Here is a 110,270-nt window from a genome sequence, read left to right on the forward strand (position 1 = left end):
TTTTTGGGTGCTAGGTATGGTTCAAATCCATGGCCCATAACCTAATATAGCTGCCATATAAACCGATCTGCCAATTCTACTTCTTAAGCCTCTAGAGGGCGCAATTCTTATCCGATTTGACTTATATTTTGTACAACGGCTTCTCCCATGACCTTACGTGTCAAATATGGTCTGGATGGGTCTATAGCCTGATACAGTTCCCATATAAACCGATCTTCCGATTTTACTTCCTGAGCCCTTAAAGGAAGCAATTCTCGTCCGAATTGGGTGAAATTCGATTCCTTTATGATCCGAATCGGATCATAACTTGATATAGCTCAAATAACTAACCAATTCTTATCCGTGATCCTTTGTTTGCCTAAAAAGAAATGCCGGCAATTGCGTTCCATGGTGAAGAGAATATAAGATTCGGCCTGGACGAACTAAGCACGCTTGTGTGGCATCTTCAGCTATGTGACACGCAGTGGAATAATATTTAGATCTGTCAGAATGCCGCTCTTCAAACTGCGACGGACTGCTACCCCAGTTCTCACGTGGACCAACTTCATCAGGAGACAAAGATGCTACGCTACATGCTCTCCAAGCAATACCTTATGGGCTGTTATCGCAGAGACCATCCAAATCATCATCTTGTGGATAGGCATCCAACGCCCAGAAGCCTTAAGGTGGAGAGTACCTCTAGATCAAGCGACATATCAAGAGAGTGTGGACAGCATTCATGCAGACGCGGTAGCAGATGCAATGAATAACTACCAGGTGAATGTTGTCCTTGGAGAATGAATGCCACCCATTGAACCTGAAGAAATTGACCACCCCTGGCAAGTCAGAGTAGTTCTAGCTCAATTACGATGCTGCAGATGCAGCCGCCTCAACTCCTACAGAACAAAGATTGATGCCAACGTGCAGGGTGTGTGTACCGTTTGTGAAATGAGACCACACTACACACATCATCTGTTTAAACGCCCAGCCAGACCCACTCGACTCAGACCCAGATCCCTCTGGACACACTCCACCTTAGTCACAGAGTACCTGGATCTAGATATTCAACAGAACAAAGCAGATGAAACACGGGATAACTATGAGCATCACAGCGGCCGAAACTTTGGGCTCTGTGTGGTGTTCTTCATTATCACAAGAAGCTTAGCTTGCAGCTACCGGCCACGTCCACAGTTTGCAGATAGTGGAATACTCCATACAGAGTAGCTGCAACTGCAGTCGCGGGCAATCAGCCGTATCGAGTGGAGAGTCTCAGTGAGAGGCCGGGTGGCAACGGCTCTTGCTTAAAAATTGAGTGCCTATGATGCTGGATACAAGGCGAGTTATTGGCGCCTTCCCGCGGCGATCGGTCTTAAAGACCGGAACGTGCTTGCTCGCCTATAAGAGCTTGACGAGGATCGCCACCTCCACATGCAAATGTGGCTACAACAACAACATAGCCACAAAACCAACGACCACGTCAGATGGGTTTAAACTGGCTTTATGAAGATTCAGCAACAAAAGCGGTGAAGAGCAACTTTAGAGAAGTCAGCTACGACAAATCAGAATATTTCCGGCTCAACTGCCATCCCGTAGAAGTAGTCACCTCTATTCTTAATGAGTTGGGATTGATTGCAACATATTAGATGTGTGTCCCGCTTGTAGCCAGTAAACACACATCTGTCTGTCTTTCCAGCGAATCCTATTCCAACTTAAAGCCTAAACACTCTGGAAGCACCACACACAAGATGCAGTATTCCTAGAGCTACTAGTAGATTTTTAAATAAAGTGAGCCTTTCTCGGCATACCAAAATAGTACTAGCTTAACTACGTGCCAGTAGATGCACCTGCATCGTTTCCTATTGATCTGGAATTGATGACAACATATTAGATGTGGGTTCTTAACCAAAAATAACAATGTTTGTTTTTCTACATAACTACCTATGTATTTGCTTATTTGTATATAACATTATAGTAAAATTTTGCTAAGACCATACACATTGTAAGCTTGGATCATCTATCCAAAGGTACTGAAATCTGGTTAGCTTCGCAGATGCCTACAGTTGTCTGTTGCACCTCAGTTTGCCCTCTTTCCTCTTGCATACTCTTATCTGAATCATCCTCTTCGGGCTCTTCAGCTACACCTGAATCATGTTTCGATTCCTCAAATAGTTTTGCCTTGGCTCTTCGCGATTTGATAAGAATTCCATGACCGGGACAATCCATATCCTGACTATAGCATTTTTCACGACAACAAATGCGACAAAGTTGAAATTCACACTTGGAGCCCATGGGATTGGTGCAATCGGTGCAGTTCTCCAAACTGCGTTCATGTCGGCCCTCTGGTTTGTTGGGACGACGCATGCGACGTCGCAGTTTTTTCATGCGTTTGCGGGATATTTCATGGCCATCATTATCAAAATATTGCCGCTTCTCTCGATTGGGATCCTCAGCCAGACGCACTTTCTCAGCCAATATTTGTTTATGGGTTTCAGGAGCTACTCTTATATATGGCTGGCACAACCATAATGGCAGAGCTAGATTATAGGCAAGTTCTTCCTGTACCACACTAGGATCCAATTCTTCCGCCTCATAAACTTGTATGCCTTCGTGATATGGCTCATATTTCGATTGTATTTTCTTTACAACTTCTCGGAACTTTTGCAAGTTATTGGCCACGGCCAATTCTTCTCGCAAATCGCTGTTGGGTTTTACATTCATTAAGTGGTGGAATATTTTGAAACAATGCCCCCTTATATAGGATATGGGGCAAGGATATTTCTCAACAAAGTTCAGATATTCACTGGCCATCTCCCAGCTCTTGGGTGACTGGCCAGTAAACAAGGCTGGATTGTGTAAATTGCCTTCCGCCGTCATAACTCCATCGACTCCGGTCTCTTCAATGCAACGGTAGATATCCTCAATGCCCAGTACATTGCCATTGGCAAACATGGGAATTTTAATGTTTTCTCTGACCTCTCGTATATATGACCAGTCGGCTATACCGGTCAGTGGCCCTTTTTGCTCTCGCGTTCTGCCATGTACGGTTAGCAGCTGACAACCTGCCCTCTCCAACATTTGTGCATAGCGTATAGTTTTCTGTCGATCTTCAAAAATTCTAATTTTACATGTTACCGGTATCTTAAGGTTGATGTGCAAAGTTTGTACAATTTTCTCCAGCAGCTCCCATTCTTCCTGCAGGAAGGCACCATAGTGGCCACGTTTGGCAATTGCTTGGGGGCACCCCAAATTAATGTCAATGGCATCACAATGATCTTGGGCCAACATAGCAGCACTCAATAGTACCTGGGGATCATTGCCGCAGAACTGTATGATAAATGGCCTGTCTTCAGGACATGTTTGCAGTGCATCTTTGCGATACTTCACATCATTCGCAAATAAATTGCTGTGAAACATTGGTGAATAGCACAGATCGGCCTTATATTTCCTGCACATCATACGCCAGGCCAGTTCACTCTGATCCACCATTGGTGCCACAACGAATTTGGGTGATTTCAATATTTTATGGTAAAACTCATAGCCGCCTAACTTCTCATGTTTGGTTTCAGCCTCAGCCATATTTAGGAACTTCTCTAGGTTTCCAGACAAATGAAAATTTCGTAAGACTAAACTTTATAAACAAAAACACCAACCAACACGTTTCCAATCTCAATCGGCCTGCTGTTAAATGTCAATAGAAATCGATATTTTGAAAGAGCTATCGATAAATTGCAAAAAAAGTTATCGTTAAAAGGAAAAGAGATGAAAGTGTTCAGAGCTGCCTATATATCTTTTTTTTACATTGTGGGTACATCAAACATCGTATAAAACTTAATTGTTCAGACATGGATTAGCGAACCGCCATTTGCACTTGAACCCCGTTTACACGGCTCATTAAGTCTGGATTCAAGGCTCTCGTCAACTGATTTTATAAAGGGAAAACAGATGATCGAACCATTAAAGCCGAATTTAAAGAGCAGTGTAAATAGGGTTTTGGCAATAACAAATAATGTTCCTTTTTTTGTAGCTACATTTTCAGCTCATTCCGGTTCGAAGGACCTGTCGCCTCGGGAACAAGTGGCCATTGGTTATTTATAGGCGCCAATAACTCGCCTAGTCATATCGAACATCATAGGCACTCTGTATTTGTGTAAGAGTCGGTGCCAACCAAGATATTTTCATTTACAAGTAAGAGCAGATGCCCAACAACAATATATTGACAATATCTGTCAAAATCAGTGATTAGTGCAACTCTGATTTTATGTATGTTACCAAGGTGGATTTAAACAAGTGGTCTCACGCGAACAGCTGTTATCAGCCGGCCAGGTTTGACGGTATTAAGATGTCAGATTTTTGTTTGTATTCTCTTTGTTGTTATCTTCTTTCTATCATATTGTCTGCTCAAAACGTAGAACAGCTTGATGACAAGATGCCGGATTGCACCATATGATATGTTATACAAATGAGACCACCTTTAATTGTTTCGCCATGCTTGTACACAAAATATTTTATGTGTATTGGGAAAACGTCGATCAGCTTGATGGCGGATTGCTCCATATAATTTGTGTTTGTTGTACAAATGAGACTACCTTTAATAGTTTCGCCATGGTATGTTACTAGTTCGAGCCATTTGTTACGTGTGCCTATTGCAGCTTGGGGATATTTTCCGGGCACCGGCTAGCTTCGTCGACATCTCTGGGGAGGTCCCAACCCTATATCCTCGCCCTAGGCCCGTAGACAATAAAAAAAAACGATATACATTCAAACACAAAAAAAAACGTTACTTACACCTGAACTTTCACATTCCATTTGTTTTGGGAGATCGTCCTATGACCTCCGGCCGCCCGCCCTACCTTGGTCCACATTCCATCATATTCATGTGACCCCACGAACCCGCCCACATCACCTAACTTACCACTTTACATTCCCCTCAACAATTAACTTTAACGCATCATACTTTCAGTTTTAAACATTCAAGATATAAACATATTTATTAATATAAAACTAACACTAACACCAGTATACGTTATTCTCCTAAAATCTATTTGGTATCTTTACTTAGTTTGTTTTGTCAAGGAATCAAAGTTTAATAAAAATGATAATAAGTAAAACGAATGGTCTTGTCGACCTGAAACGTAACGATTTTAGAACCCTCAAATTCTTAATAAATTATTTCTGACTAATTAGTCAAACTAAAGCCTTTTAATCAAAATTCCCCCTAACCTGGCCTAAAGGAGCTCGCTTAGGTAAGTTCTAAGGGTAAGTATTAATCTGTTTCACACAAAAGGGAAACTAATGATTATGTATATTTAAAACCAAAAAAAAATCTTTGGGGGCCCTATCACAAAATTCTTTCAGTGTAAAAAAAAGGTATGTTAAAACAAAAATCAAAATTAAAAAAAAAGGGTAAAAATATGTAAATCAATAAATTAAATAAATAAATCAAAGAAACTTAAATTTGAACCTAAAAATAACATGAATATAAATATATAACTTAAATTCTAATGATATTGGTCATAATGATCGTTGTGGCTCTTTTTGTTGTGTGGCTTGTTCGTTTTGTTAAGTGCCAAAATTATGCCGCAGCAGTCTCGTCAATGTATGTAGCATGCGAGACAATCTTGATGGTATGATGCGGCCAAAAATTAAAAATATCGTCTTATAGTTGGACGTCGACGCTTGTGTTGGTGTGCGAATATAGTGGTGGGCATAAAAAGCCAGAATCCAAACACACACACAAAAAAAAAAAATGATATCTATGCGTTCATCAAGAGAAACACATAACTGGAGCCAAACATAAATATATGTGGATGGCCACAAAATACAGATGGTTAAAACAACAAAAGGCTTAGACTTTTGGGAATTTCAATTTTGTTGTGGTGCTGAGCTTTTGCTCTCACGGACAACGCTGTATTGGTGATTCAACCACTTTATTTAAAAATCCAAAAGTGGTGACGCCAGTGGCTGACAGATGGAGTTCCTCCACTGAATTGTGTCGGTAATGGCGGACACCAGGAAAGACGGACTCCTTTATTCCACTTTCCTTAATAAATTGTTGACCGTACTATATATGCACTAAGAGGAATGATCCTACCTTGTGAATTTCACTAACGGTCACAGTAATATGGATCCTTTTCCCTTATTATGGACGCACAGGGGTATGTAGCACAATCCAATCCAGCACCTCTAAAAACAAAATTTCATTTCACTGATTTATCCCAAAATCACCCACTTTTAGACAAAATTTACCTTTTCTATTTAGGCGATTTTGCCAATAAAACACAAAGATGGATATTCTTCTGACATACAACGCTATTTTCCGGTCTTATAACCTTAATCACAAAAAAAAAAGGATGTTAACCTTTATTCTATGTCCTATTAACACCTTCACTTTTTTTCTTGTAACACTTACTTCGACACTCTATGATACGTGCCTGCTCAGCACCACTTTTTCACAAACTAATGGCGTTTTTCCCCCTTCTGTGCCCTTTTATAGGCCGGAGTTGATACAATGGCGATTTTTCCCGAGCCGACATATTGGACGCTGTCCGACATTTCTACTAAATATTCTCAATATTATTATTATATTTGGCCTTTTCTAATAATTCGCCTCGATTTCAAATAATTCTCTCTTATAACCGCCGAATTTATGAATGAATCAACCTACTACACGTCATTATCAACCGTACTCTACGGATCCTACTAACTACCAACAATTTACTACGAGTAGTAATGAGTGGCAACATTGGCCGATAATGCCGTGCCGCTGTCAAATTGCCAAATGTCAACGTGGACTCTCTCATTAAAACGCAGCCGTCAGGGAGTATAAACCATTGCTTCTATTCTATTAATCTATTCCTACTAATATCTCCCTTTCTCCTTTCCAGGCACACTTTCTACGCATGGAATTGAGTGGACACTACCTGCTGGCCATATTTGTGAATTCGAAACTTCCTCGGACAAGATTTTTCATTTCACACGTTTGACGGTGGTAATGTTCACTCAATGGCATGCGTAGAACATACATACATCACAATAAGCGCATGGCGGGGAGGTAATCATAATACGGCAGACAAGAACCAATACCTCTCGCCATAAGCGCATAAAAAAAATCAAGCAAACATGCCCTAACAAAGGCACTAAATAAAAGCATGTCAAAGTGGATCCAAGTGTCCCAGTCGTTCCATTGCGATTGTGAGGATAAAACATCCCACGGGTATGGATATTTTACCCTCAGAATTGCCCCGAACGGCAAGACCACTTGGCTCCATGGACATATATATATCAGCCTCACCACATCCATACAGCGACAATAAATTTGGACACGGCGGACCTCCAACGCTATACTTTGTGGTCCAGCTGCTCGGGTGTCCAAGTAGTTCCCCCAGACCCCTCCAGCGACCAAAAAAAAAATAGGGGCTGGGAATAAAGCGTGGTTTTGAGGCCGCCACGAAGGCGTAAAGGCCCACCCTTAAGGCCCTTCCACGCAAAATTTTTTTCTTGCATGTGGCAGGTGGAAATGTCCTGGGTGCGGCCACGCAACAAAACTCCAGGCCTGACGATGGCAAGAAGTCAGGAATGGTGTGCGTGTGGCAAGCTCAAACGCGGGTTTGTGGCAAAAAGGACCCAACGTGGGGAACTCCCACACCCTGAGATCCAGCCGGGCAATACCGCAGTCCACCATTAGGGAAGTACACTGTGCATCTTTAATAGAAACCGATACTTTGTGTCTGTTTCCTCTTTCCAGGTGTGGCCTTTCTTCCAGACGTCCAAAACCACGATCGTCGACGTATCCAGGTATGTAAGATCAAAATGCATTTACTCACACGGCAAATACATAAAAAAAATACACCGCGGGAAAAAAGAAGACAAATCCATGAAGGTCTAATAGTTAGAAGTTAACTTTTTATGAATAATTAAGCTCGAGGTCAAGTCAAGATAGCAATCAATGTGGACTGGTCAAGAAGGTATAATCACATGAAAGATGCATAATGAAAAGAAAATGGTTGTATAATTAAAAAAAAGGTGTATAATTAAAAGAAAGTGGCTGTATAATCACAAAAGAGGTGTATAATAGACATAAAGTGGCTGTATAATCACAAAAAAAAAGGGGTGTATAATCACAAAAAACAACTGTATAATCACAAAAAAATTGTAAAATTACGAACGGCGGTGTATAATTACAATAACATAAAAGGGTGAATAAAAAAAATAATCACGACACAACACAGATATCACAGATATATACATATATTGCACTATAGATTTAGATGTCTCTTATACTAGGACAAGCACAACCGTATAACTTATCCTAATATTGCACTGAGAGAAAAATCATATTCTAATTCTATATTGCACTACATTTTAATATCTTTTACGTGATAAATGCCTATTGGCCTGCCCTGAATCGTCTCCAACTCATACATATTCTCGCCAACAGGTCTTACAATCCGACATTTCAAAAATTTCTTGCAAAATTTTGCATTTATATTCTTTGAAAAGTCTGATTGCACGATATTCCGCCTATATACCTCCTGGCCGGGTATAAACTTAACGCAACGAGCCCTTCTGTCATATCTTTCGGCGCTCCGTTGGTATGCCTTGTGCAAGTTATCGCCGATCCGGGATCTGATCACCTCCAACCTGTCTGGTCTTGTCAAATCCTCCACCTCATGATCAGACATCGACATCAATTTACGGGCCAGCTTGTAATCCGCCCCATTTGAAAACATGTGGTATCCAAATAGTGCGAAGAAAGGCGTTACACCGGTGGCCGAATGCACTGATGTCCTCAACGCGCATTCAATTTCAGAGAGGTAGGCGTCCCAGTCTCTGTGATCTTCAGCCAGATAGGTCCTGATCGCCGTAATTACCGATTGATTAACCCTCTCTGAAGCGTTGGATTGTGGCGAATATACCGCAGTTCTCAAATGGGTGATCTTATAAGCACTCGTCATCTCCTGAAAGGCTTTCGAAATGAATTGTACGCCATTATCGCTGTGGATCACTTCAGGCACCCCAAATTTGTGAAAAACTTCTTCAATCAGAAATTTTATCACGTTTGTGGCTGTGGCCCCCTTCATGGCCTTAAGAAGGGTAAATTTGGAGAAGTGATCCACAACAATAAAGATGTAGGCATTACCTCTCTTGGAGCGGGGGTATTTTCCCAAAAAGTCAATGTATAATTTCTGGAAAGGTCTTTCAGTTACTACCTCCTGACCTATCCCGGGCATCATATTCCGATTAGATGATTTGGCCTCTTGGCAGCTTTGGCAATTCTTCACATATTGTCGAACTTGTAACGTCATCCGAGGCCAATAGAAAAATCGTTTAACCCGTTCCAGGGTCTTGGCCACTCCACCATGAGCGCAAGTGAGAGATTTATGTGCTTTTTCGATGATTTCATGAGTGAGGCTAGTTGGCAACCAAAGTTTCCATATGAATTCCTCCTCCAGTTCCTGATCAAATAGGGTCCTTTTGAATACCATGCCTTTATCAACCTTGAGGTCGGGTAACCTATCCTGGTTAGCTGTTATGTTCCGGATCAAGTCCAAGTATTCTTCACTCTCAAACTCATTCGTCTCGAAATCCAATAAATCGTCTCTTGTGATCTCCTCAATGTCCATGGAGGTGGGGGCTCTAGACAACATGTCGGCGACAACATTGTCAGATCCTTTGCGGTGCTCAATATCAAAATCAAATGCTTGCAATTGTAAAGACCAACGAGCCAATCTTCCTGTTAAATCTTTCAATGACATTAACCATTTGAGAGAGGCGTGGTCTGTGATGACAGTAAAAGGCATCATCTCCACGTATGGCCGGAACTTCTTAATCGCCATAACCGCAGCCAAACATTCTTTCTCTGTCACACTATAATTGCGCTGACAGGTATTCATCTTCTGTGAATAAAAGGCAATGGGGTGTTCCTCTCCCCGGTCATTCAACTGGAACAGCACCGCTCCTATCCCATACTCACTGGCATCACACTGTATGAAGAACCGCTTCGAGAAATCAGCGTGGCGTAGTACAGGCGCCGAGGTTAAGGCTCGCTTAAGACCCTCAAATGATTGTATAGCCTCATTTGTCATCCCAAACTTCTTCGCCTTCTTCAATGTATCCGTGAGTGGGGCCGAAATTGAGGCAAAGTCTTTAATAAAGCGCCTGTACCACCCAGCGGTTCCCAGGAAGCTTCTAACTTCCCGTGGGTTTCGGGGTACCTTTATCTCTCGAATGGCCTTAATTTTATCCGGATCAGTCTTTAATTTACCGTCGCCGATGATGAACCCCACGTACTTCAATTCGCGAAAGCAAAACTGCGACTTTTTCAAGCCGATCGTAAGGTTGGCATCCCTCAGGCATTTCGCAACTTCCTCTAACAATCGGATGTGTTCATCAAAGTCGCTGGAAATCACCAACAAATCATCCAAGTAGATGAACACATTCTCCTTCAGGTGCTGAGGTACTACACGGTCCATCAACCTGCATAAGCGTTGTGCCGCATTACAGAGACCGAATGGCATCACCCTAAATTGATACAGGGGACGCCCTGGCACTGTAAATGCGGTGTAAGCCTTGCTTTCGGCATCGAGTTCGATCTGCCAAAAGGCAAATTTCAAGTCCACACTGCTTATGTAGTAAGTTTCATCGATTCTGCTCAAGATGCCGTCTATATTTTGGAGCGGGTACGCGTCCTTCACCGTCAATTTGTTCAATTTTCGGGCATCTAGGCAGAATCGGTTCTTCCCTGGCTTCCTAACGACCGTAGTTCTGTTGCTCCAAGGACTTTCACTCTCTTCTATCACCCCTAGCCTGAGCATGTTATCAATCTCCTCGTATACTATGGCCTGTACTGCTGGTGAGATCGGATAGTGACGGTCCTTTACGGGAACCGCGCCATCAACTAAGGTGATCGTATGTCTTTCTAAATGAGTTTTGCCTAAACCTTTATCTTCAAAAGTATCAAAGCTTTGAATCGCTTTCTGCAATTTCTCTAGCTGTATTGGAGTCAATTCATGCGGGTTCAATTTATATTTCTCATCTTCATCTACCATATCTTTAACTATCTTCTCAATATTGCATTCATTAACATCAATGATATCAGGAGCCAATCCAAACAATCTCCAAAAATCTATTCCAAGGTACAATTGTTGCTCTAGATCAGGGCATAAATAAAAATCCATCCCTTTAATCTGATCTTTGTACTGTATTCCTAGCTGAACCTTGCCTAAAATTGTATGGACCTGGCCTCCAGCGGTTTTCGCTTGGGAAAATATTGGTCTAAACGACATTTCCAATTTGTCCATCAATTCCCTACAACCTTTTCCTAGAATACTCACTGAGGCTCCAGTATCTAGCAATCCTCTTACATTAATATCTTGCAATTTGACTTCGGCATATACTCTAGGATCTGATTGGTCACTCGCTCTACAAATGGCTTCCAGCAAAATTTTCATCTCCTTTCTCTTTTTCTTAAACTTTTGCCGTACCTTGGGTATAATTTTGATTGTCTCATCTTTATTATCGCTTTCTCCAAATATTCTTTCTCTTACTCTATCATAATTTTCTTGCCTTATCTCTATAGGTACATAATGTCTAGTATCAGGACGGACAATCTTCTTATTCGACGTTAACACTCTCTTAGTAATATCTATTTTATATGAAGGGTTAGATTTCTCCCCAATCACTTTCTGAAGGGGTTCTCTAACGGACGTGGTCCCCCTGAATTTTCCACGCCCTTGTTCCTGTTTCCCTGCTGGCAAACATTACACCTTGGTGTTGTCGTACCAGGGTTACCACACTTATAACAGAACAAGGTCCTAACCGCCTCTTCACAATCTCGAAAAGAGTGTCCTTGTTGGCGACAGTTCCAACATGTCATAGGTGCCCTGGAATTCCTTTCATAATGGACGGCAGCCACCTCCTGCACCCTGGGCTCGTCATAATCATCCTCAGACCCCGTCTCAGTTATATCCATGTAAATATCATTGACATGTCTAGTGGGACGCATAGAAGGTTGTACATTCCTGTTATCGCGTCTGGGGAAATTCTTCTCCGCCTCATTGCATTCCATTCTGAGCTGTTCGACAGATGAGACCTGTATTGGGTAAACGATCCTGCCAATACTTTCCCTCACATTCTTCTTCATGATCTTTATCATGTCGAACTCAGATATGGGCTGCACTAATTTGGCCCTGATTTGCCCCATGACATGGAAAAAAGTATCGATTGATTCATTCATGTCTTGTTTACGTTGGGCTAAATCGGTCAAAATCTCAAAATTAGAACGAGAGGATTGGTATTGGCTAAGTAAGCTATGCTTCAAATCGTCCCAATTATGAAACCTGTGTGTCTTTTGAAACAGCCAATACCATGACTCAGCACGACCAGTCATCAAAAGGGGAAAATCTCGAATAACTTCGGCCCATGGAATTCTGTACTGCCATTGAAAGTACTCTAGCCTATAGACAAATTCCTCAACTGCTAAGCCATTAGTGGTTCCATCAAACATCAATCCTAATTTATTGATTCGAATGACATTATTTTCCCTTCTCTGAATTTCAGGTGCCTCAGGTACGGTATTTTGTTCCGTGGGTTTATCCCCTGCTCTCTCGGTATTAAGTGGACGTCCTGGTGCCATAGCCGGGGTGCTCACAGGTGTATTCTCGCCTCTACCCTGATTCAAAGCTATCTGGGACAACTGAGTGACCGCTTTGGACAAATCGCCAATAGCTTTCCTTATGTCACTCATCTCTGACTGAACCGACTGAAATCGATTCTCAACAGCCCGTTGATAACCTCCTGCCTCACCCTGTATCTGACTTCGACTCTGGGACGTTGTCGGCTGTTGTGCCATCGCAGCTTGTACCTGAGATCCGGCCTCTGAATTGGTTCCTGACGGTGGCGCATTTATCGTCTGAGACATGTCCGTAATTTGGCCAGCTCTGTCAACATTACCAGGCGCTACACTCATCTCGGTTCTCTGTTTCGATCTCTTTTCCTGTACTTGTAATGACCTATTTAAATCAAATGTCTCAGGCCTATTCCTCTTTCTATTTTCAGCCTGTGTTCGGGTCTCAATGCCCATAACTTGCCGCTAGACAACAATGGAAAACACCAATATCCTTCCTGAGACACTGGCCAACAATGACAACTTCACACGCAAAATAAAAAAAAATCTGGCATTCAAGAACGCACAACACAATATTTAACGCAAAACTCTTAACAATTCGATATACATGAGAGGATTGTAAAGCGGGATGTGATGTGTGGGGTATTTTTTCGGCTCTACTCAATGGAATGTGAAAGAAGACATTAGCTATACAAAAACGGAAAACATAAAAATTACGGTTTGGGTAGTGCTTTGATACGCCATCTTTATGGCCCTATCCACGCCTGATTCTTCTCCTTGGAATACAGCTGACCTCTAGATAAAATCTAAAGCGGTTATTCCTTTGGTCCAAAACAGGGTCACTTCAAACTTCAGGCTGAAACTATTCTAATCATTTCTAGTTCCGATTAACGTGTGCAAATACGGCTTCCTATAACAGTCCGTATGTCACTTCGCGCCTCATCTTTTGTCTTGGTAGTCTCTATTCTAACCCTAAAGTAATAGAGTTACAGAATCTCGTACAACGGTTCTATATATATTCATAAGAATGGCTACGAAACCCTGAAACTCGCCTACTTTTAGTTTTGAATATAAACGTTGGGCTATTGCACTCATTTAGTGTTCTATTGCACAGTGTTTAGGTGATCTACACTCCTACATTCCGATAGCGATCTTTTAAACCGCCATACATTTGTTTGGGCGCCATTTTGTTACGTGTGCCTATTGCAGCTTGGGGATATTTTCCGGGCACCGGCTAGCTTCGTCGACATCTCTGGGGAGGTCCCAACCCTATATCCTCGCCCTAGGCCCGTAGACAATAAAAAAAAACGATATACATTCAAACACAAAAAAAAACGTTACTTACACCTGAACTTTCACATTCCATTTGTTTTGGGAGATCGTCCTATGACCTCCGGCCGCCCGCCCTACCTTGGTCCACATTCCATCATATTCATGTGACCCCACGAACCCGCCCACATCACCTAACTTACCACTTTACATTCCCCTCAACAATTAACTTTAACGCATCATACTTTCAGTTTTAAACATTCAAGATATAAACATATTTATTAATATAAAACTAACACTAACACCAGTATACGTTATTCTCCTAAAATCTATTTGGTATCTTTACTTAGTTTGTTTTGTCAAGGAATCAAAGTTTAATAAAAATGATAATAAGTAAAACGAATGGTCTTGTCGACCTGAAACGTAACGATTTTAGAACCCTCAAATTCTTAATAAATTATTTCTGACTAATTAGTCAAACTAAAGCCTTTTAATCAAAATTCCCCCTAACCTGGCCTAAAGGAGCTCGCTTAGGTAAGTTCTAAGGGTAAGTATTAATCTGTTTCACACAAAAGGGAAACTAATGATTATGTATATTTAAAACCAAAAAAAAATCTTTGGGGGCCCTATCACAAAATTCTTTCAGTGTAAAAAAAAGGTATGTTAAAACAAAAATCAAAATTAAAAAAAAAGGGTAAAAATATGTAAATCAATAAATTAAATAAATAAATCAAAGAAACTTAAATTTGAACCTAAAAATAACATGAATATAAATATATAACTTAAATTCTAATGATATTGGTCATAATGATCGTTGTGGCTCTTTTTGTTGTGTGGCTTGTTCGTTTTGTTAAGTGCCAAAATTATGCCGCAGCAGTCTCGTCAATGTATGTAGCATGCGAGACAATCTTGATGGTATGATGCGGCCAAAAATTAAAAATATCGTCTTATAGTTGGACGTCGACGCTTGTGTTGGTGTGCGAATATAGTGGTGGGCATAAAAAGCCAGAATCCAAACACACACACAAAAAAAAAAATGATATCTATGCGTTCATCAAGAGAAACACATAACTGGAGCCAAACATAAATATATGTGGATGGCCACAAAATACAGATGGTTAAAACAACAAAAGGCTTAGACTTTTGGGAATTTCAATTTTGTTGTGGTGCTGAGCTTTTGCTCTCACGGACAACGCTGTATTGGTGATTCAACCACTTTATTTAAAAATCCAAAAGTGGTGACGCCAGTGGCTGACAGATGGAGTTCCTCCACTGAATTGTGTCGGTAATGGCGGACACCAGGAAAGACGGACTCCTTTATTCCACTTTCCTTAATAAATTGTTGACCGTACTATATATGCACTAAGAGGAATGATCCTACCTTGTGAATTTCACTAACGGTCACAGTAATATGGATCCTTTTCCCTTATTATGGACGCACAGGGGTATGTAGCACAATCCAATCCAGCACCTCTAAAAACAAAATTTCATTTCACTGATTTATCCCAAAATCACCCACTTTTAGACAAAATTTACCTTTTCTATTTAGGCGATTTTGCCAATAAAACACAAAGATGGATATTCTTCTGACATACAACGCTATTTTCCGGTCTTATAACCTTAATCACAAAAAAAAAGGATGTTAACCTTTATTCTATGTCCTATTAACACCTTCACTTTTTTTCTTGTAACACTTACTTCGACACTCTATGATACGTGCCTGCTCAGCACCACTTTTTCACAAACTAATGGCGTTTTTCCCCCTTCTGTGCCCTTTTATAGGCCGGAGTTGATACAATGGCGATTTTTCCCGAGCCGACATATTGGACGCTGTCCGACATTTCTACTAAATATTCTCAATATTATTATTATATTTGGCCTTTTCTAATAATTCGCCTCGATTTCAAATAATTCTCTCTTATAACCGCCGAATTTATGAATGAATCAACCTACTACACGTCATTATCAACCGTACTCTACGGATCCTACTAACTACCAACAATTTACTACGAGTAGTAATGAGTGGCAACATTGGCCGATAATGCCGTGCCGCTGTCAAATTGCCAAATGTCAACGTGGACTCTCTCATTAAAACGCAGCCGTCAGGGAGTATAAACCATTGCTTCTATTCTATTAATCTATTCCTACTAATATCTCCCTTTCTCCTTTCCAGGCACACTTTCTACGCATGGAATTGAGTGGACACTACCTGCTGGCCATATTTGTGAATTCGAAACTTCCTCGGACAAGATTTTTCATTTCACACGTTTGACGGTGGTAATGTTCACTCAATGGCATGCGTAGAACATACATACATCACAATAAGCGCATGGCGGGGAGGTAATCATAATACGGCAGACAAGAACCAATACCTCTCGCCATAAGCGCATAAAAAAAATCAAGCAAACATGCCCTAACAAAGGCACTAAATAAAAGCATGTCAAAGTGGATCCAAGTGTCCCAGTCGTTCCATTGCGATTGTGAGGATAAAACATCCCACGGGTATGGATATTTTACCCTCAGAATTGCCCCGAACGGCAAGACCACTTGGCTCCATGGACATATATATATCAGCCTCACCACATCCATACAGCGACAATAAATTTGGACACGGCGGACCTCCAACGCTATACTTTGTGGTCCAGCTGCTCGGGTGTCCAAGTAGTTCCCCCAGACCCCTCCAGCGACCAAAAAAAAAATAGGGGCTGGGAATAAAGCGTGGTTTTGAGGCCGCCACGAAGGCGTAAAGGCCCACCCTTAAGGCCCTTCCACGCAAAATTTTTTTCTTGCATGTGGCAGGTGGAAATGTCCTGGGTGCGGCCACGCAACACATTTTCGTTGTTAGTGTGTGTCATGGTCCCTAATTACATATATGTGTGTGTTACGGTCCTTAATAAAATGCACACACACAACCAAATGGCAAATAAATCACTTCGCAAAAAAATGTTACTCCGCTGTTTGGATTTGTATTTCATTATCCATAACCTCTGTCAAAGAGTTATCGGTCGACTCTTTGACATTTAGATTTACTGCAAAATTAAAACAAAAATAAATAAATTGTACTCTGTTGTTCGCATGACCTTACCTTATAAAGGCTCTATTACACGGCATGTAGTTGTCTTATGACATGTCAAATTTAGCACTTGTTGAGTTGTACATGTCGTGTGATACAAACAAAAACAACTATTCACAATAGCACATGTAATTTTTTTAGAGCGTGCTCTAGTCCTTCTGACAAAAACAAAGAAATCAGCTGTTTTTGTTGTCAGTCGAATGAAAGTAACCGCAAATCAAATTGTTTTCACAAATTTATAATTTAACCTGCTTACCCACAACTTAAACAATTTTTACGCAAAAAACATCAGCTTTTACTAAAATTCTTAGGTTATGTTATACGAAAATAACATATAGGAGTGATAGCAAAAATGATGAATCGTTTGTAAATTGACAATTTTAACAAACATTTTCAATTACATGTGCATACAAAAAGTGGCATGTCATAAGACATCTACATGCCGTGTAATAGCGCCTTAAGTGCTTCCTTTCGGTATTTTCAGTGGTTTTTTTAGCAACTTTGTCATTTCTGTGTAGCCAGTTGACATCACTTATTAGCATATGTTCAGACTTGTTTTAACAGCATAGAAACCCAAGTAGAAGAACAAGAAGTCTTGTTTTGGGTGCTACCACTGGGGGAACATATTCTGTATTTCTAATAAAGAACAATGGAATTTTTACATGAAGGCGTTGCATTGGGGGTGGATTTACTTATTTTAGGACTGTGTGCCAAGGAGTACGTAAGCTATAAGAAAAATGTCCAGCTTTTAAAGGTGAGTGAAAAAAAGAGTGGTTAAATAACCCCCTCACTAACCCATATATACCATATACTATAGGCAGCCCCTCAGCTGGCCATCGACAGTGATTTAAAGAGTTATGTTGGCCAACAAAAGGACAGAAAGATTCCGTATGCAGTGATAAGGGGTACGGTTACTCCTATTGGTGTACCCATGCGCAGTGTAATGTCACCATCGGTGACAGGTGTCTTGCAGGTCATAAAGCTAAAGTAAGATGAAATCACATACCCAAATTGTTTGGCAAATAATCACGTGCTACCATTTCTTTATAGTGAGCATCGAGTGGCTCGTGGTTTTGCTGGTTTCTGGTCTGAACAACGAAAACTTATTCATGTCTCCTCAAACGAAATGCCTTTTGAGTTGCGCAACAACGATGCTGGCGTCGAAATTGTTGATGCCCTTTCAGCTGAAGTTCTAGACATGGATGTGGTCTATGACAACTATGAGCCTTCGTCATTGTCTTTCTTTGATCATATTTTTGGATTCTTCTCGGGAGTGCGGCAAAAAGGTCTTCAAACCACTGAGGAAGTACTACGAGACGGTAGTTTTATAACAGCCATAGGTGAACTGGAAATGGATGGAAAAACATTACGCCTGCAGCCTTCCCCCATGGGTCCTTTATTCTTGACCACAGCTACAAAATCCACATTGATAAAGAAATTTGAAGAAGCTAAAAATTCCATGCTGTTCAAAATTTTTGTATGTGGCACTATTGGAGCAGTTTTAATTGGAGTAATAGGCCGCAAATTATATTTGAAGAAAAAGCAGGAGCGAGATGAGAGGCGCATTCGTGAAACTCTGGAAAAGGAACGCAGAGAGCGAAGGGCCAAATCGAGACCTATGAATTTAACACAAGATCAGTTGTGTGTCGTTTGCAATATAAATCCGAAAGAGGTAATTTTAGATATAGTTTTAGCATGACAATGTTTTCGAATACTTTTATGACCATCGTGGAGCATAGGGTTATTGCGCAACTATGGGGTATGTGAGGTTGGAATATCGTGATCTAGAGCGAGATGTGTAACGCAACAAAAGAGAACACCTAGATCAAGCAGCGAATCCGGCTGGTCAATACAGCTTTCAAGAGGATATGGTATTTCATCAGTTCTCATGTAGACCATCACCATCAGAAGACAAATATCCTATCCGTTGGAAACCACAAATACCTGCTGTCTTAGCAGTATCTACCGGGCTGCTATAGCAGCTACCATCCCAATCACCATGTTGTGGATTGTCATTTACCGCCCAAAGGAATCAAGCTGAACCTACATGAACTAGAGCGCAAAGCCCTAAAAGAATCTAGATAACATTCATGTAGACACTGTAGCAAAAGCGATTAACAGCTGAACGCAGTCCTTGAAGATCGAACGCGACCCATTGCACCTAAAGAAGTTAGTCTTCCTCGGCAAACCAGAGTAGTTCTGGCTCAAATACGTTCCATCAGATGTAGTCGCTTTTACTCCTACAAAGCTAGAATGGATGCCAGCGTGTGGGTTGTAAGTCCTGATAGTAACCTGGGACCACAAGACACATTCCACCTGTTGAACTTACCACCCAATCCTGCTACACTTAGGACCAAATTTCTCTGGACCCACGCCAACTTAGTCACAGAACTCCAAGATGTGGATATTTAACTGAATCCAGCAGACAAATAAATGAAGCACGACACACTGCTTTAACAACAACAAATGAGTAAATACCGAGCTTGGTATAGCTGTGAATAACACACGGGCTGGGAATTTTAGGTCCGATCTGTGTGATGCTAAGCTAAGCACCATACAGATATCTCGCTGTCACGAGAACCTTAGCTGTGTGCTACCAGGCGCGTCCACAGGTTGCGAATAGTGGAATGTTCCATGCGGAGTAGCTGCAACGGCATTCGCGGACAATCAGCGGTATCGAGCGGAAAGTCTCATTGAGAGTCCGAGCGGCACCAGCTCTTGCACAAATACTGAGTGCCTATGATGCTCGATATGATAAGGCGAGTTATTGGCGCCTTTAGGTAACCAATGGGCAACCCGTTCCCACGGAGATCGGTCATTTGAACCGGAACGCTTGATGAGGATTACCACGTCCACATGAAAATGTGGCTGCAGCAACAACAACATAAGAAAAGGAAGAGCAGTTTCTGCAACAGCTCGCCAAGTGTCAAACAGTCGAAGCGCTTCAGGTGACAAACAATGGAACCAATGGATGAAAAATTGAGACAGACAACCTGAAAGTCACTGGTCAACTTGGCTGCTGCCTATACTGCGTCAAAGGCCTTGGACAATCAAACTCAATCTTACATATTTGAAGATGACTTAATTATTGAACCCGATGTTAGGTAGCTAGAGATCACGTCAATTTCCAGTAGTCAAGTTCAAAATGCATTGATGGCCTATGTCTACGCGCTGTTCAGCCTGACGAGTCTACGCACCGTGCGGGTCATTTTTTACCGTACCGTAAGTCGATTATTTCAGTACTGTGCGGGTGATCTTAAATAGTGATGTAGCCGTAGGCAACGTAGACCGATTCTCCCAGTGCCGTGCGAGTCTGACAGACCTGTAAGCAACGTAACTCGATTCTTCTAGTGCCGCTGGAGTTTTCTAAAGTGGTGACGTAAACGCAAGCAAGGTAAACCGATTCTTTCACAATCCCATGGCAACCGGTTGTACGCACCGGATTGACCCGATGGAACTCCTCACCGGCAAGGACTGCCGCCTCAGTGTACGTGTTAGTCTTTTTTCGCCATGGGAGAGGCACATCCCGGAGTGCCTCTCCGCACGGTTCTGGTCTGTGCTGCGATTGAAAAGAATCCCGGACCATGGTTCTGTTCGGGTTGCCAGAACCGCCTCCATCATTGGTCGGTGTCTGTGAGGTGTACCCGATGCATGGAGTGGGTACATTTCCGATCTTGCTCTGGCCTCACTTCACTACGGGAGTATAGTTATACTGGATATGTTGCAAGGTGCTGTGCGAACATAGCCAGCAGTGGGTCACAAGCGTCGTCGTCGTCGGACTATGAAGGCTCCACGTTTTGGACGATATATGAGGATGTCCCCACTGGGTTTACGAGGAGTTGCGGCAGCTCGCCAGACATTTCCATTGCATCCCCTGATCTCCTGAGTGACATATCGTGGCAAGCCGTCATCTCTTGGGGTCAGACCGCCTCCCTATAATTCTCACCATCGACCGACAACCGGACTTCATAACCGCTGAGCGCCGGACGTTTATCTATCAGAAGAAGGCCGATTGGGCTGGCTTCAGAGAGTGTATCAATCGCCGTTTCAGTGAACTGCCACCCCCCTCGAATGTGTTAGTTGCCGAGAGGAAATTCCGAGACATCATAGACGAAGCAGCCGCTCGCTTTATACCAGCCGGTCGAATACTCCAAGTGAGGCCCAATTTTCCGGCGCAGGCAGTGGTATTCGCAGACGAGCGTGATGGGATTCGTTGTATGGACCCCACTAACCCCAGAATCAGTGAGCTGAATCTGGAAATAAACAGGGTGGCAACACGGTTTAGGCAAGCTGTCGTCTACTGCTAAGTCACTTTCGAACCCCGGTAGACGGGATGACAGGACCTCAGTCACTTTTGGCGAAGTAACCGTGACTGATCCGAAGAGATGCGCCAGGTTGTTCAACCGTCAATTTATTGTGCATTCCGAGAGTAACAGGGCAAGGAGGAGCCATTCGCCGTATTCGTGGTCTCCGAGCCGATGGACAGCCTTCACAATTTATCGTGGGCGAAGTTACGAATGTCATCCGTGGCGCCAAATCATCCAAGGCGTTGGGCCCCGACGGAATCTCTACATTGATGTTGAAGAATCGGGATTTACCTGGAGTTGAGTACCTTACTACTGTCCTCAACCTGTCTTTGAACACTCCTTTAGTTCCCGATATCTGGAAAATGGGCAACGTACAGACCGATCTCCCTTCTCTCACCAGTAGCAAAGACGCTTGAGACATTACTTCTCCCGAGGCTCGTAGGAGAATTTCCATTCGACGAGCATCAACATGGATTTCGTAGACTGCATAGCACAACAACTGCTTTGCATGCCACCACATTTGCCGTGGCTCCAATCAACCCAGGCCATGTGATAGGACGGTCCTTGTGGCACTGGACCTATCGAAGGCATTCGACACGGTCAGCCATGCCAAATTATTTGAGGACATCGCCAACACGTCCCTCCAGACAGGCCTGACCCGTTGGGTCGCGAATTATCTGTGTGGCCGCCAGTCATTTGTGGAATTTAGGGATAAGAAGTCAAAACACCGTAGAGTGAAACAGGGAGTTCCCCAAGGTGGGGTGATATCTCCGGCTCTGTTTAACCTCTACCTATCCTCCATCCCACCTCCTCCAGACGGCATAGAGATCGTATCATATGCGGACGATTGTACGATCATGGCATCAGGCCCCCCATCCATTGATGACATCTGCGATAGGTTGAACGTCTACCTTAACGAGCTTGCCTCATATTTCGCTGCAAGAAATCTGAAGATATTCGCCACCAAATCTTCAGCCACATTGTTCACTACAAATACGCGTGAGGTGAATTCTGAGCTGACTGTGATGGTCGATGGAGAAATGATTCCGACCATCAAGTGTCCCAAAATACTTGGCGTCACATTTGACAGCTCCTACACTTTCTCCCCACATGCCTCAGCAATCTGCAATAAAGTCAAAAGTAGAAACAAGGTCCTCAAGTCACTCGCTGGCAGCACTTGGGGTGCAGACAAAGAAACCTTGTTGACCACGTACAAAGCAATTGGCCGGTCTGCGGTAAGTTATGTAGCGCCAGTGTGGTCTCGTCAGCTTTGTGACACGCAGTGGAATAATATTCAGATCTGTCAGAATGCCGCCCTCCGAACTGCGACGGGTTGTCTGCTCAGTTCTCATGTGGACTACCTCCATCAGGATACAAAGATCCTACCAGTGCGAAGACATAACTACATGCTGTCTAAGCAATACCTTTTGCGCTGTTATCGCAGAGACCATCCAAATCATCATCTTGTGGATAGATATCCACCGCCCAGAAGCCTTAAGGTAGATATCTACATGATCTAGAGAGTGAACTTCAGCGCTATAAGAGAGAACCTCTAGATCAAGCGGCATATCAAGCAGATCTAGACAACATTTATGCAGACACGGTAGCAGATGCGGTAAATGGTTACCGTGTGAATGTAGTCCTTGGAGAATGACCACCTCCCATTGCAACTGAAGAAATTGTCCTCCCCCGGCAAACCAGAGAATTACTTTCCGGCAAATACATCCGCCTCAACTCCTAGAGAGCAAGGATTGATGCCGACGTGCAAGATGTATGTCCCGATTGAAACCAGGGATCGCACGATACACGTCACCTGTTTAACTGCCCAGCCAGACTCACTCGACTCAGACCCGGAACGCTGTGGACGCACCCCATATTAGTCGCAAAGTTCCTGGGCCTTGACACTCAACAGAATCAAGCAGACGAAAGATAGAATACAACAAACTGCTACAACAACAACAACAACCGATTCTTTCAGTGTCTTGCTGGACTTCTTACATGATGACTTAACGGTAAGCAACGTAACTCAATTTTTCTAGTGCCGTGCGAGTCTTCTTATGAGGTAGCGTACACATAGGCAACGTAACTCGATTCTTTCAGCCTCATGAGAGTCTTCTGAGTCTTCAAGGTTCTCACTTTACATTTTTCTAGGGCCGTGCGAGTCTTCTTATGAGGTGACGTAAGCGTAGGCCACGTAACTCGATTTTCCAGTCTCATGACAGTCTCTTGGGGTTGTGGCGAATTCGTTCTCAAGGTTTTCACTTTACATTTCCGTTCGAAACTTGTATTCTAACGTAACGCTTCACGATCCCCCCGACCTACCTTGTATGCCAGACATGACCCCTTCCCGTCTCCCCTACCGAACTGACTTGTTGCACCTCGAATGAACGCCTAGGTTTAGATGTAGTGCACATCCCGCCTGCCTTCTGTTTGTCTGTATTTTTTAGTTTAATACAATATAACGTCTCCTATTTTTATACCCACCACCGTAGAAAATATCAATTTCCGACCCTACAAAGTATATATATTTCGGATCGTCGTAAAATTCCAAGACGATTTAACGATGTCCGTGTGTCTGTCCGTCTATCAGTCTGTCCGTCCGTCTGTTGTAATCACTCTAGAGCCTTCAAAAATTGAGATATTGCGCCGAAATTTGGCACAGATACGTCTTTTTGATGTACGGTGGTTAAGTTTTTGAACGGGCCAAATCGGACCATATTTGGATATAGCTGCTATATAGACCGATCTCCCGATAAAGGGTCTGAAGCCCATAAAAGCTTTATTTATTATCTGATTTTGCCGAAATTTGAAACAGAGGGTTATCTTAAGCCTCCTGATATGTGACCTAAATATGGGTCAAGTCGAACAATATTTAGGTATAGCTGCCATATAGACCGATCTCCAGATAAAGGGTCAAAAGCCCATAAAAGCTTTATTTTTTAAACGATTTCGCTGAAATTTGAAACATTGAGTAGTTTTACGCCTCCTAACATAGGACCCAAATATGGTTCAGATCGAACTATATTTAGATATGGCTGCAATATAGACCGATCTCCAGAAAAAGGGTCTAAAGCCCATAAAAGCTTTATTTTTTAACCGATTTCGCTGAAATTTTAAACATTGAGTAATTTTACGCCTGCTAACATAGGACCCAAATATGGTTCAGATCGAACTATATTTAGATATAGCTGTCATATATACCGATCGGCCGATAAAGGGTCTGAAGCCCATAAAAGCTTTATTTATTACCTGATTTTGGTAAAATTTGATATCTGACCTAAATATGGGTCAACTCGGACTATATTTAGGTATAGCTGTCATATAGACCGATCTCCAGATAAAGGGTCTAAAGCCCATAAAAGCTTTATTTTTTAACCGATTTCGCTGAAATTTTAAACATTGAGTAGTTTTACGCCTGCTAACATAGGACTCAAGTATAGTTCAGATCGGACTATATTTAGATATGGCTGTCATATAGACCTATCTCCAGATAACGGGTCTAAAGCCCATAAAAGCTTTATTTTTTAACCGATTTCGCTGAAATTTTAAACACAGGGTTATCTAAGGCCTCCAAATATCTGACCTAAATATGGATTAAATCGGACTATATTTAGGTATAGCTGCCATATAGACCGATTTCCAAATAAAAGGGTCTAAAGCCCATAAAAGCTTTTTTTTAAACGATTTCGCTGAAATTTGAAACATTGATTAGTTTTACGCCTCCTAATATAGGATCCAAATATGGTTCAGATCGGATTATATTTAGATATAGCTGCCATATAGACCGATCTGCCGATAAAGGGCCTGAAGCCCATAAAAGTTATATTTATTACCCGATTTCGCTGAAATTTAAAACAGTGGGTAGTTTTAGTTCTCCCGACATCCGTCCCAAATATTGTTCAGATCGAACTATAGTTAGATATAGCTGCCATATAGACCGATCTCCCGATAAAGGGTCTGAAGCCTATAAAAGCTTTATTTATTATCTGATTTTGCCGAAATTTGAAACAGAGGGTTATCTTAAGCCTCTGAATATCTGACCTAAATATGGGTCAAGTCGAACAATATTTAGGTATAGCTGCCATATAGACCGATCTCCAGATAAAAGGTCTAAAGCCCTTAAAAGCTTTATTTTTTAAACGATTTCGCTGAAATTTGAAACATTGAGTAGTTTTACGCCTCCTAACATAGGACCCAAATATGGTTCAGATCGAACTATATTCAGGTATAGCTGTCATATAGACCTATCTCCAGATAAAGGGTCTAAAGCCCGTAAAAGCTTTATTTTTTAACCGATTACGCTGAAATTTTAAACATGGAGTAGTTTTACGCCTGCTAACATAGGACTCAAGTATAGTTCAGATCGGACAATATTTAGATATGGCTGTCATATAGACCGATCTCCCGATTAAGGGTCTGAAGCCCGCCCATAAAAGCTTTGTTTTTTAACCGATTTCGCTGAAATCTTAGACACAGGGTTACCTAAGGCCTCCGAATATCTGACCTAAACATGGATCAAATCGGACTATATTTAGGTATAGCTGCCATATAGACCGATTTCCAAAAAAAAGGATCTACAGCCCATAAAAGCTTTATTTTTTAACTGATTTTGCTGAAATTTGAAACATTGAGTAGTTTTACGCCTCCTAATATAGTACACAAATATGGTACAGATCGGAATATATTTAGATATAGCAGCCATATAGACCGATCTGCCGATAAAGGGCCTGAAGCCCATAAAAGCTCTACTTATTACCCGATTTTGCTGAAATTTAAAACAGTGGGTAGTTTTAGTTCTTCCGACATCCGTCCCAAATATGGTTCAGATCGAACTACAGTTAGATATAGCTGCCATATAGACCGATCTCCCCATTAAAGGTCTGAAGTCCATATTTATTACCCGATTTCGCTGAAATTTTAAATACAGGGTTATCTTAAGCCTCTGAATATCTGACCTAAACATGGATCATTTCGTTGAAATTTGAACCGTAAGTAGTTTTAGGCCACCCGCCATCCGACCCAAATATGGTTAAGATTGGACTGTTGTTGTTGTTGTAGCTTTATTTATTACCCGATTTTTTTGTATTTTGAAATACAAAATTGAATAGTGAAATTCAACCTAGCTTAAATCGATTTATCCTAGATCTGTTGAGTAAAACCTTGAAAAAGTCTACTTAAAATTTAAAATATGTGCTTTATTTCTTTCAGGTCATAATTCTACCCTGTGGTCATGTCTGCATATGTGAAGATTGTTCGGAAAAAATCAAAATGACATGCCCCGTGTGTCGAGGAAAAATAAATACACGCGCTGCCGCATTCATATCATAAATGTTACGAATTTTTTTAATTAACTGTTTAAACAATGCCCAATAATAGAATATATCTCATATTTATAATTTATTTATACATAGACGTCAAATTGTACATAGAAAAATGAAATGTAAAAACAAACTGTAGTAAAAGCATAACATGTTTATTGATGATTCAGAACAAAGTTTACATCATTATATCCTTGTATTTACGCTGGTCATTGAGCATCTCTAGAAAAACTTGATATTTACGTTCGTGATAGTCTTTCGTGGAAAAGTGAGGTTTCAACATTTTACCATTGCCACCCATGGCCGAGGAGGCCACCTCCAAATTTTCATAGACCTTAGCTGCGCAGGCGCCCAACATGGCGGCGCCGACTAAAACCATTTCCTGTTCATCGGGTATAAGAGCAGGCAGCTGGCATATATCGGCATGATTTTGCACATACAAGGCATTTTTCGATAAACCTCCACAAAAGAGTAGCGTTTGCACAGGAACACGCTGATGCTTCACCAAATTCTCTATAATATGACGAGTGCCATACTAGGGAAGAAACGAAGATTTATATCTAGTTAATGACAGTGTTATTTGCCAAGCCTACCGCTAAAGATTGCACAAAGGCCAAATATAGTATGGCCAATGCTTCCTCATCCACATTCATGTTGACACCTGAAATCTTAGTACAAAATTTTAAAATTGTTTTATGAAACTCTTATATTTTTTTTTTAGTTTTTACTAACCATTCCCTTGAGGCTGGGATCTGCTATGGGTGATCGATTACCGTGGAAATCAGGCCACACATGTATATCTTTTGTCAAATAACAAGCATCATCTAAACCCTTTTCTTTAGCAATTTCTTTAACTCTTCGATTAAGATAAGAATATATGTGTCTAAAACAGATTTATAAGGAGAAACTATTAATTAAAATAGTGGGTATTCCATGCATCGTAGGTCAATATGTTTGTTGAGATGCAAATGCATATTTGCTCATGAACATTCCATTAAGAGTTAAGTAAGTAAGGGGTCTGTCCGACTCAAGTTAAAGCTCATGGGGAAGGGGCCTCCTTTTTATAGGTGCCACACAAATTTCACCACCATTACACAGAGAGAGTTTTCCTTCATAAATGTAATGATCGAACTTTCGTTCATAAATATTATGAAAAGTTTTATTGCATTAATGAAAAAATCATAAATGCTATGAAAAATTCTTAATGTATAAAAATGTATGAACATGATCGTTTATGAAAAATGTTCTTATATTTAAGAAACTTTGTTTCATATATATATAGAAAACTTTCGTTCATAAATATTATGAAAAGTTTTATTGTATTAATGAAAAAATCATAAAAGCTATGAAAATTCTTAATGTATAAAAATGTATGAATATGATCGTTTATGAAAAAAAAAGTTCTTATATTTAAGAAACTTTGTTTCATACATGTAAAGAAAATTTTCATAATATTAATAATTTTTATCATAAATATAAAAATTTCCTTATCGGGTACCGATACGATATGAAAGCAATTTGCTGACGAAGAGAATTTAGTTATTTTAAAGGATGGCTCTACCCGTGGATGGATGGATACTACCCGTGCTGTTATATGGTTCTGAAGCATGGGTACTTGGAGTATTTGAGAGAAAGATTCTTCGTAAAATATATGGACCAGTTTGCGTTAATGGAGAATATAGGCGTCGTATGAACCATAAGCTGTATGACGACGATAGCATAGTTACACGCATCAAAATACAACGGCTGCGTTGGCTAGGTCACGATGTCAGAATGGATGAAGAAGCTTCAGCAAAGAAGTCTTTTGAAGCCAAACACGGTGGTACACGCAAACCGGGAAGACCAAAAGCCCGATGGAAAGTTGAAGTTGTGGGAGACACCTCGAAACTTGGTGTCAGAGATTATAGAATGAACGCAGAAGATCGAGGCGCTTGAAACGCTATTCTACGTTCGGCTAGTGGAACAAATATTCTGTCATAGCCAAGTAAAGCAAAGTAAACGATGGCTCTCCTACACTGTTCAATACTAGACACACTTTGACGGCAATAGATGTTTCGATGGTCTCCAGTGATATCGCTTCAGATATATCATGAAAACCCCCTAGAGACCCTTGAAGTAGGAGATCAATTTCCAATTTTAATGAAAAATAGTAAATACAAATGCAAATTTTGTCCGATAGCCGAGTCCGAACGGCGAGCCGCAGTGCGACACCTCACAAATGTCGCCAGCATTAGGAGGGAAAAACCACCGCTGAAAATTTTTTCTGATGGTCTCGCCAGGATTCGAACCCAGGCGTTCAGCGCCATAGGCGGACATGCTAACCTGTTCTATGTAGTAACTGCAATCAAGAGCAGAGTACTTCTCACATCCTTGTAGAATGTCCTTCCTCCAAACACAACGAGCCGATGTCAACCCTCATGGACTCCTCTAATCCAAACAGTCTGCCAAAAATCTTAAGATGAATTTTTCAAGTCAAGTCCAAGTAAACAACATAATGTATACTTGAAACAGGTTCAGCATTTTGTTATTATTTCTCGTTTGTTTGTTTGTTTTCCATTTCTGCTCACATGTTTTCTTGGGTGCAAAATAAAGAATGAACCAGTAGAAGCGTGCTAAGTTCGGTCGGGCCGAATCTTGGGAATCCACCATTATGGATTCTGTTAAAAATTTATACAAAATAAATCAGGTTGGAGGGTATAATTTTATTCTACATACTAAACTTCTGTAAAACTAGCAAAAATTAAAGCTTCTAGGAACCGAACAAGGATGATCGAGTGACAGGTTTATATGGGAGCTATATCAAGTTATAGACTGATTTCGACCGCACTTGGCATAGTTGTTGGAAGTCGTCAGTGTACACCGCATGCAAAATTTCAGCCAAATCGGACAAAAATTGCGGTTTATATGGGAGCTATATCAGGTTTTCGACCGATTTTGACTGTACTCGACAAAGTTGTTAGCAGTCATAAAGGAACACTGCATACAAAATTTCAGCCAAATTGGACAAAAATAGCGGCATCAAGAAGTCAAATCCGGAGATCGGTTTATAAGGGCGCTTTATCAGGTTATAGACCGATTTGGACCATACTTGACCCAGTTGTTGGAAGTTATAAAGGAACACCGCATGCAATATTTCAGCCAAATCAGACAAAAATTGCGGGTTCCAGCGGCTTAAGAAGTCAAATCGGTAGATCGGTTTATATGGGAGCTATATCAGGTTATAGACCGGTTTCGACCGTATTCAGCACAGTTGTTGGAAGTCATAACAGAGTACTACATGCAAAATTTCAACCAAATGGGATGAAATTTGTGGCTTCCAGGAGCTCAAGAAGTCAAATCGGGACATCGGTTAATATGAGAGCTATATCAGGTTATAGACCGATTTGGACCGTACTGGACACAGTTGTTGGCAGTTAGAAAGGAACACCACATGTACAATCTCTGCCAAATCAGACAAAAATTGCGGCTTCCAGCGGCTCAAGAAGTCAAATCGGGAGATCGGTTTATATGGGAGCTATATTAGGTTATCAACCGTTTTGAACCGTACTTGGCACAGTTATTGGAAGTCAAAAGTAAACACCACATGCAAAATTTCAGCCAAATCGGAAAAAAATACGGCTTCCCGGGGCTCAAGAAGTCAAATTGGGAGATCGGTTTATATGGGAGCCATATCAGGTTATACACCGCTTTGGACCGTACTTGGCACAGTTGTTGGAAGTTATAACAGAACTCTTCATGCAAAATTTCAGCCAAATCGGACAAAGACTGTGGCTTAAGAATTCAAATCAGGAGATGGGTTTATATTTGAGCTATATATAAATCTGAACCGATATGACCCATTTGCAATCCCCAGCGACCTACATCGATATTTAGTATCTGTGCAAAATTTCAAGCGGCTAGCTTTACGCGTTCGACCTCTATCGTGATTTCGACAGACGGACGGACATGGCTAGATCGATTCAGAACGACGAGACGAAACACTCTAATTGCTGATTGCTGCGTAATGTTGCCATATCTTCTAAGTTACCTTAAAAGTGTACGAGCCAACTAAATTTGTTAACAGGAGGTTTATCCCCATGATAAATTAATGTTCAGGTTAGCTAATACGAACTTTTTTTTCTACGAGAAATCCGCCCTTACTCTCGTTGGCTATTTATTTCAATTCAACAACTGATTTTATTAAAATACTGTTCGATGTTGCAAACCTCCAGTAGAAATTTTCTAGCTCTCAATTACCAAACACTACAAATTTTGCTCGCTTCGCAAAGTCAGTTTTGAGTACGCTAACCACTAATAGAAGGTTAGGTCACTAGCGAAAACATAAAGTGGATAGGACCCATGAACTTTATTAAGGATATCAAATCTGCCGATTGAAAATGCCATCAAGTAGGAGAAAATGTAAACCATGGCGAAACAATTAAAGGTGGTCCCATTTGTACAACAACCACAAATCATATGGTGCAATCCGCCATCTTGCTATCAAGCTGATCGTCGTTTTGCCAACACACGCAAACAAATTTGTGTGTATGTATTCTTGTGCATGAGAGAACAAAGAGAACGCAAACAAAAATCTGACATCTTAATACCGTCAAACCCGGCCGGCTGTTAACAGCTGTTCGCGTGAGACCACCTTTTTAAATCCGCCTTGAATGTAAACAAAGAATGAATGAAAAAAAATGGAACAAGTTGACATCTTCAATGTCAAATACTGCCACAAATTAAAAAAAATTGTATGCCGGCTGATCGTTTGGCTTAACATTATTCAGTGAATCCTGTTAAGGAACAAAGCAAATGGAAACTAAACTCAATGATTAGGGGAACTGCTGTTTTATGCCGAACGGCGTGTCACTGAATAGTGACGCCCATTGTTGAGAAGTTTTACTAATACTACATACTACTAAATTTCTCACGAAGTTTCCATTGAGGAACAAGGGATACTTCTCCCATATCAATGAGTGAAGTCCGATTAATGGTTAAGCTCAATGATAAGACGCCTTCTTTTTATGCCGAGTCCAAACGGCGTACCGCATAGCGACACCACTTGGTAGAGAAATTTTAACAGGATATCTCACAAATGTAGCCAGCATTGGTATTCTATTCTGAATTCGGAATAGTCGCTGACATTTTTAATTGTTCCTCAAGCGAAATTTGACAGCAGTTAAATGTTTTTGTTTCCATACCATTGTGGTTTTCTCTATTTTATAAATTTTTCTCAAATAAATAAAGAAATACGAACCATTGAAACCAATGAAACAAACAAAAAAGATGCCGGCAATAGTTTAAGTGTTGCCACTTTCTTTTTCAATTTTCCTCACTATAAACAGAGTACTACTTTTCCGCCTACTTTTAGCCAACGTTTCGCCGACGTTTTTTTATATGTAGTTTGACAGGATTCCGCTGGAAAAGTTGAACAGAATACTCAGCTTAAGGCGATAATCACCGCTGAAAATTTTTATGATGTTCACTCCGGGATTTGAACCCAGGCGTTTGGCGTCATAGGCGAACACGGTCGCCTCCGAGAAGTTGGCAAATGTTACCAAAATATGGTGAGGAGATAACCACCGATGGCAAATATTATAAGATGTTCTCGCCGACGAAACATACCACGTCCACAATTTTAGGCAAATCGGCTAATAATTGCCCCCTTTAGGGTCTCAAGAAATCAGTTTATATGGGAGCTATATCAGGATAACCTTGTCTGGCTATGGGTCAGATATCTCTCCAGTGTCATAGTAGGCGAGGTTCTCATTACCCCGCCAACGCCAAGACATCATGTACTCTGAACCTGTTATAATGACTTAACTAACTTCTGGAGCGTAAGTTAGTATTGGTTTAATCACGTTCCTGCTGAGCCAGTGGATTATCATCGGATTGAAGGTCCATTTCCAACCTACGACCCGACCTGCCAAGTACTTGAAAGTGATTTTGGATCCACTCAACAGTTAAAACAAGCATCGGTCCAACATGGACCGAATTTGAGGAGAAAGTTGATTGACATAAGAGACCAATAAAACTTTAGCCGATTCGGACCAAAATTAAGGCCTCTGAGGTTAAGGTAAATTATTTTTAAGTAGGGTATAAGCCAAGACGGATTAAATAAGGTGGTCTCACGTGAACAGCTGTTAACAGCTGGCCAGGTTTGACGGTATTAACATGCCAGATTTTTGTTTGCATTCTCTTTGTTCGTTGTATCTTCTTTCTCGCATATTCTCTGCTCATTTACGCACACGCATACACACACGCACACAAATTTATTTGTGTGTGTTGGCAAAACGTCGATCAGCTTGATGACAAGCTGGGGGATTACACCATATGATTTGTGGTTGTTAATTGTTTCGTCATGGGTATAAGCGTAAAGTCTTCGAGCTAAGAGTTCCCCCAAGCCAAGAACTTTCTTCTATACGAATTTGGTTGGGCCATGTTGTTCCATGTGGCCATGGTGGAAAATTTTCCCTCAGGAGCATTTTTTTTCTTAGTAGCCATATTAAACCTGCTCGACTTGGTCAGTAGATCTTTTGGAAATCTGGATTTGCATCATCCCAAGATTTTAAATTTGGAACGGTCACTTTTCTCATATAGTTATAGTTCACAATCTCACATGAAGGGGTCACATGTTGGCAGTTTATGATTACATCTAACCTCCATTTAAATTCTCTATTTATTAGTCTGAAAATACAATGAACAGACTTTACTTACTCTGTATCGCCTAATTTCATTTTTATGTGCATATATTGGGGATGACATTTAATGACATAATCCAGCAACAGACCTGCTGCACTTTGTCCACCCTCGTTGAGATAATAACCTGGAATGATGGCGCTGCGATATGGACCCCATACGCCCTGGGCCCAACATGGCTCGCGTGTCAAGCTCATGTGACATGTTGAAGTGCCACATATCATAGCTATTTTTCCCTCCAACTCACATTTGTATTCCATGGATATGCAACCGAACATACCCAAAGCTCCGGCATGAGCATCGATTAGAGAGGTGCCTACAATAGTGCCTGGCAATAAACTCATTTCGGAGGCAGCCTTTTCCGTTAAACCGCTACCCACTGGTGTGCCGGGCTCTTGTATGCAGCTTCCAATTATTTCGGCATTATTTTCGAGCAATTCTTCTAGACCGATTTCTCGAAAAAATTCTCGATTCCATTGCATTTTCTCAGCATCATAGTTCCATTTGCATACAACAGAGCACAATGAGCGTGAATCACAGCCAGTACTGCGCCACGTCAAGAAATCGGGCAAATCGAAAGCTCTCCAAATTTTCGTCCATGTTGACATAAAACAATTATTCTTGAGCCATAGCAATTTGGGTAATTCCATTTCTAATGAGACCTGACCGCCCACATATTTCAATAGATCATGTTTTGTGGCATTTATATGGGCGGTCTCCTCGTGAGCTCTATGATCCATCCATAAAATAATATTTTGTTCCGCTTCACGATTTTTACTCACCGAGAGAGATTCTCCGTTTTCTCCCAAAATCACCAGGGAGCATGTAGCATCAAATGATATTGCTACAATTTCTTCTTTTGGCACATCACTGGTAACATCCTGCAAAAAGAGTAAGAGAGAAAATTTTTCAAAATTTGAATATGGGATTTAAGTTTGTTGCCATAAAATTCCACAAAATAATTGGGTTGTATAAAAATAACCGTCTCATAAGAGATTGACGGCGCCAGTACTAGGTTGAAATGTCGTGTTAGTATCTCATCCTTGTATTATGAAACTGCAATAAGGAATTCCCCATGATTTGAGAAGCTACACCTGAAATGACTGGACTCTCTATAACGCACTGGCGGATGTCCTGGGGTACTTCCCACCGATATAACGGCCTTACACAAATTGCGAAACCAGACTTGAATACCAAAAGTTTCCAACAAAGAAACCATGATTCGACCAGGAGTGTCGTAGTGCTACTGGGGCTAATAATGCCGATATCCGATGGTAGCGGTGACAAGGATACCTGCAATTCAACCCCTAGTGATTGCATTTAGAATAACTTCAAAATTGCAGTAACCCCGTTGTAGAAAAATAAGGCAGCAGGATCCGATGGGTTGCCGGCTACTATATTTTTAGAAGCGGATGCGAGAAACTGTCAAGAGGCATGCCATACCTTCATAGATAAATCTTAGAGATATGTATCGATAACTCCCATAAGTTCATAAGCAGAAAAACTTATTGTCACTCGTTCCATTCTTCAAAAATAGGATAGAACTTCGTTAAGATAAAACCTCTCTCCATACCAATCAAGGTTTCCGACAATGATACAGTTTATCATGTTACCATTTAAGAATCCTGGGGACTGATACTCTAGTTTTTGTTCGAAGATTAATTCCGTTCCGTACACAATGGATCATGGCTTACTAGAGCTGGCAAACATCGATAATTGCAACGTTCGATATTTTCTATATTTTTAATAATAAATATCGATACTATCGTTAATTTCCCATCACCTATATTTCAAACGAAAATGAGAAGTAAAAATCACGAGATGGATTTATATCGAAGCAATATTAATCCACAGACCAAATAAAACCAAGGTTAATAAAGTCAGTTGGAAGTCATGAGAGAAATTAAATCGGATGAAAAGTGCGCCCTCTATAGGCGCAATGTAACTTAAAGGATACATTCAATGTCGGATTGCTTATTATACCCACCACCGAAGGATGGGGGTATATTCATTTTGTCATTCCGTTTGCAACACATCGAAATATCCATTTCTGACCCTATAAAGTATATATATTCTTGATCAGCGTAAAAATCTAAGACTATCTAGACATGTCCGTCCGTCTGTACGTCTATCTGTTGAAATCACGCTACAGTCTTCAAAAATAGAGATATTGAGCTGATCCGATTTTGCTGAAATTTGAAACAGTAAGTTGTGTTAGGCTCTTCGACATGCTCCGTCAATGGCTCAGATCGATCCAGATTTGGATATAGCTGCCATATAGACCCATCCTCCGATTTAGGGTCTTAGGCCCATAAAAGCCACATTTATTACCCGATTTTGATGAAATTTGGGACAGTGAGTTGTCTTAGTCCCTTCGACATTCTCCATCAATTTGGCTCAGATCGGTCCAGATTTGGATATAGCTGCCATATAGACCGAACCTCCAATTTAGGGTCTTAGGCCCATAAAACACGAATTTATTGTCCGATGTTGCCGAAATTTGGGACAAAGAGTTACGTTAAGCCCCTCCACATATATCTGCAATTTGGTCTAGATCGATCATGATTTGCATATAGCTGCCATATAGACCGATCTCTCGATTTAAAGTCTTGGCCCCATAAAAGGTGCATTTTTAATCTGATTGCACTGAAATTTGACACACTGACTTATGTTATGCTTTTCGACATCCATGTCGTTTATAGTTCAGATCGGTTTATTTTTAGATATAACTACTAAAAAGATGAATATTTCGTTATACACAATTTAACAATGACTTGTACTTATTAGTATTTGGTCCAAATCGGAACATATTTCGATATAGCTGCTATGGGGCATAAAGTATACATTTTTCACCGGATTTTGACGAAAGGTGGTTTACATATATACCGGTGCTGGTGGGTATCCAAAGTTCGGCCCGGTCGAACTTAATGCCATTTTACTTGTTTTCGTTTAATTTCGCAAAAAATTTAACTTTTGCGTAAGTATCCATCGGAAAATATCAAACGATATTCAGTCAAAAATTAAATATCGATAGTAACAATAGTGCCATCAATATTTTGCCAGCTCTATGGCTTACGATCGTAATTTGTCAAACAGTTATCGATTTCGGGGAAGAAAAATCAATACGCCGAGCATATTTTGTAATCTCAAAGGTAAACAAAGCAAATGGTGGTTATTAAACAAATCTGCAAATGCAAATTTTGCAGATTTTGCCCATCAACATTCCACTAAAGAACAGGGGCAAAAAAAGTTATTGCTACTAAAAAATAAATAAAACACATTCTAAACAATATGCAATTGTTTTTTAACGATATTTTACTGTTGTTGCACTGTAAATTGCTGTTTTACGTGAAAGAGGAAAAAAATATGTGGATTAAGTCGCCTCTAGCACAGCCACAGTGCTTGTTTGATGTTTATTTTTTTCGGGCAAGAAGAAAAACAGCCAAAGTACAATTGGATAAAGTCGGAATCATGACATAATTACCAGGTAGTGTACCGTAAACAGCTGAGTACAATGTGCACTAACTGTCATCGAGTTTTGGTTGTGTGTCTATAATACACACACACAACCAAAACTCGATGACAGTTAGTGCACTTCGCGAGAAAAAATTGTACTCACCTGTTTACAGTACACTACCTAGTAATTAAGAACCATAACACACACTAACAACGAAAAATTCCGTGAACTATTAATATGCTCAAAATCAGAGTTGCACTAATCACTGATTTTGACAGATAGTGCACTCAATATTTTGTTGTTGGGCAACTGCCACTACCTGTAAATGAATATATCTTGGTCAGAACCTTTTGAAAGTGGTTAAATGATACAACTTCTAGTTTGATCATGTTTGTAGATAATTTGCTTTGCCGAATGTGGCATAAGCACAAAGTTAATTTTTGTCCAATTTAAGGGACCAAAAATGTGAATATATTATAATTATTGTTTTATTTGACGAAATAAATACTTCGTCTTATGAAATAAATACTACGATAGGTAAATTGCTGCGGGCAAAAACTCGCACATTTCGCCATAATCCAAAAAATGGGAAACTCGATAGTAATAAGTCTCTGATAGAGAAGATCATGTGAAACGCAGATGTTAGCTCAAACCAAGTTATTGAAGTCCCGCCAAAATTGAATAGAAACCCCAAGCAAACGCTGAAAGACGAGCCCAAATCCGATACTTTTGAACTCATTTATTCTTTAAGCCGGGTTAAATTTTCTTTTACCCGTGGTAAGAGTTACGATCCGTAAAGAAAACGTTTGGATATAATGCAAGTGTAATGAGCTATTTTCAATAGGGATGTAAAATTGAGGGAGTTCCTGCTGAAAATTATTTTACATGTCTCCACCGGAGGTTCCTCGACAAAGTCTTATCAGGGAAAATTTCTGGGATTCCTGCTCGGGAATACTTTCGTGTTAGGTTAGGTTAGGTTGAAAAGAGGGTGCAGATATTAATCCGCCCATGCCATTATGGACATACACCTAAGCCAGTAATCGGTTTGTTGTGCGCTCTAAAAACTATAAAGTAACCTCTAAAAAGAAAATCTGTTAGAAGTGAAAGCCGGGCAATGACAAAGGAAATGCTCCAACTCATCATCTTCCCCACATGCCCTACACATGCTATCACTTGCCGCACCGATTTTACATAATGGAGCTTGTAGTCCTATGTGTCCCATTATGATACCAATAGCTATAATGACCTCCTTCTTGCTTCCTTTCAGTAAAAACCTCGTCCTCTTACGATCTGGATCCCCCCCATAGGATTTTTGCCGTCCCATCGACCGTTTCGCTGTTCCACAAAGTTGCATGCGCATTCGTCGCCCACTCCCTGAACTCAGACTGCGTCGAACCGAAAGGCTTTGGGTTAACCCAATTTTTTGACGGCAGTCCTCTGGCCTTCACCGCCAAATCGTCTACCCTTTCATTTCCCCTTACTCCGTTATGGCCCAGCACCCAAACGATGCGGATTTTGCTATCCTCAGAGAAGGCGTTAATCTCCTTCTTACACTACAAGACTGTTCGTGACCTTACCGTCCTGGTTGTTACTGCCCTTATGGCAATTTATTGTTGGTAAAGATGTTCACACTCGACGTCCTCGCGTTAGCACCACACCACTTCACGCATTCCGTGATCGCCCGGATCCCCGCCTGCAGGACCGTATTATGGTCAGGCAGTCTAAAACAGATCTCAGTCCCTGGGTTCTCAATGTAAACCCCCAGGTCCACTTTGTCCTCTAGCTTTGATCCATCCGTGTAACATGATCTTCCAGATGGCAATACTAGGGTTCCGTCAATCCAAGACTGTGCTGATGGCAGCAGTGCCTCGCACTCGATTTCGAGGTTCAACTCAGGTATCCGATCGGAAACCTCTTCCCTTCCTTCCAGGTTTCTTATCGTCGCCTCGATTATACCGCGATGGTATAAGCTGCTCCCATCCTCAATCCATTCTCGCATCGCCTTATGTATCATAGCCGCAGTGGCTGCCTCACACTTAATCTGTATGTCTATGGGTCGGATATCTAGAATAGTCGCCAGTGCCCTAGTGGACGTGGTCCTTATCGCTCTGCCTATGCCAAGACAACGTTCTTATGTTGCACTTTTTCTTCAGTCCACCAAACTACTGAGGCGTATGTAAGAACTGGTCTAATCACGCTCCTGTAGAGCCAGTGGACTATCCTCGGATTCAGGCTCCATTTCGAGTCAACATAGTGTCCAACATCTGTGAGCATTCTTTGTACACTCCTGAACGTGACACTTCCAATTCAGTTTTCTGTCCAAGATCACACCTAAGTATTTAACCTTGTTCATAACTTGATATAGCTGCCATATAAACCGATCTGGGGTCTTGACTTTTTCAGCTTTCAGATGGCGCAATTCTCATCCTATTTGGCTGCAATTTTGCATGAGGTGTTTTGTTATGACTTCCAACATCTGTGCCAAGTATGGCCTAAATCGGTACATAACCTGGTATAGCTGTCATATAAACCGATCTGGGATCTTGATTTCTTGAACCTCTAGAGGGCGCAATTCTCATCCGGTTTAGCACAAATTTTGTACAACGGCTTCTCTCATGACCTTCAACATACGTGTCTAATATGGTCTGATTCGATTCATACAACAGATTGATACAGCTCCCATATAAACCGATCTCCCGATTTTGCTTTTTAACCCTCTACAAGGCGCAATTCTTATCCGAATGGACTGAAATATTACACAATGACTTCTACAATGTTCAGCATCCATTTCATTTATGGTCAGAATCGGACTATAACTTGATATAGCTCCCATAACATAACAGTTCTTATCCATTATTCTTTGTTTTAAAGAGATATCGCGCAAAGAACTCGACAAATGCGATCCATTGTGGAGGGTTTATAGGATTCGGCCCGGCTGAACTTAGCACGGCCGAATCCTTTTTATTTCTCACAGAGGCCTTGTGGTATATGACCGTAACGATGTAGTGTTCCAAAAACGGCAACACCTGGACACACAGAATCCAGAATTTGGCTCCCTTGGGTCAAATTCAGGATTGGAACACACATTATACATTTCGGATTTTTATATGGAAGTCCAAACACGGAAAGGGAGGCTTCCATTAATTGTTTCGACGCTCTTTCCCATTCTTTTTGGAGGATTTTCCGGACAGTGAAATCGTTGCCGCTGGAGATTTTAATGTCCATTACTCCTCTTGGCTTTCCCATTCAGGTCACACAACTCCGGAGAGCCAATACGTCGAGCTCTATGCCGTGCAGAATGAATTGACGCAACTAGTGAATAAACCGACACACATTGCGTGTGTCGAAGGTCAACAAAATAATACTCTTGATCTTTTCTTAACTTTGCATCCTGAAAAGTACGAAGTTAATGGATCTCTTAGAAATTCCGATCATTGCATTATTTCAGCATATTTTTCGTATTCTACCCTTCGTGCCGCTTTATCTACAGCCCCAAAGCAGACAATTTTTATGTACGAAAAAGCTCGTTGGTCGGAGCTCAATGATTTCTTTCGCAATTTCAACTGGAAGCTTGGTTTTCTTGATTGTGACATAGATGCGGTAGCTGAAATAATAGAGAATGTGATCTTAATTGGAATGGAGTTTTTTATTCCAACCAAAATAATTTCGGTTAAATCGAAGCACAAAAACTGGTTTAACCAGGAGTGCAGGCGTGGAATGCCATCAGATTAAAAGAGGAGGCATACAGAAATTGACGTTTAAATAAAAATGCCAGGAATGAATTGCTGCATAAACATACAAGAACTTCGTGTGCCACAATACTTAGACGCAAAAAGTTTCTGCATGAACAGCATCTTCGTGCCAAAGTTCTTGCTTCTCCAAGGGGAAGTAAAAGCTTTTGGTCGTTTGTGAAAAGAGTGAAGGGCAACTCATCGGCTTTCCCGAGTCTCATTAAAGACGACCAGATATTCACTGGTTGACCAAACCTGGTTGATAAGGCTAACCTGCTGGCTGACATGTTTGCGGGAAATTCTTCCCTGCCGGAAAGCGATCAACCACTCCCCGTTATTGAAGACGTATCTAGTTCCACGCCCTGATGGCATATCGTTACTTGTTTTATGCAAGTGTCCTTCGGCGCTCGCTCGCTCGTCCTTTACGCAATCTTTTCAAGCTTGCATACCGTGCGGATGTTTTCCTGGCGCGTTGGAAGATTGCGAACGTGCAGCCTATCCCCAAGAAGGGTGAGGCAACCGATCCTGCGAATTACCGATCAATAGCGTTATGTTCTGCGCTTTCCAAGGTTATGGAGAGCAAGGCCAATTACTATCTTGGGAGATACTTACTGTCCAATGGTCTTCTTAGCGACCGACAATACGGGTTCCGTAGAAATCGCTCCACGGGTGACCTGATGGCAATCCTGTCCAACAGTATAGTCGCTCTATTCGCCAGTTCAGTGAGAGTAAGGTCGTCGCTCTGGATATCTCCAAGACATTTGATAGGGTCTGGCACGGTGCAATCGGTCGCTTTTGGTGTCGGTAATAACTTTGCTCGATTTATATCGAGTTTTCTCAGAGTTTTCTCAGAGGGAGTACCACGAGGATCTGCCCTTTCTCCCTGTCTTTTTCTTATTTTCATTGACGATCTACTGGGTCTGACTTCGAATCCGATCTAATTGTTCGCGAATGACAGCAACCTCTGTCATTCATTTTCATTCGACCATAGGCCTAGACTTCGAGAGATTGAAGACAGTAGGCGGATTATGAAGGTGACACTCTGCCAGGATTTGCTGGTCATTCCTGAGTTGGGTCGAATAAACAGAGTAGATTTTAATCCACGCAAAACGCAGTGCTGTTTGTTGTCCCACAAACGATTCACTGACACTTTGCAAAATACAAGTTTTGCCCATGAACATTCCACTAAGGAACAGGAGCAAACTTCTCACATATCAATGAGTGCAGTCCGATTCAAGTTAAAGCTCAATGATAAGGGGCCTCCTTTTTATAGCTGAGTCCGAATGGCGTGCCGCGGTGCGACACCTCTTTGGAGAGAAGTTTTACATGGCCTAGTACCTCACAAATGTAGCCAACATTAGGAGGGGAAAACTACCGCTGAAAATTTTTTCTGATGGTCTCGCCAGGATTCGAACCCAGGCGTTCAGCGTCATAGACGGACATGCCAACCTCTGCGCTGCGGTGTCCTCCTCCCTGACATTTTGAAATTGTCAATATCTATCGACGGTGTAGATATCAAGGAGTGAGAGGCTCTTGATGTTCTGGGCATGAAGATTCAATGTGATGTCCGTTGGTCAAAACATGTATTCGAAGTGTCGAAAGAAGCATTCAAGTGCTTGGGTTTTCTTAAGCGGTTTAAGAAATATTTCACTCCCGCTGATCTTCTTAAAATCTACACTACTTACATCAGGCCGAAGATGGAATATAACTCGCATATATGGGCCGGAGCTCCAAAATCATCCTTGGAGCTGCTTGACCGTGTCCAGAGGCGGGCGTTGGTGTTGATTGAAGATGGCAGGGTATCCAACTCTAACTCTGTTTTTTCGATTCTTCCACGATGTGTGTTCTTCGGAAATCAGTCTTCTGATTCCTGACTTGAGGTTGTTTGTCAGAAATACATGATTTTCTAGAAGCGCGTGCCAGTTTGTAATCGATTGGCCAGCTGATCGGGCCATGCACTACCGAGCGAATTCTTTTTTGGTTGATTGAATACAAAAAATACCTTTCTTTTATGCACCATATTGCTATGGTCGGTAAATTCGCCCGATTTGGGGGCCTTTTAGTTCCATATTACTATGGTCGGTCTATCGGAATCAGTCTTCTGATTCCTGACTTGACATTTTTTGTCCTATATACAAGATTTTCTAGAAGCGCGCACCGGTTTGTAATCAATTGGCCAGCTCATCGGACCATGCACTACCGAGATAATTCTTTTTTCGCAAGTATGGTTCGTATGTGGAATCGATGTTTTGTTGCGGATGTTTTTTCTGCTACTTACGACATCCAGAAATTCAAAACAAGTGTCAATAAACACTACTCCCTCTTTCCAACCCGCCTATCCTTAACTACCCTCTCCAACGCAATGCACTGCATCTTTCCACTGCTACAAAAACGGGCAAATAACTTTCAGAAATATCTTTGTTATCATTTGTGATTTATGATCCTTGTCATGTTGCATTTATTTTTGCTCTTTCTTTTTTTTAACGGTGCTATTTACTTTGGCAGAGCTGTTTTGCTGCCAATCAAAGCAGCCAAAGAGAGACAGACACCTGTAGCTTAAGCTTGTGCTCTCTTATTTAAAGAGACAAAAGCACATTCATTCTTTATACGATTTATATACATATGTGATGTGTATGTATGCGCATATTTTATCCATATTTGATCAGAGAGGAATGTGCGAGTAAACTTTTTCGCATTTTCTCTTTATGCACTTACCTTAACACAATAGCAAACAGCTTGCCAAATATCGTCGGATGATTGCTCGAAGTATTCATGTTCTGGATTCCAAATGCGTATATTTCGTGTAGCCTGCTTGAGAACTTTGCCGTCGGATGTTATCAGTGCAGCTCTTGCCGAAGATGTCCCCACATCGACACCAACGAAATAGATTTTCGGCATTTTTCTTTTTTAGGATCTCTGAACGAAACACAAAGATAGCTTGAAAAACGTTGTAGTCGCCTTCTGTTGAACGTGTGTTACCTTATCAGCTTCGTTTACAATTGGAATTTGAAAATAATGCAAATGGCAGCTGAGACAAATGGGCAAACACAATACTGACAGCAGGCACAGTAAATGTGTGTGCAGGAGATTCGCATTCGAGGAGAGTACCTGCCGCAACAAAACTATTAGAACTGCACTCCCGCCAGTTATCTTATCAACCTCATTGACGTTGTCGTAATAAATGTTAAACAACGCCGATTTGAGTACTAATTTCCTTGCTTAATTGCCCCGACCCGACTGTCACGAATTTGTTGTTTAATTGGTAAAATGTACCGTGAATGTCATAAATACAGATAAGTGGTGTGGTTTGTTGGTTTTTATTTGAGCTTTATTTTGTTTTTCTATACCTAATTTCTTCCCACTTTGTTGTTGTTGTTTTGCTTTGCAAAGCTCTAAATAATTCAAGTAAATCAAGATTGTTTACAATATATGAGAGTGCGTCTCAGTTGTCAGGCGTAGGTACACACAAGCACTTACTGTATCTCCGAATTTAGTCTGAAAGCATGTACACAACATGAAATGATCTCAAACTCTTTTTAGTTTAGCCGATCAGCTCGGTCCACCAATTAAGCAGAGTGGCTGCTCTCAAAAGTGTAAATAATAAGCTCTTTGTAGGAGGGTTGGTCAATAATTTGGAAAACCATACTAAGGGTACGTTCAGATTAATCAAATATAAGTTTTTATCCCCACTACCAAAGGATGGTGGTATATTGATTTTGTCATTCCGTTTGCAACACATCGAAGTATCCATTGCCGGCCCTATAAAGTATATATATTCTTGACAAGAGTAAAACCCTAAGACGATCTAGCCATGTCCGTCCGTCTGTCTGTTAAAATCACGCTACAGTCCTTAAAAATAGGGATATTGAGCGGAAATTTTGCACAGATTATTCTTTTGTTCACAAGCAGGTTAAGTTCGAAGATGGGTTATATCGGACTATATCTTGATATAGCTCCCATATAGACTGAATTGTGTTAGGTCCTTCGCCATCTTTCTTCAATTTGGCCCAGATCGGCCCAGATTTGGATATAGCTGCCATATAGACCGATCCGCCGATTTAGGGTCTTAGGCCCATAAAAGCCACATTTATTATCCGATTTTGTTGAAATTTGAGACAGTGAGTTGTGTTAGGTCACTCGACATTTTTTTTTTATTTGGCCCAGAACGATCCAGATTTGGATATAGCTGCCATTTAGACCGATCTCTCGATTTAAGGTTTATGTTTTAAAACAAATTTATGTCTAATACCACTTTGACATTTGAATTTACTACATTTGCCACTCAAGGCAGTTTCGTTGGGGGTAGATTTTTGTTGTTGCGCTAATGACACTACCTCTTAATTGTACCATGGAGACAACCTTAAAATAATCCAGCCATTGCTGTTGCGCACGTGGCTTTACCTTCTTAAGGCTGGCACCAAGGCGGATTTAAAAAGGTGGTCTCACGCAAACAGCCGTTAACAGCTGGCCAGGTTTGACGGTATTGAGATGACGCCCATGGCGAAACAATTAAAAGTGGTCTCACATGTACAACAACCACAAATCATATGGTGAAATCCGCCATCTTGCCATACATAACATAATTACCAGGTAGTGTACCGTAAACAGCTGAGTAAAATTTTTTCTCTCGAAATGCACTATCTGTCAACGAGTTTTGGTTGTATGTGCGTGTGTATTATAGTTAAGAACCATACAAACAAACAACGGAAAGTGGCGCGAACTAGTTGGCATACTCAAAATCAAAGTTGCACTAAACACTGATTTTGACAGATAGTGCACTCAATATTTTGTTGTTGCAACTGCCACTACCTGTAAATGAATATATCTTGTTGCCATCAAGCTGATCGTCGTTTTGCCAATACACGCAAAAAATTTGTGTGCGTGTGTGCGTACATGACCAGAAAATATGCGAGAAAGAAGATAACAGAGAATGTAAAAAAATCTGACATCTTAATACTGTCAAACCTGGCCGGCTGCTAACAGCTGCTCGCGTGAGACCACCTTATTAAATCCACCTTGTATGACGCCATGGGCTGGTACCATGGCGAAACAATTAAAGATGGTCTCATTTGTACAACAACCACAAATCATAAGGTGCAATCCGCCATCTTGCTATCAAGTGAACGGCGTTTTGCCAACACACATAAAGAAATTAGTGTGCGTGTGTGTGTACGTGTGCATACATGAGCAGAGAATATGCGAGAAAGAAGATAACAACAAAGAGAATGCAAACAAAAATCTATCATCTTAATACCGTCAAACCTGGCCAGCTGTTCACGCAAGACCACCTTTTTAAATCCGCCTTGGTTTCAATGGTTCGTTTTTTCTTTTTGTTATTTTATTTATTTGTAGATAAAAAACGTCTTTTGGTATTAAAATATAAACAAAACATAACTGTCAAATTCCGCTCGCGGAACAATCAAAAATTTCCGCGACTATACCAAACCTTAATTCTACCAGAACATAACCGATTACCTTTTTTTACGCTAACCGTAACAGTTGTATGCCACTAACCAACACTGAAATGTTTCATATGATTACGATATTAGTTTTTGCTTATTTTGATAAAGCCGGGTGTTTTTATTTAGAAATGCGTATGATTTAAGTCTATTATCCAAGCAGAAGCTTTGTTTGAAAGAGAGTTTTGGACATGGATGCTTCAGCCTTAAATTTAAATGAACTTTTCAACAATCTGGATGTGGTGGAGCATATCACCGGTTTTTTGGACTGCAAGGACCAATTGACATTGGCCAGAGTGTGCTCTCAATTCCATGTAATCATAGTCGATTATGTTTGGAAATGTAAATACCGTCAGTTGGAAATATGCTTTGACACCGACGACACTTATGCCATTAATAACTCTCCTCGTAGTTGGGAGGAAATTTGCGTGGACCAGAATTGCATAGACTATGAACATAAAGAAAATCGCTTCTTTTTGGATCAATCAGATGTAAAGGAGTTCCTTCAGTTGAATAGAAATACTATTGAAAATTTCTCACTTATTTGCTTCAACCTCAAATATGCTGAATTGGATTTGGACATAGCATTGCCAAATATGACAACATTGCTATTGCATGGCATTCCTTTGAGTGATAACAATTTAAAATATATTGCCAGAAACTGTCCCCATTTGGAAGTCTTGATTTTATGGTCATGTTCCAATTCTGAAAAGCAAAAGATGATCATAGGGCAGGACATCGAAACAAGAACTCTGACCCAATTAACCAAACTAAAGTCGTTTGTTTTAAAACAGCCTGGTTCAAGCAGACCAAGTGATGAACATGTCTACAAATACGAACATCTACAGGATATATTGGAAACTTTGAAAATTAAACACATCCATCTGGAGGAAAAGATTGTCTATCCATTAATACTTACCTTGTATCGTAACGAAATCAGACGAAGTGGTGGTATAATACGGCATGAGCGTCAGAAAGCTACCGCCGTTGCACCAGATACTAGAACAAATCCCTGCGAAGAGTTGGTCATTGGTTCATTCCAGGACACCGTTAACTTTGTACAATTTAGTGACGATTTCCTGCAGAGCTATGCTAATCTTACCAATCTGACCATTGAAGGAGATATTGGTGCAATGCACGATGCCTTTTGCATACACAGACAATTTTTCAAAACTGCTATGGCACGCTGCAAGGGACTAACGAAGCTTAAGATTACCTATGCCAAGATAAGCAACTTTATTCCCATAGATACGCTAACACAACTCAACCTTTACGAATGCAAAGCATTGTCATGGACGAATTTAACACAAATTCTAAGTGAAATGAATTTAATTTCATTTGCCACCTACAGGACCTACTATCGTGGCAAGATAGAACCAATAAGAGTCTCGAAATCTTTGCGACACTTTGAATTTGATTTTCCCAAAAGATTTCTTACGGGTGTTTTTGAACAACAATTTGAACACTTGACTTCTTTTACTTGGAAGAATTACCACGATGACAGCACACATGATATTGCCTCGTTTTTCTCGGAGTTAAAGGACCTGGAATTACTGGTACTAGAGACAATTGATGATGGCGTATTCGCATTGAATGCTCTTCGCAAGATAAAAATAATTTTTAACATAAATATGTCTACCATACTGAAACTCTTGAGGCATAATACCCTGGAAATGTTAATCTTTAGTGTTATACAAGATGATATAGAGGATGTGGAACAATTTAAGGCCACTAAGACCAATTTACTTCACCTCAATATTTATACCACAGCATTTACAGCGAAAATTGATTTTTGGCTTGAATTACTGGCATTAAATCCCAAATTGACCATAGTGAGTAGAGGATTGAGATTGGACTCTGAGGAAAATATTTTTGTAAAATTAGTACAAAGTTCCAAATTTCCAAGGAAATCCTTCAATGTTGGCGGTTTCACAATTGGTAAGATTCAATGTGTTTTGATAATGTTCTTTTGTCATAAGAAAGTATAAAGAGATCTTTCTATGGAAATATAAAATGAAAGAAGAAAAAGGGTGGGGGGAATTATATAGCCTCCCCCATGGATGAAAGTTCATTGAATGACCTTCAAGTAAGGTCTTAAGATCATCGGTTTGTATAGGAGCTATATCAAGTTATGAGCAATCCTATGGCAGCCGGTTGTACGCACCGGATTGACCCAATGAATCCCTCATCGGGTCAATCCGGTGCCGCCTCTGTGTACGTGTTCGTCTTTTTTTTCGTCATGGGAGAGGCACATCCCGGAGAACCTTCTGTTCGGTTTGCCAAAACCGCCTCCATCATCGGTCGGTGTTGGTGAGGTGTAACCGATGCATGGAGTGGGTACATTTCCGATCTTGCTCTGGACTCACTTTACTAAGGGAGTATAGTCATACTGGGTATGTTGCAAGGTGCTGTGCGAACATAGCCAGCAGTGGGTCACAAGCGTCGTCGTCGTCGCTTTCTGCGCCCTCGTCGTCGGATTATGTGACCCCCCGACCTCTCCCGTACGGCATTATACGCAACAGCAGCATCCCAGCCCCAATATTGTCAGGCCAGTCCCGGTGCATTTTTGCAACTAAACTGCAACGGTCTCCGTGGCAAGATCGATGAGATTGTGGATTTCATGAGTCGGAAAGATATATTGGTCGCAGCGATCCAGGAGACAAAGCTGTCCAACACCTGCAGCTTACACAGTTGTCACGGTAAGGATCGCGCAAGGAATGTAGGTGGTGGATTGCCCTTCGTGATACACCATTCCGTGCAATATAGACCCATCTCGCCTGCGCCTGGCGCTCCCCTGTTCCGGTACTTCCGAGATAGAGAAATACAAGCTGTACACACCGCCGGTTGGTAGCTGTGTCCCGATTAATGGCCAAGCGTGCAACCCCGACATAAGTGGGCTACTATCTGGCCATAATCGTCTGGTTCTAGGAGACTTTAACGTACATCACACTTCATGGCATTCTCCCCTAGGTAACGACCAGCGTGACATAGCTTTGGCAGAGCACATTGAAGGCTCCACGTTTTGCACGGTAAGTAAGGATGCCCCCACTAGGATTACAAGGAGATGCAGCAGCTCGCCAGACATTTCCATTGCATCCTTTGACCTCCTGAGTGAGGTATCCTGGCAAGCCGCCATCTCTTTGGGGTCAGACCTCCTCCCCGTAATTCTCACCATCGACCGACCATCCGACTTCATAACCTCTGAGTGCCGGACGTTTATTAATCAGAAGAAGGCCGATTGGGCTGGCTTCGGAGAGTATACCAATCGCCGCTTCAATAAACTGCCACCCCCCTCGGATGTGCTAGTGGCCGAGAGGAAACTCCGAGACATCATTAACGCAGCCGCCGCTCGCTTTATACCAGCCGCTCGAATACCCCAAATGCGGCCCAATTTCCCGGCACAGGCAGTGGCACTCGCAGACGAGCGTGATGGGATTTGTGGTATGGACCCCACTAACCCCAGAATCAGTGAGCTGAATCTGGAAATAAACAGGGTGGTCAATGAACATAGGCGGAATTTGTGGCTAGAATACTTGGAGCAATGTAACTTAGGCACCGGTTTAGGCATGCTGTGGTCTACTGTTAAGTCACTTTCGAACCCCGGTAGACGGGATGACAAGCCCTCAGTCACTTTTAGCGAAGTAACCGTGACTGATCCGAAGAGATGCGCCAAGTTGTTCAACCGTCAATTTATTATGCATCCCGAGAGTGACAGGGGAAGCAGGAGAGCCATTCGCCGTATCCGTCGTCTCCGAGCCGATGGACAGCCATCACAATTTGCCGCGGGCGAAGTTACGAATATCATCCGTGGCACCACACATTGATGTTAAAGAATCTGGATTTACCTGGAGTTGAGTACCTTAGTACTGTCCTCAACCTGTCTCTGAACACTCCTTTAGTTCCCGATGACTGGAAAATGGGCAGAGTGATTCCGACCATCAAGTGTCCCAAAACACTTAGCGTCACATTTGACAGCTCTTACACATTCTCCTCCATACAGTAATTTGCGATTAAGTTAAAAGTAGAAACAAGGTCCTCAAGTCACTTGCCGGCAGCACTTGAGGTGCAGACAAAGAAACCTTGTTGACCAAACTTGAGTACAATTTTTTCTCGCGAAATTCACTATATGTCAACGAGTTTTGGTTGTGTGTGTGTGTATATTATAGTTAAGAACCATAACACACACACAAACAACGAAAAATGTCTCGAACTATTTACACACACAAAATCAGAGTTGCACTAATCGCTTATTTTGACAGATAGTGCACTCAATATTTTGTTGTTGGGCAACCGTCACTACCTGTAAATGAATATATCTTGGACCATACCCCTAGATGTATTATAAGGTCATCTGGATTACAGACGACGTGATCAAATCTTTACTCGACCCGCAGAAGCGGTGCTAAAATATACATACATTTGTGAAGTTTCTTTCGATACCTTGCGCCTTACCTCCGAGCTCCTTGACATACTTCTGCAATATGGCACAGATCGGTCCAGTTTTGGATATAGCTGCTATATAGACCGATCTCTCGGTTTTAGGTTTTGGGGCCATAAGAGACGCATTTTTCGTCCGATGTCGTTGAAATTTGAGACAGTCGGTTGTGTTAGGCTCTTTGACATCCTTCTTCAATTTGGCTCAGATCGGACCAAATTTGGATATAGCTGCCATATAGACCGATCCTCCGATTTAGGGTCATAGGCCCGTAAAAACCACATTTATTATCCGATTTTCTGAAATTTGGGACACTGAGTTGCGTTAGGCCCTTCAACATTTTTCTTCAATTTGGCCCTGATCGGTTCAGATTTGGTATAGCTGCATTTAGACCGAACTCTCGATTTAAGGTCTTGCGCCCATAAAAGGCGCATTTATTGTCCGATGTCTCCGAAATTTGGGACAGTTAGTTAAGTTAAGCTCCTTGACATACTTCTGCAATATGGCACAGATCGGTCCAGTTTTTGATATAGCTGCTATATAGACCGATCTCTCGGTTTTAGGTTTTGGGGACAGTTAGTTAAGTTAAGCTCCTTGACATACTTCTGCAATGTGGCACAGATAAGTCAAGTTTTGGATATAGCTGCTATATAGACCGATCTCTTGGTTTTAGGTTTTGGGACCATAAAAGGCTCATTTTTCGTCCGATGTCGTTGAAATTTGAGACAGTGGGTTGTGTTAGGCTCTTTGACATTCTTCTTCAATTTGGCCCAGATCAGTCCAAATTTGAGTATAGCTGTCATATAGACCGATTTCTCGCCGAAATTTGGGACAGTGCGTTGTGTTAGGCTCTTCGACTTTTTTCTGCACATTGGCCCAAATTGGTCCAGATTTGGATGTAGCTGCCATATAGACCGATATCTCTATTTAAAGTCTTGGCCCAATAAAAGGCGCATTCATAATCCGATTTCACTCAAATTTTACACAGTGACTTATGTTAGGCTTTTCGACATCAGTGTCGTATATGGTTCTGATCATTTTATTTTTAGATATAGCTGCCAAAAAGACCAATATTTTGTTATACACAATTGAACAATGACTTGTACTTATTAGTATTTGGTACAAATCGGAACATATTTCGATACAACTGCTATGGGACATAAGGTAAGCAATTTTCACCGGATTTTGATGAAAGGTGGTTTACATATATACCCAGAGGTGGTGGGTATCCAAAGTTCGGCCCGGCCAAACTTAACGCCTTTTTTACTTGTTTTGCCCAAACATTATTAAAATTAAAATAAAACAGTGGTGTTGTACAAAGAAGATTACAACAACAAAATGGAAAAACTGTAAGAGGACAAGAACACGTAAAAGACTGTAAGGGAGGATCCTACAATGAAATTAGAAAGGACGAACAATAACATCTTACAAGAACTGTATAAGAATAGTAACGTAACAAAATGCGAAAGATCGAAGTTAGTTTGCAATTCACCCTTGACTCCACAACTTTACGGTTTGCCGAAAATACATAAGGATAAAGTGCCTCTTAGACCTATTTCTTCTTCAACGAAAGTGCCGTGCTACAATTTATCGAAATTCATCGATAATATTTTAAAAACACTAACATCTTCATTATACAACGTCAGAAATTCGATGGAGGTTAAGGAAGGAATAAGGGACGTGATATTAGAAAATGGCGATATACTTGTATCATTTGACGTGGTATCATTATTTACAAATATACCAACACATTTGGCTATAAAAAACATCACACACACTTTTGGACGAAGTGTTGGGGGAACTAAGAAGCCGAAATATAGAAATCAAATTTTTAACGAAATACGTGGACGAACTCTTGGGAGTAATTAAGAAACAAGACGAGCAGGAAATACTAAGGCTATCTAAAACATATCACACGAAAATTCAATTTACATTTGAAAGAGAAGTAGATGGCGAAATACCATTCTTGGATATGAAGATTATAAGACAGGAGAACAAAATAGTTGCAGACTGGTACACGAAGGCAACGGCATCTGGACGAATGATGAACTACAACTCAACACAACCTAAAAGGATGAAGACAAATATGGGAACTGACTTTATAAAAAAACGTTGTAGACCTTAGTGACGAGCAATATATTACACACCTTTCCACCTTCACTTATAAAGACTCTTATTCAGAATGTTATTCACCCCAAACAATACAAATATGAAAAATCATCGAAAAATACTTATTTTCACAGTGTAAATATGGCAATTAACTTTATCAAAAAAGTTGTAGACCTTAGTGATGAGCAATATATTACACGCAATATAGCAAAAATAGAAACCATATTAAAATTAAACAATTTTCCACCTTCACTTATAAAGACTCTTATTCAGAATGTTATTCACCCCATACAATACAAATATGAAAAATAATCGGAAAATACTTATTTTCACAGTGTACCATATATTCCCAAATTAACAGAGAACAATGCTTGGGCACCAAACAGAGAAATCGAAAAAAAAACAACAATCGCATACAAATCAAACCACACTACAAAAGCTGTTCACAACAACAACTACCAAAGCAGACCAACTCCAACTAGACAATGTAGTTTACGAATTGACGTGCAATGGCAAAGAAGGGGAACAATGCAATATGTGTTGTGTGGGCACAACTCGGCGAAAACTGAAAATACGAATGGCAGAACACGAAGCAGACATCAAGAAAGGCAGAGAAAGCACAGCTTTATCACAACATATTAAAGAGACGGGACACAACATTGACTTCAAAGCTGTCAGAATTCTTGACAGAGAGAGAAATGAAAATAAGAGGTATACTCTTGAAAGTTTACGTATACAATAGAGGACAGAGAAGTCGATGAACTCGAAAGAGGACAAAGATAATACAAAGCTACAGTATTCCGTTGCAATAGTTTAGAGTGTAAACATAGTTCTGTGATATTAGTTTTAAAATTTTCGCTGCAATATTTTACATTTTATTTATGTTTTTATTTATTATAAAACGTTCCGTGATATGCAGTTTTTTTATAAATTAAGAGAATAATGCAAATGTAACTATATGTAAGTAAAAACCATAAAAGTAACAAAACAGAACAAAATATTTAAAATGCGTCTCTTGTTAATAGCCGACGAAACGTCGAGAAAAGGATGAAATAAACTTGTTTTATTTGCATTTTGAAACATATTGACCCTAACAACCCGCAAAAATCAAGTAAGAGATTAAAATTGTGTCATAATTAATTTTTGCTTGTTCTCTTTTTAGGTTACGCCGATTTGAAAAACAACTTTGAAGCAACCATGGAGAAAATTAAGAAAATCGAGAAAGTTGTTTCGACTTGGTCCTTCGGCAAAAATGTTGTTTTCTAATTTTACGAATGGAATGTCGTTTGGACGTAAGAACCACCCTTAGTTAAAGAAATGAAAATATCGCAGTAATTTTTATATTATAAAAGTGTGCTGGACATGAAATCTTAATTTAAAAAGTTATTTAAAAAAAACCAAATAAAAATACTTTATGTAACGTCCATTGGAAAATGCATGATTTATTTAGAGAAACTGTACTAATACGAGGCGGATTATCATCGTCGAAATATACCACGTATTATGCAGATAAGGGATACGCTCGTCATCGTCCACGAACTGTATGCAGCTGAGTTATACGCACGTCATTGGTAAAATGTACCATGTACAGTGACTGGCGACACCACTGGGGAATTACCAACTGTTTGGGTCTTCCTAAGCCTGAGGACTGGAGTGTGGATTATGTTGGCGCATGTTGTGCATACCAATCCACATTAGCGCCAAGATCATTTCCAAACATCGTCATCATAAGTTGAATGCATAGAAACCAGAAGAAACCCGACAACGAGACCAGCCGACTATCGTGAAAAACAGCGATGTCAATACATCTCACTAAGAATTCACACCGATCAAATCTGTTGGGGAGGTTCAGATGGCCAGACTACATAGCCTCCAGGTTCAAGCCTAGGTTATTCGCCGTGTCATAATGCGTGAAGAATGGCGCAAAAAAGATTCCCTTCCTCATAAATATAGCCACAAGGAGCGTTTGAAAAATACTGGCCTGCACCCGGCACGGGATGTGAGCAACACAAAGGCTGGCGCATTAAGGTCCGATCTGTGTGGTGTTCATTGCTGTCACGAGAAGCTTAGCCATGTGTCTGCGTCCACAGGTTGCGGATAGTGGAATGCTCCATACGGAGTAGCTGCTACGGCAGTCGCGGACAATCAGCGGAGAGTCTCAGTGAGAGGTCGGGCGATACCGACTCTTGCACAAATACTGAGTGCCTATAATGCTCGTTATGACAAGGCGAGTTATTGGCGGCTTTAAATAAGCAATGGCCGCCCTGTTCCTGTCGCGATCGGTTCTTTGGACGGGAACGAGCTTGCTCAGCTACAGGAGCTTGACGGGGATCGCCACCTCCTCATGAATATGTGGCAACAACAAAAAAACCTACATCAATATTAAGCATCTTTGCAAAATTTTAAGTTTAAGTTTATTTTTACCCTTCGACCGCTATCGTGATTTTGACGGACGGACGGACATGGCTAGATCGACTCAGAACGAATATTTCCTGGTGTGACATACGGAATGACAAGATTACTATACCCCCGTCCTATCTTGGTGGGTATACAAATCATGTTATTGTTGTTGATGTTGTTGTAGCAGTTTGTTCTGTTCTATCTTTCGCCTGCTTGATTCTGTTTAATGTCAAGACCCAGGAACTCTGCGACTAAGATGGGGTGCATCCACAGGGATCTGGGTCTGAGTCGAGTGGGTCTGGCTGGGCAATTAAACAGGTGACGTATGTCATGTAGTCATAATTGGGACATACATCTTGCACATCGGCATCAATCCTTGATCTGTTCGAGTTGAGGCGGCTACATTTGCCGAAACGTAATTAAGCCAGAACTACTCTGGTTTGCCGGGGGAGGTCAATTTATTCAGGTGCAATGGGAGGCGGTCGTTCTCCAAGGCCTACATTCACCCGGTAGCCATTTACCGCATCTGCTACCGTGTCTGCATGAATGTTGTCTAGACCTGCTTGATATGCCGCTTGATCTAGAGGTTCTCTCTTGTAGCTCTGAACTTCACGCTCTAGATCATGTAGATCTACCTTAAGGCTTCTGGGCGGTGGATATCTATCCACAAGATGATGATTTGGATGGTCTCTGCGATAACAGCCCAAAAGGTTTTGCTTAGACAGCATGTAGTTATGTCTTTGGACTGGTAGGATCTTTGTCTCCTGATGGAGGTGGTCCACATGAGAACTGAGGAGACAGCCCGTCGCAGTTCGGAGGGCGGCATTCTAACAGATCTGAATATTATTCCACTGCGTGTCACAAAGTTGACGAAGCCACACTGGCCACACTTACCATAGACCGTTGGCGATGTCCTCAAATAATTTAACATGGCTGACCATGTCGAATGCCTTCGATAGGTCCAGCGCCACGAGGACCGTCCTATCACATGGCCTGGGCTGATTGAAGCCACGGCATATGTGTGCGGTGATGGCATGCAAAGCAGTTGTTGTGCTATGCAGTCTTCGAAATCCATGTTGATGCTCAGCGAATGGAAATTCTCCTACGAGACTCGGGAAGAGTAAGCGCCTTTGCTACTGGTGAGAGAAGGGAGATCGGTTTGTACGGCTCCCCCAAACTCGGGTCTTTACCAGGCTTCAGTAGCGGGATCACTCTGCCCATTTTCCACATCGGGAACTATTAGAGTATTCAAAGACAAGTTGAAGACAGTAGTAAGGTACTCAACTCCAGGTGAATCCAGATTCTTCAACATCAATGTAGAGATTCCGCCGGAGCCCAACGCCTTGGATGATTTGGCGCCATGGATGTCATTCGTAACTTCGCCCATGGTAAATTGTGTAGGCTGTCCATCGGCTCGCAGACCACGGATACGCCGAATGGCTCTCCTCTTTGCCCTGTCACTCTCGGTATGCACAATAAATTGATGGTTGGACAACTTGGCGCATCTCTTCGGATCAGTCACAGTTATTTCCCCAAAAGTGAATGAGGTCCTGTCATCCCGTCTACCGGGGTTCGAGAGTGACCACAGCTTGCCTAAACCGGTGCCTTAGTTACATTGCTCCAAGTGTTTAAGCTTCAAATTCCGCTTATGTTCGTTGACTACCCTGTTTATTTCCAGATTCAGCTCGCTGATTCTGGGGTTAGTGGGGTCCATACAACAAATCCCATCACGTTCGTCTCAAGAAATCAGGGGATGCATTGGAAATGTCTGGCGAGCTGCCGCACCTCCTCGTAATCCTAGTGGGGGCATCTTCATTCGACGTGGAAAACGTGGAGCCTGCTTTGCCAAAGCTATACCACGCTGGTCGTTACCCTGGGGGAGAATGCCATGAAGTGTGATTCGCATTAAAGTCTCCTAGAACCAGACGATTATGGACTGTCTGGCCATAATCGTCTACTTATGTCGGGGTTGTAAGCTTGGCCATTAATTGGGACACAACTACCAACCGGCGGTATATACACGTTGTATAGCTCTATCTCGGCAGTGCCGAACCTGACTGCTATCCCCATACACTCCATGTAGGCGTCACTAGCGCCAGGCGCAGGCGAGATGGGGCTGCCACCAATATATTTTTCCGATTCATGAAATCCACAATCTCATCGATCTTGCCACGGAGACCGTGCAGTTTAGTTGCAAAAATGATACACTTCCCGGCACTGGCCTGGCAACATTGGGGCTGGGATGCTGCTGTTGCATATATTGCCGCACGGGAGAGGTCGGGGGTCACATAGTCCCACTGCTGGCTATGTTCGCACAGCAACAGTATACCTATACTTCCGTAGTGAAGTGAGGCCAGAGCAAGATCGGAAATGTACCCACCCCATGAACCGGTTACAACTCGCCGACACCGATCGATGATGGAGGCAGTTCTGGCAAATCGAACAGAGTCAGGGTCCGGGGTTTTTTCAATCCCGGCACGGACTAGAAGCGTGCGGAGAAGGACCAAACTCGACATGGATATTGAGTGATCTAATAAGAACAAGTCATTGTTCAATTTTGCAAATAAATGCACCTTTTATGGGCCCAAAACCTTAAATCGAGAGATCGGTCTATATGGCAGCTATATCTAAATCTAGATCGATCTGGACCAAATACAGTAAGGATGTCGAAGGGCCTAACACAACTCACTGTCTTAAATTTTGACAAAATCGGACAATAAATGAGCCTTTTATGCGCCCAAGACCTCAAATCAAGTGATCGGTCTATATGGCAGCTATATCCAAATCTCGACCGATCTGGGGCAAATTGAAGAAGGATTTCGAAGTGTCTAACACAACTCACTGTCCCAAATTTCAGCAAAATCGGATAATAAATGTGGCTTTTATGGGCCTAAGACCCTAAATCGGAGGATCGGTCTATATGGGGCTATATGAAGATGTAGCCCGATATAGCCCATCTTCGAACTTATCCTGCTTATGGACAAAAAAGAATCTGTGCAAAGTTTCAGCTCAATATCTCTATTTTTAAAGACTGTAGCGTGATTCCAACAGACAGACGGACGGACATTGCTAGATCGTCTTAGATTTTTACGCTGATCAAGAATATATATACTTTATAGGGTCGGAAATGGATATTTCGATGTGTTGCAAACGGAATGACAAAATGAATATATTTTTTGATACTCCAAAAAAGTAGAAAAGTCGACTTTTTGATAATCGGAAAAGTCGACTTTTCGATTATCAGAAAAAGTCGACTTTTTGATTATCAGAAAAAATCGAACAGTCGACTTTTTGATCATCAGAAAAAGTCGACTTTTTAATTTCACTTTAAATCTCTAACCGTGTTTACGAAAGTCGAAAAGTCGACTCTTTGATAATCGAAAAAAGTAGACTTTTTGATTATCAGAAAAATTCGAAATGTCGACTTTTTAATTTTACTTTAAATCCCTAACCGTGTTCAGGAAAGTCGTTCAAAGAAGTCGAAAAGTCACCTTTTTGATAATAGAAAAAGTAGACTTTTTGATCATCAGAAAAAGTCGAAAAGACGAGTTTTTGATTATCAGAAAAAGTCGAAAAGACGACTTTTTGATTATCAGAAAAAGTCGAAATGTCGAAAAGTTGACTTTTCAATTTCACTTCAAATCCGTTATCGTGTTCACTAATCCTCCCGTCTGTTGGCTCACAATTCTTGGCTTGATTGTATTTAAGCTAAGAATACAAAGAGGATTTCCTATGGAATCTAAGTACACCAGAACAAACCAACAACTGCTATACATTTATCGATCGAATGACTTCATTATCTCTGAACGCCGAAGTACGCCAACAAAAACCAATCTTTCGATTAAGCTTCTGCTGTTAGAAAATCACCTTTCGGACTATTAAGAGGCCGCGATGCATAATGAATATCACCTTGTAAAAATATCTAAAATAAGACTACAAAATATTTTTTTTGTATTATTTTTATTAGATTAATGCATATACTTTTCATCAGCCACAATAGCAGTATAAAAAATATTGTCTTTTGTTTTTTATCGTTAAAAATAAACGATATTTATTACAAATATATATATATATATATATACATACAATAAAAAATATAATATATAGGAAAAAACAAGTTTCAAATAAATATAGAAATAGTTTAGTATATGAAGAGTTAAGTGCCAAAGTGTGTCAACTAGCTACTTCCGAAACAAACTACTATTCCAAGCATTTTCATATTATGGTTGAAAGACCATTTGTTTGATTCTGGAAGGGGATTTGTTTTGTCACCACTTTAGGCTAAAACAAGTAAGAGCGTGCTAAGTTCGGCCGGGCCGAATCTTATTTACCCTCCACCATGGATCGCATTTGTCGAGTTCTATGCACGGTATCTCTTTTTAGGCAAACAAGGAATATTGAATAAGAACTGTTATGCTATTGGAGCTACATATATCAAGTTATAGTCCGATTCGGACCATAAATTAATGCCGAACATTGTAGAAGTCATTGTGTAATATTTCAGTTCATTCGGATAAGAATTTCTTCTTATAGGGGCTCAAGAAGCAAAATCGGGAGATCGCTTTATATGGGAGCTTTATCAAGCTATGCATCGATTCGGACCATATTAGACACGTATGTTGAAGATCATGAGAGAAAACGTTGTACTCTTCCAAATCGGATGAAAATTGCACCCTCCAGCGGCTCAAGAAGTCATGATCCAAGGGCGGTTTATATGGCAGCTATATCAGGTTATGAACCGATTCAAACTATACTTAGCACAGTTATTGGAAGTGATAATAAAACACCTCAGTCAAATCGGATGAGAATTGCGCCCTCTAGAGGCTTAAGAAGTGAAGACCCAATATCGGTTGATATGGCAGCTATACCAAGTTTTGTACCGATTTGCGCCATACTAAGCACAGTTGTAGGAAGTCTTAATAAAACACCTCATGTAAAATGTCAGCCAAATCAGACGAGAATTGCGCCCTCTAGAGGCTCAAGAAGTCAGGACACAAGTTCGGTTTATATGGCAGCTATATCAGGTTATGAACTGATTTGAACCATACCTAACACAGTTGTTGGAAGTGATACCAAAACACCACGTGCAAAATTTCAGTCAAATCGGATGAAAATTGCGCCCTCTAGAGGCTCAAGAAGTCAGGACACAAGATCGGTTTATATGGCAGCTATACCAGGTTATGCACCGATTTGAGCCATAATTAACACAGTTGTTGGAAGTGATACCAGAACACCACGTGCAAAATTTCAGTCAAAATGGATGAAAATTGCGCCCTCTAGAGGCTCAAGAAGTCAAGACCCTAGATCGGTTTATATGGCAGCTATATTAAAACATGGACCGATTTGGACCATTTACAATCCCAATTGACCTACACTAATAAAAAGTATTTGTTCAACATTTCAAGCGCCTAGATTTACTCCTTCGAAAGTTAGCGTGCTTTCGACAGACAGACGGACGGACGGACGGATATGGCTAGATCGACTTAAAATGTCAAGACGATCAAGAATATATATACTTTATGGGATCTCAGACGCATATTTCGAGGTATTACAAACAGAATGACGAAATTAGTATACCCCCATCCTATGGTGGAGGGTTTAAAAAGAATAGAATATGTGCGTTTTTAGTTGTGCCCATACATAAGACACTGGTATCGAACTCGATCACCATCTGCCAACTTGAGGTTTTAGAATGAGCCTGCTATTAGGTCAGCACCCGATATTATAGAATCAGAAGCCACTATCACCTGAGATTCGGTTATCTTTGAAATAATGTTGCAAGCAGCAATTTCAGCATAGGTCACACCACCCACCACATACACTAGAATTTGGCGTTTTGTCAGAGGCAGTATTTCTCTAGTGTTGCCCTGTTTCACACTCTGACCATAGGATTTCATGGGCTGGCCATTGATTTGTATATTATCAATCATTGACAGCTTAGAAGTGAAATCCTCCATGCTCGTAGACTTCAAGAGAAACGCTGATAGCTGAGCTATAAGCGGTATGTAGACACGATTAAATACATAACTGGGACATGTTAGGGAATTAACTGTTGCATTGGATGCTGTCGTCGAAACCGAAGATGATGAGGCCGAAGCCACCGAAATATTATCCATTTCATCTGCCCCAGCTGTGGAGACCATAAGCTTTAAACGATTGGCATTGGCCTGGAAGGGAGTTTGCTGGAACTTTTGTATATTAAGTGGTATATTGGAGAGTAACTTTGTTGCCGTCTTATTGAGGGGAGTTGAAGATGTGAAGCCTGCCAAGCCTCCTTCTTCTGTTATGGCTGGTAAAAGTCCCACCTGTGCCAGATTTTGGAAAATTGGCAAATATTTTAGGCCAAAGTAGTTGCAGTAGTTTCGCACAAATTGTGTCAATTCATCTGTGGTTATGCCAGCACACACATGCAGAAGGCACAACAATCGCAAAGTATTATATTTCTGACCATCAGTGGTCAATAGTTCATCGATGTCGCCGATTATTTTCTTGCGCGATACATTATTCAAGATATCCTCCTCCAAGCTCTGCACACGCCGATAATTGTTGCCCAACATTTCGATGACTTTTTCGCTGGCATTTAAATGCCTCAGCAGCTTGGTTTTCAGCTCCGTTACCTTGGGCAACTTGCGATTGACATAATCGTGCATCTCTTCCAATTTCATATTATTGAGTTTGTGCAATTCCATGCTAATGGACTTTGCTTGCTGGCGTATTTGACTGCTGGCCGCGGAAAAATGCTTATAGCGATTTTCTGCATAGATCTCATCATGCGCACCGCTCAAACGTATTGTGGTGGGTTTTACATTTTTCGAAGGTGCATTACTACCTGTGGTCTTTTCCTTCTCCCTTTTGGGGGGTATCAAAAAGATGGATAGTTTTTGTTGTTTTATCTTATTTTTGCTCAAATCCAATTCAAGTATACCAGCATTGGTGCTGAACACCTCTGTCAAGAGGCCCGCATATATGGCTGGTGTGAGTAATGGCGATGCATAGTCTTTATCTCGGTCTATTATTAACATTGCGGCAAAATCTATATCCTTTTGTTCGCTTGAGTTCTTGGGCAAAGGACCTAAGTTGTTAAGCATTTTTAAAATGTTTTCCGAATGAACACCATAGGTTAATATGAAGTCTGGACGTCCACAGAGAATATGTAGAACACGCAAGCTCTGAGATATCGATGGTAATAGGCAACAGTCTGCTCGCGTATAGACTGAGGAGAACACCTGAATTAGAAAAGTTACACTGCTTAATAGGAAATTAATAAGCTTAGGTCGTTTAGAGCCAATATCTGTCAATGCTGTCCGTAACTCTAATGTTACAACAAGTTTAAAGTAGAAGGTTGGACATATTCCCTGATTGTGGGCACTTATTCACTTCGAAGGCCTGAACGGCATCAATGAATCTCTAGCCAAATGAAGTAAAATCCTCCTAGCAATTGGTTTACAATTGAGTTTCTCCAATTATCAACACTAAGTTTGCGAATAACAAATTTTCCCACGAACAGTCCGATTCAAGCTCTAAGCTCCATGATGGGGGATTTACTTGTTATAGCCGAGTACGAACAGCTATCCCATGGCAACCGGTTGTACTCACCGGATTGACCCGATGGAACCCTCATCGGCAAGGGCTGCTGGCTCAGTGTTCGTGTTTGTCTTTTTTCGTCATGGAAGAGGCACATCCCGGAGTGCCTTCTACGCACGCTCCTGGTCCGTGCCAGGATTGAAAAGAACCCCGGACCCTGGTTCTGTTCGGTTTGCCAGAACCGCCTCCATCATCGGTCGGTGTCGGTGAGGTGTAACCGGTGCATGGGGTGGGTACATTTTCGATCTTGCTTTGGCCTCACTTCACTACGGTAGTATAGTCATATTGGATATGTCGCAAGGTGCTGTGCGAACATAGCCAGCAGTGGGTCACAACCGTCGTTGTCGTCGCCTTCTGCGTCCTCCTCGTCGGACTATGTGACCCCCCCACGACTTCTCCCATACGACAACATATGCAACGGTAGCATCCCAGCCCAAATATTGCCAGGCCAATGCCGGAAAATGTATCATTTTTTTAACTAAACTGCAACGGTCTCCGTGGCAAGATCGATGAGATTGTGGATTTCATGAGTCGAAAAGATATATTGGTCGCAGCGATCCAGGAGACAAAACCGACCAAAAGCTGCAGCTTGCACAGTTGTCACGGATACAATGTGCTACGTAAGGATCGCTCAAGGAATGGAGGTGGGGGATTGGCCTTCGTGATACACCATTCCGTGCAATATAGACCCATCTCGCCTGCGCCTGGCGCTTGTGATCCCTACATGGAGTGCATGGGGATAGCAGTTAGGTCCGGTACTGCCGAGATAGAGCTATACAACGTGTACATACCGCCGGTTGGTAGCTGTGTCCCGATTAATGGCCAAGCTTACAACCCCGACATAAGTGGGTTACTATCTGGCCATAATCGTCTGGTTCTAGGCGACTTTAATGCGCATCACACTTCATGACATTCTCCCCTAGGTAACGACCAGCGTGGCAGAGCAGATTGAAGGCTCCACGTTTTGCACGGTGAATGAGGATGCCTCCACTAGGATTACGAGGAGGTGCAGCAGGTCGCCAGACATTTCCATTGATCCCCTGACCTCCTGAGTGACGTATCCTGGCAAGCCGTCATCGCTTTGCTGTCAGACCACCTCCCCATAGTTCTCACCATCGACCGACCACCCGACTTCATAACCTCTGAGCGCCGGACGTTTATCAATCATAAGAAGGCCGATTGGGCTGGCTTCAGAGAGTATGTTAATCGCCGCTTCTGTGAACTGCCACCCCCCTCGGATGTGCTTGTGGCCGAGAGGAAATTCCGAAACATAATTAATGCAGCAGCCGCTCGAATACCCTAAATGCGGCCTACTGCAGGCAGTGGTACTTACAGACGAGCGTAATGGGATTCGTGGTATGGACTCCACTACACCTCACGCTCTAGATCATGTAGATCTACCTTAAGGTTTCTGGGCGGTGGATATCTATCCACAAGATGATGATTTCCATGGTCTCTGCGATAACAGCCCTAAAGCATGTGCTTAGACAGCATGTAGTTATATCTTCGCACTGGTAGGATCTTTGTCTCCTGATGGAGGTGGTCCACATGAGAACTGAGGAGACAGCCATTCGCAGTTCGGAGGGCTGCATTCTGACAGAATATTATTCCACTGCGTGTCACAAAGCTGACGAGACCACACTAGCGCTGCATAACTTATCACAGGCCGGCCAATTGCTTTCTACGTGGTCAACAAGGTTTCGTTGTCTGCACCCCAAGTGCTGCCGGCAAGTGATTTGAGGAGTTCATCGTTATCACGAGAAGCTTAGCTGGAAGCTATCGGGAGCGTTCACAGGTTGCGGATAGTGGAATGCTTCGTACGGATTCCTGAATCCGTATTCCCAGACAATCAGTGGTATCGAGCGGAGAGTCTCAGTGAGAAGCCATGCGGCACAGGCTCTTGCTTTATTACTAAGTGCCTAATATGCTTGGTATAACAAGGCGAGTTATTGGCGCCTTTATATAACCAATGACCATTACATTCCAGTGGCAAACGATCTTATGGACCGAAACGTGCTTACTCACCTATAGGAGGAAGAGGATGAAGAGGATCACCAACAACACCTGCGAGGTCTTACCTCGAGGTAAGAAGGCGAGACATGCCTATATGTAAGAAGAATGAACTAAGCGGACTAAACTGAAGCGCGGTTTTTCGACACGAGAAGACATATACTGACGTAGAGAAAGAAAAAAAGAAATCGAAGCTTTCTGGAGGATCGAAGAGTGGCACTTTTCTGCATGTGGTGAAGTTGGGGAAGCTGGCTCAAAAAGTCACAACTCCTTCACCAGAGGTGGGATAGTAAAGTGTGGCGCCTGTCTCAGTACAAATAGCAAATTTGCCCATGAAAATTCCATTAAGGAACAGGGGCAAACTTCTCACATATTACTGAGTGCTGTCCGATTCAACTTAAAGCTCAATGATAAGCTGCTTGCTTTTTATAGCCGAGTCCAAAGGGCGTGCCGCAGTGAGAGAAGTTTTTACATGGCTCCCATACCAGTTGGCAGAGTACCTCACAAATGTCGCCAGCATTAGGAGGATTGTTGTTGTTGCCGTAGCAGTGTGTTGCACACTGATGAGGCAGCCCTTGGCGTTAAGGAACTCCGTCGAATCAATCCAGTACATACAACCGGCTGCCATAGGATTGAGCAGGGGATAACCACCGCTGAACATCATAGGCGGACATGTTAACCTCTGCGCTATGTTGGCCTGCCTCAGTATCTGCAAAGAAACCCACTAAGAAGAGTGAAGGAAGGGTTGAGGGCATGTATTATGAGGCTAGATTTCTTGAATCAGCCGCATTCGTCTGGGACTGGCCGACGCAAGTCTAGCGAAATCAGCATATGGTCCAGAATCATTTGGTACTACAGGAAAGGAGATTTTTGTCTTAGCCTGAAGGAGATCCTTGCCTTCTAGGAGTTTCTATATACACGCGGCCCGGCACGGGATAGCTGTATGAACCACACAACCTGCAATTTTGAGGTCCGATCTGTGTGGTGTTCTTTACTGTCGCGAGAAGCTTTGCTGCGAGCTACCAGGCGCGTCCACAGGCTGTGGATAGTGGAATGCTGCATACGGAGTGGAGCTGCAACGGCAGTCGCGGACAATCAGCCGGTATCGAGTGGAGTGTCTTAGTGAGAGGTCGGGTGGCACCGGCTCTTGCACAAGACTGAGTGCCTATGATGCTCGATAATTGGCGCCTTTAAATAACCAATGGTTACTCTGTTCCCGCGGCGATTGGTCTTTGGACCGGAACGAGCTTGCTCATCCACAGGAGCTTGACGAGCATAGCCACCTCCAAATGAAAATATAATTACAACAATAACAATATATGTGCGGTTTCGAGGCAGGGAGGTAAAGAAAGTGTTGCCAACTATTTCGGGAAACAGGACCTCACATATCCTGGTGATAATAAACCATGACTTCGGATCGCTAATAAGTAGTCCTTACTGATCATTGCAATGTCAGGTCCTTAATTTTGCGATGGATACAGGGAGAGGAGGAATTCTTCAGGCTATGTGATAACAAGGAGGAGTTTGAGTTGAAGAGGGTCGAGCGACCCTCAATTGCAAGAAGACAGAGGATAAAGGGTGAACACCTAGATACTCACCAGCCTCTTAGGCCTTTTAAACTACTGTTAAGGCCTGAAGTGGTTGACTGGACAAAGCTCTTACCTATGAGAGCTCCTCTGGCCAGGTTTGCCTTTTTCTCTATGTTTTTATGTCGCGCGTTGGTTTCCCTTTCCCTACTTTTTTTGGACTGATTAGCAACTAACTGTGTTGTATCTCTATATGCATTTTTCGCCCCTTTTTTCTGGTCTTCTTTCCTGAATCAAAGGTCTCCGAATGAAGCGGCTGACAACCGTGCCCGTCAACCTAACTCAGTGGAGCAGCTCTTGGTGTTGGAAAGAGTGCTATTGTCGTGAAGGGAAATTCCTGCGTCACTTTGTACTATTTTCACTTACATTTGGTACTTCCATGCTTAGAACACCCTCGTCTAAATGAATAAAATCCCAGTTGTATCTATGCAAACCGACTATGCCATAAAGGCCTTCATGCTCCAGCATTTGCATGAAATAAGCAAAACAAGAAGGCACACATATCACATGATAGTATTTAAATGTTGCATCCTCTGACCATGCTCCAATGCTGGTTTCTGTATTGCGAATTAATTTGATTTGTTCCATGACACGACCAAACGTAGCCAATTCACTGCGTATCATATACAACTGGACTTGATCCGGCGAACGGGTAATAGCATTACTGGCATCTAATTTAAAGATGCGTTGTATACCTTTGAGTCTGGAAGTGTGTAGGTTTATCATTTATTGCAAATCAAATAATTAAGAACCTGTGACTCACTTTAGCCAGGATGCTGCGCAAATGTGCTCTAAGGGTTTAATCAGATTGGGCTCTATAATTAAATCCTTCTTGCCCGGTATTGAACATAGTATGGCTTGTAATTTTTCCTGAGCAATTAATTGAAATCCTTGCAATTTCTTGTCCAACGTTGAAGATTGCATGTTTTTTCCCCGAGTTGTCCAAATGTTTGAGGGCTGCTTTAAACACCTTGACCAGCTGATTTTGTTTTGTTAAAATGCACAGCTGATGTTTGTCAGAGTGCGCATTGAATCGAGGAATCAGATTAAAACCCGATAAACCGAGTACGAAAATTGAATTTGTAAGCGTACTTTTCCAATAATAACTTAAAAGCAGGATGCATTTATAAGGTGAAGTCAAGCAAACAGCTGAGTACATTTTTTTATTTTTGTTTTGATATTGCAGTGACTCTAAATGTCAAAGGCTTAAAAAACAGCTGTAATTTTTTTTCTAAAATCTTAAAAAAATTTTCTATTGGATCCGAAATTCCACAAATAAGCAACAAAACAGTGCTATAATGATGAAAATATAAATGTAAAACACATTTGAAGAAAATACGTATGTTAAAACAAAAGCTGTGTTCGGGAACCTCAAAATTTGTGCAAATTTAAACAAATATTTACTGAAAGTCGTCGGCGTACTTTATTTGCCAGCAGAAGAGATCGCGAGGCAGTTAGAAAATGGAGAACCTGCAAATTTTTACTGGGACTTTTTTTGCAAGCAGAAATTTGCAACCTTGAACAGATGTTTTGTGAAGGTCAGCTGTTTTATGAAAAACAGCCGTTACATAAAAATACAAATGCCAACGGCAAAATGGATCAAAAAGGCAGAGGTAAGTAAAAAGCATAAATATTGTTCATTGGTAATTATTAAATTTGTTTAATTTCTATTTACTTTTAATGAAGATTCATGGCAGCAGCTATTGTTCAGGTACCGAAAAACTCGACAAATGAAGTTGTAATTTTACCTCAAGTCGGTTGTTCTACATTAGAAGGTAAGTGCAAAATTTGCGGAATTATTTGGCAAATTAAAACGTTGTGTCCTTCCAGACACCAAGAAAAGGACAATTATCGGTTTCTTAAGTATTTTGATGGAATCATCCTCTTCGGAGAGCTACGATGAAACCAACACCGTTCCTTTGAATTTGTTAAAGAGGGAAGATGCTGCCAGGGGATTAAGTGGGTCTAGCTGGGCAGTTAAACAAGTGACGCACAATGCAAATTAGTCTGCCAATTGTGAACGGATACAGATATCTTCAATGGGAAAACAAAGTGTCCGTAGCCGCCACATGAGCAAATAGAAAGCTCCCTTAGCCTCACATCGGTGGTCGTGGCAATTTATCTAGCCACAATACCCAAAAGATGCTTTGTTAACAATCTGTCAAGTCCAACTTGTCAATTGTTATCTTTCCAGTACAACTTACTTGCATTGAATGTATATTTCTAAAAAAACAGCCTATATTTCTGTCTATTTTTTACAACCTCAAAAATTTTATATAGGCACGGGCCTACATGTGACGTACATCTTAAGTCGGTTTGACCGTCAGTAAAAGATATTTTTGTCCAAGAAATTAGTTTTTATAATATTTTTTTTTAATAAAAAGCCTTTCTAAATTGTTTGGGATTTTTTATAGGGGATATTCATTGAAATTTGGGGATTCAAAATTTAAGGACAAGGGACGGCAACACTGCTTTTGCATCAATGAATACAGCTGACAGTGTTTGTTGTGACGTTTGAACCGCAATATAAAAATCATCAAAATTCATAAACAATAAAATATAATGGTTCGCATTAAAAATCGGTGAATTTTCCAGCAATATATACATTTCTTTTATATTAATCGATCTTTTTTTAGTTATATTGTTGTACAGATTATTCCTAAAAATGCAGAACAGAAGGTGCTTTATTTGAAAGAACAAATTTTGGCTAAATGTTTGCTGTCACATGTACAAAAATACTATGGTATTTATGGATTGGGATTGCTGGAACATGGGTTTCGTGTGAAATATTGCAATGAAAGAACAAAAATAGCAATTTTTCGATGTTCACATCACTCCTACAGATTTGTGACCAGTATATTGCCTTTGATTGTTTCGGTAAGTTTTTTTTTGTTTTGCTAAACGGAATATCCAGCTTACACCTTCGTTTGGATTAGGGAGGTTCTTCGCTTTTTTGACTTATGATCATAGTGCTGGTAGAGAAAAATAGATCCCGATTTTTTATACCGCTATTTATAGCTTATTCTGACTAGGCGTTATACTCTCAATACTGTCACTAGCCCGGCACGGAATGACAATGACCTCCACACCGTCCGGAACTTTGAGCTTCGATCCCTGTGTGTTGGTCATCGTCATCCGGAGAAGTTCAGCTGAGAGCTACCTGGCGCGGATAGTGGAATGCTCCATACGGAGTAGCTGCAACTGCAGTCGCGGACAATCAGCGGTGTCGAGTGGAGAGTCTCAGTGAGAGGCTGGGCGGCACCGACTCTTGCTTAAATACTGAGTGTCTATGATGCTCGATATGACAAGGCGAGTTAATGACACCTTTTAATAACCCGCGATGATCGGTCCTATAGACAGGAACGAGTTTGAAGAGGATCGCTTCAACAACAACAACATCAGTCACTAATTCAAATGTATGTTTGCCACTGCTACCATGCTAACTGTTCTAGAAAAGGGTTTCTCCAAATGTTCTCATTGAGCAGCAATATAGTCCCCGTATTTAATTGGGGCATGAAGTATTTGGCTCTGTTGCGTTCATAGCTAGCTTCTGTGTATGTGTATGCTCGCTCTAAAGAATTTTGAAAGTATCGATCACAATAAGAGCTTTTTACCTCCAATAAAAGATAAAATAATCAGAGACATTTTGATTGTCCCAATAGAAAAACATAAGAATCAAGCATTGTCAACATACACTAGTCGACGAAAGATGAAAAAAATACAAACAAATACTCCATATGTTACAAAGAAGATACACTGCATTTATTCAGTGACGAGTTCAGGCAAAGTTTAATTAGGTTGAAGAGGAGTGTATGGGTTTTCGGGCACACACCTAAGCTGTTAATCAGATAATCGTGCGTTTTAAATTCGAAAAGCCTATGCCAGAGTTTCTGTGCCAGCCACATAATCATTAATACTCTTACATCACATGCCTCTAAGTTGTTTCATGTCTTGAACAGCATCCCAAGCAGTGGGTTTTTACGAAAGTCGGTCATTCACATAAAAAGTGGTTATTGCAGCAGTGTGTTGTACACTGAGGCGGCAGCCCTTGCCGGTGAATGTCTTCATCGGGTCAATTCAGTACGTACAACCAGCTGCTATGGGATTGCACATAGAAGCGACCCTCGTCAAGCTCCTGCAGATGAGCAAGCTCGTTCTGGTCCAAAGGACCGATAGCAGCGGGAACATGGTGGCCATTGGTTATTTAAAGGCGCCAATAACTCCCATTGTCATATCGAGCAGGAAGCTATAACAATGTAAATGCTAATTTGGATTATATTTGGAACGGTTATTGAAAGTTGTAACAGAACGCCATTTGCTAAATTTCAGCCATATCGGACAACAATTGCGGCTTCCAGGGGCTCAAATCGGGAAATTTGAGATTTGTTGTAGGCACATTTTCATGTGGAGGTGGCGATCCTCGTCAAACTTCAGTATGTGAGCAAACTTGTTCCGGTCCAAAGAACCGATCGACGCAAAAACAAGGTGGCCATTGGTTATTTAACGGCGCCAATAACCCGCCTTGTCATATCGAGCATCATCGCACTCCGTATTTGTGCAAGAGCCGGTGCCGCCCGGCCTCTTATTAAGTCTCCGCTACTCCGTATGGCGTATTCCAGCATCCGCAACCTGTGGACGAGCCCGAGACCGCAGCAAAGCTTGTCGTGACAGCAATGAACACTAAACAGATCGAACCTCAATCTTCCAGCCTGTGTGGTGCTAACAACTATCCCGTGCGGGATACGGAAAAAATTGATCGCCAATTGTCCTCTGTCTTCTCGCAATTGCGGGGCAGTAAAGCAAAAGATGACCACTCAACTGTCTCCCACTTCTACTTGTCATCGCACAGCCAGCAGAAATACGTCGTTCTCTGTGCCAAACGCTAAGCCAAGCACTTAACTTTGCAATAACCAATCAGGACAACCCATCAGTCCTTAGTCATGCTTTCTCAGCCCCAAAGTAAGGGACTTGCTGTTTCGCGATATACTCGGCCACAGTGCTTTCGCCACCCTGCAACCCAGAACGTCAAAGCACGTTTCATACGAGCTCATCACTGTTCCATTCCTGAACTGTTCATCGTCAGCAGAGCCTTGACATACTTTCTCTTGATTCGAAGAAGTTTTTTACATTTTTTAACCTGAAACCTGGTTGCGCCGCCGTCGTAGAAAGCGTCCACATCGGTGTTCTTTCAGCATCTCCTAACCGTCCACGCATGTATATCGTGACAGTATGATGGGGCAGCAGCTCCCGCTTTGGTCGTCTTCAGTGAATGCACTACAGCTAGGATCTTCGCCTGAAAGACGTTGCAACCGTCTAGAAGCTTACACAATTCCCTGAAGTAAACGGTTATTCGAATGCTGGCAGGGGTCTGATCCAAGCTGCACTACAGCTAGGATCTCCGCCTGAAAGACGTTGCAACCGTCCAGTCGCCTACATGATTCCCTGAAGTAAACGGTTATTCGAATGCTGGCAAAGGTCTGATCCAAGAGACAGTAGTCCCCCTCGTTGTAACAGGGCAGTTTCTGGCCATGTAGCCACAGCAGATACTGAGCAGTTGCCCCACTTCCCGATCCCAACGTATGTGAATGAGCTAGCTCCCTACACTGACTCGACCACTGGCGGAGGAGTGCCGCCGCTCGATCATCCACAGGGAGAAAGTTGACCAAGTTCCTTCGATCTCTTTTCCAGGGTGTTGAAAAAACCTTCTTCAGTTGAGTCTGATTAGTCCATTTTCCCCTTTGTGTGAGATCGGACTCGCTCTCACCGACAAGTCTTACTACGTCAGATCAAACCCTTTGATAGGCATATCTTGCTTTCTTGGCCTTTGACTTTTTCTTACCCGGAGATACCTTTCACTTAAAATGTCATGATCTTGATCACTCTGCCTAGTGAGTAGAGAGCCTCCAGCATCCGATCTGTCATAGTCCCCCATTTCTATATGTTGTTGGTGTTGTAGCAGTGTGTTGTACACTGAGGCGGCAGCCCTTGCCGATGAAGGACTTCATCGGGTCATTTCTATAAGGTACCAACGTATACATTTTCCCATCGAAAGACTCCTCCATTCTCTGCACAAACTCCGTAAGGGCAGTCACCGCTTACCTCCCTTTGACATAGACGTGTTGTCTGATATTAAGCAACTCGCATGGTATCCTATTCGTTACCATACAATGGTGTCCACTTTACGCTCCATAGTTTCTAGTAGGGCGTAAAGCTTATTGATCTATAAGCGCCATTTTTTGCTCTTCGAAATTTTCTCTTCAGTCAAAATTTCCTATTTTCAACAAATTTATCATGCTATTGCCACTAATGTTATACAAAATGTTCTTCTTTTTTGTAGATTGGAGATGTTCAAGCGAAATTTCGTACAATTTATACAGGAGCCACGATAATGCAATGCAATAAATTTATCATAAAGCATCAACAAACTTATCTTGATCGTATGGTGGGTCAAATTGATTCGGCCAAAGAAAGACAAGACATGATTAAACGAGTCATGGAATTCGACTTAGGCTGAGAAATCATATATCATAGGAAAATCTATAAAACTAATAGCATTAGCCTCATATGATCGATTTACTTTATTATTAAAACAAATGTTTTTTTACTTTCGTTGCTAAGAACTTAATATAACAAAAGAAAAATATGAACTTAAAGTACAATTTGGTATGTATAGTATTGTGTTTTACCATTATATGTGGGTATAAACTTGTCTATATACAAAAGAGTCATATCATTTAGACATCCACTAAATATTTACGCGTTATGGAGTTGCGTCCATATAATCCCAGGGCTGATAGAATTTGTTTGACCTTTTGTTTTACATCGTTAAGGGTTAATTTATTTTTCTTGCTATAGACGTTAAGATAAATACCCAGGACAACTACTAGGCCAGCCCAAACATATCTGAAATCAAAACAAATTTGTTGTTGACAAGGTGTGGTAAATTTAAATAATAAACCACTTACTGTATTGTAAAAGGTTTGCTGAAGAATATGAAGGATATGGCTATTGTCACTGCTTTGCGAGCAGTGGTTACTGTAGCAGCAACCGGAGCCCCGCTGCTTCTCACCAAAGCCAAAACAAAATGAATGCCTAGGTAGCCCGAAAGACTAAATAGGAAACCATAGCCAAAAGATTCTCGAGGATGCTAAAAAAATAGTAACATATTTATAACAATAACATGTTCTTAGCAAAGCTTCACTCATTCACCTGTAGACAGAAAGCAAAATCATTAAAGAAATTGCCAGTTACCATCATAATAACAAACAAGTACACAAATCCAAGTCCATAGGAATACAATACAACTTCACTGCTCTGAGCTTTATGATCTCTCATTGCCTTCTCCTGGACATTTCCAATGGCAGCATCGCACAGTAATGCACAGGATATCAAGGCCACCCCAAAGGCATTGAAATTCGGCGAAACTTGTGAATCGGCCAAAGTAAACCAAGCCAAACCAATACACATAGCAAGTGCAGCAGTAAAATCCAAAAAGCCATAACGTTTTCCTTGTATGAGAATGCTTCCAATCATTACCGGTATCAATTTACAGCACTTAAATATAACTTGTGTTGGATAATTAAGATACCCTAAACTAGAGTTTGACAGCCCCATTGTTCCCAATGTCAATGCGGCCAGTATCACATACGTTCCCATGGGTATGTTTCTTTGCATGGCGGGCACACCACTGCGTCTCGCTTCCATGCTACGCTCCACAACACCGAAACATATATAATAACCAAATTGAATGAGTGTAAGGAACCATCCATATGATTTGAATTCTTCCTCGGTGAAGATTAACTCTTGCAAATATCCATAAAGTAAGTATAGCACAAAGACTCCAGCACAGCTTAATAGGAATTGTGTTGTTTTGTTATAGTATGTTAATTCAAAACAAAGTATTCTCATTTCAGGTGGATCCCCACCACCGATGGAAGATTTCCGTTGTTGCACACCGCCATTGGTAACATTATTGCCATCTATTTGTATTATATTGCTGTTACTCATTCTGTGTTTCTTTTGAAGTACTTATGCGCAACCCCTTTGTTTTCTTTCCTAATATAAACTATAACCAACTCCAAATCATTTTATAATACCAATTGATTTCTTCAACGTCAACACACGGAATACCTTATCACTTCACTGAATTTGTTTACATTGCCGAATGGCAAATCGGTTTCGATTATAACCATTAAATGATAACTGTATTTTAATCGATTATGAGTTATCGGTTAAATGCTTCATTTGTTTTTAGGTCTGTATTATTTTTGCTTTAGTTAGATAATCAGTGCCAAGTTGCAATAAGAGAGCTATGTGGTGCAAAACCTTGCTCAATATCAAGATACATTCATTTACAGGTAGTGGCAGTTGCCCAATAACAAAGGTAAGTATGTAAAAAACAACAACAAAATATTGAGTGCACTATCTGTCAATTATCAGTGATTAGTGCAACTCTGATTTGGTGTATGTTACTAGTTCGCGCCATATTTCGTTGTTTGGGTGTGTTTTGGTTCATAACTTTAATGCTTACACACAACCAAAACTCTTTGACAGGTAGTGCACTTCGAGAGTAAACCTTGTACTCAGCTGTTTACGGTACACTATCTAGAAATCAAGATACATTCCTTTACAGGTTGTTGTTGTTGTTGTAGCAGTTTATTGTGTACTATCTTTCGTCTGCTTGATTCTGTTGAGTGTCAAGACCCAGGAACTCCGCGACTAAGATGGGGTGCGTCCACAGGGATCTGGGTCTGAGTCGAGTGGGTCTGGCCGGGCAGTTAAACAGGTGACGTGTATCGTGCGGTCCCTGGTTACAATCGGGACATACATCTTGCACGTCGGCATCAATCCTAGCTCTGTGGGAATTGAGGCGGCTGCATCTGCCGGAACGTAATTGAGCCAGAACCACTCTGGTTTGCCGGGGGAGGTCGATTTCTTCGGGTGCAATGGGTGGCGGTCGTTCTCCAAGGACTGCATGAATGTTGTTCAGACCCGCTTGATATGCCGCTTGATCTAGAGGTTCTCTCTTGTAGCGCTGGACCTCACGCTCTAGATCGTGTAGATCTACCTTAAGGCTTCTGGGCGGTGGGTATCTATCCACAAGATGATGATTTGGATGATTTCTGCGATAACAGCCCAAAAGGTATTGCTTAGACAGCATGTAGTTATGTCTTCGCACTGGTAGGATCTTTGTCTCCTGATGGAGGTGGTCCACATGAGAACTAAGGAGACAGCCCGTCGCAGTTCGGAGGGCGGCATTCTGACAGATCTGAATATTATTCCACTGTGTGTCACAAAGTTGACGTGACCACACTGGCGCTGCATAACTTACCACAGACCGGCCAATTGCTTTGTACGTGGTCAACAAGGTTTCTTTGTCTGCACCCCAAGTGCTGCCAGCGAGTGACTTGAGGACCTTGTTTCTACTTTTGACTTTATTGCAGATTGCTGTGGCATGTGGGGAGAATGTGACGCCAAGTATTTTGGGACACTTGATGGTCGGAATCATTTCTCCATCGACCATCACAGTCAGCTCAGAATTCACCTCACGCGTATTTGTAGTGAACAGTGTGGCTGAAGATTTGGTGGCGGATATCTTCAGATTTCTTGCAGCGAAATATGAGGCAAGCTCGTTGAGGTAGACGTTCAACCTATCGCAGATGTCATCAATGGGTGGGGGGCCTGATGCCATGATCGTACAGTCGTCCGCATATGATACGATCTCTATGCCGTCTGGAGGAGGTGGGATGGAGGATAGGTAGAGGTTAAACAGAGCCGGAGATATCACCCCACCTTGGGGAACTCCCTGTTTCACTTTACGGTGTTTTGACTTCTTATCCCTAAATTCCACAAATGACTGGCGGCCACACAGATAATTCGCGACCCAACGTTTCAGGCCTGGCTGGAGGGACGTGTTGGCGATGTCCTCAAATAATTTGGCATGGCTGACCGTGTCGAATGCCTTCGATAGGTCCAGTGCCACGAGGACCGTCCTATCACATGGCCTGGGTTGATTGGAGCCACGGCAAATGTGTGTGGTGGTGGCATACAAAGCTGTTGTTGTGCTGTGCAGTCTCCGAAATCCATGTTGATTCTCGGCGAATGGAAATTCTCCTACGAGGCTCGGGAGGAGTAATGCCTCAAGCGTCTTTGCCACTGGTGAGAGAAGGGAGATCGTTCTGTACGACTCCCCCAAACTCGGGTCTTTTCCAGGCTTCAGTAGCGGAATCACTCTGCCCATTTTCCAGACATCGGGAACTATAAGAGTGTTCAATGACAGGTTAAGGACAGTGGTAAGGTACTCAACTCCAGGTTAATCCAGATTCTTCAGCATCAATGTAGAGATTCCGTCGGGGCCCAACGCCTTGGAAGATTTGGCGCCACGGATGACATTCGTAACTTCGCCCACGGTAAATTGTGTTGGCTGTTCATCTGCTCGAAGACCACGAATACGGCGAATGGCTCTCCTCCTTGCCCTGTCTCTCTCGGGATGCACAATAAATTGACGGTTGAACAACCTGGCGCATCTCTTGGCAGTTCATTGAAGCAGCGATTGGTATACTCTCTGAAGCCAGTCCAATTGGCCTTCTTGTAATTGATGAACGTCCGGCGCTCAGAGGTTAAGAAGTCGGGTGGTCGGTCGATGGTGAGGATTATGGGGAGGTGGTCTGGCCCCAAAGAGATGACGGCTTGCCAGGATACGTCACTCAGGAGATCAGGGGATGCGATTGAGATGTCTGGCGAGCTGCTGCACCTCCTCGTAATCCTAGTGGGGGCATCCTCATTCACCGTGCAAAACGTGGAGCTATCTATCTGCTCTGCCAAAGCTATGCCACGCTGGTCGTTACCTAGGGGAGAATGCCATGACGAGTGATGTGTATTAAAATCCCCCAGAACCAGACGACTATGGCCAGATAGCAACCCACTTATGTCGGGGCTGTAGGCCTGGCCATTAATCGGGACACAGCTATCAACCGGCGGTATATACACGTTGTATATCTCTATCTCGGCAGTACCAGACCTGACTGCTACCCCCATACATTCCATGTATGGGTCACGAGCGTCAAGCGCAGGCGAGATAGGTCTATACTGCACGGAATGGTGTATAACGAAGGCCAATCCCCCACCTCTATTCCTTGAAGCGATCCTTACGTAGCACATTGTAGCCGTGACAACTGTGCAAGCTGCAGGTGTTAGTCAGCTTTGTCTCCTGGATCGCTGCGACCGATATGCTCTTCCGACTCATAAAATCTACAATCACATCAATCTTGCCTCGCAGTCCATTGCAGTTTAACTGCAAGATACACTTCCGATACACTTACGATACACTTCCCGGCACTGGCCTGGCAATATTAGGGCTAGGGTGCTGTCGTTGCATAAATTGCCGTACGGGAGAGGTCGGGGGGGTCACATAGTCCGACGCCGAAGGCGACGACGGCGACGCTTGTGACCCACTGCTGGCTATGTTCGCACAGCACCTAGCGACATAGCCTGTATGACTATACTCCCGTAGCGATGTTAGGCCAGAGCAAGAACGGAAATGTACCCATTCCAAGCACCGGTTACACCTCACCGACACTGACCGATGATGAAGGCGGTTCTGGCAAACGGAACAGAACCAGGGTCCGGGGTTCTTTTCAATCCCGGCACGGACCAGAAGCATACGGAGAAGGTACTCCGGGATGTGCCTCTCCCATGACGAAAAAAGACGAACACGTACACTGAGGCGGCAGCCCTTGTTGATGAAGATTCCATCGGGTCAATCCGGTGCGTACAACCGGCTGCCATGGGATTCCTTTACAGGTAGTGGCAGTAACCCAACAACAAAATATTGAATGCACTATCTGTCAAAATCAGTGATTAGTGCAACTCTGACTTTGTGTATGATAATAGTTCGCGCCATTTTTCGTTGTTTGTGCGTGTATGGTTCTTAACTATAATACACACACACAACCAAATCTCGTAGAAAGATAGTGTACTTCGCGAGAATAAATTGTACTCTACCTAGTAATTATGTATTGTTTGTAATTATGTCATGAATCTATATCAAGGCGGATTTAAAATCATGGTCTCGAATAGCTGTTAACATAGACATGGAAAAATACTTAATAGCTGGTGTTCGGGAACTCAAAAATTTGTGCAAATTTGCACAACTTTTTACTGGTCGTTCGCGTACTTTATTTTCCAACAGAAGAGAGAGCGAGAGAGAGCAAATTTTGACAGTTCGAAAATAGAGAACCTGCAAATTGATACTGGGAGTTTTTTTTGCCAGCAGAAATTTGCAACTTTGAACAGATGTTTTGTAAAGGTCAAATGTTTTATGAAAAGCAGCCGTTACATGAACATACAAAAGCCAACACCAAAATGGATCCATAAAGGCAGAGGTAAGTAAAAAATAAAAATATTATTTAATTATTAAATTTGTTTCATCTTTATTTACTTTTAATGAATATTCATGGTAGCAGATAGTGTTCAGGTAGAGAAAACTCGCCAAATGTATTTGTAATTTTACCTCAAATCGGTTGTTCTACATTAGGAGGTAAGTGCAAAATATGCGGAATTATTTGTAAAATCCTTCTAGACACCATGAAAAGAGCAATGATCGGTTTCATAAGCGTTTTGATGGAATCATCCTCATCAGAGAGTTACGTTAAAGAGGGAAGATGCTACCATGGTATTAAGTGGGTCTAGCTGGGCAGTTTAAAGGTACGCACAGTGGGATTGGAAAAAATTAGTGCAAATTGGTCTGCCAATTGTGAGCGGATACAGATATCTTCAATGATAACACAGTGTCCGTAGCCGCCACATGACCAAATAGAAAGCTCTCATAGCCTTACATCAGTGGTCGCAGCAATTTATCCAGCCACAATATCCAGAAGCATTAGGTGGTTAGTCCAAGGTTCCTTTGTCAGCACACCAAGTGCTGCCGACAAGGGACTTGAGAACGTTATTTCTACTTTTGTGTACGGTGAAGCAGTTGTAGTCCTATGCAGCCTTCGAAATGCATGATGATGCTCGGCGAATAGAAATTGTCTAACGGAAAGGATCGGAGGGTGTAGTCCCTCATTCTTCTTGGCTACTAATGAAAGAAGACAGATCGGTCTGTACGACTTCCCCATGCTGGTGTCCTTTCCAGGTTTCAGTAGCGGGATCACACTGCCCATCTTTCAAATATCGAGTACCATAATAGGGTTCAGACAGGCTGAGGACAGTTGTAATGTACTCGATTGCAGACAGATCCAGATTCTTCAGCATCTGTGTAAAGATTCCGTCTGGGACCAGCGCCTTGCGCGACTTGGCGCCACGTAGCTTCGAGCACTGTAAATTGTGATAGCTCTCCAGCGATACGGAGATCACGGATAAGACGAATGGATCCCCTTGTCACTCTCGGGCCAATAAATTGACGTTTTTCTTAGGAAAATACCTCACAAGTATCGCCAGCATTTTTTATTTAAAAACAATTGTTTTCCTAAGCATTTGCTTGCTTAGGAAAATACACAACCAAAATAAAAATCATCTGTTGTTCTGAAAATTTTTACTGGAAGTCATTCGCGTACTTTTGCTTGCAAATTTTTTAAAGAGAGTAAAATGGTTCTTACTCTCCTCCAAATTTTTGCTGGAAAAGTATGCGAACGGACTTTATAACTGACATGGGACTTTGCTCAATGAAACATTAAAATTTGCTGTGCTGTCAAAAATCTTACCAGCCCCAAGATATATTCATTTACAGGTAGTGGCAGTTGCCTAACAACAAAATATTGAGTGCACTATCTGTCAAAATCAGTGAATAGTGCAACACGCACCATTTTTCGTTGGTTGTGTGCTATGGTTCTTATCTACAATACACACACAAAAATTGTACTCAGCTGTTTACGGTACACTAACTGATAATTATGTCATGCAAGCCCCTGGGCTAACCAAAAATTATTCACCACACTTAACGTCATATTTTTACTTTCCCTACAACTTTGCTACCATTCGACACACAGCCTGATATGTATTTTAAAATATCAGACAACTTGCTAACCCTGTGTTTATTCGAAAGGTAGCCGACACCGATTACTTTAAACGTCAAAGGGTAAAAATGGCGTCCTGAAAAAAACTAACCAACTTTTCTTTTGACAGCTACAGAAGATTTGTGTCATGTTAGATTTAGTATTTTATAAAAAGAAAAGATAGATTTTATCAATTTTATAGCAAAGAAATTAGAGCAACGTTAAGATAAATTAAAATGGAAGGCCCTCCACCACCCAGAGGTATATTTAATTAGTTTAAAGCCAAAAAAAAGTGTATCGATGAAAAATGGTTTGCATAGAGAAAAACGCATCGTTTTCTCCCAGTAGTATATTTGCGAAATTATGATAATCTAATAAAAAAAATCCTTTTTCAGATGCCAGCCTTCGGAATATTATAGATAAACTGGCAGAATTTGTCGCTAGAAATGGTCCGGAATTCGAAATGATAACTAAGCAAAAGCAACAAAATAATCCCAAATTTGAGTTTCTATACGGAGGAGAGTTTGCGGCTTACTATCAATATAGGGTTCAGGCAGAGCAAGTTTGTAAGCCACACATAGAAGAGTACCTACCTACCGTATGTAGCAACAAAGGTCTAATTCTTTTTTTTTTTCAATCTTTAGTTTTGAAACAACAAGGACAGGGTCCTAATGCGGCCGGTATGATGCATCCACAGCAGCAAATGCAACAATTTCAAACACAACAACAACAAACACCACATTTCACACAAGGACCTCCACCAAATTTGTTACATCATCAAGGCAGCAATCAAATGAATGATGGAAATAACTTTAGCATAAATCAACCGCCGCCCAATCATCAGCTGTGGAACAGTGGCCCGCCTGCACAACACAATGCTGCGATGTTGCAGCAGCAACAACGACCGCAGCCTCAGGCATCCGCTGCAAATGGTGGCGGAAACCAACAATCGCTGACCATGACATTAACGGCACAAATTGAATCAATCAATATGCAACAGAACTCATTGCGAGAGCAAATACGGCAATCGGAATCAAACTTAACTGCCCAACACACGGTAAATATTTTATTTTTGTCTTATGCTCCCCAAATATTATGTACAGATACATATGAAGAAATGTCAGATTTAACTTTACTTTAAGTTGAGATAGGTACACTTTACTTTAACTGGCTATGACAGAGCATTTGTTCCACTAGCCGAACGTAGAATAGCGTTCCAAGAGCCTCGATCTAATCCGCTCATTCTAAAATCTCTGACACCAAGTTTTGAGGTGTCTCCCACCACTTGATCTTTCCATCGGGCTTTTGGTCTTCCCGGTTTGCGTGTATCACCGTGTTTGCCTTCAAAAGACTTCTTTGCTGGAGCTTATTCATCCATTCTGACAACTTGACCTAGCCAACGCAGTCGTTGTATTTTGATGCGTGTAACTATGCTATCGTCGTCATGCAGCTCGTTGTTTATACGTCGCTCATAGTCTCCATTAACGCAAACTGATCCATATATATTTTACGAAGAATCTTTCTCTCAAATACTCCAAGCACAGCCTCATCTGCTTTCACAAGTACCCATGCTTCAGAACCATATAACACCACGGGTAGTATCAGTGTCTTGTAAAGTGTAGTCTTCGTCCGTCGAGAGGTGGCCCTGTTTTTAAACTGCGTACTTAGTCCAAAGTAACATCTATTTGCCAGTATTATTCTATGCTTTATCTCAAAACTGGTGTCATTCGTTTCGGTTACGGCGGTGTCGAGGTAGATAAAGTCACTGACTATCTCAAAGTTGTGGTTCCAAACTTTCTCCATTTTCTTTATCTGCTCGGTTGTACAAGGTGTTTTGGGAGTTGAACCAAAACACCTTGTACAACCTAGCAGATAAAGAAAATGGAGAAAGTTGGGAACCACAGCTTTGAGACCCATTTACTTCCAGACCCATTTTTACTGACTTTCGATTCTCTCAAAGGCAGCAATTACTACTTCCGGTGACAGACCTATGATGTCGATGTCGTCGGCATTGGCGCGTAGCATGTGTTTTCTTGTGATTAGTGTGTCATATCTTTTCACATCTGCATCTCGTGCAATCTTCTCCAGCAGAATATTAAAGATATCACACGATAGGCTGTCTCCTTGTCTGAAACCTCGTTTGGTATTAAATGGCTCGGAGAGATTCTTTCCTATTCTTACTGAGGAACGCGTATTAGCAAGTGTCATCCTGGCAGAACAGGAGTACCAAACTCAGACATGGCTTGAAATACCTTTGAACGTAAGTAAAGGAGTATCGAAAGAGGTTTTGTAGTCAAAGAAGAGATGGTAGGTGTTGATTTGTCCTTCTCAGATCCTTTCTAGGATTTGGCGCAGTGTGAATATGTGCTCCAGGGTGCATTTACCAGGTCTAAAGTCGTATTGATAGGGCTCAATTATCTCATTGACTTTAGGTTTTATTCTTTCACACAGTACGCTCGAGAGTATCTTGTATGCGTGGAGAAGGAGACTAATTTCTCTGTAATTGGCACATTTCGTCTTGTCTCCTTTCTTTTGTACGGGACATAATATGCTGAGGTTCCTATAATCGGGTATGCGTTCTTCTAGCCGGATTGCGCAGATATGCTGATGTATACGCCTATTCAGGGTGTTGCCTACGATCTCAAATATTTCAGCGGGTAACCTGTTGCCTTGTTCTTTACTGCTACCTGGACCTCATTCTAACTATGAGGTAAACATTCTATACCATCATCATTGATTGGTTCTGCGGTATCCTCTTCGCCGCCAACGTCGGACACTAGCAGTTTGAAAAAATGTTCTTTCCATATCCTCAGCATGTTATCTGTGTCAGTTACCAGATTTCCTTCTTTGTCTCTGCAGGAGGATGTGCCTGCACCAAAGCCATCGGTTTGATGTTTAATTCTTTGGTAAAATTTCCGGACTTCATTCTGACTCCTGTACATTTCAATTCGCTCACACTCAAGTCTTTCCATTTCCTTTTTCTTTCTGCGGAATAGACGTTTCTCCTCTGTCCTTTTTTCCCGATACCTCTCCTTCATCTGGCGCGTTGCTACTGATTGCAGGGTTGCTCTATATGCCGCATTCTTGGCTTCAGTAGCATCTCGACACTCTTGGTCATACCATGGGTTTCTTGGAGGAGGCTTTCGCGGCATTTTCCATGGAGTGGGCCATAGTTTGCCACTGCGTCATATCATCGGAACAAGGAGTGCTTTCATCAAGCAGTTGGGTCAGTCGAGTGGTGTATGCCGCTGCCATCTGTTATGTTTGCAGCGTTTCAATGTCTAGCTTCCGTGCAGTGTCAGATCGTACTTTCCTCGCCATGTTCAAACGGGTGCCAACCTTTGCTGCAACAAGGTAGTGATCCGAATCTATATTCGCTCCACGGGTAGATCGTACATTTAACACGCTGGATGAATGCCTTCCATCTATCACAACGTGATCAATTTGATTCCTAGTGTTTTGATTGGTGACAGCCATGTGGCTTTGTGGATATTTTTATGTTGAAATCTGGTGCTACTAACTACCATGTTTTTTGCCACGGCGAAATCTATAAGCCTCAACCCATTACTGGACGTTATCTCTTGGAGGCTAAACTTTCTGACTGTAGGACCAAAAATGTCTTCCTTCCCTATCTTTGCATTAAAATCTCCCAGAACGATTTTAATATTATGGGCGGGGCAGAAAATTTCCTAAAAAAAAATAATTTAATATAAATGGCCATTCAAGATTTAATGTGGCCACATTAATCTCTAATTCACATATGCTATTCAATTCTTTATGTTAGTGTTCTAAGGTTTGCTATCGACAAGGGTGTTTCTTTTTAATCCTTCATTTTGTAACAATATTGGCACCTCTGCTTTGATCAAGCAGTGCGTGTATTTTCATGGTACATTGCAAATCCCTTAACACGCAATTCCAGCACATAACACTAGAGTTTGTGAATTGCTTCCTCATACCACCCAGTTAAGAAACAGCGGAAAGAGGTTTCCCCATTTTCATTTTGTTTTGAGTTGGTTGAAATCCTAAAATAAAAATTGTAGACAAACCGTCTAATTTTCTTAAAATTTTTCAAAAACCAAATCAGTAATTTGGTATTTTGAGTTCTCAAACGTACCATTCCGTTAACTGTCTGTTGTTCTACACCAACATGTTTCATTGAGAAAATAAAGTATAAGTTTCTGTGTCATGTTCTCTCACAAATTTTAATATTTTCTATAGCTTTTGATATATTCAGTTAATCAGCCCACTGTCAGTTCGACCCATGTCCATTATATTTACTTAAGGGACCTTTTCAAAATCTTTGATTGCAAGGCTGAACAAAATTTATATCTTCATCCGTTTCAATCTTGTGAGCATTTTCTTAGCGATGTCTTCCTTCACAAGAACTGGGGGATTGCTTCGTATTTTTTTCTAGAAGTATTTTGCTCTCGAATACACCAAGAACTACCTGTTGTGTAACCAACCATGCTTCCGATTATATTGATAGCTTTACTCCTGAATATGTTACTTAATCCAAAATAGTATCTATTGAATATATTCTCCTTTGGACCTAAAAACTGATTTGAAATCGCTCCAATGCAAAATTATCGACATTTCATATATCTCGGCCCCTCTTTCAAAGTCAGTTTGGGTACATCCTTGTCAATCTTGGATCGACATTTTGGGTTGATCAAACGTAATTGCAAGTAAAATGTTTTGCTTATTTATTAGTAGGCTTATTTAGTAGTAGGCGTGTGAATAGCCTTCTTAAGCAGGAAGTTGAGGCTACAGATAGATATCTTGAGGCTTTTCTCGTCCGATACCAGATGTTCTTGATGTTCTTCTCGTCTGGTACCAGATTTTTATCTCAATCTCTGTAGGAGTATGTACCTCTAGTTTTTAGTCTGATTTTTTAACCATTAGTATTCTGAGTGTCTCGACTTGCTCAAATTCGTAATTTTATAGAATTTTAATGCCGTCTGGAGGGGTTGTACTAAAGGATAGATAAAGCTAACCAAATATTGGAAAAATCATCGTTCAGGTTCACTTAAAGGAATTTGGATTTTGTAGCTCAACATTTTAGTCTCAGATGGAGGAAAAATTTAGCGATTTCCTCAAAATAGCTTGCTCTGTCAATCTAGGGATGCTAAATAAATTAGCGGTTGAAACCCTCAGCGCATTTATTCGCATCACACTAACTACCACACCGTCAAAAGTGACTAAGGTACAACATTCCCTAGCGATCGGGTATATGCACCGCAACTACCATGTACCTCAAAGACAGCTTTGCATGTTATTGTTATATGTTGTTCATTTGGAGGTGGCGTTCCTCGTCACGCTCCTGTACGTGAGCAAACTCGTTTCGATCCAAAGGACCTATCGCCGCGGGAACAAGCTGACCATTGGTTATTTAAAGGCGCCAATAACCCGTCTTGTCATATCGAGCATCATAGGCACTGAGTATTTGTGCAAGAGCCGGTGCCGTCCCGCCTCTCCCTGATGACACTTCGCTCTATGCCGCTGATTGTGCGCGACTGCCGTTGCAGTTTCTCGTGACAGCAATAAAAACCACACAGATCGGACCTCCATTTTCCAGCCTGTGTGATGCTCACAGCTATCCCGTGACGGGTCTAACTCCACATGCAAGTATGTGGTTTAAACAACTGAGGTCCTATCTTCCCTTTTACTTGGAGAAAACCTTCAGTTATGTACTTTAGCTACCCAGAAAATAGATCTTCTCCTAAAATTATCCAATGGGTTGTACTAAGCAAGTGTCTCATTATCTTTTAATTCCCATGTCAACGAAATATTAAATGGTTGATTGCATAAGCCTCCCTTCCATTCATGTGCACTGAAAGGTCAACTTTTCGATGTTAGGTTAGGCTGAAAAGAGGTTGCAGATATTAATCTGTCCCATGCCACTATGGATATACAACTAAGCCTAAGTAATCGGCTTGTTGTGCGCCTTAAAAACTATAAAGTAACCTTTAAAAAGAAAATTGTTAGTTAGGAATACCGTGTCCACTTACAAAATCCTTAATTGTTTTCAATACCACTCCCCTAAGTTGGTTCATGTGTGGTATTGTGTCTCCACCTAAGTGCCGGTATCTGTTAGACGCGAAAGCTGGGCAATTACAAAGGATCATCTTCCCCGCATGCCCTAGGGGAGTTCCCCTAGACACCTTGGACCAAATTCTTATAACAGATGTGTACTCAGTTTCCCAAATATTTTTCATTTGATACCCATATTGTCCCAATCGGTAAACATGTCCTGTTGAGGGGTTTTGGTGGTGGGGAGGCGCCTCAGACACCAAGGAATACATTTTTATATCAGCATTGGACTCTACCTTTCAATAGCTTTCATTTGATATACTTATTTTACCGATCGGTAAATTTGTCCTGCTAGGGAGTTTTGGGTGGTGGGGAGGGTCCTCAGACACCAAAAAATAATTTTTTTGTCTAAGATTTGTATTCTACTTTCAACTACCTTTTTTTGATACCCATATTACTCAAAGCGGTAAAAGTGTCCTGTTGGGTGGTGTTTTTGGGGGTGGAGGGCCCCCGACACTTAGGATAATATTTTAATGCCAAGTTCGTACTCTACTCTCAAATACCTTTCATTTGATACCCATATTGCCCAGAGCGGTGAAAGTGTCCTCTTGGAGCTTTTTTTGGGGGTGGGGACCTCCCGAAACTTCAGAGTAAAAATTGTATACCAAATTCGTAATCTACTCTTAAATACCTTTCATTTGATAACCATATTGTACCAATCGGTGCACATGTCCGTTCGGGTGGGTTTTGGGATGGGGCGTCCCCCCAGTTTATTTGACCCCAAAATTGTTTACCAATTTTGTGTTTTTGGGGTACTTTAAGGTGGCAAACAAAATTTCGCTTAAATCGGTGCACGAATCTCCGAGATCTGGCGTTTTTGAAAATTGGGGCATGGGGGAGAGTACGCCTCCCCTTCGGATATCAAAAAACAAATAAACAAACAAAGCGCAACAATTTCATTTTTATGTAATAGATTTAATGACGCCACACATTTCTAATTCTTCCATTGTAAAAAAAGTCGCAGGTGTGTCTCTATATAAAGGAGTTGCCAGATCGAAACAAAATTTAACATGTGTTCATAGCAGAGATGGAAGTTCCCAAAACACTTAACCTTTTCCTGTATATACCGCGCTTTTTGTGCGCAAAGTACAGCATTATATTACGCCTCCTACGGGGTTCTAAAACTTTGTTAACAAAGTTTTCGTTATCTTTCGATAACAGAATGAAAGAAAGTATGCATTGAGATCGACGAGTAATAAAAATTAATGTGCTCAGAAAATATTTGGTGGCTTGACAACTTGATTGATTTTTGACACTGTGGAGTTTATACAAAATTCAGTTTTGCCATGGAGTTGTTCCATAGATGTTTAAAAAAGTATTGTTTCCACTCTTTAATTGGTTACTTTGAATTACATTCCAACTACTATTGAAATATCAGCGTTGGACTTTTTCGTTTATGTTCTCTGGGCAATTGGAATCCACAGCGTTAGAGTTCGCAAATTATGTCATATTGGGAAGCAATTTTTTTATTAAAAAAATTTATTTAGAATATGAATGTAGAGAATATTTTTTTTATAATTTTTCTAACATCTTTAGACATTATATTGTTTTTAATTGTGAAATCTACATATAAAATTTTACTTTACTTGTATATTTTTTATATAAACAAAAAACTCCATAAAACCCCAAACTAAAAAAACAAAAAAATATCCGCTACAAAAAACACACAAATTTGTAAAAATGAATTTGCCAAAATCCAAAATATGTTTCTGTGCAAAATGTATAAAAAATGTTTTGCAAACTCCTCAAATCTGAAACTGAATTCTCAAAAAAAAAAAACAAATCCAAAAATATCTATTGAAACCACCGATCCACAATGGGACATGTTTAGGCACTGGTGAACCAGCAGAAGAAACATATTGAAGAGGCTATAGAGGAGGCACAAAATAACCAATTGGAAAAACAGGCGGAGGAACAAAATATCTCCCTTAAAGAATTCGATGGCATATTGCAGCCTATAATTGATGCATGCACCAAGGATAGTATTTCCCAAGGTAAATATAACCAAATCGATTTAAAGTGTCTTACTTTCCAAAAAAAAGAAACTCATTTCTTGTAGTTACCACAAAAAAAAACTTTCCTTTTCCTTAAATATTATTATTAAAAAAACATATATACTTCATTATTTTCTGTTGGTTAGCAAATAAAGTAATATTTTTAAATGTTGCAATTTTAGGCAAAAACTGGATATTACAGCATTCATCCGACAGCGCTAAAAACAATGTCGTTTTACAATATCTTTTAAAGAAGTATGCGTGTTATTTATAAGTTTAATTTGAAACTAATGTTTGATTGTATCTACCACATATATTTTTATATACAAATGTATACATACTTGTACGCCTACAACTACTGCCACTACAATACTACTGTTGCATAACAATTTTAATATTTTAATATTTATATGATACAATGACACCTACACCGAGAGAATGTTTACAAATTTGACTTTTGATAACACCCAACTGCTATCTATGTTCGTTCGTTCGTTCGATGCGTATGGAGGAGTTCTGCTTCTGGTCACTGGCATTTCGATTTTGGTCGATTAGAAGTTGCTTTCCTGCCTAGCCACCACACAATGGGTCATGATGAGTTGTAGAGTGCTTATTTTTAAAGTGACCGATTGACTGACATACAGCTTTGGACTTCATACCGACAAAAGGACCGCTCAAGACTGTTACAAACAACAAACATGGCAGCCGGTTGTACGTACCGGATTGACCCGATGGAGTACTTCATCGGCAAGGGCTGCCGCCTCAGTGTACAATACACTGCTACAACAACAACAACAACAACAAACAACAAACAGGACGAACTGACCGCCCCACAGACAGACAGACAGCAGTAGTATTTCATTTGTTTTTTTTTCTCCTTTTACTTTTAACAACTTCTACAACTCTGCAAGCGTACGAGCGTAGAAAAACAACAACAAAATATCCTTTGTTAATTTATTTTTAGGGCCTTGGCAGATGGTTCAACATTTCAGCAAAAATTACATCTTATATATTTAATTAATGATATACTACATCATTGGTAAGTATTTATGTCTTTTTTCCTATACAACAAAGTTAAAGCGATTTAATTATAAAAAAAAAAATATTGAAAAAAAAATCAATTTTTACAATTAAAATTTAGAAACTTGCTATGAGGATTGAAAATGATCACAAGTTCATGCAACAGCACATCTTAAATTATGTTTCTCGTTAAAAGTTTAAGCTAAAATAGGGCTGCTCAAAACAATTATAGCTCAATGATGGAAAATTTAAACTTGGTCCAGGTTTGAAAATAGTTTATATTCGTATTTACCTCTCAAACTCAAAGAGGGGGCTGTGAGCATTCCAAAACTATGTGGCCTAATCTAGACTTCAAGAGGTCTACTGCTTTGCTGTCACTGGCAAAAACAGACGTCTCAGTCATTGTGTCCGTCATGACAGATCACTGTCTAATCGGAAAACGTGCTGACAGACTGAAGGTTGCCAGCAACGACTTTTGCAGAAGCTGTGAGGACATCGAAGAAGAAGAGACTATAGAGACCCATTCTGTATGTGTGTCCCGCACTAGCAGCCAGAAGGAGTTTCACTTTAGTTTCTCATTCGCATCTTCCTTCTTCTGTTCCTGTGGTATCACAATGGACGAAAACGTCTAAGTGAGTCTGATGGCAGACTGCCACTTTAAACTAACCTAACCATGACATATGGGGAAGAGGGTGAGAGTTGGGAACATTTCCAAGTTCAATGCCTGTCTTTCGTAGCTTACAGACTTACCAACTTAGGGAACTTAGAACGATAAACAATTAAGGTTATGGTGAGCAGCACGAAATTCCTTATATAGATTTCTTGGGGTTTTTTTCGGATTTAGAGCGCATAACAAGCCGATTACTGGCTTTCAGTATGTCTAATAGGTAGCGATCCCCGTCAAGCTCCGTAAGTGAGCAAGTTTGTTCCGGTATTGTTCCCATTGCTTATTTAAAGGCGCCAATAACTCGGCTTGCCATGTCGAGTATCACAGACACTCAGTATTTAAGGAAGAGCCAGTGCCGCTAGGCCACTCACTCCATACCGCTGATTGTCCGCGACTGCAGTTGAAGCTATTCCATATGGATCATTCCCATATCCGCAACCCGTGGACGCGTCCCATATCCCCCTGCTAAGCTTCTTTGTGATAAGGAAGAACACCACACAGATTGTTGGAGCTCAAAGTTCCAGCCTGTGTGATGCTCATAGTTATTCCTTGCAGGGAAACACACTTTTTGTATTACTGCTCAGCAATTGGGAAGAAAAATCACGGGTTTATGGCTGAATACCTCTGTTCTTGCGTTGATTCTCTCCACGCACTTGACCGGACCAGAGAAGAGCCCTTATCCTCTCAGACTGGCTTCCATTGTTTGTCATGTGCGTTGTTGGTTTTTCTTCTCTAAGCTTTTCATTCTGCTGTCTTGCACCCTACCACCCCAGGCTGCCGTAGCGCAGAGATTAGCATGTCCGCCTTTGACGCTGAACGCCTGGATTCGAATCCTGGCGATAATGTCAGAAAAAAATTTCTGCGGTGTTTATCCCCTCTTAATGCTGACGAAATTTGTGAGGTATTATGCTATGTTAAAACTTCTCCACAAAAGGTGTCGTTCGAACTCGGCAATAAAAAAAGAGGTCCCTTATCATTGAGCTTAAACTTGAATCGGACAGTACTTATTGATATTGACAATTGAGAATTTTGCCCCTGTTCTTAGTCGAATGTTCATGGGCTAATTTGTGAAATTGTTGTGTTGAAACATTGAGCTCCAATCTGTGTGGTATTCTTCCTCATCACAAAGAAGCTTAGCAGTGAGATACGGGGCGCGTCCACAAGTTGCGGATATGAGAATGATCCATACGGAATAGAGAGGACGAGCGGCACTGGCTCTTCCTTAATTACAAAGTGTCTGTGATACTCGACATGGCAAGCCGAGTTATTGGCGCCTTTAAATAAGCAATGGGAACAATACCGGAACAAACTTGCTCACCTACGGAGCTTGACGGGGATCGCTACCTATTAGACATACTAAAAGCCAGTAATCGACTTGTTAGGCGCTCTGAATCCGAAAAAATCCCAAGAAATCTATGTCAGTAATTCCGTGCTGCTCACCATAACCTTAATTGTTTTCCACTCTAAGTTACCCTAAGTTGGTTCAAGTGTGTTGTCGTATCAGCACCTAAGTGCTAGAGTCTGTAAGCCGAGAAAGCCATGCATTGAACTAGCCTCTTACCATCTTTCCCACATGTCATACACATGCTGTTTTTAACTGAGCTAAAATTCAATCAGGCAGCACTTTTTGTTATAAGAGAAGTTCCCTGGGGACTTTCAAATTTTATTGTAGCTTTGAAAAAAACTGTACTAGCTTTTAGAACAAATCTATTCAAGTGGTTAACGTGAACTTGGCCAACTTTGAGTATAGAGTAGACCATTGTCGATGGCACTCACTCATCTTTACTTAGTATCACAATTAAAAGAGGAGAGCGTATCAAAAGTAACACCTCTCTATTTTGCAGTGTTCGGAAAAATGCCAATGATCTGAAGAATAGCCTAGAGAATGTTGTCATACCAATGTTTTGCAGCGCCGATTTAAGTAAGTTTTAGTACACTGCTATCACCTAACCGCCTAAAAAAACTATTTTTATATTTGCCATTGTAGTTGCCACTACGGACCAGCGGGCAAAACTGACCAAACTCTTGTCGCTGTGGGAATCAAAGGCAAAATTCTTTGATGCATGCGTTATATCAAAACTGCAATCGCCGGATTCCTCTATGCAAGAGTATAAAACAAATTTGCAAAATCTACATCATGAAACTACATCCAAGTTTACACAGGCCATTAAAACACAAATGGATAAGTATGCTTTAAATTATGAGATGACTCCTAAACGGGGGCATTTTAATTCGTTTTAGTCGGTGTTCATAGCAACTAATGATTGTTCCGTATCATTTTTTGTTTGTAGCTATAAAAAGCAACATCAGATTTTCATACAGCATGCTGCCCAACAAATAACACAGCTGGAGCAACAGAAACAGCAAATAGAGCAACAAATGCTGGCAACTGTGTTGCCTAATTCTGGCCTAATGCCAGTTTCAAATACTCAGCAGCAACAACAACAACCACCTCCGCAGCAACAACAGCAGCAGCCACCACCGCAGCAACAATCAGCCATACCTTCCTTAATGGGGCAAAAAATAGCAATGCCTAATATGAATGAATCCTCTGATTCCTTTGCCAATGCACAAAATCATTCGAATGCGATCAATAACCAATGCTTTGCGAATGCACCATCTGCAGCTAATAACTTCTTTATTCCGGACTTATCGAAACCACCACCAGGTTTCCTAAATCAACCAACGGCCGCGGCAGGTTCTGGCAATTCACAACAAATTCCAACAATAATGCAACCATCGCCTTTTGCTCAAGTCAATAGCAACAACATTCCACAAAATCAAAATATCATCAATGCTCCCCCCAATGTTAATGCAGGTGATCTTTTGAATAATGTGTCCAATTTAAATGTGGATCTGCGAAATGTTACAGCTGCCTTGCAAATGGTACAACAGCAGCAGCAACAACAACAACAGCAGCAGCAGCAGCAACAACAACAACAACCCCAAACACAACTCCAACATCCAATGCCTTTTGATAATGAAACCTCACATAACAGTAGTATGTTAAGCGAGGATAACCAATCATCGCCGAATCTACAGCCACTGGGCAACGAACCACAAGAGGAACAAAAAACAACAGCTGCCTATTATGATTTACCCGCTGGTCTTATGGTGCCACTTATACGTCTAGAGGATTATATTTACAAGCCATTGGATCCAAACGATATACGTCTGCCACCACCAGCACCCCAAAATGAACGATTAACAAATGCTTTGGCTGCCTTCTACTCATTGCCTACACACGATAGACCCAGAGACTAGTATGAACATGCAATCATTCATCTCACATCTCCCAATGAGGCAACATTAATCAAACCTTTCCATTTTTCTTTTCTATATTTCAGTGAGGGCTGGGAAAAACTTGGTCTCTATGAATATTATAAAGTTAAAAATGCTGCCCGAAAGCAAAAGGAGGAGGATATCAAAAATGGAATTAGAGAAAAATCACGATCTCCCAGTCCGATTGTTTTGGAGAAACCAAAGCCCAAGAAAACCAACAAACGGTGTTATCGGTAAGTTTTGAACTTAAAAAAAAATAACCACCATGCTTTTTTAAATTTTTTGAGAAACTGTTGATTGAGATTCTATTGCTGGATATTGTCCGGCTTTAGACCCTTGTTTAATGCTTTTCATTCAAAGAATAGTATAGCAAAAAACGTTTAAAAGTCAGCAAAAGTGTGTTGTTGCTAGAAGCAATTGACTGGTATCCCGTATCGCGATTTCATTTTCGTCCAAGAAAAATCATCAGCGGGAGATGAGAAACATTCAAAGAAGATGACGAAAGTTATTTTATCCTAGATTGTAGGATATAGTTTTCATTTTTATACCCACCACCATAGGACGAGGGATATACTAACATTGTCACACCGTTTGTAACATCTCGAAATATTGATCTGAGACCCCATAAAGTATATATCTTCTGGATCGTCTTGCCATTTTGCACAGAGACTTCTTATTGATGAAGGTCATTTGGCATTGTAAATGGCCCATATCGGCTCAGATTTGGATATAGCTCCCATCAGGGAAGTAGCCAGGATTTTATTTTCTTTTTTTGGGGCCAGTTGGAAGTCATGAGTGAAATCCTTGTGCTAATTATCAGTCTAATTGGATGAAAATTGCGCCCTCTATAGGCGCTCCGTAGCCGTGTTGGTAGCGTGCTTGGATTACCAGTGCACGGGTCGTGGGTTCGATTCCTGACAGAAGCCTTGGTCTGTCGCTACAGTGACATGACAATGGATTTAAAATTGTCTAAGTGAGTCTATAAAGGACTGCCACTCTTGCCTAACCTAACGTAACCTAGGCGCAAGGATACTTTCAGTGTCGGATTGCCTATTTTTGTTTAGTTTTGCAAAAAAATTTACTTTTGTGATAGCATCCATCAAAAAAATATCAATCGATATTTAGCCAAAAAATTGAATATCGATAGTGCCATCGATATTTTGCCAGCTCTACTTCTTAAGCCGCAGTTTTTATCGCTTTCTACAACTGTCTGCGGTCTAAATCGATCAATAACTTCATATAGCTCCCATATAAACCAATCTCCTGATATGATATCTTGAGCCCCTGGAAGCCGCAATTGTTATGCGATTTGGCTGAAATCTAGCGCGAAGTATTTAGCGCCAAATACGGTCTAAATCGGTAATTTATTGTAGCAGTGTGTTGTACACTAAGGCGGCAGCCCTTGCCGATGAAAGACTATCGGGCCAATCCGGTACGTACAACCAGCTGTCATGGGATTGTATCGGTCAATAACCTGCTATAGCTTCCATACAAATCGATCTCCCGATTAGACTTCTACGGCCCCTAAATTTATGCCTGATTTGGCAGAAATTTGGTACGTAAAATGCAGATATGCCTCCAACTAAGTTCATTTAAGGAACTTTTTTACAGAATCCGTGGTGGTGGGTTCCCAAGACTCGGCCAGGCCGAACTTATCACTTTTTTGCTTTTCTTTTGTTGTTGTAGCAGTGTGTTGCATTCTATCTTGACATGTATCGTAAAGTCCCAGGTCGGCACACACATCCTGCATGACTAAGGTGGGAGTCGAGTGGGTCTAGCTGGGCAGTTAAACAGGTGATGTGTGTAACATATACTGGACGTTGGCATCAATCGTTGCTCTGTAGGAGTTGAGGCAGCTGCATATGGCAGATCGTAATTGAGCCAGAACTACTCTGGTTTGCCGTGGTAGGTCAATTTCTTCAGGTGCAATGAGAGGTGGTAGTTCTCCAAGTTTTGTTTTTGTATTGTGTTTGCATGAATATTGTCTAGACCCGCTTGAACCTCTCGCTCTAGATCACGTAGATCCACCTTAAGTCTTCTGGGTGGTGGATATCTATCCACAAGATGATGATTTGGATGGTCCCTGCTATAACAGTCCAGAAGGTATTGCTTAAGCAGCGTCAAGTTATGTCTTCAACCGGGTAGGATATCTTTGTCTTCTGATGAAGGTGGTCCACTTGAGAATTGAGGAGGCAGCCAGTCGCAGTTTGAAGATCGGCGTTTTGACAGAACTGAATATTATTCTACTGTGTGTCACATAGCTGACGAAATCACACTGCACAGGCAGGTCAATTGCCCCCGACCGTTCAACCTATCGAAGATGTCAACAATGGGTGGGGGGCCTGATGTCATGATCGTACAATCGTCCGCATATGATACGATCTCTATGCCGTCTGGAAGGGGGTGGAATGAAGGATAGGTAGACGTTAAACAGTGGCTCTACGGTGCTTCGACTTCTTATCCCTAAATGATTGGCGATCACACAGTTAATTAACGACCCAGCGTTTCAAGCCTGGCTGGAGGGACGTGTTGGCGATGTTCGATGACGAGGACCATCCTATCACATGGCCTAGGCTGACTGATGCCACGGCAAATGTGTATGGTGATAACATGCAAAGCAGTAGTTGTGCTGTGCAGTCTACGAAATCCATGCTGATGCTCGACGAATGGAAATTTTCCAACCAGGCTCGGGAGGAGTAGTCTATTAAGCGTTTTGGCTACTGGTGAAAGAAGGAAAATCGGTCTGTACGACTTCGTCCTTTCTAGGCTTCAGTAGCGGGATCTCTATGCCCACCATCCAGACATTGGGTACTGTAGGAGTGTTCAAAGACAGGATAACGACAGTTATAAGGTACATGACTTCAGGTAGAATCACATTCTTTAGCATGTTCTTTGAGATAAATGCCCCAACTAATTTATTCCTCGTAAGGAAATGAGCTTGGCCTTCTTCGAAAAGAAGGCTGCCCCAACCTTACCCTCCTGAGGGTAATGACTTCGCCATTAATATCCCTACTCTAATCGAATTTATGAAACTTGCTGTATCCCATTAGACACAATCGGTAGCAGAATAACAAGTAAGAGCTTGCTAAGTTCGGCCGGGCCGAAACGTATATACCCTCCACTATTGATCGAATTTGTCGAGTTCTATGCGCGGTAAAAAGTATTTGTGCAATTTCAAGCGGCTTGCTTTACTCCTTCGCGTTAGCGTTAGCGTGCTTTCGACAGACAGACGGACATGGCTAGATCGACTTAAAATGACATGACGATCAAGAATATATACACACTTTATGGGGTCTCAAACGCATATTTCAAGGTGTTACAAACAGAATGACGAAATTACTATACCCCCATCCTATAGTGGAGGGTATAAAAAGAATAATAAATAAGTAGGAGTCACATGTCACCAGCATAAGTTTAAAGCTCAATCCCAAGGCAGCCGATTGTACGTACCGGATTGACCCGATGAAGTCCTTCATCAGCAAGGGCTGCCGCCTCAGCAGCAGCAGTTGTTGTAGCAGTGTGTACAACACACTGCTACAACAACAACAACATGAGTTTAAAGCTTATACGTATGGATGTGTGAAAAATGTTTTGTATTTTTTTTTTGTATTTATATTTTTAGCTCTAAAAGCCGTAGTCGGTCACGATCCCCACGGAAATCTAGAACGCGTTCTCGATCACGTTCAAGATCGCCAGTGCGTCCAGCCCCCAACCGCAGTGATAGAGGTCGCAATCGCTATAATAGAAGAAGTCGCTCTCCACCACGACGTTCACCACCACGCGACAGAGAGCGAGAACGTGAACGCGATCGTGAGAATGATAAAATCGATCGAACAACAAAACGTGAACGAGAACGTTCGATTACACCACCCAGCTTTTTGTAAGTATTTTTGTTTTTTCGCAAAAAGCTATTTATTGCTCATGTGGATTGATGTAATCTGATGTTCGTTCGATTTCAGCGGCAATAATTTTGCAAAGCAAAATGAGTTCATAGACGAATCCAACAAAGGCCATCAAATGTTAATGAAAATGGGCTGGTCAGGCGCTGGTACCGGTTTAGGTACAAAAAATCAGGGCATTGATCAGCCTATTTCAGGTGGTGAAGTAAGAGATCGTAAGGATTTGTACAAGGTAAGCAGCTTCATAGGAATTGTTTTGACTGTGTTAATCCAAATGACTTTGTCTCACATTGCAGGGCGTTGGCATCAATATGAATGATCCCTATGAGAACTTTCGGAAAAATAAAGGTGCTGCTTTTGTATTTCGCATGCGTACGCGTGACGAGAAAAGTTAAAGACATTTATAATAATACCTTTAAGTTAGGTGATTAAGTTAACGCGTGTTTCTTTCTTTTTTTGTAAAAACAAACATTGAATTTTTAAGCACATCTCGATGGTAACTTCATTTCAAGTTCGCTTTCTTGTTTTCAATATAATTTCATTATTAGATATTATGTTAAAGCTGTTTTGTTTTGCAGAACTGATGTTAAGATCAATAAATATAATTTATATATTGAAGGTTTGTGTGAACGATGTCATTTGAACGTGGGTTCGTTCTTCTGCGTTTGCGTTTAAGCATTCCATCAAGGGATCAGGGGAAAACTGCTCACATATGAATGATTGCTGTCCGATTCAAGTTTAAACTCAATGACAAGGCACCTCTTTTTTTATTGCCGAGTCGGCATTTGAACACGGGCGTTCAGCGTCATATGTGGACATGCTAAGCCCTTCGCTACGGTCTGGACTCAAATGGCTTATTTTTCTCATTTGCATTTGAGGAAATACAATATTTTTCAAAAGGCCGAAATTACTTTTTGCTATAGTACCTGTCTTTTTTGTTGCAGTCACAAACTTGTACTCATGGATTTTTTGTATATCCTCCTTTCCTATTTTCGCTATACGACCTCCTAGCACTGAGTAGGATAGTAGTCCTATTTTTTTCATAGAATATATCTTTGATGTGTTCGTCTTATCATTGGTTAGGTCATTGGCACGGGTACAGTTATTACTGAGAAAGAAATTATTGTCTTTGAAGCCACTCATTGGTAATCCCTTGGCCTTTTTGGATATAGAAAGGGCTTTTAAGTGAATTTGTGGTCCATATATGCTTTTCTGGATAATATAATCACTCTTATCCTGCTAATTAGATTGATACTGTGCTGAAGGGCAGAATAATCAATGCTTCACTGGCTGAGGATTCTTTCAGGAAGATTGTGACAAGAGGGACACCGCAGGGAGGGGTTTTGCTCCTTTTCTTGTGGGTCTTGGTTGGAGATTATGGGATTCTCAGGTCCTTCGAAGATTAGAGAGTGTAGGTGAATGCCTATGCTGCTGATGATGTCTTCATAATAATTGGTTTCCGTTTTTTTCTCTACCATCACTGATCTCCTTCAGGTTGCGCTGCCTAGATGGGTAAGGGCCAATGGGCTTAGCATAAACCCCAGAAAGGCAGAGCTGGTGTTATTCACCCAAAGGAGGACGTGTTCAGGGGACCAGTCCTGGATGAAGTGGAACTGCCGCTCTCTCGGGAGGCGTAATCCCTGGCGATTTTTTTAGCCAGAAGTTGAACTAGTTAAGGAAAGAGTCAGAGCACAATAGGCAGAAGTTGGGAACATAGACCAGAGGCGGTCCACTGGATTTATACTGCTATGGTTCAGGCGATTCTCACCTTTGGGTGCCTGATGTGGCATCGGGACCTGGACTGAGTCTTCGCGGCATATGGGAGAAGGCACTGGGTACCTTGGCGGTGCTGATAGCAGGGGCTCCGAGAGTGGCACTAAATGCTGAGAACTTTGCACCTGTAAGTGAAGTAAGCCTTCAGGCCAAGGGAGTCAGGAAGATTGCGCTCTTCGGATTTCGGGCAATCGTCTGTTCTGCGTCGCATTAGTGACGCGACCGGGTGGATCCTTCTTTTATGACGACCTGTAGATTATCTTCCGGGAAGGAGAGCTTTGAGCTGGGGTCGTTCCGGTCTTCTCGGGTCCCTCTGTTTACACGGATGGGTCTAGATGGCGACACCGTGGCAAGGGTGTTTGTTGAGTTCCTAGGAATAAGGGAGTCACATATACTACTGGACGGGTGCACATAGACTACTGGACGAAGCTAGATGGAGAGACCGTGGCAAGGGTATTTGTTGAGTTCCTTGGAATAACAGAGTCACATAGACTACTGAAGGGTTGCAGTTTCTTTCAGGCTGAGGTTTTTTGGGAATATTAGGACCTCAAATGTGATCCTGAGTCAGAAGCGGACGCCCTGTCAGACTGTCACGATATTGCCATTTTATACTTCTGTAAGGGCCAGAGGTGGCTGAGGGGATGGACTCTAAACGGTGAGACATTTTGGTTTCTGCTCCGGCCTTTCGTTTCTCTCTCTTTCTCTCTTGTTGTTGTTGTAGCCACATTTCCGTATATAGAGGTAGCGACCCTGGCGACCCGCGCCAAAAACTCGCCATATCGGGCATCATTAGTACTCAGTATTTAAGCATAACCCGGTGCCGCCCGGCCACTCACTGAAACTCCACTCGATATCTCCATATCTCTCATTTGTCTTCAGGCGCGTGTGCGTGTCGATCAAGGACGAACACAATGTACCAGGTACCAGAGTAGTGTTGCCACTATTTTTCGGTTCTTTGTCCACAAATTTCGAATCCTTTGTCCCAAACAATAAATTTCCCCCAAAACAAAAAAGAATTCCCGAACAGTTTTGAGTGGAATTTTCTAGCCTGTTACGTGTGTCGAATTCTCAAAACGCAAAAAATAGTTTTGCCTGTATTTTCTTTGTCCTTCTCTTTTAAGATTTGAAATCACTTGAGTTTCCTCTTAAAATAGAGATTTGATAAGAGTATCCATTCAAACATCGACGTTATAAGGTTTGCAAGGCAAAGAAATTCTTTCGTTTTGCATTTTCGAAAACCAGTACAGGCCTGTTAATGAAATTACAACTAAACATTTTTTTTGTAAGCCTATTTGAATATTGGAAGAAATAAACTAAGGTGCAGTTTGTGTTTTTATAATAAATTTTAATAATAATGTGTACTGGTGTCCAAAATATCTAACTGAATTCCTTATCGTTAACCGACCGCAATATTTCGTATTTTGCTTATTGGGACACTTTAATTTTTGGATACTCACCACCACCTCGGGTATATATGTAAACCACCTTTCGTCAGAGTCCGGTGGAAAATGTATAATTTATGCCCCATAGCAGCTATACCAAAAAATGGTCCAATTTGAACCAAATTCGACACGGACATTGAGTGGTCTAATAAGTACAAGTCATTGTTCAATTTTGTAGAACAAAATATTGGTCTTTTTGGTAGGCATATCCAAATATAGACCGATCTGAACCATATACGACACGGATGTGTCAAATTTCACCGAAATCGGATTATAAATGTTCCTTTTATGGGGTCAAAACCTTAAATCGAGAGATCAATCTATACGGCAGCTATATCCAAATCTGGACCGAAATTTGTCGAAGAGCCTAACGCAACTCACTATCCTAAATTTCGGCAAAATCGGACAACAAAAGCGCCTTTTATGGGCCCAAGATCTTAAATCGAAAGATTGGTCTATAAGACAGCTATATCCAAATCTGGACCAATCTGTGCCATATTGCAGAAAGATGTCGAAGGGCATAACACAACTCACTGTCGCAAATTTCGGCGACATCGGACAACAAAAGCGCCTTTTATGGGCCCAAAACCTTTAATCAAGAGATCGGCCTACATGGCAGCTATATCCAAATCTGGACCGGTCTGACATGACAAAATGAATATACCCCATCCTTCGGCTGAGGGTATAAACATGAGTTTACTACAAATACTTAATAATTTGGACCTTTTGTTTGGGTGCAAAATGCAAATTTTCCCATGAACATTCCATTAAAGAACTGGGGCAAACTTCTCACTAATCAATGAGTGCTGTCCGATTCAATTTAAAGCTCAAGCGCGTGTCCTTTAACCCAACCTCTTAGTTCCTTTAAATTATAAATAAGTCTTCTTATAAATATTTTAATAGGAAGTTCTAAAAATGTCAATCACAACTATTTTATTTTTTAACAAGACCAAAGACCAAATAACGTCCTTTCAAGCTTCTATGCTTATGGCCGTATTTGCTGCTTTCCCATTTACTTTTTCCAAAATTTGTGTTAGACCTTTGCCTGGACCACATTCGAAGGTTCTGGGGAAATCTTGGCCCTGTTGACGTTCGTACATTTCATGCAAAGTTTGTTCCCATTTGACAGGTCGGACAATCTAAAAAAAATGCATAAACTAAGTATTGAATTATAACACAGCTAGTTTTCTCCTATTTACCTGTTTTGGCAGTTGTTTTAATATATGACCAACATGTTTATAGGGTTTACCATCGACATTCGAATAGACTCGTATAAGCGGTTCCTCTAAAGTAATTTTCTTTAAAGCTTTTGCAAATGTTTCCACAGCCGCCTCCATAAGTGGTGTGTGGAAAGCACCGCTAACTGGTAAACGTTTCATTCGCCTTATTTTTAGGGCTTTTGAATTTTTCTCTAAAAATTCCAATGCTTCTATGTTGCCCGCTAGTACTTTACAATGGGGATACATATAATTGGCAACTCCACAATATGGATTTTCAACACCCTTATCGACACACCACTGCTTGGCCTTTGCACAAGCGGCACCAATTTCTGTATCGGGCGCATACAGTACCATTGCCATGCCCCCGGCCACCTGGTCACAAGCCAATTGCATGGCATTCGCTCTAACTTGCACCAATTTCAAGGCTTTATCGAATGGTATTACACCGGCAAAGACAAGAGCGGTTATTTCCCCCAAACTAAAACCAGCTGTTGCCACACACGTATCAATGGCCTTGGGGCGTTCTTCTTTTAATTGCTCCAGTGCTGCCAGCGAGGACACCATTACTGCATGTTGAGCATGTTCTGTACGATTTAATTTCTCAACTGGACCTTCCAGGCACAGTTTCAGCAAATTGTAGCCCAAAACATCGTTGGCCAATTCAAAGATTCTTCTCGCCTCTGGAAACCGCATCAGTTTATTTGCCATTCCCACATATTGTGTACCTTGACCAGGAAATAGTATAATTGATGTTTCTTTGGGGTCTGTTTTTTGCCTAACCTCCTCCTCGGCATCACCTTGCAACATATTTTGTAACAGTTTAGAGTGCGGCTGTTCATTTTGTGCTGAAGCTGCAGTTGCACTGCCAATAGGAGCTTTATTGCTTTCGCATCGTCTATTTGGAAGACGTTCTAATCTTTTTGTTACAAATATTCGTAGATTTCGTGAAAACATCTCTGGTATTAATTAAAAAAAAAAATTATATTCTCCTAGCCGGTGATAACAGTAGCTGTATTATTTTGGTGCTCTATAATCAGCTGATTACACGATTTATCGATAACACAAAAATAGCTGCGTTCGAGTAATTATTTTGGCTTAACTGTATTTTACGGGATAGTTCGGAAAATAATCTAATTTTTTGCCCTCCCCCTCTAATTTTGACCCCACGAACCCGAATATGAGGTCCGTTTTTGGGGCTCGGGTCCGTGTACGCCCCTAGGGGCCAACATATTTTTGCCAACTACTCGTAAAATACAGTTTTGCCATAATTTTACCATAGGCGTACTTTGCCTCCAGAAGAAAGCCTAGAGATTGTAACTTTAAAAGTCACACAACAAAAGTGTTGCTTCCAAAGATGTAGAAAAATAAAGTTTTTCAGTATCTGGATGTACTCCAAAACTGCACCAAATGTCATGATTTTAACATAGAACGCCAAAAACATCCAACATTTTTTCTACATCCTTTTCAGTGAATTCTATTCGTTTTTTCATTGTTGTGTTGATTTAATATTCTCACTGTATTTTAAATCGCTTTTCAAAATGGAATTTAAATAAAATATTGAAATAACCATAAGGAAATATAAGAATCGGCATTAAAAAAATGGACCATAGAAACTATAACAGGATAATCGACCAACAATTCAGCAAGAGTATGGCGAAAACACTTTAAAATCACCTAACTCAAATGGTCGAAAATGAAATATGGAACGTATAACACTCAACCTAGGATATGTCAATTTGAAACTACATAAAATGCGATTCATTCAGAACTCCCCCAATTTATTATTCATGATGGAAGCATTTTAACCTAACATATTCAATGTTTTTCTGCATTACTTTCCAAGATGTAGGAATGGAGCAAAAACTCTGTCACTTTGGAAGTACTTAAGAAGCTGTTCTTTTAGAATAACTTTAATATTTTTTCTGGGCACAGAAAGCTTTTACGAGAGATTTGTGAAAAAAATGTGGAGTAGCAAAGAGGATTGAAATAGCTGAGGAATTTTTGTGCCCTCAAAATTTTACAGCAAATGTTAACCAAATCGTATTTAATAAGGTGGCCGCATCGGCGAATTGCTGCTACAAGTCATCTTTTTGGGATCTTGATATGTCAAAATTTGTAAGCAAGGCGAATAAAATTCTATTTGCCGTGATATTTCAAATTTTCGGCAAATTGCTGCAACAAAGCATCTTTCTTGGGAATTTGATATTCCAAAAATTGTAAGCAAGGCGAATAAAATTCTATTCGCCGTGACATTTAAAATTTTCGGCAAATTTTTTTTGACGAGGGTCGAACAAGAAAAAACAAACTTAAAAATGTACAAAACTCCCATTAGCTCTAAAGGCACAAAACCATCAAGAAGGCATCGTTTTCACAAGGTTATTAAAGCAGTAGATAGCTTACAAGTGAAGCCGATGTTGAATACTGCAGAATAATTAGCATACTACTAGCAAAGCGCTCAAAAAGGAGCGGATACTCGTATGATTTTCAGGTCATTTAAAGGGGACATTTAACGATTGTTGGCTACGAGAATGACGTTGTCGTTATGGTGTGTGGCCGTGTGGCAAGATTGGCAAATGGGCTGAAGTATCCTCCGAAAGATAACGTTTGTGCTATTCACCAATATGAGATAATTTGGCGTGACGTCGCGCTGGACATATGACGGACATACATTTGTTTTGTGGGTTGTAGCAGTGTTTGTACACTGAGGCGGCAGCCCTTGCCGATGAAGGAATCCATTGGGACAATCTGGTACGTACAACCGGCTGCCATGGAATCATTGAATGATTTCATTTGATTTGTGGGGATGAGGATGAGCTATAGACGGTTGAGCATCTATTGTGGCATTGCCCAGAAATTGCGGGGTAGGTGCAGGATTATAGCTAAACGAACACCATTTTTAGGTATAAATTATCTTCAGGCACTTAGTCCTTTCGCCTTTCTTGACAATTATAGCCTTATATGGCAGATTAGAAAAAACTCTCCAGTCCGCCTGGCCGCCGTTTTGTCATGCATGATGACTTCTTATTCTTATGTCTGACATTGTACTGACGTACATTGTATCAGGGTTCTTATGCGCTTTTTCAATATTTTTTGGGGCGACCTAAGGGGGACCTAAGTTCCCTGAGTGAAGCTTATAGCAAAACATAATTACCAGGTAGTGTACCTTAAACAGCTGAGTACAATTTTTTCTCGCGAAATGCACTATCTGTCAACGAGTTTTGGTTGTGAGTGTGTATTATACCTAAGAACCATAACTCACACAACAACGAAAAATCACGCGAACTAGTAACATACTCAAAATCAGAGTTGCACCAATCACTGATTTTGACAGATAGTGTACTCAATATTTTTTTGTTGGGCAACTGCCACTACCTGTAAATGAATATATCTATCTATATATCGCGTGTCATCATATAGTCCAAGTTTAAGAATCATAACAGCAGTAAGCACAATCTATTTATTTTGCAATTGAGAGCAGAATTCTGCTTGCGGCATGTTCTTAGATAATACTCATTTGTCTATATTCACAAGCGCCACCAACCAGTCTATGTGCGAAGCTCAAATTCTTTATCTATATATAATTTATCTATGTACGTGCATTACGCCATAGTCTCCTTCACGAGTAAGGAAATAATGCATACCTATTTAGAAAATGCAAACAACACAAACTGCATGCCATTGAGAGCGCCACCAACCAGTCTATGTGCGAAGTTAAAATTCTTTATCTATATACATATATATAATTTATGTATGGAGCATCTCCCTCTAGGACTGCCATGGTATTGCTTTAACAAATTACTGGGTCCAGCTTAAAAGAAAATGACTTTTGGTCTGTCCAAAATGTCTGGTTAATAAATGAAAAGGAAATCTAGATAAATTTTGAAGGACATGCGTCTAGTAGCCTCAATTGCTTGCCTTTTTACTCGGGAGACCTTAAATCCATTATGTTCATCCTAGAAGTGAAAAACGTATATAACAATGCAGAAGTATGCAGATAGTGTAGGGTATAAAAGACTATGGAATGAAACTAGCTCAAGTAATAGCAAGAATTTGAGAATTTCATGTCACATATTAGCTCTCATCGGCGAGAGTTGCCTCGAGTCAGATACTTCAAGTCTCTACAGCCGAACAGAATTACGTGATTTCTTTTTATCTAAAGAGGATCCAGACAAGACAAAAAATGTTATACGTCCATAGTCCCATGTTAAGTCCGCTTACCACAAAAGTTTAATGGCGCAATAGGTGCCCAACTGTTCCTCATCCCCCGCCCCCAATGCTGCGTCAACGATCTAACATTCAAATGGCCAATCAAACCCACCATCAGTAGCTCGTATAGAAATATCGTTATTTTCCTTCAGAAACATGGCCATGCGACCTCGAACCTTTTCCAAACCTATAGCATCAGCCCACCCCTAGTTGCGGTGTCATCAAAGAAAGCGTATTTCTTATCAGAACGGGTCTCAATCTCACATGGCCCTTGCGGTTTACGCCGCATGTAGTCTAGCATGTTAGTCGTTCTTGCTTAGAAATAGTCGTGAGGGCGGTGAAGACCTGAAAGATGATTCACTCATCCAGAAATCTATATCAGAAATTGTACGTACCGGATTGACCAGAGTATGAAAACGAAAATCTGCCAGTTATTTTTGACAATATATGCAAGTATCTCAATATATCCAATATACACCTTATTTCAATATATCGCGTAAGAAATATAAAGAATATACGTGGCATAAAAGATGGAGCCATTGTAGCTAAATTACAAACGCCATATGAAAAAAACTTTCTACTTAAAGTAGTCGCTGAGTATAAGCGGAATACAAAAGGACATTTGAAACTTCAACAAATTGGTATTGATGGAGATGTGCCTTTCTACATCAATGAAAACCTCACGCCTTTCAATCATAAAATTTTTTCATCGGCATTAAAAATCAAAAAGGAGAATAGAATTAAGGCAGTTTATACATTACGTGGAATAGTTTATATAAAAATACATGATTCAGATGAACCTTTATGCATTAGAACTTTTGAGGAACTAAATAGACTTTTTCGCTAATTCAGGCTTTGATCAATATTGTTTTATATTTGTGCTTAATTTAAAAGATACATACATTTCCTATTATTTAAACAATGCAACACTATGTTTATTGACAATTTGTGCATTATATATTTTATTTCATACGCGCTTTGTCACTTCTAATGCTGACCATTTCCTCATTAAATATTTTTTCAGTCTAGGTGAGATGATAGTTAATTATGCATTCAATGATGAGTGCTAATAGTAATAACAGGAGTTCCAGAGATAATTTGCATGCCATGATTAGAGTTTTGGCTAAAATGAAAAATGGTATGAATATAATACATTTGAATGCCCAGAGCCTACTAAAGAAGATTGATGAATTTCGCTTTATTTTTGTCGGATCCAATGTTGATTTTATATGCGTGACCGAGACATGGTTCAGAAGCGACATGCCTGACGAATTGGCTAAGCTTGATGGTTACTATTTATACCGGGTTGATAGACAAGGACATGCAGGGGGTGTGGCCATATATGTTAGGAATGGTATTGCTTCTAGGATACGACTTGTTTCAGACCCGCAGGATAATATGGAATATATATTTATTTCAGTTGGAAGAGACAATAAAACGCTTTTGATCGGTAATGTCTATAGGCCGAATAAATTGGTTCGCATGGATGAACTGATGGAGAAAATACATGAGGTTTCTATGTCGTTCAATGAAATTATCATCACAGGTGATTTCAACTCGAATTTGCTTTTAGATAATAACTTGATTAGTGACTTTAATACATATGGCTTACATTCTGTTAATTCGGATACTCCAACTCATTATACAAATACATCTGAGACTCTATTGGATCTTTTTCTTGTTGGGTCAGTGGATAAGGTGCTGCTTTATGACCAACTTTCTGCTAGTTGTTTCTCCAGGCATGACATTATTTTCTTAAATTATAATTTTACTATGGAATACGAGGATAAAACTATTTGGTATAGAGACTTTAGACATGTAGACAACGAGAACTTACTGACGGATCTGCTCTCAGTGGAATGGAGTGCGATATACCACTACGAGGATGTGAACGAGAAAGTAAGATTTCTTGAAGAGAATGTGATCCGCCTCTACGAGAGATACGTGCCTTTGAAACGTAGGGTTGTCAAATCAAGGCAGCAGCCCTGGATAACCGGACGAGTGACTGAATTGATTTCTAAAAGAAATCGGGCTTACAGTAGGTGGAAGAGGTTCAGGACTGAAAGACTCCATGACGAATATAGAACACTCAGGAATCAGGTTGTAAAGGAGATCCGGGAGAACAAGATGTCGTTCTATGGTGAAAGGTACAACTCTGCTGTCACTTGCAGGCAAAAATGGGGCGTGATCAGAGACATTGGTATCGGAATTGGAAAGAAGACTGGCGAAGATGCGAATCTTTCCAAACCCGAACTCGATGATATGAACCGGCAATTTTTGGCCATTAATGTACCGTTTGCGCAAGGTAATGTGTACTTGGGCGGATTGCAGACTGACGTGAATGGCATTGACGAGCAATTCAGATTTCGACTTGTTGATCAATGTGACGTTCTGGAGTCAATTTTGAGGATAAAATCCAATGCCACAGGTGTCGATGGTATTGACCCTAACTTTCTGAAACCAATATTACCGAATCTTTTACCATTTATTACACATATCTTTAACTATATACTTCTGTCATCGATCTTTCCCAGTGGCTGGAAGAGGGCAAAGGTTATTCCGGTACCTAAGTCCAATAATGATTTTAGACCAATTGCGATCTTGCCATTCTTGTCTAAGGCATTTGAGAATATTGTGTATGATCAGATAAATACATTTTTAAACAGGAATTTCCTTTTATCAGATAGGCAATCTGGGTTTCGTAAACGCCGTAGTTGTACGACTGCACTTATTGATGTAGTCGAAAATATTAGACGCAATATTAATGATAACCACGTAAGCTTTCTTGTCCTATTAGACCACTCTAAGGCATTCGATTCCGTGGATCACACGATATTGGCATCTAAACTTACAACCTTGTTTAATTTTGACGACACAGCAGTTCGGTTTATTGCATCATATCTGGACAGGCGCACACAGGCTGTTTACTCTAACGGTATGATGTCTGATTTCTTGGAGCTTACTCGTGGTATTCCTCAGGGTTCTGTGCTGGGACCACTATTATTTTCATTATATGTCAATGATATTGCAAGCATACCTGATGGATATGACATGCACATATACGCTGATGATGTGCAATTGTGTTTCTCTTGCAGGACGAGTGATACAAGGTCATATGTGGCGTGGATTAATTTGCAGTTAATTGCCATCAGTGATTGGGCAACCAAGAATGGCTTGAAGTTGAATCCTGATAAGACGAAGTGCATTGTTATCTCGAGAAAGTCTATAGATACATTGTCTTTGCCTAGGCTTGCCTTAGGTGACAAGACCATAGAGTATGTGCAGACTGCAAGGAATTTAGGGGTATTATTTGACAATACTCTGTCCTGGAATAGGCATATTGAGTTGGCTATAGGACAGATTTATGGTATGTTACGGACTCTTTGGTCTATTCACCTATATATTCCATTCAGTGTGCGTCACGCAATTGCTCATGCCTATTTACTACCTAAACTTTTGTATTGTTGTGAGATATACGCAGAATGTGACTACGTCCATAAGCGTAAATTAAAAGTAGTTTCGAATGACATTACACGATTTGTTTATAGTATCAGACGTGCGGATAGGATATCATCGGCTTCTAGACAGTTTTATGGGATGGAATTTGAAAATTTTTTGAAATTTCGTGCACTGACTTTCATGCATCGCTTAATTTATACACATGAACCCAAATATCTTTACGACCGGTTGGAAATCTCACGATCTTCTCGAACCAATTGCATGGTTCCACTGCAAAGTAACTACTTGGTATGTGACAGACAATTTTTTGTTTACACCATTCGTCTCTGGAACGCCCTCCCAATCAATTTAAGAAATAGTCCTAATGAAAAGAACTTTAAACTTAAGCTAAAACATCATCTCACTTAGGAAGTAATTTAATTTTGACCCTTTAAATATTAGCTCACATTTATTAATATATACATCAAATTACACTAATAATTATTTATCTTCTGTATAATTCTTTAATCATTAATTTCTTTGTTTATACTTAAATACCTATGTAATAGTATTATTTTTGTGAAACTATTAGTTATTGACATATATCGGATAGTACTGTAATTTATAAGTAAGGCTTGTTGTACTATCATTACATTTTTATCAAATAAATAAAAAAAAATAAATAAAAATAAGTTCTTCATCGGCAAACAATCTTTAAAGATTTTTTCAACAATGCAACCTAGCTACCATCCAAATATAAAAAAATTGAGTTTGTGAATAGTCATTGAAAAATGCATTATGAAGTTGAGGGCATTTGAAATTTATATCTTCAAAGCTGGTTATGATGTGATCAAATTTAGAACATTTTTGTACAACAAACTAAGCTCCTTGCCTTTACCTAGCAGTAAGTAAAAAAAAACTCATCGCACAACCCTAGAAGCTTCTTAAATACTTAGGTGGTGGCTTCGTTTTCAAATCACCTTTTCTGCATCTCTTTTCTTATGTTTGTTATTATTTCTAGTACCGACTGATTGTCTACTTCTTCGAAGATATGTATAAACCGTTATAAGCAAAGAGCGTAAGAAAGATAAGAGCTGGCGTTAGAGGGCAATACGTGATGACGAGTGACAAAATTTAAAGACACAACATATTTGAATTGCTTACTATATTTCGTTTTTCCTTTATTGCAACTTTCGGTTGCAAAGAAACAAAGCAAAATACGAAA

At 41.0% G+C, this 110,270-nt stretch overlaps 9 protein-coding genes across 11 annotated transcripts; 4 read left to right on the forward strand and 5 right to left on the reverse strand.

The window, feature by feature from the left end:
• Positions 1-1,896: 1,896 nt before the first annotated feature.
• LOC106086754 (tRNA-dihydrouridine(16/17) synthase [NAD(P)(+)]-like) lies at positions 1,897-3,659 on the reverse strand. Its single transcript, XM_013251551.2, has one exon. The coding sequence runs from the start codon at positions 3,553-3,555 to the stop codon at positions 1,990-1,992; it is 1,566 nt and encodes a 521-aa protein (XP_013107005.2). The 5' UTR covers positions 3,556-3,659; the 3' UTR covers positions 1,897-1,989.
• Positions 3,660-17,485: 13,826 nt separating this feature from the next.
• On the forward strand, positions 17,486-26,659 carry LOC106086770 (mitochondrial E3 ubiquitin protein ligase 1). The gene is made up of 4 exons (XM_013251569.2): positions 17,486-17,700; positions 17,764-17,933; positions 17,997-18,618; positions 26,462-26,659. Exons 1-4 carry the CDS (start codon positions 17,596-17,598, stop codon positions 26,579-26,581), a joined length of 1,017 nt encoding a protein of 338 aa, XP_013107023.1. The 5' UTR covers positions 17,486-17,595; the 3' UTR covers positions 26,582-26,659.
• Positions 26,660-26,710: 51 nt separating this feature from the next.
• LOC106086769 (FGGY carbohydrate kinase domain-containing protein) lies at positions 26,711-43,910 on the reverse strand. 2 transcript variants are annotated; one of them, XM_013251568.2, is made up of 6 exons: positions 43,417-43,910; positions 43,153-43,353; positions 33,268-34,130; positions 27,304-27,454; positions 27,165-27,239; positions 26,711-27,106 (listed from the first exon to the last, which is right to left on the reverse strand). In XM_013251568.2, exons 2-6 carry the CDS (start codon positions 43,333-43,335, stop codon positions 26,750-26,752), a joined length of 1,629 nt encoding a protein of 542 aa, XP_013107022.2. In that variant the 5' UTR covers positions 43,336-43,353; positions 43,417-43,910; the 3' UTR covers positions 26,711-26,749. The 2 variants fall into 2 exon arrangements, with proteins under 2 accessions (XP_013107022.2, XP_059218648.1); XM_059362665.1 differs by having other exon boundaries at positions 43,153-43,910.
• Positions 43,911-45,992: 2,082 nt separating this feature from the next.
• Positions 45,993-53,874, forward strand: LOC106086751 (uncharacterized). 2 transcript variants are annotated; one of them, XR_009397095.1, is made up of 3 exons: positions 45,993-47,834; positions 52,776-53,151; positions 53,603-53,690. XR_009397095.1 is itself a non-coding variant. In XM_013251546.2 (2 exons), the coding sequence occupies exons 1-2, from the start codon at positions 46,088-46,090 to the stop codon at positions 53,704-53,706; spliced, it is 1,851 nt and encodes a 616-aa protein (XP_013107000.1). In that variant the 5' UTR covers positions 45,993-46,087; the 3' UTR covers positions 53,707-53,874. The 2 variants fall into 2 exon arrangements, 1 of the variants encoding a protein (XP_013107000.1); XM_013251546.2 differs by lacking the exon at positions 52,776-53,151 and having other exon boundaries at positions 53,603-53,874.
• A 5,078-nt stretch (positions 53,875-58,952) lies between these two features.
• On the reverse strand, positions 58,953-66,985 carry LOC106086777 (vacuolar protein sorting-associated protein 33B). The gene is made up of 3 exons (XM_013251578.2): positions 66,784-66,985; positions 66,387-66,723; positions 58,953-62,066 (listed from the first exon to the last, which is right to left on the reverse strand). The coding sequence occupies exons 1-3, from the start codon at positions 66,942-66,944 to the stop codon at positions 60,528-60,530; spliced, it is 2,037 nt and encodes a 678-aa protein (XP_013107032.2). The 5' UTR covers positions 66,945-66,985; the 3' UTR covers positions 58,953-60,527.
• A 1,528-nt stretch (positions 66,986-68,513) lies between these two features.
• Positions 68,514-72,679, forward strand: LOC106086779 (uncharacterized). The gene is made up of 3 exons (XM_013251580.2): positions 68,514-68,602; positions 68,657-68,897; positions 72,358-72,679. Exons 1-3 carry the CDS (start codon positions 68,583-68,585, stop codon positions 72,532-72,534), a joined length of 438 nt encoding a protein of 145 aa, XP_013107034.2. The 5' UTR covers positions 68,514-68,582; the 3' UTR covers positions 72,535-72,679.
• On the reverse strand, positions 72,575-74,191 carry LOC106086778 (adenosine 3'-phospho 5'-phosphosulfate transporter 2). Its single transcript, XM_013251579.2, has 3 exons — positions 73,230-74,191; positions 72,986-73,167; positions 72,575-72,923 (listed from the first exon to the last, which is right to left on the reverse strand). Exons 1-3 carry the CDS (start codon positions 74,025-74,027, stop codon positions 72,755-72,757), a joined length of 1,149 nt encoding a protein of 382 aa, XP_013107033.1. The 5' UTR covers positions 74,028-74,191; the 3' UTR covers positions 72,575-72,754.
• Positions 74,192-80,120: 5,929 nt separating this feature from the next.
• LOC106086768 (calcium homeostasis endoplasmic reticulum protein) lies at positions 80,121-97,531 on the forward strand. The gene is made up of 13 exons (XM_013251567.2): positions 80,121-80,275; positions 80,410-80,580; positions 80,659-81,071; positions 87,936-88,098; positions 88,281-88,353; positions 89,063-89,137; positions 91,630-91,706; positions 91,773-91,971; positions 92,077-93,048; positions 93,133-93,300; positions 96,690-96,947; positions 97,027-97,198; positions 97,263-97,531. Exons 1-13 carry the CDS (start codon positions 80,251-80,253, stop codon positions 97,359-97,361), a joined length of 2,865 nt encoding a protein of 954 aa, XP_013107021.1. The 5' UTR covers positions 80,121-80,250; the 3' UTR covers positions 97,362-97,531.
• A 3,542-nt stretch (positions 97,532-101,073) lies between these two features.
• LOC106086755 (probable malonyl-CoA-acyl carrier protein transacylase, mitochondrial) lies at positions 101,074-102,424 on the reverse strand. Its single transcript, XM_013251552.2, has 2 exons — positions 101,381-102,424; positions 101,074-101,320 (listed from the first exon to the last, which is right to left on the reverse strand). Exons 1-2 carry the CDS (start codon positions 102,353-102,355, stop codon positions 101,153-101,155), a joined length of 1,143 nt encoding a protein of 380 aa, XP_013107006.1. The 5' UTR covers positions 102,356-102,424; the 3' UTR covers positions 101,074-101,152.
• Positions 102,425-110,270: the final 7,846 nt, after the last annotated feature.

Source organism: Stomoxys calcitrans, chromosome 1 (assembly GCF_963082655.1).
Source record: "Stomoxys calcitrans chromosome 1, idStoCalc2.1, whole genome shotgun sequence".
NCBI classification, from domain to species: Eukaryota; Metazoa; Arthropoda; class Insecta; order Diptera; family Muscidae; genus Stomoxys; species Stomoxys calcitrans.

Coding starts and splice junctions, on each gene's coding strand:
- LOC106086754 (XM_013251551.2), bottom strand. CDS start 3,555: ATGGCTGAGGCTGAAACCAAACATGAGAAGTTAGGCGGCTATGAGTTT.
- LOC106086770 (XM_013251569.2), top strand. CDS start 17,596: ATGGAATTTTTACATGAAGGCGTTGCATTGGGGGTGGATTTACTTATT. Junction 17,934..17,996: donor TTGCAGGTCATAAAGCTAAA/GTAAGATGAAAT, acceptor ATTTCTTTATAG/TGAGCATCGAGTGGCTCGTG. Junction 18,619..26,461: donor GCAATATAAATCCGAAAGAG/GTAATTTTAGAT, acceptor TATTTCTTTCAG/GTCATAATTCTACCCTGTGG.
- LOC106086769 (XM_013251568.2), bottom strand. CDS start 43,335: ATGCCGAAAATCTATTTCGTTGGTGTCGATGTGGGGACATCTTCGGCA. Junction 34,131..43,152: donor CTGTTTGCTATTGTGTTAAG/GTAAGTGCATAA, acceptor CTCTTTTTGCAG/GATGTTACCAGTGATGTGCC. Junction 27,107..27,164: donor CCTTTGTGCAATCTTTAGCG/GTAGGCTTGGCA, acceptor TTTCTTCCCTAG/TATGGCACTCGTCATATTAT.
- LOC106086751 (XM_013251546.2), top strand. CDS start 46,088: ATGGATGCTTCAGCCTTAAATTTAAATGAACTTTTCAACAATCTGGAT. Junction 47,835..53,602: donor TGTTGGCGGTTTCACAATTG/GTAAGATTCAAT, acceptor TTCTCTTTTTAG/GTTACGCCGATTTGAAAAAC.
- LOC106086777 (XM_013251578.2), bottom strand. CDS start 66,944: ATGCAATCTTCAACGTTGGACAAGAAATTGCAAGGATTTCAATTAATT. Junction 66,724..66,783: donor TGCGCAGCATCCTGGCTAAA/GTGAGTCACAGG, acceptor ACACACTTCCAG/ACTCAAAGGTATACAACGCA. Junction 62,067..66,386: donor TAAGCATGGAAGTACCAAAT/GTAAGTGAAAAT, acceptor TTTCTAATTCAG/GTGTTCTCCTCAGTCTATAC.
- LOC106086779 (XM_013251580.2), top strand. CDS start 68,583: ATGGTTCGCATTAAAAATCG. Junction 68,603..68,656: donor ATGGTTCGCATTAAAAATCG/GTGAATTTTCCA, acceptor ATCTTTTTTTAG/TTATATTGTTGTACAGATTA. Junction 68,898..72,357: donor TATTGCCTTTGATTGTTTCG/GTAAGTTTTTTT, acceptor TCTTTTTTGTAG/ATTGGAGATGTTCAAGCGAA.
- LOC106086778 (XM_013251579.2), bottom strand. CDS start 74,027: ATGAGTAACAGCAATATAATACAAATAGATGGCAATAATGTTACCAAT. Junction 73,168..73,229: donor ATTTTGCTTTCTGTCTACAG/GTGAATGAGTGA, acceptor CTATTTTTTTAG/CATCCTCGAGAATCTTTTGG. Junction 72,924..72,985: donor AGCAAACCTTTTACAATACA/GTAAGTGGTTTA, acceptor TTTTGATTTCAG/ATATGTTTGGGCTGGCCTAG.
- LOC106086768 (XM_013251567.2), top strand. CDS start 80,251: ATGGAAGGCCCTCCACCACCCAGAG. Junction 80,581..80,658: donor GGTTCAGGCAGAGCAAGTTT/GTAAGCCACACA, acceptor TTCAATCTTTAG/TTTTGAAACAACAAGGACAG. Junction 88,099..88,280: donor CAAGGATAGTATTTCCCAAG/GTAAATATAACC, acceptor TTGCAATTTTAG/GCAAAAACTGGATATTACAG.
- LOC106086755 (XM_013251552.2), bottom strand. CDS start 102,355: ATGTTTTCACGAAATCTACGAATATTTGTAACAAAAAGATTAGAACGT. Junction 101,321..101,380: donor TAAAACAACTGCCAAAACAG/GTAAATAGGAGA, acceptor CATTTTTTTTAG/ATTGTCCGACCTGTCAAATG.